General features: G+C 41.6%; 6 protein-coding genes across 13 annotated transcripts; 4 read left to right on the top strand and 2 right to left on the bottom strand.

The window, feature by feature from the left end:
* Window positions 1-21,922: 21,922 nt before the first annotated feature.
* On the top strand, window positions 21,923-38,663 carry mfsd2ab (major facilitator superfamily domain containing 2ab). Of its 4 annotated transcripts, XM_038724842.1 has the most exons (14): window positions 21,923-22,148; window positions 25,238-25,363; window positions 26,370-26,494; window positions 30,868-30,991; window positions 31,427-31,505; window positions 31,622-31,797; window positions 31,937-32,027; window positions 32,915-33,033; window positions 33,236-33,319; window positions 35,257-35,340; window positions 35,538-35,650; window positions 35,755-35,898; window positions 36,436-36,612; window positions 36,816-38,663. In XM_038724842.1, exons 1-14 carry the CDS (start codon window positions 22,059-22,061, stop codon window positions 36,868-36,870), a joined length of 1,587 nt encoding a protein of 528 aa, XP_038580770.1. In that variant the 5' UTR covers window positions 21,923-22,058; the 3' UTR covers window positions 36,871-38,663. The 4 variants fall into 4 exon arrangements, with proteins under 4 accessions (XP_038580770.1, XP_038580774.1, XP_038580773.1 ...); XM_038724846.1 differs by lacking the exons at window positions 21,923-22,148; window positions 25,238-25,363; window positions 26,370-26,494 and adding an exon at window positions 29,963-30,284; XM_038724845.1 differs by lacking the exons at window positions 21,923-22,148; window positions 25,238-25,363; window positions 26,370-26,494 and adding an exon at window positions 30,307-30,393.
* A 709-nt stretch (window positions 38,664-39,372) lies between these two features.
* On the top strand, window positions 39,373-40,104 carry LOC119907182 (SOSS complex subunit C-like). 2 transcript variants are annotated; one of them, XM_038724848.1, is made up of 2 exons: window positions 39,376-39,534; window positions 39,623-40,104. In XM_038724848.1, exon 2 carries the CDS (start codon window positions 39,691-39,693, stop codon window positions 39,913-39,915), a length of 225 nt encoding a protein of 74 aa, XP_038580776.1. In that variant the 5' UTR covers window positions 39,376-39,534; window positions 39,623-39,690; the 3' UTR covers window positions 39,916-40,104. The 2 variants fall into 2 exon arrangements, with proteins under 2 accessions (XP_038580775.1, XP_038580776.1); XM_038724847.1 differs by having other exon boundaries at window positions 39,373-40,104.
* Window positions 40,105-41,731: 1,627 nt separating this feature from the next.
* On the top strand, window positions 41,732-46,575 carry yars1 (tyrosyl-tRNA synthetase 1). 2 transcript variants are annotated; one of them, XM_038724544.1, is made up of 14 exons: window positions 41,732-41,861; window positions 42,600-42,669; window positions 42,759-42,905; window positions 43,047-43,222; window positions 43,333-43,462; window positions 43,648-43,728; window positions 44,031-44,123; window positions 44,203-44,338; window positions 44,447-44,532; window positions 44,657-44,792; window positions 44,935-45,032; window positions 45,151-45,344; window positions 45,463-45,604; window positions 45,761-46,575. In XM_038724544.1, the coding sequence occupies exons 2-14, from the start codon at window positions 42,613-42,615 to the stop codon at window positions 45,869-45,871; spliced, it is 1,587 nt and encodes a 528-aa protein (XP_038580472.1). In that variant the 5' UTR covers window positions 41,732-41,861; window positions 42,600-42,612; the 3' UTR covers window positions 45,872-46,575. The 2 variants fall into 2 exon arrangements, with proteins under 2 accessions (XP_038580472.1, XP_038580473.1); XM_038724545.1 differs by having other exon boundaries at window positions 41,794-41,861; window positions 42,603-42,669.
* kiaa1522 (KIAA1522 ortholog) lies at window positions 46,210-85,562 on the bottom strand. Of its 3 annotated transcripts, none has more exons than XM_038724541.1 (10): window positions 85,001-85,562; window positions 83,969-84,358; window positions 53,897-54,055; window positions 53,597-53,640; window positions 53,348-53,486; window positions 52,625-52,732; window positions 52,366-52,532; window positions 52,087-52,275; window positions 48,485-51,965; window positions 46,210-47,959 (listed from the first exon to the last, which is right to left on the bottom strand). In XM_038724541.1, the coding sequence occupies exons 2-10, from the start codon at window positions 84,198-84,200 to the stop codon at window positions 47,919-47,921; spliced, it is 4,560 nt and encodes a 1,519-aa protein (XP_038580469.1). In that variant the 5' UTR covers window positions 84,201-84,358; window positions 85,001-85,562; the 3' UTR covers window positions 46,210-47,918. The 3 variants fall into 3 exon arrangements, with proteins under 3 accessions (XP_038580469.1, XP_038580470.1, XP_038580471.1); XM_038724542.1 differs by having other exon boundaries at window positions 52,087-52,272; window positions 85,001-85,561; XM_038724543.1 differs by lacking the exons at window positions 83,969-84,358; window positions 85,001-85,562 and adding an exon at window positions 75,016-75,547.
* A 12,738-nt stretch (window positions 85,563-98,300) lies between these two features.
* Window positions 98,301-102,435, top strand: sync (syncoilin, intermediate filament protein). The gene is made up of 6 exons (XM_038725316.1): window positions 98,301-98,433; window positions 99,613-101,192; window positions 101,268-101,482; window positions 101,642-101,849; window positions 101,948-102,072; window positions 102,154-102,435. The coding sequence occupies exons 2-6, from the start codon at window positions 99,657-99,659 to the stop codon at window positions 102,200-102,202; spliced, it is 2,133 nt and encodes a 710-aa protein (XP_038581244.1). The 5' UTR covers window positions 98,301-98,433; window positions 99,613-99,656; the 3' UTR covers window positions 102,203-102,435.
* Window positions 102,436-102,751: 316 nt separating this feature from the next.
* rbbp4 (retinoblastoma binding protein 4) lies at window positions 102,752-104,423 on the bottom strand (the record flags this gene model as incomplete). Its single annotated transcript, XM_038725317.1, is given in 3 exon segments — window positions 102,752-103,637; window positions 104,146-104,256; window positions 104,366-104,423. Coding segments are annotated over 3 exon segments (232 nt in total), but the record flags the coding sequence as incomplete, so codon positions are not given.
* Window positions 104,424-104,856: the final 433 nt, after the last annotated feature.

The raw sequence follows: 104,856 nt of genomic DNA, 5'->3' as shown, positions 1-104,856 counted from the left end.
GTGTGTGTGTGTGTGTGTGTGTGTGTGTGTGTGTGTGTGTGTGTGTGTGTTATAATCAACTGAGCTGATTGTGTTGAATGTCTCTACAGAGCAAGGATGCACTTGTACTCTGGTAGCCCTCACTGTTTTGTGATTTGTTTTCTTATATCGCAGCTTCTCCATATTAGAATACCGGTCAGCTAAGAAGGACCAGTTAGATGAATACTGGTCAATCCTCCAGTTTCTCTAATGCTCTTAAATATTCTAAAATGTTATGTGCAATAGTCATGCAGGACATTGTGTAACATCGGTGATGATGCAAGGATGACTATATAAAGGTGGGCTGAGCACATGTTTCCCCCAGCTGGTGATGGGCAAAACCCACTTTAAAAAGACAAGTGTACATGTTTCTACCATGTTAGCTTGTACCAGTAATCGAATTATATGAAAACAAACAAACAAACACAAACTAGGAAAACATTTTTCTTCATTAACCTGTAAAACAATAAAATTTAGGAAATAGTAGGCCAACTGGCTGCAGCAAAAACAAGCTGTGAATACAACATTGATGTATCATCCCCTTACAAAGTTGTTATGGTGAATGTGTTAGGTAACATTTACACATTCAGCAGACACAGACCAAAACTAGCTTTCATTTAGTATTCACCTTGTGAGTGTAAGTCTGATATTCTCTCTGCATTAGCTCTGTTTTGGTCTCCACCTATAGGGAAAGTATATTTCTCTTTAGTTGCTAAATGCTCCAAAGTTTCTGGCAGATAGTTTGCTAACTTTGTCTGTGTGCCGTTTGGTGCTGAGCTTTTCCACTTAAATCAGCTGCCTGATGCTATTAAGCAGTAGATGTAAAGGTGAGAAAACCTAAACAATGAGCTGAAAGACGCTGTAAAGCTCCTTTGAGCTGAGGGGAGTCTGGTGATAATTAACTGCGGGTTCATCACTACTAGCGACTCTTAATATAACCCATAGTAATCCGATCTATTGTTTATATAAAATGATTGACTTGAGCTGTTTTGAAGTAGTAGTAGTAGTGGTAGTAGTGTTATTTTCCATCTATAAATTAAATGGTTGGTTAAGTTGGTTAAGTGTTTATCCACCACTACATCCGTAACTTAGCTTCAAAATGGTGGTGTGACCTTAAAACCAAATACAGCATAATCTGTGTCCCTGTACTGTGTTTGGTACATTGCATAAATCCTACACCTGCTGTGTCCTCTCTGCAGCAGATCAGAACATACTGTTCAGTAGTGAGACATCTAGTGGTGAGAACTAACGTTCTGACTCCTGACTACGACACACATGATCTTGAAGCTGAAAATGCCCAGAGACAGCAGTTCTATTTTATCTGCACTTTCCCTGTTTATCAGTAAGATTCTATTGTCTATCTGTGTTTATTACATGATGTACAAAATGTGGAATGCACTAATCACAAGAGGGCAAATACAGTAGTTGTCAAAGCAACACAATGTGAAATGTATTATTCCTCTATGTACATTGGAGCGAGAGCGCTGCACTAATTTATCCAAGAATTTACAGACAAATAAGGATGAACTGTAGCTGCAGCCTTGAATCTGCTCTCTGCCTACTCGCAAGAATGCAAAGACCTTGCTTGGCTTTTGAACACAGTGAAGGTGTAACCTTGACAGGCTGATACAGAACAGTCTGTGTATGTGCAGACAACAACATATTGGCACTTTGATGCGGAGCAGATGGCAAAACAACAGCCTGCACCAAAACATCTAAAATAAAGCAATAAAGTGCCATAAAGTTAAATGCCACAATTAAAGTTGTGAATAGAATGTCTATTTCCTTCCTTTTGAGAATCTGGGACCTCACTGTCTCTCAGACATCAGCTTGCAAAGCTGCTTTAAAACTGATATGGTTTCCAAGTTGGACTGACTTTACCTAACCAATGAAAACCCGGTCAAAGGAAGTCCTGTCACCATTTCCTCTAAGATATTTTCAGGGTGACATCAGGCAGCACCAGGTGGCCACTTGGGAAACACCCCGGACCCCTCAATCTCTTGACTGTCACTCACACATTTGTAGTCAACTCTGTGTCTCCTCTGACCTGCATGAGTTTGGACTGTTGAAGAAAATTCATTGAAATCCCTCTTGGTGTATGGTGACAGTGCTAACCAAAAGCTGTGCAGCTGCACTAATCAATATTCTTTATTACACAGGTTAAATGTCGACGTGTAATATGAGAGGGCTCGTTTGTAGTGACAAACCCGCGGAGGATTATCACCTGATTCTGCAGCTCTACGCAGCATTTTAGCATCTTTCAGCTCGTTGTGTGGGTTTTACAGGACGGCGCTTTGCTGTTTTGGTTTGTCTCACCACTTTGGGCATTGTTTTCAGCTGCAGTAGGCATCCTTCTTCACATATCTGCTAGTTAGCAACTAGCTGATGAACAACGTGGAGCATTTAGCAGCTAAAGAGTCAGATATTCCCCTCAGGAGTTGGTTGCGACTGTAAATATATTATTGGAATATTGGACAGAAACACAACTTCAACTGAATGCTAGTGTTCCTGTGCAAATTACTAACTGTTAGATATATTCGCCATATCAGATGCCAAAAAGATGAGTGTATGCCGACTTAATCATGCTCTAATCAAATGCTTTAGGCCATAGATGTTTGAGGTAAGGGTGAAGGCCTTAGTTTCTGACAATGCCAGTGAAGAAGTCAGGATTTTCATGTGGTCTGAAAGGAAAGTGTGCCTGGGAGGCGGACCACAGAGTTAGAAAGTCATTTTTTATTCAATGATGGAAATGTATTTGTTGCTCCTCCAGAGGTGTTTGGTGTCCCATGCGGAGCTAAATAGCTGAAGTTATTAGTTGAACCTAACTTGACTCATTAAAGCTGCTGGGTTGTTCAAATGGTAAACAGTGTTGTTGTTGAGAGAAGATACAGGATTTTCAGCATGTGTACATACTTGACAACAAATAAACATAAATCTTACTCATAGTAAATCTGTGGCATCTCAATCTTAGGATGAGATATTTTTCTTCGTCACAGCTCTACTTTCTGATTCAGGTTTATAAGATGAATATTTTTACATAAAAAGCTCACCTCTCGTAGCTTTAAAGGAAGGATGGGGGTGCTAAATGTGTGCAGTGGCTGCTGAATACTGGTCCCAAGCTGGTGTCGTAGCCTGGAGGCAAGAGAGGCAGGGCTGTGTGGTAACCTACAGATGGGCGCCCAAACACAGATGGGGGCACACACACACACACACACACACACACAAAGAGCCCTGCAGAGTGATCACAAGAGGGAGTGTGGCTTTGGCTTGTCAACACTGAAGACTGATAGATGGAGGCATCTGTGTTGGTTGGAGAGCGGAGGAGCACTGTGCATTACCTTGTGTGTGTGCATCACATTCACTAAATGCTCTGGATCTGGATTTTCTGGAACGTTGGGAAGGACTGACTAATTTAGTAGAATTGAAATGCACAACTAACTGTGTTGTTTCCTATATATAAAAAAAAGTGGGTATAGCTGATTATGTAGTCTTGACTGGACTCAGTCTGCTTTCCATCGTGACAGCTTTGAGACATGCTATTTGTAATTCAAATGAACTAACCCTGTCATTGCACAAAAGATGGGGAAACTACTGTTTTCTTTCTCCGTAGGCCCTTGTCAGAAATCTATAAACATACCTGCCCACACAACAGAGGAGGATAAGTGGAGATAAAAGGAGCCGAGAGAGACCACTTCACCTCATAATTATTCCTAATTAAGATTAATTGCCTTTTTCGAGAGCGGGGGTGATTCCTGTTGGCCCTGTGGATGTGATTTCCCCTCACGAGGATGATTAGAAACAAAACAAGACTGCCGACAAAGATCGCCTCAGTAGTTTGCATTGGCTGATAGTACAGTGCCTAATTTATTTCGGTACTACATTCTACTACATTCATTTCAGTCCCACTTAAGAGCTCTGAGAACCTTTTTTTAGCAATCCAATACTGGAAAGATGTTTGTTTAAGGTAAGAAAAACACCACAATGGCAAAAAATCTTTCATTTAAAGCTGATGTCATCAGTATTATTATGATAACAATGGATCACATGACTATTTGTATGTGGTGATGAACCCACAAAGAATGATCACGCTACTATGCAGTCAGAAGCGTTTTAGCGTCTTTCAGCTCATTGTTTCGGTTTTTCGAATTTATGCTTTTCCCACTCGAAACACTGCACATATTAATCTTAGTATGATACACTGTGTATTTTAAAATGAAAGCTGAATGTCTTTGAATTTGGTATTGCACTTCCATTAGGTTGAGAGCCTAACAGACAGAATAAAATATTGAATCAATCTGAAGACACCCAGGTATACCGACTTTTAGTCCCTGGTATGGGTCAAGCTCCAAAGAAGCATAATGTGAAATAAATAAAATGAATTGTAACTCCACACTCTGGTTTGTAACTTTAACATACAATTTGGTATGCCAGAAAAATATTTAGTATGTCCCATTACATAGTACGTCAAATGCAGTAGACCAAAACTAACAGGATGTCTTACTGCATCCAGTCATTTTTGGCAGTATGCAACCCAGCATGCTTTTCCTGCTATTCTAACCCACAATCCTCTGCGCAGCATGAGTATGAGCAAGAGGGTCAAAGTTCAAGGAGCAATGTTATGACACAGTAGTATGTCCCAAAAGTATGTACTATGGCCTGTAGTACATACTTTGTAAGAGCAGCTGCCGTACGTAAATAATGTTAAAAGAAAAACTTAGCGACCACTACAATGGTTTTCATTATGTCTCTCCACTGGCTTCACAAAGATTGTACAAGAAGTAAAAATGGATACCACACTCACACACTCTGTAATAAAGCATGATTATGCTCTTTGCAAAATGATAACTCTTGTGCCTACAAGACAAGTATGCAAGTGAAGTATTATTAGGTGAAGATGGTGTTCCGGTTTTCATACGGCGGAAGACGATAGATCACGTCCAATCACTGATCCAATTTCTTGGGCGGCGGAATAAGAGGAAAATCCAATTTTCTTTTTGTTTAATGGCAGGTGATCACTGAGAGGAGAACACTTGTCTCGTCTGTCTCCTGGACAAAACAACAATACTGTGAGTATGATGATGTCCCCATAGTCAGTATGAGGACATGTGCAGAGGGACAAAACACTGCGACGTTAAAGTAGTGGCACATCCAGTTTAATACAGACTTCTGCCTAAAATGTGGCTGCATCACATTTGATGAAATAACTGAACTGTCAGGGATGGCTCTGAAGAACTGTGGGAGTTTCTCATCATTGTCAAGCAACTGACGTAAGGTGTCTTCCAAATGACACATTGTGAGTGTTCAGCGCCCACACGCAATCTGCTGCTAAAAACCATATATTCATTGGGTCTCTTTGGGTTCTCATCTCACTACAAAGACTTGCTGCTCTCCCTTCACCCCTTCACAAACTCCTTACCTCCCCCTCCACAACCACAGGAACACCCAGCAATTGTCTCTCCCCATCCCTGCTGAGGAAGATACAATAGTTAACTATAACAATACCACCTCCAGCTCCTCCTCAAATGTAGCCAAACTCAGGCAGACAGTGTGTGCAAATGTGTGTGTATCTTCACTTTATTGTCTGTGGAGCATATGGCCTTCTGACATCGCAGGCAGAAGGTCACTGGCTAAAGGAATTCATGTCATTCTGGGAATCGTTCTGCCTCCCGTCCTCTTTAACAACTTAGTTAAAGGGCACTCATGCTTAAAAGTGCAGGCAAATTTTCACACACACACATAAATACACATACAGGCATCCACACGCCCACATACACACATACACACACACACACACACACATTATTAAACAGTACATTTTTGCCACGAATCGTTTGATACATGGTCATTCAATTTGGTACATGACCGGTTTCAGTTTGATACACTCATGTGACGTAATAATTGCAACCTTCTTAACTTTTCTGCTGAAAACGACACTGAGAACAGCAAGAGTGAACCAAAACGGAAAAGCTGCCGGCTGTGAGATCAAAACAACGACTTAAAAGACAGCTCTGTAAAGCTGAGAGGAACTACTCTGGGGATTTTCCGCTCAGAACATAAAGTCATGTTATAAAATATGATGCATTTTTATAGACTAAATCATGGAGTAGGTTCAAAATTAAAATGCTGCTTACATGCGCTGCATTCGGTACAGTCGATCATAACCTGTTCACTGGCAGACCAGAAAGGTCGGCAGGAGTCTGCCCCTGGTTTTATCTCACTGCTTAAGACTCATTTATACAAAAAGGCTTTAAATGTGTGATGCGTATTTTACTTTCCTTTAACTGTACATTGACTTGTTTTATGTTTGTTGCACACCACTGTGTGTGATACTTATTTTAATTCAACTTGTCTATGATTTACATTGATTGAACAAAGCAATTTGTTACCTGTATTGAAGATACAAATAAAGCTATAGTTATTATTATTATTATTATTATCATCTTGATGCATCAATGATAATAATCCAGTACTATCATGAAATAACACTGAAATGACTTGCATTTTCCCGTATACTTTAGATATCTAATTAGAAGCATTACGACTCCTCACTAAAGGAAATGGTGGTAGTATTGAACTGGAAGTTTTGCGTACCATTACACACACACACACACACACACACACACACACACACACACAAGAACAGACAGACTAGCCAGATGTTATCAGGATCAGATATCAATGAGGAGCATCTTGTTACATCTTAACTGTGGGGAGGGAGGGGGACACTGAATGATACACACTACTCCTATTGTGATGCGACTACCTTGGGGGGAAGGGAATAGGGGTAGAAGGTGGGGGTGGGATGATTGAAAAATGCAAATGTTTCTACAATCTTGGCCCATTGTAAGTCTAAAAAACACATAAAAAATAGGGTGAAAAGATGACAAAGAGAGGAAGAAAATATGGGGAAAGAGCAGACATTTAGACCAAAAATGGAGGTTAAATAGTGGTGCATGTGGAGTTTGGGTAATGATGATGATGTGGCTGGGGGGTGAAGTGATCGACCCCAGAAAGAGGCTCTGATGTGGGGCTGTGGTCTCTCAGGTGGCAGGTTCTTGCCCCGGGGATCTGGGTGAGCTTTGGTGTGTTGGCCCTGGCTAGTGACAGATTTCTCTCTCCCTGAAACAGCAATAAATCACTAGCGGATGATAGTGGAACAGTGGAGGATGTGTTGGGGGCTGGGGGTCAAAGAGAAGTAAGAGAGGATCTGTGCATGTGTTTGCACGTGGAATTAAATCTAACAGTGCACACTATATCTGCACCCCGAGTCTGCTCCCCCCCCCTTCCACTCCCCTTCTCTCAAGATACAGTGACCATGATGAGAACGTGTTGCTGACATGAATAGATGGTGACGATTACTCACTGCGTGTGTGTGTGTGTGTGTGTGTGTGTGTGTATGTGTGTGTGTGTGTGTGTGTGTGCATGCGTGTTTGTGTTAATTGTGTGCATGCACGTGTGTCTGTCCATTGGTTTCCATCATGTGTAAATGTGCATGCTTGTGTGCCTGCGTCAGACTCTGGCGATCCTCCAGGGATGCTGATCCTCAGATCAAGCCTGTCAATCATAGTGATTGATCAGTCTTCTGCCCCTCCCTCCTTCATTCCAATCCGATCCCCCTCGCCCTCTTCTCCCAGTCCAAGCCCCCTGGTGATTAATCACTCAGTCAGTCAGACAGGTAGCAGTGACATCCCCCCCCCCCCCCCCTTAAAGAGATGCGCTGAGAATTGGTGGTCAGCTAAGTGATCACAAGGCTTCATATTTTACACAGCAGCTCTCTGCAGACCGGTTGTAGCTACTTTACTTACTGTTTGTACTGTTTTTTGGGAAACCATCTTTCCGCAATACTTAATAAACCAGAGGCAGCAAACATAGAATCTGTTGACTTTGTCTCATCTCTTGGTTGTTGGTTTGCAGATATCTAGTAGAGTGAAAGTAATTTGGAGACAGGGTGTATGTTTTGCTTTACTAGAGATACCAGGCATGGTTAGAAACACACACACACACACACACACACACACACATATACACAGTACAGTATATGGTGTGGAAAGTGTCTCTCTAACATGCAATTATTCCACTATTCTTTTTCCTTTTTTACAGCAGAAAAATTACAATTATTGATTTTGTAAGTGTCAAAAAGTTGTAGCTCAGTTATCCATTATCTATAACCACTTATCCTTACTGGGTCATGGGGGGTGGGTGGAGCTAATCCCAGCTGACATTGGGGAAAAGGCAGGGTACACCCTGGACAGATTGCCACTTCGTCACAGGGATTACACATGGAGAAAAAACAACCATTCACACCTAAGGGCAATTTAGAGTCACCAATTACCTGTCAACCTGAAGCCGGAGCACCCGGAGAGAACACATGCAGACACAGGGAGAACATTTTTTTGAATATTACTGCTGTGATTTAAAGAAACACTGAGCCAATATTGTGTTGCTGTGTAGTCTCATGTCTTGGTAAGACATTACTGTGATCAATCTTTTGCAGTAGTCCGTTAACTCCAACCTAGAAGTTACCAAAGCACATGGCTCTCCTCTCCCCTCACTGTGCTGTCCTGGAGATTACGTTCTTTCATTTCTTTCATCATACGTGTGCATTTACTAAATAAGCAGAGAAAAAGTCAACACATCAAGCTTTTTCTGGCTGGATGTGTGTTCTGTGACAAGTTGGTATGACTTGGTATGGTTCTTTTCAAGATGTTCAACATTACATAATTACATAAATATTCATAACCCATTACACGTTGATTGATTGGCAGTATGCTGATGCCTACGCCTGACATATGCAAAGCAAGGATGACTAATATCAATATCATATTTAAAGACCATATTTAGCCACAAACCTGATTGCAATCACAAATTAGAAAAGTTAGATAATGACAATCATTCGTTTTCTGCCATTTGTGACAGCGGCATTTTAGAATAGCTTGTTGTCATGCTATAACAGGAGCATGACACCAAGGAACAGTATCTCGCGACCTTGGAGTGTTCCTTTCACGCTCCACTTCAGCATTGAAAGCACTGCTTCAGATGAAAGACCAGGAAATAGAATTCACTCTTATGTGACCCTGAACACTTTTTCCAAGTGCCAAGATCCTTCGAAAGGAGGAGGTGTGCTGATACAGTCAATGTTCTTACTGTTCCTTGTCATGTTTACTCATACACTGTACACTTACAGGGACAGGCTGAGTATTATTATCGTTTTCTGCCAATACTCAGTGCTTACATCTCTTTTCTGTGCTGTGATTGCTTTGTGTGTAGAACATATGTTATGTTTCTTCACTAAAGATCAGTGGCCCTGTCACCTTTCACCTACTGTTTTCCATTTAGACCTTTTCTTTTCACTTCTTTCCACATATGGAAAACAAAATAAGCAAAAACATTCTGACAAAGAAGAAACATTTCCTGGAAGAACTGCATTGCACATGAAAGATCCCAACCCTTGTCACCACAGCAGGAACATTGACTTTTACTGCTCCCTGCTGGGCATGTTTTTTTCCTGCACACAAGATCAATTATCCCCATTCCCCTTGGCTAACTTCTAAATTAAGCATCATAATAGAATTTCTGTTGTTGTTCCAAATCACTACAAGAAATGACTGAGTAATGAATGTGTTTTTGTTTTATAATTAGTTACACATACTGGTCTTTTTATTGAGTTCACTTCAGTTCGTATATCACGATCAACCCTTGTACCAGAACATTTGTCTCCCAATTAGAAAATGTATTCTTTTTATTTTTATTTTTATTTTATTAAAAGGGCAGCTGTTACTGCATAGATTGATTCCATATAGTATGTGTTACACACAAATGCTGCAATATATAATATATAACAGATAAAGACATAGAGCAGTGGTAGCCTACCCTTCTTCTGCAGATATGTGCCATCAGGAGAGACACCTTATTGTGTGGACAGTGGTCAGAACCTTTCCACCTCCACGAGGAAAACAATTAAAATCTACTTTTCTTTTCTGCTGTGCATGTAAATAGCAAAAGACAACCAACTGAAGTCTAATTTACAGTAATATTGCGTTATATGATTAAGTATGTGAACATGTGGATTTTGACAGATGTGGTCATTGAATGCATTTAGTGTCAAAGCAAACAATTTAGTCCACATATGTAAGCTCTTGTGCTGACTGTGAAGAATTTTGAAAAAGTGAACTCTATTGAGAAATTCACGCAACCAACCGGATAACAACTGTAATTACAACAAATTTTTGTGTGTTTTTGTTTGCTTGTGAGGGGTCCTCAGCGACACAGACATCGTATTTCCACAATTATTCCAGTAGGTGGCAGCAGAGTTGCAAAAATATAAGGTCAGGGGGCATCTTCGCTGTCATCACCGTGACGACGTCAACAAACTACATTTTTGTAGTTCTATAATGTTTAGCTTATTATGACTGGTAGCTAACAGCTTTAGGGAGATGCTAGGAGCTATTACATTAAAAAAAAAAAAAAGCTTTAGCTGTAAAAGCCGTAAAATCACCCTTGTTGTCACCATGTTGTCCTTGGAGTCTCCTCAAACTTAATGAGCAGCTCCAGCTTTTGATCCATCCATCGTCAACCGCTTATCCTGCGTACAGGGTGGGGCGGGGTACACCCTGGACAGGTCGCCAGTCTATCGCAGGGCCACACATAGACAAACAACCACTCACACTCACACCTAAGGACAATTTAGGGTCACCAATCAATCTAGGCCCCATGTCTTTGGACGGTGGGAGGAAGCCGGAGCACCCGGAGTCGGATGCAAACTCCACACAGAAAAGCCAGGGCAACCGGGGGTTGAACACACGGCCTCCTTGCTGTGAAGCGACAGTGTTAACCACTGCAACACCGCAGTCAAAATTCAATTAAACAGCACTGGAGAAGGTGTGCATTGTTGACAGTTTACTAAAAAATTGTACAGACCTATAGACATTTTCAGTGGCTGATGAAGTATTCAGATCCTTTACTTAAGTAAAAGTACTAATACCTTAATGTTTAAATACTATGTTACATGTAAAATTGAATTGAAACTGTTCTTTCGTAAAATTATGCAAGTAACCTTTAATTAGGAAACTGTACTTAAAACATTAAAAGCAAAATTACTCAAGGCAGAATGAAAAATGTGCCCAGTGACTGTTTTAGTATTATATCATTACATTATTATTAGTCATGCATTAATATAAAATCAGGATTTAACTGTTGTAGTGGGTTGATGTTGAACTATTTTGTATCACACTGCAATGAATGATTATTTTCATTATGGATTAATCCGCTAATTATTTTCTTCATGAGTGTAAAAAGTTCTTAAAAACATGAGAACGTGAACGTTAGAAATGCCACAAGAGTTGCTCACACCCCGGAGCGATACCTTCAAGATGCTTGTTTTGTCCGTCCAAACCTCAAAATGATTAAAAGGAAAACAGCAAATATTCACATGTGTGAAGATGGAACCTTGAAATGCTTTTACATGAAAAAGGAAATCAAAATAGTTGGCAAAAAAATTTCTCTCAACCAACTAATTGTTTCAGCTGCACTTTTACAAACTGTTGGGTCGTTAAATTTTTAACAAAACATCATAATTATAAATGTGTTTGTGTGTAAAAATCTTACTTTGTAAAGTAACTAGTAACTGGAGCTGTCAAATAAAAGTAATGAAGTAAATATGTTTACCTCTGAGATTTTGTAGAAAGTCACATGAAAAGTCACATGAAAAGAAAAAAATACTCAAGTAAAGTATGAAAATCTCTAATGTGTACTTGAGTACAGTACTTGAGTGAATGTACTTATTTACCATCCACCACTGGACATTTTATACTATCCCACACATTTTGATCAAATAAAACTTCCTTTCCCTCCCTATAACTGATATCCCACATGTCAGATATCTTTTCTCAGAGACGCTGTTTGAGAGGAGACACAACAGGTCACAGACAGCAAGACGCATTAACTGGATTATCTCTGGAGAGGTAATAAAGATAATGGCTAATGATTTTAGGTAATGGTTTAATCTTGGAGATAAGTAACCCAAGAGTGTGTTCATTGTTTAATTGGAAGTTATCTGAATTTGTGTTAAATTAAATGAACTTGTGACAAAATGTAAATCAAGTTTTGATGTATTTCTACAGATGACCATGCACTGCCTGTGCTGTTTATGCTGCTGTAAATGCTGAAATGTTGTTCTATATTAAGAGAAATGTGCGTACTGAAATAAATAACAGAAACATAGAAGGAGCAGCGCAGATGTCTCCTGATCACAGAGCCCGCTGTGAACTTGAGAACTCCACTTTCCTTTGACTGTCCTTGTCTATTTTCTCCCAAGGGACAGAGGCAGACCCGCACACACGCTCACACACACACACACACGTGCACAATAACGCCTACGTCACAGTTTCCATTCTAAATAAACCCTTCTGAGAGCATAACCATACACAGTCAGCTGTGTGGTGTCTCTTATGACACCACACAGCTGCTCTTGCCGACATGTCGTACAGCGTCACATGACGAGCTGAATATTTTAATGCTAATACCAGCTAATATCAACACAGCGACCACCTGAAATAAAACTGATTTCATTCACCAACGTGTATTGCAAGACACTGACAGACATTGAAATTTATCAGACTGATGTCCAAATCTTGACCCTAAACTGTACTTGTGAGTCAAAATGACCTTCGGCAGACTAAGGTGACTTCGGGCTAAATCATTACCCAGTCACACCATATGACCTCCCACGCGACACTGAGGTCATGATGCACTATGAATACAGGATCGGTCAAAACTTAACAGAGCGCTTAAGTCTGATATTGAGCTGCTGCTGTGATGTGTGCTTATCAAGTATGTGTTTCTAGATAATGTAAAGGCTGCATTTTATTGCCTGTGATGACAGTAATAAAAGTGATAATGTTCTCCGTCTCACACATACACAACTGAACTGGACTTCCGCCTTCCTGAGTGTGTGAGTGTGTGTGTGTCCAGCTGAGTTTTTACCGGTTTAAAACACTGATAAAAGTATGACACGTGTGAACGTGTGTGTCATTGTTGCCCTTTACTCTACTTTTTACTTCTACGGTACCTGCTGCTGTCGATGTGGTTCACCTACAACTTCATCAGAGCATACAGCACCTTATTGATCTGGCCCCCATTTTTAACTCTGTATACAGTCTTCAGTGACCAAGAAAATGACAGTCCCAGAGATGAAACACGACAGCATGCGTGCTTTCAGTAAGAGGGCAACCTCAACCACAAGTGCCAACATCTGTTAATTTGAGGTCAAACAAGTGTATTTACCGAAAGGTCTGCTCCATTAAAGGAAGTTTGATGATTGGGAAATGCACTCACTTCCTGCTTTCAGTCATGAACAATGATATGAATCTTCTTTTCAACATCTCATCAAGAGAGCCAATAAGCATATCTCCCAGAATGTCAGACTCTTCTTTTAAATGTTCTTGTGACAGAAGTCACAGAAGTCAGACTTGAGTCTGGTTTGAAAAGAAGTGTGAAACTTTGACTGTCTTTTCTTATAGTCATTACTGGATATCCTCTGTGACTGTGTCATAAACATGCAAAGTTTACAAATTGTCCCTTCATGTATTTATGTGTTCACAGATTATACCTGAAGCTCCTGATAGGCACATTTATTTCAATATGCATGATTTAGACTGAAAAGTTTGTCCTCATACATGTGTCAAGCGTTCCAGACTTGTCTTGTGTTTTCCCGGTTTGTGGACTGCTACATAGGTTTTCTCCCAAACCCTGATTGTTTTGTGGATTTGTGGATTTTGCCTACTCCCTTCTGAATTTGTTTGCCAATTTGGATTGCTTTCATGGTTTTGACCCTAGCCTGACCACCTTGCCTGTGTACCTTTTGATTTAATCATTAAATACAATTGAACTGCACCCTGCCCTGCCCTGGTGTCTACATTTGGGTCCAATTATTTGTTTGCTTGAACAAACTGTGGTGTGTAATTCTGATTGGACCTTCAACCAAACAAACTTGAAGTTGTTTTCTTATGTAAGAAACAGGAAAGATAAGGTGAGAAGGGTGGGGTGAATAAGGAATGTACTGTTGAAAAACGGTGATTGAGCATGGCACATCTATAGTTATTGTTTTTGCATGTGGGCACCTGCACATTTTTTGTTGCTGATGTTTTATTCACTAAGCCAGCTGGAGTGCATTTTGTGTATTTGCAGCGTGCTTGTTTTGTCTGTGCATGTCACATGGACTTATTTTTGTTCTCACAAATCTCCTCGTTTCATTCCCTCCCCTCAGCGGTGTGTGAAAAATTCCCTGGAGCTTCTCTGATGTCTGCATCATCTCAGGAAGACTCCGTTTGCAGACGCTCAGCACTGTTGACATTAAAAACATGCAGATATCTCTCAGCATGAGGTTTTTATTATTTCTCTATAGTCTTTTACAACAGCTTGATCTTTCTCCTTTTCATACCCACATTATGTACCTTGCTGTGCAGAGAACATACTTGAAAAGATATGAACTTTCCGATCACAGCCCCCTGCTGTGGAGGGATGAGACTCACGATTGTGACGGTTCTTGACCCTTTGACCCAACTCCAAACTTTTCTCAGAACCTTTATGATGCTTGGACAGCTTGCAACATTTTATGGATGAATACGCAGGGGCCCCAAAAGTAAAAAGTGTTTCTTCCCCAGTACTTAAGATCCTTTTTTTGCCCCTCATGCACCACTCCTAAGAGGCAGCTCCAGGAAGAACAAATTCAGTTTATTAGCATGACATCATATGATTTCTGGGAACTGCCAAACAAAGCAGGTTGTGTGACTCTCCTTAGAGCGGCTTTATGCACAGCCTCACCCGAGGCCTACACAAAAGATGTGAAAGCAGACAGACAACAAATGTAACCACAGTGACATCAAATGTCTGGTTAGATGTATTGATAACGGCAAGGTTCAATGTTCTGTCTCTCCGAGCCACATTGTCAATAAATATGGACTCTGAAACCATCACCTCAGTTTCCGCAACATGGTGTGTGTGTGTGTGTGTGTGTGTGTGTGTGTGTGTGTGTGTGTGTGTGTCAGTTAATCTGTATTTGCGTCATTACGGGATGTTGTTTGCAGTGGAAGTGGGTTAATGACAGAGACAGATATTTTACACTGTGAAAATGTTTTCTTTTGACAACCAACATGGAGGAGGGGTAGATATGGCAATATAACTACAGTAAGACATAAATTAAAAGTTTACTTTAGTAAAAACAAGCATGCTTTCTGCCTGTAGAGTACTGTGGCCTGCTGCGGTTTATCGCCGGAAATAGATTGTTGTGACATCATCGTATCTATCATTTGACCATTTTCTTGCAAAAAGAAGAGTGGTATTCAACTAAATATGCTAATATATCTTTCTTATACAGTGAAGTGATGTAGCGTGGACATTTCTTTTGAAAGCAGGCACTTATAAGCCTTCAGAGACACTATAAGTATAGTATGACTTTTCTTTATGTAATTAAAGGGATTAATGGAAAATAAAATCTGGTTGGCTTGAAAATTGTCACTCTCATTAGCGGGGAGTACCTTGTAAAATTTTGACAACAAAGTGCTAAGATAGGAGAAAAAAAACAACATGACTCAAGGGGTGGAAACGATCTACAGAAATGCAAAACAATAAAGATATGCCAGAGTACACTTCTTTAAGTCGTGTCAGAATCAGATTTTCTATATTGTCATTGTAAACTCTGCATACTTAAAAACACAAAATACAAATTACGACTCTACTGGTGCAATTTTCAAAAAAGTCCACTGACCCAACGAAGGTATGTTATCTTTGACAGATTATCATTGTGCCTGTTATGGTGTCTTATATGCTCAACTACTGTATGAATTTTCTCATTTTACGTGTTTCCCCTAACTTAGCCCTAAATTTCTAAATTGTAGCAATAAATAAATAAAAAAAGCATAAACTAAAACTAACCCTGATTTGATTCACAATTTAAATGTTACTATCATGTATAATGATGCATGCAGTTTAAATGACAAACGATGAATCCATCCAATTCCTTTCCACCCTTACTCTCTGTACATACACTACAAACCCACCCCTCTACACGTGGATACGTGGCAAGGCAGACAACATTCTAATGTGAATTTAGGACATAACTTTTACCAATCCACCTATCCATGACCTCTCATGCCCTACAGATGATTGCACTAAGACAAGACAGAGTGTGACTGCTGGTCTTAGATTTGTCTTTGTTTATTTACTACCACATATCTGAGCTTTTTTAGTATGGATGTGCTTACAAATTGAGAATGACAATAAAGGTATTCCTTTGTTTTCACCAGTCTAACTATTAGATATGTGATTGGATCTGCATTGAACTAATTCCTTAGAGGTGGTAAGTAGGTTGCTACTTTAATGCTGTGAACTATATCAACACAGAAAATCTTGGGGACCGGATAAAGCCTACAAAATAATTTCCTTAATTTAGCCAGTTACCTGTAATTTTAGTGTACATGAAGGAAGGGCTACATTTGTACTGAGTTCATAAATGACAATGTTTTGACAATTTCTGCATCAATTTACTCTTGAGAGAAATGTTAATTTAGCTGCAAGTAGTGTTGTGTCAACACTCACAGATGAGTCAAAACAGGTAGAGCACACAATTAAAGCCCTGGAGGGTTAACTGCCATGCCAAGCTGGTTCAGGTCCACGGAAGTCATGTACTGTGGGTGACATTTCATAGCTCAGATGTTTTACACACAAACCCCATGGGTTTGAATGCACCTTTTTATTTTGCAGTCCTTTTTATGAAATTTAAAAAACAAATTTGTCTCACAGAGATCACAAATATTGTCAAGTAGGTCAATCTTATTTGACCCATTCACCAAAGGGAACAACTGTTTCCAAGCTAATATAATGTCTTCTCTGAAACCCACTTGGACACGAGGCACATGACAACCCCCCCTTTCCCTACAACTCCCCTCGCACAAATTTATATTTGTTTGTGTGTTTGTGTGTGTGTGTGTGTGTGTGTGTGTGTCTATTTCCCTCCCGCCTGAATTTCTATCCCACCTACAGTTATGTATACCCCGGTGCTTGTGTGACATGACGCACACAAAGCTCAACCTATTGGACGGCCTCTGCATTCACCGCATTGCATTGCTCTCTCAGACTTTCACACGTACTGTGTTTGCCAACAAATACACACTGTCATGAGGCTCTATTCACAGGCACACATACAGTATATACCCACACACTCAATGAATTTATCCACTTGTACACAGTGCAGCTATCACAAGTGCCTATGTGATCTCTACCAACAAGTAGCGAGACTTTAACTACAGCGGTGTCACTTGACAAGTTGAGGTAGCACCAAGTACACACACACACACACACACACACACGCATAGACAAACTCATGCCAAATGACTTTAGGCTTTGTTGTGCTCATGCCTGGATCAAGTTTTACCAGTGCAACTATGTCATTCCTGTTGCTTTTTCAGTAGTCATTTGGTAAGGTGATCCACTGGAAAGTGTCTTGTTGGATATGGGTTAGGCCTCTGAGGATGCAGGAGTGCAGAGTACAGCCTTTGTCTGGTTGCAATAAAATGCAAGGGAATTTGGTTTCAAATCAGACAAGACTCCCTTGCTTTAGATGAGCTCTGGGAAGAACAGCACATCCATTAGCTTTTAGCACTATGGGTGTATCTCTTACGAGCTACACAATTCTTGTTCCCGGCTAAGATGGCTTAAATGGTAAGAACTGTGTCAAAAATGGGGTAATGTGGGTAAATGCACAAAATAAGATTTTGTGTAGGCTAACAGTTGCACAAGTAGAGGCAAGTCACAAAGTCAGTGAACTGACTGTAAAGTAAAGTTTGTCCAGAGCAATATTTATCTAAAGGTATAGAGAGGGCTAACCTTAGCCAACATAAGCTACTGGTCATACTGACTGAGATCAACTGTAGCTGTTAACTCATGAGTGTATTGAATTGAGCACATTTCATTGCTACTGAACTAAATTTTTCTTTTGTAAAAGAACTCTCTTCTTTTATAAGTTAAATAGTCTGATTTTACATAGTAGGAACTGCGTGAAAATGGTGTAATTAAGGATAATGTAAATGTAACAATAGCACAAACGTTATTAAGTTTTGCTGACTCAGAAATGTCAATTACAGCAATGTATGTAAAGTTAGCTAACTTTAGGTATGAGCTACTGTTCATAGGTGCTAAATGCCTATGTATTGGATGGAGCAAGGGCGCTCTCAAGAAAAAGCCTGTTATTTCTTCTTTTAAATGTTACTCTGAATTTAAATAGTGGGAACCGTGTGAAAATGGTGTGATTCGGAATAACTGTAAATAGTTCAACAGCACAAAGAAGTCATTTAACTGACTAAGTAAAGTCAGTAATACACAAATATTTATCTAAAGCCAGCTAGCTAACATTGGGCATTATAAGCTGCTGGTCGTATCAGACCAAGTTAGGCTGTAGCTGCTAAATGAGTGTATAGAACTGAGCAAGGCTGCATTTATTTCTAATGAATTCTGCTTCTTATTTGTAAGAGGAGAAATAATTTGTTCTATTTTTAAAACACTGATATCACCTGTCTGCAGTTCTCTGCATCAAATTATGAAGAGCTTGCATTCTTAGTCAATAACAAAATAACTTCTTTTAGAGCCATCTTTGCTGCTGATGTAAACACAGACAACTCCTCTACAACATTTCAGTATATGACCCTGCACCCACAGCATTTGTAAGCAGGTGTTCGACAGTGTTTCAAGTCATGTCCTGAAGATCTCTTGAAAGGGGCATCTTCACAGATGCCTTCACATCAACTGCTGTAAAATCCTTACTAAAGAAAACCGACCTACACAGTAATGCACTGACCAGCTTTAGGCCAATGTCCAACCTTCCGTTCATTAGTAAGATGCTTGAAAAAGCTTTCAGACTGAACTCTGATGAAAATACGGCCTCATTTCTCGTCCTCTTAGTGCTCAGTGTTTGATACGACTGATTATGATATCTTAATCAATCACTTTGAAAAGTTGGTTCAAAACATACATCAAGGGGAGAAAGTTTTACGTCAGTCTTGGAGATCATGAGTCTGAGAAACATGACATCTGTTTTGGGGTTGCGTAAAGGAGCTGCTTAAGTCCATTCATTATACTGGCTGCCACTTGGTGACTCAATCAGAGAGCACAATGTACACTTTCATGGTTATGCATTTGAAACATATCTGTACTCTGCTGAACTGAAATCCTACTAGTTGGCCCTAAAACAAAAAGAGAAATATTATTATAATAATCTGTAAATTAACTCCCTGGATTATATCTGAGGTTAAGTCTTGTTGTTGTCCCAGATTCAAGTCTAAGCATCTCTTTTATTCTTATTATTATGTTGTGAGGCATCATTACCCCTGTGTCGTTATTTCATCACATTATGTTGCCTTCTTTGATTTTTTCTCAGTCTTGCAATATTACCATCAGCGTGTCTCAAATCTTTCTTCCTCCTGTGTGAAATGAGCCTTACAGACAGACAAACAGTCTTGTTATTGGCAGACAGAAATATTTCAACATGCACACAGCATTGTGCTGCAGAGCAATAACTCTTTGCTCCAGAGGTATTACAGTATCGTTTAATTATATTGAAATAAGCTCGAACGGAACTGTCAGATTATGGAGACATTTTGTGATGAGTGGCATTTGTAAATCTGAAGTATATGGGCAGTATTTTGATACCAACCAAACATGTGTGTATTGCAGAGTACAAAGGTAAAGATCCTGCAAAAGTTGAACATTCACTATACAATGGTTGTTTTATTTCTGCTTTTTATTTCTGGTTTTTTTTCTTTGTGTTTGTTCAACAGCATTTACACGATTTAGGCTATTTGTATTCCACAGTGTTACTGTCACCTACATTTACCAACACAACTTCAGCCCAACCATAACCTCTTATCTAATCTGCAGTGTGTTGACACACATTGATTTGTCCGTACCATTACAGAGTCACACCACGTGTGCTAATGGTTTGAACTTGACTGTACAGTTGGCGAGATCAGGGTTCAACTATTGCAAAAAAAAAAAAAAAAAATGCTGCAGGGAGTCCCTCTTATACACGGGTGTGTATTGGATGTATGTAAACAAATAGGTGTATGCTTCAGAGATAAACCTGCACTGTAAACATATGGTTGAGCTAGGTGAAGCAGCAGGTGTGTGCGCTCGTACCTGTGTGCCTGTGTGAGGCGTGTGTGTGGAAAGACTGTGTGCATGCAAGGCCATAAGTAAACACTGCAAACATCTATACGTCTCCTGCAATCCAGAGGTTCCTACCGTCCACACAGATGAGTATTCAAACTCACAACCAGTGGTGGTGTGTGTATACTACATATGTATACTGTTGGCTTCAAGGTATGTGTGCTCAGCTAAAATAGGAAAATATACATGCACAGCCTCGTGCCAGAGGAGAACACGCTTTGCAAACGAAGACCTCGGTGAGAAACCTTGAGAAACCCAAGCAGCAGGCAGTCAACCTCCGCCTATCCACACAAGAAAAGTTGGTGTTTGTTCTACCACACATGAGAGATCTTGTGTGTGCTTCCATTTAGCAGACAGTTGATAAGTGTAGGACAGAGCAGGACTTGTAAAGGATGAATGACCACACACATACACACACACAGAGAGAAACATAATGTGGATTGATTCATTCCCTGAACACACACTGGAAATGTAGGCTGAGTTGCAAATGTTGATTACATCTGCAAGTATTTTCAAAAAAATAATTGCGCATATATTAATTTAGTTTGTGAGTTGTGGGGAATGTTGATTTTGCAGTATCTTTACTGCAAAGTAGTAGGTGATGATTTTTTTGTTATTGTTTGTGAAATGTCTGTTTTTGGAGAAATGCTTAAAAGGATGCAGGGAAATATAGGTAATGTAGCCTATAGACTAATATATTTATGCAGATAAATAATGGATGATCTTTGTGTAACATAATCACTCAGATACATTTATCAATCAAAATGACTGATATGGATTTCTAGTACATCTGCGATGTTTCAACACACACAAAACAACAATAAAAACAAATAAATAAACACAAATACTTATATAAATAAATGTTATAGATAGAATTATAGTGGGTGGTGAATGAAACATAATATATAGCATATAGCACATGGAGCTACAGTATATACATACTGTACATGTATGCAAACTGAAAAAGCATTATGAGAGCAGAAAAGGGGAAGAGAGCAAGAGGGGGTGTTAAAATGTAGGATGTGAAAAAATACTCTATATCAACAAATAGCACAGGCAAAAAATGTAGAAATAGCCTAAAAAACTCATGTGACCAAGCCCCCATTAACACACAGACATCTGATCTGTAGACTTTAAAATCCTGTTGTAATATGACAATTAAATGTACCTTGTACCTTTATTATTTATTAAGTTAACTATTAATTTACGATGTCTGCAGGTTTTGTTTCACAACATGAAGGTCTAAATGATATATCAACTCTACTGCCAGGAATAACAGTAGAGTTGATATATCATGAATTTAAATATAGGCTTCTGTATGTAACATAGCCTATATACATTTACAAGGACATGACCTCAGTGTCTTCAAAAGTATGTTTGTTTATGCACCGGTAGGCCTAGAGACACGCAACATGTGATCTTTTACTGGAGAAATAGCCTACATGATATAGGCTGCTTTGACTGTCAAGAACGCAGGCTAAACAGACTTCGATGGAACCCAATCTTTGTACCCAGAAAGTCTTCAGGAGTCTCTTCAGGGAGAGCTGGAGGTCTTATCTCTGCGTGACCGCTGCCGGACTCGCTCAGCGGGAATGTGACGAGCCTTCAAAGGGGCGGGGAAAACATGGGGTGAATGGCACACGTTGTAAGGGGCGGGGAGCTAAAAAACTACTACATCTAACCGCCTCCGCCTCTTCAGAGTTTTCACATTGATAGACCACGACGATACCATCCGTATTTTCACGAACCTTATCGGAAGACGCGTTTGATATTTCATTTCAGTAAAGTTTTGCGTCAAGCTGAACCAAGAAACCAGCTATTTTGCTATGGCAAAAGGAGAGGGAGGGGAACAATACTCCAACGCTACTTTATTGAATAAGCCGGGCAGCTCGGACGGCATCAAGATCGCCAGGAAGGTGAGTCCAGTAATTCATTCAAAACGTTCCTTTATGGCGACGGTTTCTTATCTAAATCAGCTCACCAGACATCACAAGACGAAGAAGAAGCGGGTTTGGACGGGAATGTATCTTGAACACATGAATGAATTGATGCTTCCCCAGAGTAAAATGACAGTTTTTGGGGTCGTGGCTACAGCTGACGTTGGCTTAGGCGCGCCTTGCTCATTGTGATGTTTCTAGGATGCTGGAGTGCAGAGTTGACCGAAATGTCTCATTAGCCACTCCGTAAATTATTAAATGAATGAAACAATTGATACAAATGATAAACTTACTGAAATATGATTATTTTCAGTCAATACCACGCTAAGCCCCATCTCCCTCCTCTGATCCTCTGCAAATCACGAGACATAATTTAAATCGTAAGGTTAAACCCAAGGCTTTGGACGGTGTTCGTAGGCTATAACGTTACTTTAAGCCATACTCTTCGTTTATAGACTGTAATGATAGAGGTTTTCGGTAGCCAACACTCATTACCCCAGCCACACAGAGCTAAATTTAAATCCGAAAATACTAGGCTACTCTTCTTTTTTATGGCTACATTTTAAATATACAGCAATGTTCGTTTTTATGTTGGCGCAAGTCAGCTCGTCAGATATTCTAACTTTAGTCCTATAGGCTACACGGAGATTCCTCATTTGCATAATGATGTCTGAATTTTATTTTTTTGAAGTACAGTCGCACTGGAAATGTGAGTCTCGAAAACCGCGGTGGGGTGTTGTCGACTAATAGCAGCAGGAGGTAATGTTATCTAGACTATCCTTCATATAGCCTAATTTTTGGGGGGGCTTCGGTGTTGTAGTGCTGCGTTCAAGAGCCCCTCTGAAGCTCACACGCCCATATCTGAGCGAAGGGACTCTCACGCAACGCTTGGTGAGATTTAATAGGCTATAAATCGAAATTATCACACAAAAAATGTAACAAAGCCACCATAGATTTATTTGTAGGCCTAAATGTCTTTCGGTTTCAGGAATCATGTGACACAATGATTTGCATTGTAGTGGTGAACTGAGGAGGATAAAGCATCTTAGTGTTGTGTGATCTTTCATCTGAAAAATCTCCTCGGTTGGTAAAGAAAATCCCCACTTAATTGGTCATTTCAAGCGCATATCTGGGGGCAATTCCCATGTTTTCGACAGCTCTGAATGCAGCAGGGAGCAACCACCAAGGCAACGTGTCAGACAGGAGGAGCAGGGAGAGGACAGAGAGGATAACTTACTACAGAGTTTTTGACATTTCCGTCTTTGCCAAACTATATAGAGATTTCCAAATGTCTAAGTGCAACATTAATCAAAAACGTTTTCGCTACCTTTTAGAGTTTTGAAACCCCACCTGTTCTGGGATAGTATGTTTTGGCTCCACACTGGTAACATATCACTACTTGTAAGATACTGCTGATAACAGAAGCAGTAGCCTTTGAGGTAATGATAGGAGGCCAGCTTTCATGTCAGGTTTACATAGCACTGTTGCACATCCTCATTAAATACACTGTGAGGCAGACTGAATCTTTTTGAAGAAGGATAAGAAGACATCACAGACACATTCTTTCTCTAACTCGTGTAATTGGGATGAGTAATCCAAAGCCATGTGAAGGGAGTGACATTAATACATAGTCCTACTAACACATTGCTACGGTAGTTACATGACACAGTGGGTACAGGACACTTGCTGCAATGTCATTTTAAAACTAGAAGGGGCAAAATGTGTAATGTTATACACAGGTGCAGGAGGGGTATACTGAAAAACAGTTGGACTGCATCACATGGTGGGGTCAAGTTTGGAGTCACCAGGTAGTCCAACTGCTGTAATGCCAGTCACTGTGTACTAAAGTTTGAATTACTGTTTCTACGTTTTGATGGTGATGGTGTCTCATTTCAGCAGGAGAGAGTTTTGTCACCTAAACAATGACTGGCTTTCATGTATCAACAAGACATTGACCTGCAGATCTGACCGAGGATGAGCCAGTATCTCTTATCTTCTCCTGCATATTAGCGGAAACACTGTAATGTGCCTGCAGTTGGAGGTCATTTTATTAAGCTGGTGATGGTATCTTGAAACGGTTTTTATCTTTTGTCTGAGGCTATAACAGTAGCCATGTCCTCATTCAACACCAATGATGGAAAAATTCTTTGGCCAGCTGAAAAGAGGACAGATTAGGCAGCACCAAACACAATCTTTTGATTGGCCAGGGAGGAGGGTGTGTTTTCACCCCACTGTGGACAGAAGTGGTCAGACCGCTGGTCAAACTGGCAGACATCCCTTGGGATGTTAAGCCAGTTCAGGCAGACTGCTGCCAAGGTGTTGTCACCCTGGCTTTGAGTGCGTGTGACACCATGGTGTTGTCATGTCCTGGTGAGATCTGTGTTGCTATTAGAGGGTGTTGTTTAGGTCTGTCTGTCGAGGAAATGATCTACATTGGAGAAAATGGGGGGGGTGGGGTGAACACTTGTTAGAAAACCATGGGTTTCTTGTTTCCCAGTGGCTGTTCCTGACGTCTGCCAAATATGCTACATATGATGTTTAGCTTTTAGCCAGCTGAACTCTCAGCTCTCAAGACTATCTGGCGATTAAGAATTTAGGCCACATTCCTTATGAGGCACTGAAAAATGTGTCGTCTTAATCGGTCTAGTGGGAAACACGACGCTGAAGATTAGTGGAACGACAGGTTGACGCTTAAATTGTTCATACAGAAATGGAGAAAGCTACCTATGTACTGTAAAAGCCTGGGGAATATAAGCACATGGCGCTGTACTGCAGTCATCCTCTTAGGATTGCTGCCATTAACTCCCACCTTTAACTACAATGGCTAGGCCCTGTCTAAGCAAATACTGCAAATACTTTGCCTTTCAAGTTAGAAGTTAATGTTGAATACATAGTAGACTTAAAATCAGTGTTCATTTGTCAGGCGTTATCTTCCCAGTAGAGACGGACCTCATGTCTTCTATCTTGTCTGCGATTGTTTATTATTTACTAGTTGTGCAGGGTGAATGTAGTTGGTACATTTACTTTATTACCTGTATTTTTTTTCTCTTTCCTTGCTTTTTCCCCAGCACGAGCATAGAAACAGGTTGTCAGTTTGCAACAAGATATGCTATGCCATCGGCGGCGCACCCTACCAGATCACAGGATGTGCCCTGGGCTTCTTTCTGCAGATCTATCTACTGGATGTAGCTCAGGTGAGTTGGTTGAGATGATTTTAAAACTCTGTGGTCACACCTTTCCAGACCTTTAGTGTCACTTTCGTAACATAGCTCTAAATCTAGCTACCCAGTTGACCTTAATGGACCACCTTAGTGTCAGTGGGAACATACTGTACACCCACTACTGTCCTTCCTGTACTCGATATGCTGTCCTGCCAGAATATGTGTGGTGACATTTCCAGACTTGAGGAGTTGTACACGGTCCTTCCTCTGCCCTCAAATCACTTCTCTCATAAGGGCACAAAGGAAATGACTGCCAAAGCTCACCAACAAATGGAGCGATTTATCCTGGAAAAATGAAGAGGTGGAAAACATTCCTCTGTTGTTTCCATTATTGACTCCATGACGGGACTCAACTGTATCAAAAGGCTTACACAGGCTTGTTCTGAAAAATGTTGGGGCGGTGGGAGGGTGGGAGCACAGTGGGGAGGGGCTCGCTTTAATGGGCACTGACACTAATCTGATGGTCAAGGCCAAAATAGCGTGCAAGTCAACCGCTTCCTAGGGGTTTAGCTTTAGTTTAGTTGATTAAGAGTCTATTGGCCGACGCAGCATGGCGCAGATTGTACAGTCAAGGGTCGAGCATTCATCGTGCCTGGCTTCCAGTAAAGCTTGTAAGTAAGGCTACACAGTGCTGGATGAGCAGCAGACAGGCTGAGCTGCCAAGTGGCACCTTCACTATTTAACTTGATTCTTGCTAAGTGCTGCCATGACTATTGACCAGCTGATGACTCACTGTGTTTAAAGTAACAACAGGTAAACTGTACCACATAACATAACATGGTTTGTCAGCTTGGTGTATTTGTACACGTAAAAGATAGTAATGATGCGTAATAGTAATATTTTTATGGCAGCAAAGGGATTGAATGTGTTTCTGAAATGCTGTCTTTTGGAGCATCTAGAAATTACCCACTGTATTGATGACAATGAGGCCCTTTTACTGACACTGATGGACTAACCTTCGCGTCTTCTCCTTTGGCAGCTGGATCCCTTCTATGCCTCCATCATCTTGTTTGTAGGCCGAGCATGGGATGCCATAACGGACCCCACAGTCGGCTTCCTGGTCTCCCGAAGCCCATGGACGCGTTTCGGACGCATGTTGCCCTGGTAGGTCTAAGTTCCAGCTGGAACCAGACAGCTACAGTCTGATACCGTCTGACTTGATTTTAATATACATTTTCAAGCTTTTCAGTAGATCTGGGTAATCGTACTCCAGAGCCCCCTCCTCCTCCCAGCTTTATTGTTCAAGTCTCCTCCAGACTGTTTCCATTTCTTTCTTGATAAAGTCCAGTTGTGTCATTGAAACACTAAACCTGTTGTTGGGAAATGTGTAATGGGAGGGCTGCATTCAGCACTGGTGAGTCAGAGCTGTGTGTGAAATTTTTACGACACACTATACATGTGTAGGTGTTTGGGGGTGTGGCTTAATGAGGTGACTGCGTTTGAATTCTCCCAAGAGGGGTTACTATGGGTCATGCTCGTGATGTTCCTGCTGTACCACTTCCTCATTGCCCACACCTGTGTCCAATCAAGGTCCCTCCCCCCCTTTCTCTCTCTCTCACACTTGCTCACTCACTCTCTCTCTCTCTCACAACCTCAACTGCTCCTATGCATATAGGCCATAAAACAATACATTTTTGCCTACTATTGAAATGGTCCAGGCTGGACCACTAAGCCAAAATTGCCAAACGAAATAAGCAAAAGGCACTAGGCCTTTCTGTTATTTTACTAAACAAATATAGGGAGTACCTGCAGGTGCTAATCTTGCACATTTCCCACCCACTTTGGCACGGCATTGACAAATATAACTACAGCCTGCTACCAAGTCTGCCTCTTACAACAAACACACAAACCATTTTTGAGAAGGAATTCACCTAGAGGACTCAACTTGCATCTCTGTATGTTTGAATAGAAAACACATTTACAGCTGTTTTTTATATATATATAAATAATATAATTATAATAAATGAGAGAGATCGATCGATCAATTTTCATTCCCTCATGAGCATCATAATCGGACGCTAAATGAACGTTGCCTTGTGTCTTTGTCTGTGTGTGGCAGCCAGGCTGAGGGGAGTGGGAGGCCTGTGACACTTAAGGCCTTTTTCACAGAAAGGGTTACTGACCCCTTTCTTTTTAGCTGCTATGTCCCCCTCCCCCACTTCTCTGCCTCTCGATCTCTGAGCAACCTACATGGGCTTATCTTATTCGTATGTTCATGAATATATGACTGTTGAACAGTGGTCACTGCATGGTCAGACCCTCCTGGAAGTCATGACCCACGTTTATAGGGTAAAACTCATACTGTTATGTGGGAAAGTACGGTGTAGGGTGTTAGTGGGAGCTGCTGGTTATAGAAGTGGTCTCCTGTCAACACAAGATATTTTAGAGCCACTGTCCCTTCAGTATTTGGGAACATGCAGGGAACTGGGTGAAAGGGTGACAAGGCATGAGAGAATTTGAGTAAGACAAAGTAAGTGTCTCTAGGCAGCTTTATAATGGGCACCACAGGGAGATGCATGGCTGCAAGTTACACCAGCTCATTTGCTCCCTTGCCTGCTTGATTAGAAATATATAACTCCCCTAGTTGCTAATGAAATGTATGTAGCTTGTGTAAGAAGGGGCACAACTGGGAGATGAACCCAGTCATGAAGGTCTCATGTGGTCCCCTCCTCAGTTTCCTGTGCTGCTCCTGTGGGTGTACATGTGTTGAGAGCACCTGCATAATTAAATTTGAATACAAAGGAATAATCTTCCTGTTCAGCCGCTGGTTAGTAGTTCAAGAGAAGCACAAATGTGCCTCTTTTGGTATTGAAATCAAACTATGCCAGCTACAGATCTCCAAAATAGATTGAAAAAGTTTCTTGTTTTGCAAGTTAAGATGGTTTTATAGCCATATGACCAACCCTCTACTTCAGGGCTGTAAAGGAATTTGCTAACAGTTATTAGTAAAAGGTAATATCCACATAGTAGTCATTGTGACATTGTTTTTTGGTTTCTACATGTTAGCAGTTGTGGAACATTGTAGATTTACATCTATCACACACTCACTTTTGAATCCAAATCATTTCATGCATACTTTTAGAAATATTCAAGAAAGAAATAGCTTTGATAGACTTAATGTTTATGCAACAAATTCTGTTGAATTGAGCTTGATTCAACTAATTTGCAGGAGGGTTAAGGCTGGCATATCATTATGTCATTTTCAGCCACCATCACCTCATGTTTGAGTCACAGAGTGGGTCACGCTACTCCTGCTTGTGCAAAGCAAGATGCATCCATTGTTGCTGTCAGAGATGAGATATTGGTGGGGGGGTAGGGGTAGGAGATAGGATTGAGATGCTCAGTCGTAAAGATGTGAGGCGATGGGTGTGGTGCCCACGAGCAGGAAGGAAACGAGCAGAAAGGTGCCCAGAGCTGCTCAATCTTAAAAGCTCTGCGTATAGGAAGCGGGGGGGGAGATGAGAGTCAGGCTGCCTTCTCATTGGTCCAGCCCACAACACACCACATGAGTGAGCCAATAGCGTCTCAGCTCTTACATGCAAAAGCCTTGGGAGCATTTTTAAAGACTGGCTGAGGAATTCAGGAGGTTACTTCGGTTCAAGTTGCAGGGCAATGGGTAGAAGGTTTTACTGTTGCTGCAGAGCGACTCAACCAGTCAGACTGCTGCTTCTGTTCCCTAGACATGCATTTAAATCAATTTATTTGGACACCGACTGTATTTTATTAAGTATCCCAAGTTTGTATTACTACTTCAACAAACTGACTGCCCATCTTGCCAAATATGAATTCCAAATGAATAAAGACTTCTAAAGGAGATCGTTTGACTTGTTTTTACATACATTTCACATAAAGCAGGATTTATTGTCCTGTAAGTTTATGTGCTTTTCAGAGCATGAAAAGATGAAGTCAAGTATTCAAAACCAGTATCTTGGCCAGGTTTTTGTATTTTATTACATGTGCTCACCCACCCGGCCCCATGACAGCTGCCAAAAGAGAGAATTGACATATTTGCTGTGCTGTCAGCACAAGTTCTCACAGTTAATAAGCACCAGACTAAAAGCTGTCACCTGCAAAGTTAACTTGCTGAGATAAAAATCACCCCTCCCTAGTCAGCACAGCTTTAAATATGATTACAGGAGGAGCACCAGGCCAGTACTTATATGGCCTACTGTGTCCCTACAGTTCTGCAAGCACAGTACAAGTCTTTGCTTAGCCCTGCAAACTGTGTGACAACAGCATACGCTGAAAAAGATAGCACTTGAAAGTCCATTTTTCAAGTCTACATGTTGCTTCCATGGCTGGTTTCACCCATGTTGTTGGATCTCTGAAGGAAGCTTTTTTTTTTTTTTTCCCACTGACTGACACACTGTCATCATTTGGCACAGAGAAAAGGAGACTTAAAAATGCACTCCTAGGTGTCATTTCTAGATTAAAAACACCTGCTTGAACTTGCACACCACACCTGCAGATTGCGACTTCTCACAAGTGTGCAGTTAATCACATCACATATGTGAGAGTCTTGTTTGGCTATAAATATGCTTAAGTTGATTAGAGGTGAGACTGCAGTGTTCGGTTACAGAGCGCTTTGACTGGATATTAGCCGGTGCCACGGCAGGATGTTGCATCATTTTTGTATACACGGCAATGGTCAACAATGGCGTTTCTGGGAAGGATGACTCACCTGATATTGAAGTGATTAACAATTCCCATAGAGAGTAGACGTACAAGCAGGATGCAGGCCCTGCTCCCTGCTCCATGAGCCACGCTTTCCAGAGGAGTGGTTGCTCTCATAATCTCACGTCTGATTGGAGAGTGTCGATCGGACCATAGGACGAAGGAAGTGACCAAAGGAAGTCGCCTCCTGCACTATTTCAGCATTTGGCTTCTTAAAAATGTACGGGGGAGGAGGAGTAAACGGATGACACAGAAGTGATTACCAACCCAGCATCTGAACATTTTTTGTGAGACTCTCACACATGCAAGGCCTCAAGGAACCATAAAATGTAACAAAGTGTTTAATCAGTCATCTGTACCTGGAAAAAACACCAGCAAGTGTTGTTTTGTTTGGCAGTATTCCCCAGTGTTCCACCCTCTCACCCCATCAGATCCAGCCTTACTTGAATCCTTACCTGTTTCATGCACGTGAACACCAGGAACACTGTGTGTCTGTATGTATGAATGACCATCAGGAACACTGTGTCTCTGTATGAATGGTAATCATTGTAAAACGGTTAACTCAAGTGAGGCACCAAGCGGTGCTGAGCTGAGGAAAAGTTGGCCCTAATTGAATGGAAGCCACACTTAAATGGCTACACTTTGTTATGTAACTGAGTGTCCCCTCTCTTCATAAAGACTGGTAATTGTTTACAGAGTGAGAGTTTCACGCTTGAGTAGGATCACAATTTCTTCCACTGATGACGGTTTTTGTTGTCGTCTCTTCTTGTTCCCCTCCCCTACTCTCCTTTTTCCATCCAAAGGATCGTGCTCTCAACCCCTCTGGCTGTGCTCGCCTATTTCCTCATTTGGTACGTTCCTCCCTTTGAGGACGGCAAAGTCATCTGGTACCTATTCTTCTACTGCATCTTCCAGACCCTTCAGACTGTGAGTACCACACTTGTGCACAAACAGCAATATTAGGCTATCTTGGCTCAATTGTTGAGTGTCTGTGGAATCAAATAATAAGGAATTGAGCAAAACTAATCAAGTAAACCAAGGCCGGTGGGGTGAGCGGGTGCCTCAGCTTTGTCTGAGAGGAGGCCCACAGTCTCAGACTTGGCACAAAGACTGGAGACAAAGGGACACAGCTAGCCTGGTTCTGTAAATTTTACAGAAATTAGTGTTATCAGTCTCATTTAACTTTCTACCAGAATGCAAAGAAACAAATTCCCCAAAATGTAAAACTATATATATATATATATATATATATATATATTTTTTTTTTTTTTACTTTTGCTATTCTCTGCATGACCAAAAAGTGTAATTAAGAGCTGCATTCATTTTCTTACCTTGCTACTTCTTTTTGTCTTTGCAAATCAGTGCTTCCATGTGCCATACTCTGCCCTCACCATGTTCATCAGCTCAGAGCAGAAAGAAAGAGACTCAGCCACTGCGTACAGTGAGTATCACACTCCCGCATGTAAAATATTTTCTAAATGAATCTCCTGACAGAAATGAAAAGTCTAAGGTATCGCCTCAGTGACTAGACACCTCTTCTATATTTCCTCCAATCAGGGATGACTGTGGAGGTTCTGGGCACTGTTGTTGGTACAGCCATCCAGGGGCAGATAGTAGGTATGGCGAACGCTCCCTGCCTCCCAGGACCCGGCGACATCGTGGCAGACCTGAGCAACTCCTCAAAGTCTGTTGGGCTGAACGACTCAGAGCCTGTCATTTCCCTGGAACACACGGTGAGCAAACATTCACTATCATATTGAGTCTTGTGTTTGACAAAAGGTCAATAACAACTTTACTGGTCGAAGAACAAGAGCTGCTCCAAATGGTGTTTGCTAATGGTCGTCCTTTTCCTCTGTTGTTTCTTCCTTACAGAAAGCGGCCTACATGATTTCTTCTGGCATCATCTGCTCAATCTATGTCCTCTGTGCTATTGTTCTTTTCTTCGGTGTGAGAGAGCAAAAAGGTAAAGCATTAATCACATGCTCCATCCTTCAATTTAGATTCCAATGTCCACTTCTTTCTTTTAAGTGTGAATCTTGTTCAGTTAAATAAAGTTCATGGCTTTACGTCACTATTAAACACTCCCAAAAACACAAGTTGATCATATTCAGCTTCCTGTGTGGATGCACAAACACATGTCTTAAGTGTGAGAGAGATGCTATTGACGTTTCCACTGTAGTCCAAGGGGGATACGCAGTTGGTATCCATGTGGGCTGATGGGCTGTGTGAGAGCCCACAGGCTTTGGTTAAATTAGAAGCCTCGTGAACAATGATGGGTCAAATAGTAATGCAGTAAAGTATGAGCCTTAAAGGCCGCTGTGGTGGGGAAAAAGCGTGTTTAAATAAACAGCTCAGGCAAACACTTTTCGTTCTGTGAATTTTATTAAAGTCTTCTGCAGAAGGAACTCACAGGGACACATACGCATCAGAGAGTATCATCCGAGTGAGCTGCAGTGTCTCAGCACATGCAGCTTTTATCTTAGTTTCAGGGTCGGTGTACTATCTCATCAAAGGAACATGGTGTCTTTCAGTGTTACCTACGGGACACTCAATCTGGATCTATAGAAAGACACCCATGTCCAAGGTACATGTGGTGAACCACTAAAAGTCCTGACCCCTCTGGACACACATTTACCTTCCATTGACCCCATACCCAAGAGGCTGGAGGCCCCTAGTGAGATTAGTTACATGGCAGTTTTTAAAGATGCTTCTCATGAAATTCCCATGACACCGCTCTTGTAAAATGAACAGAAACCCCATGGTAGTTGGAATGAAAATATAGGAAAATGTTTGGAAGTGGAAGTAACTTTGCATCGTTGTTCATTCTTTTTTTTTTTTTCTTCTTTCCAGAGTCTTCTCGTCCAAAGTCAGAGCCCATGGGATTCTTCCAGGGGATTAAGTTGGTGATGGGGCATGGACCGTACGCCAAACTGGTCATGGTCTTCCTGTTTACCTCGCTAGCTTTCATGGTGCGTATAATGACATACAAACTACGGGCTTCGTTAGGGTGTCAGTCACTCTGTGCCCGCCCTATGTTTGTATTTTGGTTACTGAATCAACTAGCTCTTCTTACGTTAAAAGTCTCTCACTGTTTTGTGCTCCCAGCCAGAGTTTACTCGGCACCTGCAAGGTGTGCGTGTGTTTAAATTTTGTCTGTGCTTTGTCTGACAGCTCCTGGAGGGAAACTTTGCCCTGTTCTGCAGCTACACACTGGGCTTCAGAAACGACTTCCAGAATATTCTGCTGGTGATCATGGTGAGTACAGACACACAGGTGGCATTTTCGGTTCGCACAAGCAGATAGGCGCACTGTTGCCGTAGCAATGGCCGCATTTCCCTCAGCATACAAAACCTCGAGCTGCCCATTTGTGTGGAATAAGTTATGCCATTAGCTTGAGAGTGCAGACAAAAGCCTCCGTTCCAGGGCAAACGCATAAATTGTCTTCAATTACAAGGCTGTTTTGTACTTGGTTTGAAAGCAGTGTCTCCTGGCTGCCCATTACCATGATGTGCGTCCCCTCTCATTGCTCTGCCTGAATGCCATCCCATTCCCACAGACAGTAAAGGAGCCACATTTGATTATCCTTTCTTTTATCTCCTGACCTGTCTTGGAAAATTCTTTCTCATATCAAAGAATTACTTCAAATCCCGACAGGTATTTAGATGTGCTTTCTGTAGCACGCACGGCAGAACTGTACAGGTTAGTGAGGCTGAAAAGATTACAAGCTTTGATCCTTAACTTTATGGAACGGATTACGGAGCCAAGAAAGTGACCTTTTTGTTTAAAGTACATTTATTTGGTGAAATACATTTTTAGAGGTTTCAACAGTGTGCGTGAGCTTTCTCTGCTCCTTAGTGAGTGATGCTAATCTTCACCTTCAGTAATTTGGAGGAGACGTCCCGGAAGCTCCGATCTTATTTGTACAACGATAAGTTAACCAAATCAAAACGAACAGCTTCTGTATAAGGACTCACTCATTCATACTGGTTGTCATTTAAATCTCCGTTGCTCTCATATCTGACTGTTTCAATCCATTTACTAATTGCAAAAAGAGCCTTGTGTGTAGTATTTGCTGATGTGAGGCAGGTTGCAGAAAGCATGCGGCAGGGTACATTGTTCTCTAGCTTTGCTGCTGCACCGTAAGTTAACTCATTTTTTTGAGGGCTGCACAGTGTTTTTGTCAGTTGTGCTACTCAGTTTCATTTTACAGGAAAAAGACATCATGAAGAAGTGTAAACATGCTTTTATGAGAGCTGTTTATAGGGCTGTTTTCTGATTATAGATCAGATTATATGTATTTATCATTTGCACAGGTACAAGACCGTACAGGTTCTCTGGAATTCTTGTGCGTATTTCTCTGGATCTGCCCAATAAATAATAATAAACTGAAAACACAAGCAAACAGGCTCATAAAGCAGAGGTTGGTGTCTGGACAAGGAAGTGACATGGACTGTTGGTTTTGAAGACAAAGATCAGACTCAGTTCAGGTGCACGCATACAGCTGATACAAGTGAAACAATATTGTACATGCAAACGGGAAGGAAATGAAAGTGCTCACTTACACATGGTGAGAAACCACATTAAATAGCTTTTGAAGCCACAGAAAGATGTCATTGTCACATATGGTTGTTCCGCGAGACATGTAGGTGGTTTGTCTCTTAGCTTAGTGTTTCACTCATACCATAACAAAAAGGCGGGAAAAATACTGCTGCACCGCGGCTTTGTGTTACTTTTACATTAGTCAGACATAGAGGGGTCATACTGATCTGGGAGAGCCCTCTGCCCTCCTGTAGTGTCACGGGAAGACCCCTGCTGAATTCTGCATCACATTGAGCTCAGATTTGTTTTGGGAAGAGCCATGAAAACCGTATTGTCTTCCATCTTTACTGTTGTGTTTGGCAGGTATGAGAGTTTAAATGTGCGTCTGCATCGCTGCGCTTTGAGTCTTGTTACACCCAAACGGAAGCCCAAGCATTTTGAGAATGCATCTAATGTCATGCATTTCTACCATTATGTACACAGGGGGGGCTCTGTTGTTGCTTTTGCAAAATCATGTTAACCTGTAATAAAAGGCCTTTTGTGCAATTTATTTAAACTTATTTTAGTTTTGTGTGTGTGTGTGTGTGTGTGTGTGTCAAAACAAACCATACAGCTGGTTAACCAGACTTTTAATGTTTTCCCCCCTCTCTCAGCTTGCTGCTACACTGGCCATTCCGTTCTGGCAGTGGTTTCTGACTCGCTTTGGGAAAAAGACTGCGGTTTATGTTGGCACCTTGGTAAGTCCCATAATCACGTCCAAACACCACTTCTAAGTCATATGAAGCCTGCGAGAATGACAGGAATTGAGTAATACTGTAGAAGTTGCAGGAAAACGGCTGTAGTGCCATTTAGAGACTCGTTTTGGGAAGTAAATCTTTGAATGATGGCTAATCTCATGTGCTTTAGAGGTCTAATGTGTTTCTGTTCTTTCCAGTCTGTGGTTCCCTTCATGATCATGGTGGTGGTATTGAAGAGCAACCTGATTGTCACCTACGTTACCTCATTTGCTGCCGGGGTCGGAGTGGCTGCAGCCTTCCTGCTGCCCTGGTAAGAACCCTGACTCTTTTGTTTGGTTGTTTTTTTTTTCCCCCCATGTTTACCTATTAGGAATACACATGACCAAGCGTGTCTCTAACTTTGTGTTTTTGCAGGTCTATGCTGCCTGATGTTGTCGACGATTTCCAAGTGCAGAACCCGGACTCCACCGGCCACGAAGCTCTCTTCTATTCCTTCTATGTGTTCTTCACCAAGTTCGCTTCTGGAGTCTCCCTAGGCATCTCCACTCTCAGTTTAGAGTAAGTATTAGCTTAACACACACACAAACACACACAGGTTGAAGGTGTTTCTTTTTTATTCAACGCACTGGGACACAATAAAAGAAAGTCTGGGTTATGCCAGATTGAATTGGTTTGATTGAAATAAAACAAGAGATTTAGGTTAGCAAAGTTGCTTGCATCAGAGCCCACCCTTTTTTTTTTTTGCCACCACATGAGTCACATTCATGCGACTTTTGGCCTGCTCAACATCTGTGCCCTCCCTGCAGTGGCTAGGTTAAGCCAAATATCCCAGCACCCAAATCCCACATCAAAGCAAGAAAGTCTTTTTGCTTTTACTAGATTAAGTTCAGTAAGGCTATGGTATTTGTGTGTTTGCTGTGTACATGCTTCACATGACTGACTTTACGGCAGAGTGTTGGTCTTTGATCAGTGATTTGAGGAATCAAGATCTTGGCTTTACTTTGGATTACCATAGAAGATGCATGTCTGAACATTGTGCCCTGCAATGCATAAATGTAAAGTACTTTCAGTTTCATGACGTTTCTTCTTTTTCAGCTTTGCAGGCTACATCAGTAGAGGCTGCTCTCAACCCGAGGAAGTAGATACAACCTTGAAACTGCTGGTTTCCGCCGCCCCCATAGTTCTCATCATAATCGGCCTGGTCATATTGTACTGGTATCCGATCAATGAGGAGAGGAGGCTAGGCAACCGCAAACTGCTACAGGAACAGAGGTATGGCTGTGGATTGAAGTGTTTGACTCTTGTGTTTATGTGTCAAGTTTATTTATAAAGCACATTTAAAAGTTATATAGTAGAAGACATAAAAATTAAAACCAGATAAATTAAAAACAGGGCAAACAATTAATGACATACAGCAATAAGATGGTGTTAGTGAAGCAAAGTTCCAACTAAAGAGATGTGTTATTTTTGCACAGGGACAATGAGACCGATTCAGAAACAGACTCGACAGAACTGGCCAACGTGATCTAAGACATTTTAGAGACCCACGGACCAATCGGGTGATCGACTGGCATTTTGCACTGGATGGGATCAACGGACGTGAGCCTGTCGGATCATACAGACACTGCCTTGTCCAATCACACTGCTGCTGTTCCACGTCTACAAAGTTGACGACAACACATGCAATTCACTCTGTTCTTTCGTTCAGTCGGATCTCAAAAGCCTTACTTTTTGAATAACTTACGACTTTTGAGTACTGTGAAAAATCGTTTGTTAAAGGTTGGTCTTGTTCTCAGTTGAAATTGCACAGAACCATGAAATGTGATGGGAGCGTGTTTCATCTGTGCTGCCATTACTGGTGCTATTTGCTGGAGCTAAACAATTTCCATCCTTGTATGCACCACATTGAAAATTATGACCTTGAGCACTACGTTAAAAGCAACTTTATAGTTCTGAGACGTGAACGTCGTGACAAACTTGAATAGTGTTAACGCCTTAATGTTAGCCCTGTTTCGGGGTAAAATTCCAAACTGAGACTGTCACTTGTTCTTGAGTCATTGAATTGGTGTTGAAATGTGTTGTGTAATCTTTCAATGAATCCTCAATGTTTACTTAAACCAGTCAGCCCATTTGTTTCCATCTCATTGCCATGGCTTGTTTTTTTTTTTTTAATTATTATTTAAAGTAGCCGTAATAATGTGATGTTGGAACTAGTGGCCGGACTGTAACAGCTGTGCTCTGAAGGGCTCCTTTTAGTTCCCCACCATAGCACTGAAACCACTACGATAGTAAAAGGAGGGAGTTTGAACACATAACTGCAATATTTATCCAGCAATTACATTACTCACATTATCTTATTTATAGGATAGCTACTGAAGACAGGGAAAACTGATTTCCTCTTAATGCTTTCATTTCCTTAATACTGAGATAAATGGTGACTATAACTGGTACTAATTAAGTGATATCATTATTTAAATATTTATTAGTTTTAATTTGTTTGAATTCATGTGTGCTGGTAAGCTAATGCTGCTTGCAGTATGTAAATCTATTTAAGGCCTGTAAGGACCTATATTAGAAGTTTCAAAATGAAGACAATTGGGTGGGAGTCAAATTTTAAAACCTTTACTCGCCTTTTTAATGCATGTTGCCATCACTACTGTCTTTACTCCATATGCATTCAAAAAGGGAAGTACGTAATTGTGAAAAAGATTGGAAGATGGGGTACTGAATTTGTAGTCTCCTTAAGGTTTTTGTTTTTATTTTTTTCTGTGTGCGTATGTGTTTATTGAAGGAACTACCAGGCTGTTTTGTGATCATCTCAGTCATGAAAGTATGGATTGACATTTCATATCCATTGATATGCAAATGTAGTCATAGTGTCATATGTTATACATACTGTTACATCTTCAACATGTTGTTTCTGCCGATGTGCAAATTTTTATTTACTTCACTTTCATTTTTTTACTGCACACGCCAACATGGTGCCATTTTCACCGTCTGAGCCTGTAATAACTGTACATCATGTAAATCTGACTGTTTTTTATTTTGTTTATTTTGTATTTTATGGGTCCGTCAGTGAATTTCCCACATGACTATTGAGGCTGTAGCCAAATGTGTGAGCTTTAATCCCACAGGGACACACACAAGCCTTGTGTACATGCCTCCTGTGAATATGTAAATATTGTATGTAAACCTGTAAATATATTTTGGTTGGTATTTTGTGGCTGCAAGGGAAATTGACCTATGTACACTGTACTGTAGTTATTTAAGAAAAACGTAACAAAATTTTGTTAATAAATACTAATTGATAAGTGTACTGTGAACAAGCTGTCAACACTTATTTTTTTTAACCTGAAACAACTGTTACTATAAAAGACTTGCTTGAGTCACTTTAAACAAGAACAAATATGAAGAAGATATTTTTAATGTACATACATGCATCATTTGGATAACCAAACGCCAAGAGGTAATGATATAATTCTCCTGAAATTTTAGTAACTTCTTATATAGTCTGCCTTCAAACTATTCATGGTAAACTACTGCCATCTAGTGCCAGGGTTTTGTCCGAATTTTATAAAATATTGATTAGCAAAAAAATAAAATAGAAGTTACAGTAGATGTGTGGCGAATCAACTACTAATTATTATTGCATTTATAGACACAATCCATTAAAATATCTGATAAGTGACAAGTCAATACTCTTGACTTTTTTAATTTGAGCCATGATCCTAATGTATCAATTCTGTGAGTTAATGGGCAGTAATTGTCTTTGTGGGTGTAGTGATATTATAACACAAACTGTGTGCTTGAACGATGACTTGTGAATTGATTTCCAGATTTATATTGTCACTTTTGAGCCCCATAGGCTATATTTACACTGACTTTATATTACAGATTACGTACGTTTATGATGCTTTTCAACACCTTTGACATAAAACACAACTTTGAGCTTTTACCAATGTCAGGTGATGACTATAAAGGAAGAGTTCGTGTAAATACAGATAAGCTTCTGGTAGAAGTCATTAGCCTTTATTTTGAAGGACGAACATTCAAGCCGGAAGTATTTACATTCTGTTAGCATACACCAGCTAGTACAAGGCACCTCAACTTCATAGCTATTTTTGGCTGTTTTTGCTCCATGCCTGTCATAACCAAAAAGAAACCACAACGACGCTAGCTGAACAAGCACATAACGTAAAAAAAACACTTTAAGATATTTGCTTCATGGGCTTGTTTAACGTTTATTTTCTGCGCTAAACTGACATGGCTGCTAACCCTCCAGCACCAGGCTTTCAGAACAAGACCCGGGTGGCCATCCTGGCGGAGCTGGACAAGGAGAAGCGGCGGCTGATGCAGAGCCAGTCCCTGAACAGCCCCGGAGCCAACATCCCTTTGTCGTCCAGACCCGTCCTGAAGGAGGTGAGGGACAGCGCGGAGCAGCAGCACATCGCCGCGCAGCAGAAGGCCGCCCTGCAGCACGCCCACGTCCACTCGTCCGGCTTCTTCATCACTCAGGACTCCTCTTTTGGGAACCTCATCCTCCCGGTGCTCCCCCGGCTAGAGCCCGACATTTGACTCTGAGCCTCCCGACAAATATTGACCAGTGCGCCGGCCCGGGTGGACATTGTCAGCAACTTATATTTAAACGATACACGTTGTTGTATTTCTCTCTATTTTGGGTTCTATGTCCTGTAATCAATTTATTAGTGATTTAGGCATCCTAAAAACTCCACTGACAGAATAAAATATGATTTATGAACGCAATCGGTGTTTCTCTGTCAATAACAGAGGTTAGTGAATCTTTCCCCAAAAAGAGCAGTGAGGTCAGCCTTCCTGTAATTAATGAATACATTCTTCTACAGTCCTCATTACCTTTCTCGTCGTCACTAATAAGGACGTTTAACAGCTGTTGTCAGGCAAAAGCGATACCCAGTCATGATGCATGTAGCACAATAAGTGTTAATAACCCAGTTATGACACTTACTAGCCTGAAGTTTTTCTGTGGAAAGGGATGATGGAGAAAGAAATGTGAAAGTTTTCTGCCGAGAGTTGCAAAGGAAAAAGCATGAGGACAGAAAGATTATTTGTCTATGAAAATATATTTTTAGGAAATTGTATGGCTCCAGGAGGAAATGATTATTGTCAAAAACAGGAAACTGTCTTAGGATCATAGACTCTGAGCTCAAAAGCCCCAAGTTCACTGTGTGTCAGTTATTGCAAATCATGTGATTAATTGCAAAACTAAAAAGGAATTTGCAACAGCAATAACTTTTAACTAGTCCTACCACCTACAAGAACAAAGTTACAAATTAATCACATGATTTGCAATAAGCCTGTGGCAAAGAACCTTGGTGTTTGGTTTGATAGTAATTTAAATTTCGAGCAGCACACCACAAAGCTTGTTCAATCATGTTTTTATCAACTTAGAAATATAGCTAATATTCGATCTATGTTAACTGTTAAGGACACCGAGACCATTTTACACGCCTTCATCTCATCACGCCTGGATTATTGCAACAGCCTTTTCACCTGTTTAACCCAAAAATTTATTGATCGACTCCAGACTGTCCAGAACTCAGCTGCCAGGCTTTTAACCAGAACAAAGAAATATGACCACATTACTCCTATTTTAGCTTCATTACACTGGCTCCCAGTATGTTTTAGAATTGACTTTAAAATTCTATTGATCACTTTGAAGCACTTTGTAACTTGTTTTTGAAAAGTGCTCTACAAATAAGGATTATTATTATTATATTATTATTACAAAGTGCTTTACAATAAAGCATAATAAAAGCAAACGTTATACAATAATTACAACAAAAAAACCATCAGTTTAGATAAAGCCATACGATAAAAGCAAGTGTTAAGAAGATTTTAAAGAACTATATGAGAGTCCTACATTATTACCTATTCAACTTGCCTTTTCTTTCTGGGAGGGCCCAGTGTCAAAATGTAGTGTTTTTACTTTAATACATTTATATTGTGCTCATAGTGCAAATGCTATTTTGTGACGAATCAAATTACCATTAAAATACATATATTTCCAGCCCAGGGGCACTGATTTGTTTCTGGGTATCTGGGTGAATAATTCTTGTCTTTTGTGTGCATTGTGCTTAATGGAAAACTGGCGACAATGTATATGGGGTAGGTTACGGTAGGCAACAACTTGTTCGGGCCCCTTAACAGGTTAATCTGTGAATTCACTCTGAGAGCAGACTCAGTACTGCTGGTATTTTTTGAAATACTATTTATATCAGTTTGTCTTGTGCTTATATGTGACAGTTCTGTCAAGCAAACGATAATTATGCCAGAAATGTAATTATTTTTAATTACAGTGAATATTTTACTCATCTGGGAAAAGCACTACTTTTGCCAAGAGCCTGCACTCGATTGCTTTCCCCTGGAGTCTAAGGGGACGTGAGTCGATAGCAGAGTTGATGCTATGCTGATGCAACACACTGACAGGTCCACCCTACCGGCTTTTCTCACCCGCGTCTCATTGTAAGAAGACAGGCTTTGAGGTGAGTCAGTAGCTTGTATAGTATGGCTGTCTTATAAACAGATATTGCTGTCAGATAAACTGAAAACGTAGTGTTTAGATTGGTCGCAGTTTGTCTTAACCCGAAACACCAGGAGATTGGAAACGTTAGCTGCACATGGTATTGTTGCTAGCTAGCTAAGTTAACTCTAGCTGGCTTGTTCATTCATTATCAGCGTGGCGTTAAAGGTGAGCTGGCCAATGAGGTAACTGTTAGCTAGCATATTGTCTCGAAGTTGACTGAACAGCCGGTTCCTGATATATGCAGCAAACTGGAGTTTTTTGTTTTAATTGTAAAAACATAGCTAACGTTAGCCAGGAGCTCCACGTTCCTGTGCTAAGTATAGTGTCACTTAACTTATCATTAACTTATTCCTGTTCAGTTAAACGTCAACATCCCCTTTCTCAGTGGCTAACTTAGTCGGATAGAACATGCCGAGTACATTTTACTAACCGTCATGGTCTTCTAATAAACTCACCTCATAGAAAATGAATTGGATTCTCGCTGCTTGCCACCGCTTGGTGTGGACCAGGACTGGTAAATCGAGATTGATTGGGCCAAATCAGTTCAGATCAATCAGTCAGAGAAATGTTACCACCTTGTCTGTTCCCAGGGCAACATTAAACAGAAAGAGTTTATGATCATATAGGCTCTAGAAAGTGGAACAAAGCTGCTGCCATTAATTCATAACAATGCTTAAATTCCCATGTTCCTCTTCAGAAGGCCCTGCACCATGGCAGATCAGCTAAGCCCTGAGGAGAAGTTCCACCTCATTACTAGGAACCTCCAGGTGGGACACGCGAAACAAATATAAACTCACAGTAGCTAAAGTCCTCCATTAGCTTGGTCTCATTAATCTCTTGAACGCATGTATTGCAGGAGGTCCTTGGAGAGGAGAAGCTGAAACAGGTTCTTCAGGAGAGAGAGCTGAAGGTGTACTGGGGCACAGCGACCACTGGCAAACCCCATGTAGCTTACTTTGTCCCTATGTCCAAGATAGCAGACTTCCTCAAGGCTGGATGTGAGGTAGGTAGATCTCTTTGAGAATCTTGTCTTTGCCGGAATTCAGGAATTAGATTTAATCTCTACTTCGTGCTAAATCAAAGCTTTGCGTACCAGTAGGCAGTAGCTTATACACATGTTTTTATTTCTTCTTCTTTTCCTCAGGTCACTATTCTGTTTGCAGACTTGCATGCTTACCTAGACAATATGAAAGCTCCCTGGGAGCTGCTGGAGCTCAGGGTGAAGTACTATGAACAGGTCATCAAGGCCATGCTGGAGAGCATTGGTGTGCCTCTGGATAAACTCAAGTTTATCAAAGGAACTGACTACCAGCTCAGCAGGTCAGTTGTGCCTCTGGTACTCAGGCTGTCTTCATTTATTTAAATCTACATTCTGCCAAACAGACTATGCTTAAACTAATGTTTTAGGTCTGTATTTTCATGTTTGTCAGAGAGTACACTCTGGATGTGTACCGTCTGTCCTCCATGGTGACAGAGCATGATGCTAAGAAAGCTGGAGCTGAGGTCGTCAAACAGGTGGAGCATCCCCTGCTGAGTGGCCTGCTCTACCCTGGACTGCAGGTAATAACACTGTTCTAGATGTAGTAGTATCTGCGGGACTCATCACACTGTCTGCTACTAAGGAGTGGCTCATAACCCTAATGTAAATGTCCACATATGGCTTTATATAATTAGGGCACTGTCATATAGAACTCTTTAGAACCTGTTAAAGTAGTAAATGTGATTTGATTTGTCTTTGTCTTTAGGCTCTGGATGAGGAGTACCTCAAGGTGGACGCCCAGTTTGGAGGAGTTGACCAGAGGAAAATTTTTACTCTAGCAGAGAAGGTACCATCTCTCTCCATCTTTGCACATTTCTTTCAGCCCTTCAACCTCTCTCTTGATGATTATTTAGGTGCGTTTAGATGTGAATTTGCTGTTAACTTATTTTCTGGACTTATTTAAACAGACAATTCAAAGAAAATAAAAAAGTTTACTCCACGTACATTAAGTTGCAGGTCTTAGAAACAACATAGAAATTATTATACAAATGATGATCTATGGATGTCACAACAGGGCAATCTAATGAAACATTTTTCAGAATAAGATCTCTTTGAAATATCAAGGGTAAGCCTTCCGTTTGTCTCTAGTACTTGCCCTCTCTGGGCTATGCCAAGCGTGCCCATCTGATGAACCCGATGGTACCAGGCCTGACAGGGACCAAGATGAGCTCCTCAGAAGAAGTAAGTCACAGTAAAAAAAACAAGATATTTTCTTCTAATGCTTGGTGGTCAGTCATAACAATGTCTCTTTTGGCTGCAGGAGTCAAAGATTGATCTACTGGACTCCAAAGAAGATGTGAAGAAGAAGCTGAAGAAGGCTTTCTGCGAGCCAGGCAACATCCAGAACAATGGAGTCCTCTCCTTTGTCAAATATGTCCTCTTCCCGCTACGTGGAGGTAGAAAACTCCCCCTTGAATCATCTTCTATTGTCTTGGCTTCAGATTTTTCCTCCACAAATATACAGAATATGACATTAGTTGATATTTGGGATCATTGTGTTTCAGAGTTCTGCATCAAAAGAGACGCTAAGTGGGGCGGAGACAAAACCTACACTGTGTTTGAAGAGGTGGAGAAGGACTTTGCTGAGGAGGTAATGTATAGATACGCTGGTTTATTTGAAGAACAAATGCCCTTCGGAATGTATATCCCAGCTAAAATGCTTAATCTTCCCCTTGTGCTCTGGTCTAACCGTCGGTAATCTCTGACCTTGTCAGATCGTCCACCCAGGAGACCTGAAGGCCTCAGTGGAATTGGCACTAAACCGACTGCTGGACCCAATCAGAAAGAAGTTTGAGTCTCCTGAGCTCCGCAAACTTACCAACTCTGCCTACCCCAACCCATCAAAGACAAGTCAGTATTTTACCTATCATGCTCGCTGTGTCTAACCTCACTCACGTTATTCTAATCATTTTCATATAGCTGTGTGACTACTTCTGCATAACAAAGGATTGTCAAATAGCTACATGTGTTGCCATTGTGCGTGTGTGATCAGAAGGAGCAGTAAAGGGTGCCAAGGCAGGAGGAGAGGACGATGAGCTGGCTCCCTCCAGACTGGACATCAGGGTGGGCAGGGTTACCAGTGTGGAGAAGGTAGGACGCCAAGATCGTCACTTGATGCCTGTTCAACTGATGTGTCGATGATGATCCGACTTTGTTACAGCCTTCTTTCTCTGTGTTCATATGGGTTTCTTTGTTGTCAAAATTCCAGCACCCAGATGCTGATTCGCTGTATCTGGAGAAGATTGATGTGGGAGAGCCGGAGCCAAGGACGGTAGTCAGCGGGCTGGTGGCCTATATTTCACAGGAAGACTTACAGGACAGAATGGTGTTGGTGCTGTGCAATCTGAAACCCCAGAAGATGCGAGGGATTGAGTCTCAAGCCATGCTGCTATGTGCCTCTGTGTGAGTGTTATTTCTGCTTTGCACAAGCACACACACACACACACACACACACACAGCACATCCCTCAGCTTGATTTTTTAAGAAACTCTTCGACTCTCTCTGATTGGTTAATTTCTAGTGAAGGGGAGCCCAGGAGGGTGGAGCCTCTGGACCCCCCAGAGGGGTCGTCGCCAGGAGAAGGGGTCTTTGTCGAGGGATATGAAACGGGCAAACCAGACGAGAGACTCAACCCAAAGAAGAAGGTGTGGGAGAAACTACAGGTGCGTTTCAGTCCGATTTTACTGTTTCTCCATTCAGAAAGACAATTCTAGCAATTATGTTTGTTCTGGAACAATGTACATTATTTTCCTATAATGGTGTATTGTAGGGGGATAGATACATGTACATAATGATCGTATTATTATTTCTCTCCACAGGTGGACCTGAAGATATCAGACGAGTGTGTAGCTCAGTGGAAAGACAAGCAGCTGATGACCAAACTAGGACAGATCACATGTAAGACACTGAAAGGAGGCAACATCAGTTAGATACACAGACATTACACTCGCCACAGAAGCTGCTCCTGCCGGCCACATTACTACAAGGATACTCTCATCAACAAATCGCACCAACGTCATCTGGATGTTTTCTCAGAGAATGATTGGACATTGACGGCAAAAGTCTCAGATGCTTTGGTCTTGCTTAGACAAATTGTATTACCTTGAATTTATATAAAAAAAAATTAATTCCCATGTAAAACAGGAATTATGTAACTAATCAACTTTTGATTCATTACTGTTTTACCAGGGTTTTTTTGGCATTTTTAACACACTTAAATGTACAAATAAAATATGACACGAGTCACAGAGAGACATACAGCTACTCAGACAATAGATTACTTTATTGTATGTTGCAGTAGTGGTTGCTCATTCTTGGTAGTAGCTGACAAGGAATCTCAGGTGTTTAAAAAGGGATTTAATGTTTCGCTACATTCTGGGTTAAAATTGCTTTGTTTTGCCTTCATGGTCATGTCCAGTGTCAGGACAGTGGCCAATCTGCCAATTAATAAGAATGGGTTTCAGATGTATATAAAAGTCAATATGTCATGTACTATAAGAAGGTTTCATTGGGGGTAGTGTTGTACAGAAATCAATATCTGGACATTAACTGTCATATAATCAACTCATGCATCTTCTCGAATACAAAATACGAAATAAATGCTGGCTGAATTCTGTGGTCTGCAGAAATCAAATATATTTATGTTGGATGATTTCTATGTGTAAAGTAAATACATTTAGGTGTCTGTGCCACATCAAATGCAGGGAACCGCATTTTTAATACACTTAAATTTTATTTATAGAAGTAATAACTGTACATAAGTCTTTATAATCATCAAGATGTAGATTTTTGACCCATTACAAAGAGTCCGTATAATTCACTCACCAGTGATTTTGCTGGGGGAATGCATTTTGTGCAAATAGTGATGAGCTGGATTTTCCACCAGAAAGGCTTGGCCCGAAGTTTTAGATAGAGGACATTTAATAAAAACACTGACCTCACACTTAAGTCTACTCCAGTGTATCAATCACCCAGGGCCAATCGTCACACCCATAGCCCTAAAAGTGTTTTTCAGATGAAGTGGATTCTTAAATATTTCATATTTGGTAGGAAAAGGTGACTGACAGTGCTACAAGTGGAAACAACCACACATAAATAAATAGGATACTTGTTACTATTTTCCTAAAATATTTCTCAGAATGTGTTGGGCTGCCCTTTACTAACCCAAGAAGACATTGTGCAGATTGAGTAGAAGCTTGTAATTGACTTTTTAGCAGTTGTCATCAGATGCTTATCTAGTCAAACTGGTTTATCATCTGTAGCTTTACAAAAGTGCCTCTGCCCTAATTGACAAACTATCTTCCCCTTACTCTTGTGAGTATGCAGCATCCCTTTTTCTCAAATACTATTCCAGATATATAGATAAAATATATCTCCACACAGTGAAAAGCAGGACTGAAATTGAGTGTGACAATTAGTTTTTAGTCAGATCTTTAAGCAAAAAAAAGTGTTTGCTGATTTGTCCTGTTGCGGATGCCATTGTCCGCTTTTTCTGATAACTGCTTAAATCCCCATGAAATTTATGTATTATATTACAACAGGGAAAAAGGACTTAACAGACAGTAAAACTATGTACAGAAATGTTTTGTCAAGACAAATCCTTTTCTTTGAGCTGCAGTGACCACTACCTAATGCTACCTCTGGGAGGCGATCTAACACAAGCCAAATATTTACAGTTCAGTCTATGTGCACCATTTCATCCTGAGGGGCCTTAATAAGAGATAAACTATAGCTTAGAAAAATACTCCAGAATAAAGCTATAATAAGAAATTGGGAGCGAGACATTTTTTGCATAAATATGTAGGAAGGCCATTTCAGGCTAAGGCTTTTGAAGAAGTTTTAACACACACAACACTCTTTCTTGATAGTTGAGTTATATGTCTCAGTAATGTCAGTCCATGCTGTTGTCCTTTTACTCGCTTGTAGTCTTTGCTTGCTCCTCTGGCATGTCCTTCAGTTAATTGTCACAAAACTCTTTCAAAACAGTGTTTCAATTGTGTCCGCTGTCACTCTTGTAGCTAAAGGGGGAAGACGAGAGGAGGTTAGACATTATGGCATCAACATAATACAGTTACAGGAACACACGTAATGAGTATTCTGTCCTAATCTAATTCAGCTACTGAGACATGATCATGAGCTTCAGGTTAAGGCTGATTGAAGCACATGCTTGCACATTTGACTGGAAAAAAGCTGTAGGCAAGCCAGCAGCATTTGTATTGTGTTTGTGTGGAAGGTGGCTTGTCTGTGCAGTTTTCTTTTGTTGGTATGAAGAAGCAAAAAAATATGCTGTTTAAGGCCATGTTAAACTGCTTAGCTGTTCAATTTCATGGTAATGCCTGGATTTGCATTCTGCTTTCTCATGACAAGAGAGTGGCATGTTGGCTATTGATTTATGCTAGTACTGAATTAGCCTTAATGAGTTTACATACTCCGCAGCACTACAATGAAACACACTGATGAAGGCAGTGGCCGTCTTTCGTGACTTTCACAAAGATAATGATCTAATGAAAAATCATGGTTGAAAATAATGTTGCAGCTCTTACTTGTTGTCTCAGGAGGTGTTATTCCACTCATATGTTGTACTCCTATTTTTCCGTTTCCTTCAACACTGAAGTCCATCTTTGCTGAACAAGCAGGAAGACTCTGTGAAGGACTGATGCTCCCCTGGGCTGGTTTCTTAGCTACTGGTGGAGGAACTTTGTCATACTTCAGGCCTCCATTGGAAAAAGTGTCAGCCTTCGATTGGTCAGTCACCTGCATAAGCTCAGCCGCCAAGCTTTGCTTCAGACTTGCCTGAGCTTCAGGGGAGGTGGCAGCTGCAGTCTCTATGACAACCTTTTTTGCGTTCCTAGAGAAGATAAAGCTGGCGGTAGAGGCTGGGGACTTGTGCATGTCACATCCTTCAGGTGATTTCAGGGACGGAGCCCCTTGTTCACTGACAAGGCTGTAAGAGGATGACCTCACACCCAGACGAGATGGAACACCGTCTCTTGAAGACATGGCTGCGGTTTTCATACGTATGGCTTCCTGTAAGCGCATGGAAGGGGTGGTTAGTGTCACATGTGATGTTTTTACTGTCTGAGGGGGAGATTTTAGTGACAGAGACTTGCGGATGGGCTTCTGCGGAATGTTTTGAGTTCCTGGGATTGAGCCCAGGCAATTATCCTGAACTGGAGCTCCCTGGTTTGTTGACTTGTCCTCCAATGGAGCTTTCACCTGGTCTTCGGTCATGTTGACTGATCTGAGACGAACCATCTGAAGCAGAGAGGGGGTGACAAGAGGTATATTAGCATCCTCTTTAGGAATGGGTGCACTTTTGTGGCGGGAAAGGAGCTCCTTGCTCCTGGCATCTCGATTTGCTACACTGGGCTGCCTTCTGAAATTAACCCCATGGGTGAAATTCTCAGCTGGTAAAGGGGGTGCTACTGGGACAGTAATTGGAAGCTGGGCACTGACGGTAGGTTCGAAGGGCGACTGATCTTCAGTTTTCAGAGAGTTTCGCTTTTGGAAACTGCTTGCTGAATGTAAAGCAGAGACTGATACTGCGTTCTTTGCTTTTGTAATAGGTGGCAAAGGTGTCGCCTCCACTTGTGGAGGTGGGGCTGAAACAGATAAATTCTGTTCTGGTGCGCTAGAAATCTCATCACAGATGTTAGCTTCTGAAACTTGCAAGACAGTCTCCGGTTTGGTGTCAGTTATTGTTTGTGGAGCAGGAGGCAAATCTGGAATTTCACCATGTTTAGATGTCCCAGCTTCACTTGAATCCTCAATTGTCTCTCCAACTGTTTCTGTGGGTCTTTTTGAGGCCTCCAGTTCTGTGATACAACTGCCCATCACATTTGGCACACTGTCTGTCATGAAGGGTGGAGGAGGTGGAGGAAAGTCAACCTCATCTCCCCCATCAAAGACAGAGTCCCCTTCCATAGGAGGCGGAGGAGGTGGCCAGCAAGACTCTACAACATGGATCTCCTCCTGCACCCTCTGTAATTCATCTGGTGGCATAGATACTGATGAAGGAGGTGTCTTTCTTGACGGAGGAGGTGTTGGGTGGTATGCTGGTGGAGGGGTGGGTGGTGGCGAGATCTTACTAATTTTGGGGACCTCTATAGAAAGTGTCTGCATGGATGGGACCTCACTTTTGTCCATCTCATTCTCGCTCTTATCAGCTAAAACTGCAACCCCATACTGTAAGGAGGTTGTTTGGTTCTCAACAGGTAAACGGACTTCTGTTGTGGCACTGCTACACATTTTCTTTTGTTGCCTATCTGACTGGTCATTTGAGACCAATTCCTCTTTATGCAGTGCTGTCATGGGTTTCCTCATGACTGGAGGAGGCTCTTTCTTCCGAGTTGTCTCTTGACTCTCGGGGTCCTTCCCTACAGGGCTACTACTCTGCTCTTGTTTCTGAACACCTGCACCCTCTTCCATCCTCTCTTGTTCAGTATGTGGACTTTTCTTATTCTCCAGCTCCTTGTGAACATCTTCAGGACCTGGTACTAACAATGTCTCAGGCTTTGCTTTGCTTTCTGAGACAGATTTGTCTATTGTTGATTCTTGTTCAACTAAAGCTTCTGTCTGAATTCTGTCTTGTTTAACTGTGCTATCCTGAACCTGTGCTGGTTTCTGGGTTACTTTGCTGACTTTAGGGCAAGGCCGACACAAGAGCTCCAAGGTGCTTCTGTTGTGAGCCCATGTCTCTGGAGGAGGAGGACACGGTGCTTTGATTTTGGGAGGTGGTGGGATGTTCATCAGTTCTCTGACTTCAACTCTCAAAGTCGAAGAATTGTTGTACGGAGTAAGTTCTTTTTCAGCAACAGTGAGTGGAGATCCCTGTGAAGGCAGACTGGGGCTACATGTGGAAACATCTGAATTGACAAGCTCAGATGTACCAGATGATAGAGAGGTAAGAGAGGACGATGGAGAAGCTGCTGAGGACGAGGCCCGAGACACTGATCTCTCTGGTTTCACCGGTTTCTTCTTCTGTTTGTCAGGGGAGGTTGGGGGGATCCCTTTGGGGGAAAGTGTCGGAGTCCCACTCTGACTGGAATAGCCACTGGAAGGGGACATGGTCCGTTCAAACTTCCCCCCTTCCGAGGGAGTTTTCTGTGGGGAGCAGCTGATGGATTCTGGCTGAGGCCCTACTGCTCCTCCTGCCACACTGGAAGAGGCCTGTTTGGGGAGTGGACTGGAGGAATCTAAAGAGCTGGTCCCAGTGGAGTTTGAAACAGGGGTGGGGATCTTACTGGTATCTGCAGTAAATGATCTTATCTCATCCTTGACTATAATATTTTCTGTGGGATTACCACCGTCTCCAGACACAGAGTCACTGAGATCTTTGATATCCACCAGAACCCTGGAGTTGCTTCTGATCTTATTACCATGCAGAGAGTTTGTTCTCTGTGGAGGTGCAGGGGGTTGCTTAGTCTTCATAACCGATAGACTACGAGTGAAATTCTGTTTGGTCTTCGCATCCTCCCCAACAGCCACTGAGCCTGAAACACCAGTCTCAGACCCTTGACCTGTGGCAGCATTTTCACTTTTACTGCTTGGGCTGCTAATCATGCTACCTGAGCTACGGAGACTGATAAGGTCTTGGTCCCCACTAGAATGCTCTGTCTGGCTTTCCTGTCCATTTACACGCACTCTCTGTGAGTTACCACTACGTGTGCTACCCTTAGAGGATACAGGGGAGGAGCTTGAAATGATAGTCTTTGAAGATTGTGACTCGTTCCAGTTTGACCCCGAAGCTGATGTGGGCATCAGTGTGGAGTTGTTATGGAAATTGTCGGTCTGGGAACCATCACCATCTGATCTTCTGGACAACAAAGGGCTGACTGATGAGTCCCCAGATGCCAGGCTGCTTTTGCTTACAGTACGGATGCCACTGCCATGGTTTACACTGCCGCAGCGTGTCCGGCTGCTGCTTCGGTCAATCTCTATGACTTCAATTGAGGATGGCAAGACCGCATTAGGGATGATTGTCGACAAGTATGTGGCCTGAGGAGATATGGACATCACTGGGCCCTAGGGAAAAAAAACAGAAATAGGAGTTTCACAGCTAAATGTTATAAGTTGTCAAGACAGAATTTGGAAATATACTAACGACTAACATTTAAGAAAACGTTCACTCTCGTATCACTCTTACCTGGGGTTCCTGGAGGAAGCTAAACATTGTTGAAGGAGAGATGGAAGTGGTCATGTCAGGTACTGCAAGGGACTTGGGTCTCAGGGTTGAGGTGGGGCAGAGATAGGAGCCCTGGTGGTTGAAGGGCTGTTCGTCTTGGTACGTTGCCTGTAGGTGCTTCCTCAGCAGCTGTTCATTCCTGGATTCCTGCTTAGGGTGGGGACCATTCTCAAGTAAAAAAACACAAAACCTGTCACGTATGTTAAAACTATTCTGAATTAATTAATTCTTTCTCTTTACCTCCAGCTCTGAAAGGTGCACTCTCGCTCCCTCCTTATTTGCTACTGGAGTCCCTCCATCGACTGTAGGAATGATTACAACCCCTGACTGGCTGTTTCTGACCTGTCCGTCCTGATTAAGGGGCTGGGTGGAAACAAGCTGCTGGAAGGTTGAGCTTTTGTGCAATGCTGCAAAGAGGGCAGATCACTGTCAATAATACGTTTACCACCAAGGACACATTATGTCTACTGGTTTAGCTAGGATGATGGTGTGGACATACCAAGTTCTTTCTGGACCTGGTTGGGAATACCCATGATGGTGGTCCTCCTGCTCCTCTTCCTGCCCTTATCTAATCTTTTTACTGGATTCAAAGGCTTGAATGTTGAACCTAGGAGACAGAGGGAAAATTGTCTTATTACAGTAACTGAATTTGAGAAGTGGTTATTTTTGCAATGAAAAAAAAACTGTATTCGGCACAGGAAAAGGACTTGGTGAAAATATGGGAGCAATGCACTGAACCTCAATAAAGTATATAGGGAAAGTGGCTTTTCCAGAGGATTTTAAAAAGGATGTTTGAAATATGGATCAGAATACCAATCGCACTTTCTTTATGCACACACTGACACATACATAGACACAGAACGGCGTACTTTGCCTTCCAGCTGCAATATGTAGAGGCAGCCGCAGTGCTGTCTTCAGATGCTTAAAACTTTTGAGTAACTGAAAAAAAGCTTTAGCTGTGTGTGTGAGTGTGATGTTCCTTTTCCTTTGATTTCACACTATAACTGCAGAAGCACCACGCAGCTGGGAATGAGACGTGCATGCTAAATAAGTACATGCCTATCGCTCATCATAAGGCAGTAAACCCAAGAACAAAAACTGCTTTCACAGGCACAAGCACTATGATTAGCTCCTATTTCCCAAAGATGGAAGAGATACGGAGGCTTCCTTTCCAGGTCTCTCTAAACACACGCACACTCACACAAACAGGGCTGTCGTTTACCTTGGCGGGTGAGCACAGGCCTACTCGACACAGCAGAGGTTAGCGTGGTATCAGTACTCCCGGTGGTGGATCTCGACTCTGGAGAGCCACCTCCGTCTTTGGAGCTGATATCCTGCTCCGGACGCAGTGTGTCTGTGGACTGCAGGGGATACACACACAGAGCAATATTTAGTTAAGTGGCATTCTTCGTGTGCAGGAAGTGAAGGAAAAATGATATGATGTTATCCACAGAGCTTTGGGGGCACCTACAGCAATGCTCTCAGCGTCAGGAAAGTTGACTCCATTCTTGTTTTCTGTGGGAATTAAATAGACAAGATCAGACACAGAATCTGAGTACAGTCAAACTCCATCCAGTCCACCCCCACCCATAATAAGTCAGATAGTGCTTACTATTACTTAATACTATACTACATTGTGTAATTAAATATTGAGGATAAGCTAATTTCAATGGGCTTACATTTACTGTGAAACACAAATACATGCCATGCATACATAAATACATGCAAGTATGAACTAAAATGTTTTCATATTTATCATCATGCGTCTGACCTTCCTGCTGTAGTATCTTGAGCCCTTCCTGCGCCTCAGTGTGCAGGTCCTCCAGGTACTGTGGCCTGCTGCCCTCAATGAAAACATTCTCCTGGTAGTGCTGAGAGGTCGTGTAGTGGACGGTCAACCTCTTCTGGTCTTCATTCCCCTTCGGGCCAGCTGTTGGGAGGGTGGAAAAAGAAGACAAAGACACGTAATTGGCTTATATGATAATTAACGTTTTGCTGTTGCGCCCTACAATGTGCACGTCAAGGAGAATTATGGCTGGAACACTGATCCTGCATGTCATTCAACAGTAGTTAATTACACTTCTCTCCTAATTATTGTCTATCTGCTGTTTTGCCCCTTTTTTTCTCTCACTCACTTTACTCTGAAATACATCAGCTTTGTCCAAGTCATTTAAACTGTATTTTCCACTGAGAAGTCTCTACACAGGTACTTCCTTGTCCACAGGTGTGGCTGTACCTCAGCCTGTTGCATGTGTGTTTATTAGTGCACCTTTGATGCAGCACACTCTTCAAATCTCGTCAGCCAAGCAGTTTGGTGGGCAGACGTCCCAGCCTGACCAGACTCTCAACAGTAAACTATTGCCTGGCTAATCTCCTGCAGGATCTCCCTGCCTCGCTATAGTCCACAGAGGATTAGATAATCTGGATTGTCCGCATGTAAAGATGCCACTGGACCCCCTGCATGGGGACCTCCTGTGTGGGAACTGGACTGGGCTCTCCCTTCAGGATTGCTTTACTCAGTGTCAAAGGAAAGCCAAAAACACTGGAGACTGAACCGAAATTAAGATCTGAAAATAAAATGAAGTACTGGTAGGACAGCAGTAAAGCAGGGCTAGTTGGTGCAATGACCCAATCAGCAGTCCAGTCATACTAAACCACAGTGCTGAGTTTGCAGAATTGTAAAGACTGAACCAATGATGCATTTATTTTGGTTTTGTTCTCGTGTTATTACCTTGTGGGTGGAAGTCAAGAGACGGCTAGCTTTATATTCTATTGCCTTTTTGTGTACACCAACAATACTATTTGGTCATTTAGGAAGTGGAATTCCTCTTGTCTTAACTTTTGGCTAACAAATTCATGTTTGATGTGACAACAAAAGAAAGTTTGACTTGGCCCTATTCAATTCTAGAGGGCGTAATTGCAAAGAGGCAAGGAAATGCTAAAGGATTTTCAGAAGAAAACTTGTAAATTAAGGCCAGATCTAGAAAATTGGAATTCTTTAAGTTTTTTTATTAATACTTTTATTGTTATTTTTCAGTTTGTTGTGTGTTTTATTATTATTAGTGTGCATGTTGTTTCGTTGTGGCTGTGGGGCTATGTAAGTTATATACGTTGTATATATTGTCTGTTATTAGCTAATCAAAGGTCAACGCGAGGTGTCTGCTTTCCCTCCATTGTCACTTTCAACAGTGTGGCTTTCAGTCTCGCCTGGTTAGTTGATACTGTGCGAGTGTGGATGTACATACAGTTCATGTTTGTGTGTGTGTGTAAGAGAACAGACACCCCTATCTGCCCCTATCCTCCACCATTCAGACAGGTGAGGCAGCCCAGACACAATGCCCTCGGCTGTGTGTTACTGTGGGAAATCTCAGGTCATTGTGAACCTGGGATTGTCTAATGCAATCCGAGAAACAGAGACAAATTCCATTACAAAACCACAGCAGAGTGCATATTACTAACATTTAAGATGTTGTGCTCTAACTAGCAGTTGTGATTAATTGGAAAAGCAGCCCTCCATGAGATCCAGTCAGGCCCCAGCAGGAGTTTTGGGGCTTTTGGTTGATTTAGACGATCGCCAAAAAAGTCAGTTAAGCCCTTTATCTGATTAGAGGGGACCCCCAGATTGCCTTCAATTCTTGGGTACCAGTGTGTCTGTGTTTGTGTGTGTGAGACGTTGACCAACGCACAAAATCAGCAATTATCATCCCATTTTTTCACCAGTTACTAATAACCTAATCACCTCATACATAAACCGTGCAACACAAACTTTTTAGGGTATATTAAGTATTAGAAAAAGGTCAGCGTAACTCCAGAGACCTCAATCGAAGCAAAGTTGAAGGGTATTACTGTCGTATAAACGAGCGTTCATTTCTGTCAGCAGCCTAAAGTCAAAGCTGCAGCCTGCCGAACTCCTCCACGTGAGTCAGCACTCACCCTTCTTCTTGAAGACAGACAGCAGCGAGTGGATGCTCTTCCTCAAGTAGACCACCATGGCTACACCAGCGCCATTGCAGATACAAAATTTAAAATATTGTAGAGAAGCAGAGTCCAAAAAGTCCTCTTTCCGTCAGTTGTTTGTTTTACAAAGATCCGCATGAACTCTGATAGGAAAATGAGAAAAGGCCTGACAGCAGTTTGTGAGTGGCTGTAGATGGCCTGTTGTCAGAGTGAGACGCTCTCTGCTCCTTCAGCAGAGTGTATCTGAGGGACTTGGGAAGGACAAGTGCACAATAAAATCTGCTTCCAGTCAAGCAGCCTGTCCCAGCTGCCTTATCCCTGTGTCTGATACCCTCCTCCCTTCCCCCTCTGCTCTCTCTCTCTTTCTCGTTCTGTCGCTCACACTGGCTCTCGCCGTTGCAACTCCCTCTCTATTGTCAAATGAAGAACACCCCCACCAGCAAAACGGCTGTCAAAGTTTGGCTTTCAGAAGTCATCCACCCCCACATCATTCAATACAGGCCGACACGTGTGACTGTGTATATGGAGCACGCTGCATCACGCATGTGAATCCCCGGTTAAACCAGAGAGAGAATTTCCCTCCTCACTTCAATAAATTTTAGAGCCCTGAGAGGTAAAACTATACGGAAGGAAAAAATGACAATCATTTTGTGTTGCAGGAATGTTTTTCCTTCTGTCTCAACCCTTTGAACGACCTCATGACCCTTCAGATTTATCTTGAGACTCAGAGACATTCCGACCCACTTTCTTTTGAGTTTGTACTGTTTGGGTCAGCAGAACAACACTGTTGTCAGCATGAACATTTCACAGTGCATCTTGGTGTGAAATGCCACCTTGATAATAACTGAAATAACTTAAATTGTTACTTTAAATTAAGTGTGCAGCACTGGAGGCATTCCTCCTTGTGTTTACTGTTACCAATTCCACTTGTGGCTATAATAAAAGCTATAACTACTTCATAATATTTTATATATTTTAGGGTTATGTAGGTCTATTTGTCGTTGTCCTTTCCCTAATGAAAGCCTTCAGCATCATGTATCTGTCTGGCGCTGTGTCTCATTATCGAAGGGCTACAGGGGCTACTTTTGACAGTAGAGGTTGTGTCCTTGCAGTGAAAAGCTAAACAACAACCATTTCAATGTACTGTAATGTCTTCTGTATCACTGCATCACTCTCTCCAGTGGCCTCTTTCCTCCCTCTGTCTCCATCAATCCCTCCTGCTTCACATCTTTCTTTTTCTCTGCATTTCTCTTCCTGTCCGCCCTTATGCCTTATAGCCACAGAGGTCTAGTTGGAGTTATAAATAGCTGACACAGCCTCGGTTCATCATCGCAGCTCTAATGGCACTGTGTGTGTGTGTGTGTGTGTGTGTGTATGAGTTTCTTTGCGCCTACTAATGTTTCCTGACAAACTGCAGAGGGTATGAAATACAACACGGCTATGGGGGGGAAGAAGTCTGATTCTGTTCCAAACAAACAACCAGTGCTGTGTTCCAGGATTATTTCCTCGCTTTGGAAGCTGCACTTTGGTCCACTTCCCCTCTGAATGGATGTTTATTCCCAATAAATTGGCACAGCAGGGGGCTACAGCTGGCCCTTACACCCGCACCAGCTGGAGGGTAGTAACACAATTACTTTCATCCATACACCGGCCATCCCTCCTCACGCTGCACCGGCACAGAACCCCTGGCACTTGAAAACGGGTGGGGATACTAAGCTTCTCCAGTGAAGAAATCTCCACCCCAGGGTCAGACTGCCCGGCCCAGGGTCCTGGCGGTGGTTCAGCCTCGGATTGAGTGGGGGCTGAAATAAGCTGAGGCCTTCAGGAGAGCAGCTTTAGACACGGCAGTCATGCCAGAGGATTAACTCTGCCCGTGGCTTAACCTGTCCATCTCTTGACTTTACACTCCCTCACTCCTGACATTTGCTTTTACTCTATCAGCCCTTTTAATCTCAATCTTTTGTGTAAAAATGTCTCTTTCATTTGACTTTTTGTACTCCTTGTTTAATTCTTTTGGTTTTAACTTTACACCAAAGCCAGATGTATCCTGTGGGTGATACCACTCAGGCGACTAATCCATACTCATTAACTCCTAATCCATATTCATTTGTGCAAGACAGTTTACCAATATGGGACACGTGGGAGCTTATGTGCATATGAAAACTGCTTTACTTTGCAGTGATGTGGGCCTTAAAATTCCAAACACTCCATTCAATTCAGTGGGGCCTTATTGGCCTGGGAAGCAGATGTTTACATTGCCAAAGCAAGTGTGAAATAAAAACATGTCCATGAACAGAATATTTTTATATTGTTATATTTTTAAAAATATTTTTATAATTGTAATTATTATTTCCAAACCTTTCTTTAAAAATAAATCCCTTCCATGCCCAGTCCCCTTAGTGCAGACCTTTACTAAATGCCAATTTTGGGAGTCTCTGGCCCAGCCTGTGTTCCCCCCTGTTGTTAACCAAGACCCCTCATATCAATATTCATTAGAGAGCATAAAGAGACACCATCTGGTCTTGGGGGAGAGTGCAGAGGGAGCGAGAGGAGCGTCACATGCCTTTGATTCAGCGCACACAACACACCATTCCACTGCATAAGCAAAATAACACACAGTGCATTACAATAGAGGAACGCAACAGATGCTAACTTCATCCTAATGGGGATTTCCCAAGCGTTCACAGTTTGAATATAAGAAAAGATTGTAGATTAGATAGAACAAATATGCAGCTCTTGGCTGCCAAATACTTCCTTTCAACAATTTAAAATAGTAGTGTACCTTTTTAAGGACTATTCAGAGGTTGTTTTTCAGCTTTTTTCTGTACCGCTAAAGATAACATCATAAATCAACTAAGCCAGACTGTTGGACTAGTTAGCAGGTCCAACAGCCTATGGAGGACAATCAGGTTCAGGCAGCCAACAAAACAGGCTTGTTAAAATGTCAAAGGCCAACAAACATACACTTAATTTATAAGAGCCACATTCAAAATGAAGATAATGGATCGCCATGCCATTCTATTTTTCTGATTTACACCTCATGTTGTGGATTGCAGCCAGATATTGCAGGAATCTGTTGTTTAACTAAATCTCAATATAATAGACAAAAGACAATTACAAAAATAGAGGGAAAACATTTTAAAACACGAATACATACATTTATTTTATGGCTTTATAAAATAAATAATGTCCATGAAACATTCTAATCAAATGCCAGGCTTAAGAGGTGGGTTTTAAATTTACGTTTAAAGATAAACTCTTTCAGCTAGTAACAGATATCTGGCATTTTGAGATAATCGTCATTGGACGACGCCTGCACTCATGAGGCCAATAAACAAAAAATGTCTGCAGACACCCTTGTCGGTGTGGCTGCTGTGGAACGATGTTGGCGCTCCCCTTTGTGAGATTTAGGAAGGTGGTGAAAAAGTTCGAGCCCTGAATATCCTCAGTCACCGATGTCTTTTCGCAGTATTAACACGTTTCTCCCATCCTAAATGACAGCCAATCTAATCTGAAACCATTACTGGCTAGCTCTAAAAAACTGTGCACATGTTACTGGCTAAGACAACCATGGATATTACATTGTACATAATGGAATTTTGCCTAACTTTGTATTTGTATTTCATACTCTCTCTGTTTTGCTCTCAGATCCTCCCCTCAGAGCCTATAACTAACATTTCTCAGCCCAATCGTAAATAAAGGTTGAGATGTAAAAAGGTTTGTGACACCCGGGCACAGATATCGAAAAGGTATCTATAAAGAGCATAAATTGGTCCTGTGTACTAGGGAGACACAGCCACATAAAGATAACCTGATATCATCATTTAGAAAATAACCAGACCAGACTGACGGGCAACAATCAGACACTGACGGACCGATTTAATAAAAAACAAATATATTGGTTTAACCGGAGCAGACAAAGACTCTTCTCTGTGAGGAGAGATCACAGAGACACGCTGCTCTACATCAACACTGTCATTTCTTGTACACACACACACACACACACTTCTTGCTCCACTAGAGAGTGCTGCATCCACTCTGACTGTCTGGACTACAAGTATGAAACTGCAAAAACAGCAGGTCATCTGATGAGGATGTTTACTGTGGAAACACACGGTCGGTTTGGAGTGATGCTGGATGAAAAAAAAGCAGCTAAATGTAAAATATGACTCCCAGTGGACTGACCAAGCCCAAACTCTGACACTAACGCACACACACACTTATTGGAAAATGTAATCCTGTAACCACATGATGAGTATTAGCTCATCGCATGTCCTCAGGTCACCCTCTCACTTGCTGCACAGAAGAGGAAGGATGTAAACAGAGAGGTGGGGCGAGAGAGAGAGAGAGAGATAATAAAAAGTTATTTGTGTGCTGCCTTGGTCATAACCTCAACATCAGTGTCAGGTGAGCATACAGGCCGCTGGGCCATGAGAAGCCACAGGCTTTCCACTTCATGCCCGGCTGGGCTTGAAAACAGCCACTGTGTGTGTATCAATGGGTGCGTGGTTCAGTGAGTACACGCCGGGTTCATTAGGAAAAAAAGTTGGGGGACCTGAGGTAGGCAGGGACAGAGCTGCAAAAACAAAAATGAGAGGCACACCTGCAGACCCTGGACTAGTTTTTGTTGATGTTTCTGGGGAAAACTCTGATTGCTAACAAATGCAACGACTAGACAAAACACAACAATGTGTTAGTTCATCTTTCAATCCTTTCCATCTGTTTTTTTTTAGCAAACATTACTAGTAGTAGTCGTAACAGGAGTAGTAGTAGTGCACTTGTTTGGGACTTTTTTCAGCTGTGGATTAATACACATTTGGTGCTCTAGTGAGTATTTAGCCAGCTGCCTTAACAACATGTACCGTGCTTCTGCTGAATGACTGAAGCTAAGCTGGTTTGGGCATGGCTGGTATCTGGATGGGAGAAACACTGGGAAAACTACGTTTCTGCTTGAAGAGGTGTTGGTTGTGCCAGTAGTGGGCAGCCTTCCCTCTGGTCCTAATAATAAAATCCCAATGCCTCAGTGCAGTGATGGGCTGTAGGAGATGCCTTGCTTCAGATGAGACGTTAAAGTGAGATCCTGACTCACTGTGGCCATTAAAGATCCCATGGCACTTATTGCAAAGAGTACGGGGTTTCCCCATGTCCTGGAAAAATTTCAGACCTGGCTTACTCCATCTGACAAGCTAATCATCCCCTAGTGTAATGTTTCCCTCTCTCTCCATCTCAGCTGATGTGTGGTGAGCGTTCTGGTGCGAATAGCTGCCGTGCTACACGCTGGTGGTGGTTGAGATGAGACCCCATCCCCTGAAGCGCTTTGAGTATCTAAGATAATGCACTATCTGAGTGTAATGCATTATTATTATTATTATTACAGTGGCCGGATGGTGTACATGGAATTGATCAAAAAAACACCACAGTACCCATATCAATGGTAATGAATGAACATGTCATGCAGAGCAACGGATGTGCTTTGAAAGGTAGTTTTGGAGGAAGAAAAGTCTACACAGCTAAAAATATGGAATGTCACCAGCCTTATACTTTAGGATGGATTTTCACTGTGCAACATCTTTAGTGATATCTGTGCCGATATACAGTGGTGGCCTACAGTGATGTCTTTGTCCCCTCACCACAATGATTGGCTGCAATGTCTTTCCCTCCCAGTTGCACTTTCCATCCATATAGCCAGAGGTAATGAAACTGCCAGAGTAAAGGAAGAGAGGGTTAAAATGTGACCAGCAATAAACTTCCAATCGGCCCAACACACACACACACACGCGCACACACGCACGCACACACACACACACGTGTCGTTATTCATCACGTTGCTGCTCCCCTGATTTGTATTCAATGGCCGTTGTGGTGGACTTGACTTATGAGCTCCCCTATATTGAGTGGTGTAGTATTAACCGGTGGGAGAGTGAGGCAGGCTAACTTCTATCCTCCATATCTAATGGAATATTTCATGTATCTTCTTTGGAAAATATCTGGCACAGCACAGTCTTTTCAGGTGGCCTATAGAGAATGAAACTGTTAGATTAGGCTAATTTGATACTGTATCTGTGGGATAAGAGATAATAGTGGTAAAGGGAGCCTAAGAACAAAACATACAGCATGTAAAACCTGAACTACAACACCCTGGAGATGGTGAGAAGATGACAGCAGGAGTGGCCAAGACAGAAGGGCAGAGACGCGAGGAAAGGCTAAGGAAAATAAGAGGAGAGAAGGGTACAGGGCAGGGGAAGGACATAAATCACTGAGTACAGTAACTGTCACTACCCATGAACCATCTGCATTTCTGATTTCCTCTGGGTGGCTCACAGAGCAGGTGAGATAAAGAGGGAACAAGAGAGGGGGAGAGTGGGATGAATAGAAATGGTGAGGAGGATAGAGAGGGCAAAGGAAAAAAAGAGAGAGGGAAAATTGTATGAAATTTGCAAAACATTTTGAAGGCCAGATTATCTTTTGGGCACATATTACGCTTATCCGCAATTAATTAGAGTCACAAACAGGAGATGCCATTTTACCTCTTTGTCACATAAATATGTACTCTAGCAGTTGTGAGAGAAAGGCAGACAGCTTTGATGAGGTTATGTGCACGTCTATGTGAGTGTGTGCGATTAACATTTAACATATTATTATTGTTTCTTTCTTTATTTTTAGTTGTTGTCAGTTCAGCAATACCAGGACTGGATAACTATAAGCATGAAAGTGAAATAAGACATCACAGGCCTTATGATAATACAGGTTTAGAAGTAGTTAGTTGTTTAGAACATCACTGCATTGAGCATAAACTAAATCAACAAGCAAGGTTCCTTGATGGTTTATGTTATGCTGCATGTCTTCCTCACCTAACCCTGATGTCTCATGTCCTCAGCAGAGATCCACTTTGTACTTGCTCCAGTTCTAAATCCTGACCCGAAGCAGGTTGTGCACCTGAGCTGAGGCGACTGACTGCACTTCAGGGAACACAAACACGGAGCTAAACTAAGCTGCTGCAGCACCCGCTGTGCTTAAAAATAGTAACTGTCACTCTTTTTGTAATTATCCCTCTCTTCCTCCTGTTCTCTCTTTTACTGATAAGGGGATTGTGGGTATTTTTCCTCTCGTAGGATGAGCTGTTTTCGCACCTTGTCGTTCCAACTTCAAAGCGTTTTGTGCGCCAAGATGAACGCCCTGTAAACAAAGATACAGGTACGGATGCTTCACAGCGTAGACACAGTTGACACACTCTTCTACATTCAGTCTTAAAACAAGATAATAGATCTATTTGTTACCAATTGGCGTGGGAGTGAACACTGGAGTCCTCTGGGTGTCCCTGGAAAATTAGAGGGTAAGGAGTGACGCAAAAAGGCCTCCAGACAAACCCACCCTGAGAAAAGACAGAATACAAGTGTAGAGCGTAATGCGACTAGCGAAGACTCTGCAGTCACAGAGGCACATACCTTGACAAAAAAGCCAACTGTAAAGAAACAAAAACCTTGGAAAGGTCGACCACTAAATTAACTTGCATTAGTTCCAAATTGTTTCTAAAGGTGATTTTTGTCCAAAGAGGTACTACACAGAGATATTAAGTCCAGAAGAAATACAGACAACAGCTGGAAGAAAAAAAAAAAGACAGACACAGGTGCTGCAGGTTATTCGAGGGAATGTCTCCCTAATGGTGAATGTTCTCATTTAGCATGATTGACATGTTAATGAGAGACCTATAGCTTCCACACAGACTCATCTCCGAGCAGGACAGGACAGGACAGGACAAGCCTAATCCCTCAAGTCTGAGTATTTTGTCGGACCTAAAATCCCTCGTCAGTAAAGTCTGAGGACTTGATTGGCTGGTTTGAACTAAAGCAAACTTCTCAGCAAGAAAAGCTCACTTATAATTATGTGAGTCAAAGCATGAGCTGGTGTCAGTTAAAGGAATAGTTTCATTTTGGGAAATCCACTAATTCGCTTTCTTGCTGAGATTTAGTTGAGAAGATTGATACCACTCTCATATTTGTCAGGAAATATGAAGCTAGAGCCAGCAGCTCAATTAGCTTAGCTTAGCACAAACACTGGAAACAGGGGAAATCAGCTGGCCTGTCTCTGTCTAAAGGTAACAAAATCCACCAACCAGCACCTCTAATGTTGTTGTTTTGGAGAATTTAACTACCTCGCCTCAATGGCAGGTTATTACTTTTAATTTTGGGGCTTTTTTCAAAATATTCAAGTAAACTAAAACTGTACCTCACTACAATTACAACATTTAAAGTACTCAGTTGCGCTTACTGTTAAAGAGGTGGTATTATGCCCATTTTCAGGTTCAAAATCCTATTTAGGGGTTGTACAAGGTTTACATGGTTTAATTTTCAAAAAACACGATATTTTTTGTCACACTGCACATTGCTGCAGCTCCTCTTTCCCCCCTGTGTTTTGAACACTTTGTTTTTGCTATGGAGTGATACATCTTGTCTCTAAATGATCTTTGTTGGGAGTTGCACATGGACAGTTCCTAGTTAAGGACTACTAGCCAATCAGAAGCATGTTGTCGACTAGCTTGGCAACATAGACTGGAGCAAGAGTTTCAGAGTGGTGAGTTATTAATCTGTAACAAATGTATCTTACATCGATAAAGTTTTAACTGAGCTAGAGATATATTATATGAGGCGCTGTGTCATCACAGGGATGAAAGGGAAGCGGCTGGACTACAAACGTGCTGTTTTCAGGCAGTTCAGAGCAGAGTTTTCTGTGGGAGATGGGAACTCCCTTTGGGCTGGACTTTGAGCTTTTTCCCTTTGCAAACCTATTACATGCACAAAAAAGGTATGTAACTCAATAAAGGAGAGGGAAGAAGCCAAAAAGCATAATACTCTTGACTTATTAAAGTCAGTGGATTTACTAAACTATCCTATTAGTCCAGGACAGAACATTGTTTGAAATGTTCTGTCCTGGACTGACACAAGGCAAGATAATGTATCTCCCCACAGTGACAGACCGAGCACCCATTTCGCAGCTGTTCAAACTCCCCAGCTCTTTCTCAATTGCTATTATGACACAAAATCCAAATGTCACCATCTGGTTTGTCTCATTAGCTAACCACAATTATTGTCTGCATTTGACTTTCCGTTTAAAATGTCATTTTCATCATTTCATGTTCTCATCCTCTGGACGTTATAGAGATTGTAAAGATTTCCAGACATGGACCTTTCTATGAGACAATCGTCCCTTGTTCTGTACATGGACTCTCTGTCTATTATAATGGATTAATCTCATGCGATTCAGCCACAAAATGCTGAAACATGGGAAAGGATACAGAAGAGGTTTAACAATGGAAAATATAAAACTATGCATTCGGGATGAAGCGTGCCCTCTGTTTCCATGGATATGTTGATGCTTTTCATCAATATCTAGTATGCTGATGAGAAGTGAGGAGCGAAGTTTGGATGAAAAACATATCTGCTGATGTCCTAAGTGCTGAGCTGTGAGGTACAAGTGAGGACCTGAACAACTTTAAGTTCATCTGACAGTGTGTCATCTGAATCACACTGAACAAATTAGGCTTGTGAACAGATGCACTCTGTTTTCACCACACATACACCACACATGTAACACACACATAAACACACAGGCAGTGAAAGTACCAGTTTGTTCATCAGAAATATAAGTGCTACAATGTTTGTATGTAAGCGAGAGATATGCAGAGAATGAGGGTTGTGTGTGTGTGTATGTGTGTGTGTGTGCTTTCTGGAAAACAACATCTCATTCTGCCAATTGTGAGCCTTCATTTAAGTCCCAGACACACACTCCTCCTCATCACTCTTCCTCAGTAAAATCCCATTATGCACGGCTGATGAACTAATCTTCCGTTTCGCAAACAACTCAACACCATTTTGACTGAGTCAGTCTGAGAAACACAAATCCGTGTGAAAAGACGTCAATGTGTTTGAGTAAACCTGCTGCCAAACGTGGAAGTGCAAAAAGTGGCCGAGGCTGGCAATGCCTCGACACCATGTGCTTGGCACAGATACTTGTAAACAAACAGATGCTGTGTTAACATTCACTGTCCCTGACCAAATCGCACTGTGTGTATCTTTGAGGTCTAAAAAGTGTGTTGTGTGCATTTCTTTCCTCATAAAACATTTGCAAATCCAATTTTTTTTTAAATATTGTGCAAGGTTACATCCACATTTGCTTGCTTGCAGTCTTCTCACACGTGTGCTTATGCGTCCTTGTGCGCAGTGCTTGTTGCTCCATAGCACTACAAGTGGTCCAAAACTCCACAGTTCAAGTCAAGAGGTAAAGATTTATGTTTGTAAAAGCAGGACTATATTTCATACTTGTAACTTACTTTTGTACATTTGTGTGCGTGCTACCGTTCATATCGCTCAAATTTAATTTAGACATTCTCAAATGTTTACATACAAGTACAAATCTGTTCTGCACATTCACAAACAGATATTTCTCATACTTGAGTTTTGTCTCAGGTTTATGAAAAGATATATACAGGTTATTTATATCATTTTACAAGTCATCAAATAATTTTCCTATTGTCCTTTATTTGAGACCATTGTTCCTCTCTGACCCAGCTAATGTATTTGTTACTGTTATTTCAGATATCTGATGAGACAAATATTGTGGGATGGGGATTTTACTCTGTGAAGGTTGCACTGAACCTTGTCTCAGTCTGTCTAAAGGAGCTTCTAATGCACCTAAAGATTATTTTCTGTTGTAATATAGGATTTGGGGAAGGTCTTAGTGCCCTGTGATGGTCTAAAACACTGATTCTGAGGCATTTCCATGTTGAAAAAGTAATAGTTTTGTGGGATAACTGAACAGCCGGTAATGTTCAAAGTTTCCTGATTCTTTGGTTTTCTAACCCAAGAGAGAACATGTAATTATTTGCAGCTTAGCAAACCAGATTTATTTTTATCAGTGTCAGAAGAAAATTCTAAATGAGACGGCCAGTAAAAGCCCTTGTGATTGATGGATAACTCAGTGAGACTTGATCTTAGTTTTGGAATAGCTTTGTTCTCCATCCGCAGGGCAAGACATGCTTAGCTAAGACAGTCACAAGTTTCAAATTACAGATTGCACACAGTAATGTTGGAAAATGAAGCCCAATGTAAGCAATAAAGGATGATTTTGTTCTTGTTTCAAAACGATAAACATCAAATCCAAAGTTGAAATGATGATCTTTGAATGGCAAGGTCACACACAGGTCTGTGTGTGTGTGTGTGTGTGTTCGTGCGCGCGCTGTTTAATGGTATGATCTGATGCTTTAATTTAATTTAGGTGGTGATGTAGGAAGCCACTGGACTGAGTATTACAGAGCAATCCAAACACAGGATTCTTTGACACTGTAGAGAGAGGGGTCACTGATCCACTGAAGCTACGAGGGAGTTGAGCAGCAACATAGCTTATACATGGTCATAACCAGTGTTGTTACTTTCTATAAATGTTATGCAAACACAAGTCCAATGACACAACTTTGACAAAGAAAAAAATTTGTCTATTCTTTTTCTGTCACCTACATGTAATATTGAAAGTATTTCCCTTTCTTAAAAGGGGCTATATGTAGTTTTTAGCGACCACTAGCAGTGCTGGTGTGTGCTCATAGAATCCGTAGTGAAAGGGTCTTCTACTGTGTTGTTTCCCTGCGCGTTATGTAGCATTACTGTATATTATGTGGGTCACGTAAGTTACAGTGACTGAGAGGTGGAGAATCTGTGTACCTGGGTATCGGTAAAAGATAATAAATCTAAACTGAACGTTAAGACGCAAACAGGGGCAGAACCATGCTAACGCAGCATAGCTGGCTGCCCCTGCCTTGCATCACTATATGCTAGTATAAAGAAATCGCTCCACATTTGCTTTGAACCATTACATCATTTCTTGCAGGCTAAAATCAACACTTTGACATAATATCGGAGGTACACAGGATAGTAATAGGGGTTTTTGATCATAAGTAATCATAACAAGTGCATGTGTACAGCTGTCCTTATTTATGACAGCGGTGAATCACACCCGGAAACAATAAGAGCCCCAAATCACGCAAAAAAATCTTACATAATGTTGCTTTAAACCTTTTGTTTTTAAGAGAAAGATGTGTTTGCCGTACTTCTTACAGGATTTGTTACATCTAATTTACCAACTACGCTACACAACACGCTTCATTACTCTTATTGGCTGACGTCTATCCAATTGCATCCAGAGGCATTTTGGTCTGCACCCCTTGATAACTCGCCTTGGAAATTGAAAATTAACACAAATTAGTCTGGCTAAGCCAGGCTGCATTTGTTTGTTTATGTTAATTTGTTTATGTATTTTTGTTATTTATGTAAATTTGCTGACTACTACAGCCTTGAGAAAATGATTGTAATAGAAAATTAATGTAATGGATTATTTACTTCAGGTAGTAATCACGTAAATTTTTTAAAATGAGTACTGAGCCCAACACTGCTCCTAACCATGGATGAAATAACAGGATTTCTTTTCCAGTGGTAGCTTAAGTTAAATTTGGGTCAAGTCCTTGCGTAGCAAACTTACAAATACCTCACAAACACTTTCTTTTTGCATGCATGAGACCTGCAAATGGCTGTGGATCATTTAGAATGAATTATCCCTATTTTAAAGTTCTCTGGAGATGCCATCCACTGGCAAAAAAAATAAAATATTCCCATGCTACATTTAGGACCAGAGTATGCAGGCCAACCACAGTTGCATGGTAACAACACCCTTTCATTTTGAGGAAGACAACAAAAGTTCCCACTGCTAAAGGGCATGAGAGGAGAGGATGGAGGAAGAAGGTAATGATCTCCCTTCATCTCCAAAGAACACTTCAGTGACACTTTGGTGCGACAGGACGGAACATGATGTAACAGGTGAAAAATTGATGACTACAATTAAAACAGGCAGAGCCAAGACAGGCAACGCTGCCATGAAGGTCTTGAGAGCCTAATGTCGCAGGAAGGAGGAGAGCATTGATGAATTACAGGCCTTTTCACTGACTTTAAACAGACTGAGGGCTTTTTATACAGACAAATTAGAAAGTTGTAGATGGAAAAGAAACAGAAGCAGAGGAAAGTAAGAAGACAGAAGTTAAAGAATAATGCCTCTCCTGTGGTAGGAAACGCAGCTTCAGAAAGAACAGAAAAGCAACTTAAATCAACATTATGTATGCATACCGTCTGCATGTAGCTGTGTGTTTAGCTTTGAAAAGCAGAGCAGAGCAGTCAGATGCATAGAGAGAAACAGCAACAGAACATGAAATATCGAGGCTGGAAGACAAGGTGGGCTGAGGAGTAGGAGGGAGAGATAGCAGAGACCAAAAGTCTCTTTATCCAACTGTGTGTTGCCTAAGCCCTCCGCGGGGAGTCAATGACACACAGTAAATGGGATCTTCAAAGGAGGAACAAGAAGAGAGTGTCTTAGCCCCGCTTACAGAAATCAAAAGGCTTAGGCGAGCCTTACCCAGCAGGATAATGGAAAATGGAATATCACACCCCGCACAAGACAGTCGTAATGAAAATGGCAGGGAAATCTGCTGGCAGCCTTGTTCTCGAATTATACAAAGCCCTATACAACATGCTCCTCTCTTCTTCTCTACCCATTATAATCTTTAGACTAGAAGTCACCTTCTTTTCGTTCTCCCTCCCTAATTCTGTCATCAGTTTTCACTTTATTTCACTACTCAATCCTTCATTGTCCCAAAAGTCACAATTTTTCCACTCTTCACTGTCAAAGGTGAGCGGTCAGTGTAAATCTTACTGTTTATTCATGCAAAGATCTCCCCTTTTGGAATGCTGGGAGATAAATAACCAGCCAACAGTCCAAGGTCAAGAAGATAACAGTACAAAGGAGATGAAGCAGAGGGGAGTGTGAAGGAATGAGATGAAGATAAAAGCCAGGGCAGGTGTGTGAGTTCAACAGTATGGCCTGATATATTAGTTTCAAGCTTCCAGTGCAGTGACACAAGTTTATGAGATCATTCTGACATGTCGTCTTAGTGCGGAGACACACTGAGCCAGTCCGTCCTGTGATGAGAGCCAGCTGAGGTTCTCCCTGCAGAGGGGACACAGCTGTGAGAAGGTAATATGAAACATCTGGGGATCACAAGAGTTTATAAAACCTCAAAAGGGCCCAGGAATGAGAGGATGACAGTGCAAAGAGAGTCCATGTGTGTTCAGTTTGTGTGTGTGTCTGGCTCCCTCTGCGTCACTGACCACCTGTGGATGAGTGAGTTCATAGTGAGCTAATCTTATCCACTGCTGCCACTCTCCTCGTGCTTCCCTCACCAGATGAATAGGCATCTTTGTTACTTTGGAGCTCAGCTGGCAACATTCTCATCTCTGTGACACCATACTGTGTCTTTTAAACAGTATGTGTGCAGACAAACGCATGCAGTGATCGATGACTAATACTTGAACTGATGAGTTGATCGCGTGACTGTGCTAGTCAAACAAAGTTCAAATTAAGAAGTTCTACATCGTCTTGTGCGATCTTTGTAGGCACCTTTGGAGGCTTACATTTTTTTCCGGGTATCCTGTGGGTCACGGGATTCTTGTGGGATTCCTGCAGGATTCCTGCGTGATGGGAGTCAATTTCACTGATCATCATGGGACTGGGACATGGCAGGAAACAAAAGTAAATGGGAGCAGGCAGGGTGGGAATCATATGTCCGCTTTGTATATATACATATCTTTTTTTTAAAAGGATGGGACGGGAGTCGTCTTGCAGCACTGGGACAGGACAGGATTATTTTTGAGGGAGCGGGGTGGGACATGAGTGAAAATCCACTCCTGTGTCACCCTCTAGTCACCAACACCAATAAGAACGTTTTCCCTGTTTTGGGATAAAGTTCTTTAAAAAAAAAAAAAACAGCTACATAAGACTACTCGTATAGTAACTGGAGCTGAAACAATTAGCTATTAGTCGATTGACTGAACATTCTCAGGTTCTTCTCAACTGTTTTTTCTTTTTTTTGATAAAATTAGCAATTTGAAGACATAACCTTGGACTTTATGAAAGTGCGATGGGCATTTAAACTGTCTACTACTATCTGATATTTTATAGCTGAATTTGATTAAATGAGGAAAGAACTGTCAGATTAATTAATCATAACGGCAATAATTTGTTGCATTCCTAATAGTAACTCTTCTTCAGCGCCTCTCTGGGTGTCCCTTCATGATGGAGACACACTGCTTGACTTTAGATCTTAGCAATTATAATATGGGGTCAGGAGCACAGTGTTTGAGGTTTAAGGACTGAAAATTCAGTTTTTATATGAGCTCGTCAGCAACTGTAGCAAAGTCCAGTGGGAAACGCAATGCAAAGACGCAAGTATACCCCTGTGGATGACCTTGACCAAAAATACAGAAAAGGACAGGTACTCGCACTACATGTGTGACATCCAGTCGTTTCCCAGTCTGTGAGGTGTTGCGTTCTCCGACATGAACAACCTTTCAGGTGTTGTGAGGGACATAGGCAGGGTTTGGAAAGTGGCCAAAACCACAGACATGACACATATTTCAGAAGCACATGGTGAGGATCTAGTCTCATTGAGTTTATCTCCTGCATGTTTCATTAGCCTTCTACACCTGGACGCTGCGTTACTGCAGCGCTGAGGCACTATGCTCTGTGTGGCTGTAAGCTAATGGTTCACTAGTATATAAATAAAGGCAACTACTTGAAGACAACTTTGAAGAGTATTGCATCAACACAGCTGCACATGTGCAATAGCCAGCTTATGTAATACAATGCATTCTTTTCTTCTGTCTCCTGCTCAATCTGACCTGATTTTGGGGCATTATGCAGCAAAAAGTAGCCACAAAAAACAGGAAACAAGCCTCATCTCAAGACGGTCTGAGGAGTCCTGCGTTTGTGTGCTGGAGGGGTGCCCATGCGTAAGGAAATGGGCTGGAATGCATTCATACCCCAAGTTTCTGAATAAACTCCCAATGAATGAGGCGGCATAAACAGGAGAATAGAGGACGGCAATCCCACGCGCCCACATGGACACCGACCACCCTGAGAGAAAATTAAATCAAGATGTGCTTGTATCCACACATATTCATTATCTAGAATGAGTATAGTCCAGCTTTATTTTTGTACACACACACAACCACACACACGCACAAACCTTAACTGGACTACTGGACAGCCGACGCATATCTCTATACCATTAACACAGAGGGTTCAGTATAGAGGTCGACTGATTAATCTGCATTTTTTTAACATAATCGGCATCGGCCAATATCCAAGTATATCAAGCCGATTATTAGGCAGGCGCATCTGTGGGCAGCCTAGTGTTGTCGTGGAACACGTGTTTGACGCGCGCTGCCGCTAGAGTCATTGTCCAGCCGAGTGAGCAGCAGACCTCATCCAGTGCCTAAGGAGCTAACGGTAAGGATTCAATTCTTATTACTCCTTTATATTTAATTAAAAACTTTTGATATGTTACTGCCAACTTCGAGAAAAAACCTGAATAAGACACATGACATTCGGCTAATTTGGATCGTAGTTGAAGTTGCATTATCACAGAAGAGTTGCTATCATGTCACAATAAGTAAGCAATAATTTTGCAATTACAGAGTGAATCTGAGACTTTTATTTGTTCTGTTTGTGTGTCTTATATTTGAGAGGGTTGTCACTCAATGCAGAGAAATAAGTAATAAAAAAGATACCAACGCACTATAGGCTAGTGACAGACTGGCTTGGCTTTGCTTTGCTAACGTGTAGCTACAGACAGACCCGGTGCTAATACGGCACTGGAACCTTAACGACCGTTATCTACCGCACCAAATATCAACGCGGATTTCTGTGCTTCAGTTCGGTGCAAATAGAGGTTAAAAACCAAGCAAATATCGGCCAAAATAAATTGACAGCATTAATCGGCCATCAGCCGACCCGGATTTCAAAAGATCGGTATCGGTATCGGCATCGGCGTGAAAAAAAACATATCGGTCGACCTCTAGTTCAGTAGGGTCAGTTGTTACCATGGAAACCTGTAGCATCGATGACCAATTTCAGCCATATTGGTGACACACAGGAAGTGAACTTTCAAGGCAATTATAAGGGAACATGTTTTTCAATATACAGACTACAAGTCACTCCCCAAGAAAAATGAGAGTCTGTCAAGAATTGATGAGTGTTGGTCTCATTATTATTGCTGTTTGGTTCCAGTTAATGTTGGTCATATTTCATGCTGTCTAATGACACAAGCGGACAAATGCATTTTGTAATATTCTAATGCACCGACTCCAACTAATAGCCAAATAACCATGACAGCTGTCAGCACTATGGTCCGTGGTAGGTTTGTGGTGGACAAATTGCATCTGCAGTGCATGAAAAGTCTTTACAACACTGTTTATCACAAATGTCTTTACAAATATCAGCTTGAAGCAAACATAAAAGCCTTTGCTGTAACAGTGGATGTTTTTTAGCAGAGTGACTTCGCCTTTTGGATTTGGTACATTATTGTTTCCCTAAAAGTACTTGAACAGAAACCAGTAGACTGAAGCCAAAACGAAAGTGTGTAGACTTATTTTCTTTCAGTTTGTGCCTTGGAGATGGTTTGTTATGGGTGTACAGTGGTGACCAGGTGAGAAGGTAATGGGGGATATGCCAAGCAACAGTAAAAATGAAAGAGAAAGAGAGATTTATCAGCATCTTAAAATGCGTGAAGTTATGCTCTGTTTATTACAGCAAAGTAAGAGTACAGCCTAAAAAATGATCAATTCAAACTGCATGGGTCCAAGCATCAAAAGCAGCTATAACTGATATTTTGGCCACTCGGTGCTGCAGAACTACATGCACAGACAATACTGACATAATATTTTACAACACGGACAGGTTTCTGGATGTAATATTGCCGCAACTTTTAGCTTTGTTTTAGTCAGTACTGTAGGGGAAATATCTGGCTCCACTGTGTTCACCAGCTTGTCATTAAAATAGCTTTTTTTGCTGAAAACAGCTGCATGATGAGAGCAGAGTGAACCAAAACAGTAAAGTTATGGGTCACAAAAAACTAAACAATGAACTGAAAGATGTTAAAAAGTGATGATTCTCTGTGGGTTTGTCACAACCAGCAACCCCTTTCACATGTTAATGTAACAAATATGGATAACTATGGCTTTAAGGCTAGAGTTGATACAAGCAACCTTGTGTCCAGAAACTCAAAGTTCACCATTTTGTCAACAATAACCTAAGAGGCAGAAGAGAGAGGCAATGGAATTGTATAAAAACACAGGTAGAACAAAAATAGACCTGGGTGAGGATAGAAAAATGTCAACAGCAAAGTTGTGACAGACAAATCTCAGTGGCAGAGCATTATCTGACATCAGTCTGTGTCTGTGCGAGCTTGCATTAAACCTGTTTGTCTGGTGCTTCTGGGACTGTTAACAGAGACATTGATCAGCGTGAGACAGGCTAAGCTCTGTTTTCCACTTTGGGTAAAATGGTCTGGCAATAACGCTCACACAATCATAAAATAATACCCACTCTTAGTCACAGGATCACAAAACACTGAGGACAGTATCCCTGTCACAGACAGTGAGGTGCATGGTGGTTTGGGGGAAAACAGCAGCAAACAAAGTCGAATTCAGAGTCTTAAATTACATACTCTGTTACTCTACTCATCTGTCAGCGGGAGGAATAAATCACTGGAAAAAATTAACCACTCTTGCCCACACACCACCCACTTCTGCACACTTGTGCAATAAGCAGGAAGTCTTGAAGCTGACTAAGGTAAAGTCAGCATGGCATTATTGTCACTCTGCATCTTAAAAGCTTACTGTGGGAACTAATTCACAAGAGCACACACCCACAGGCAACCCACAATCTACATAAACTACATAAGCCAGTTCCAAATGGGAATACAATTTCTACAAATACAAATGAAAAGCTACTTCGACCGACATCTATGCATCCACTCCAGACATCCTGCGTTCCTCTTACCTGTTTTCAGTTTGTCTCGACGTCCAAACAGCCAGTAGCCTTTAAGCTTTTCCCTGTTGGGACTCGGGGACAGGGTTGCGGAGAAGTTTTTCTCTGTCTGCACCTTCTTCTTCTTCTTCTGGACGCTGTTCCCCATTTTGGGGCAGTCCTCAAGCCCCTATAGGGGGTCTATCATCCCGTCGTCCTGTTACATTACATCTGTATTCCTTTTCTTAAGACCTTCCCACATCCCTCACTCTCCTGCATGAAAACACACCCTGAGTCAAAGTCAATAACCTGTAGTCCCGGTGGTCAAATTACTCCCGATGATTCAGTCCTGCTGACACACTCACACACGGTACGGTACAGTGTATGTGTGCTAAAGACCCACTGACACCATTACTATGAAACTAACACGCCCCAGCTCTAATGCTTTCACACACACAGATCCAGTATCCCAAAATACAACACAAACAAATCCCCTTCTTCAAGCTGACACACTTCCAGTCCTGTACATCCTGCTCGTGGAGCAACGGCAGCATCCAACACGGACAAGCTCACTACCAAGTAGTGTGTGTGTATGTGTGATTCTGTGTGTGCAAGTGCCCCTCCCACTCCCTGCCTCTGTGATCGCTGAGTTCCCGAGCCGAGCATTCACACAGCTGAGCATTTTTCAGTGTTGGAGAGGAGATGAAAACACCCAACATACTCACAAGTACAAACACAAACACAAACACAAACACAAACACACACATACACATACGTCTCCATCATATAGAATGATTGACACGTCTTTCTCTAGTGGTTTATGGCACTCTTCAGTCGTGTACCTCCCCTAATTTCCTCTTTAAGCGAGCAGTGATCAGTTGTCTTTATTGCAAGCCATTGTAAGCCCAGCTGATTGATCCTGTCAACACTATGTGGTGATGGAGAAAACACAGATTCCTCTCTCTCACACGCACACACACACACAAAGCTGCTGATAGGAACAGAGCAGTTTATCAGTGGTGTTTATTTGCAGGAATGAGTACCCAAAAGAGGGAATAAATACTGAGATTAAGGCAAGAGTGGGAACCAAATACAGCAGCAGGATTCTTAATAATTCAAGTGATCTTTACAGGTACAGCTCTCCTGTCTGGCACGTTTTGAAATTCCTCACACACACACACACACACACACACACACACACACACACACACACACACACACACACACACACACACACACACACACTCTGCCACAAGTATAAAAACTAAAAAGAGCATGAACAGGCAACCGGTCGGACAGATCAAAGCGTGTTTTGAGATGAGAACATTCCAGCTAACTACAGATGCTAAGGCAGATGGGTGAGTTACAGAAACAGGGATGACGGGGGATTCCAGAGGAGCAATGCTTATGTTTAACAGAGCACACACACAGTAATGTGGGACAATATTCTGGAAACATAAGGAAGCAAAATAAACAATAAACAGGGCAACGCTAGGCAGAAGTGCTAACATCTTTACTGTAACTTCCTTGTTCCGTTCCGTTGTTTCCCTCTATCCCTAAAAATGAACATATCTTACAGTGCTGAAAAGTCTCTGCACACCACGATGACTTGGCAGGGTATGTCCCATAACAATGATGATGTCATGACCTTTGCTGTCTGTCTACAAAATGCCGGTGACACCCCTCCCAGAACTTGTGGATCGATAGCTGTCATCTGGAACAAGGTCAGAAAGAGACACATAGAAGAATGATAAAATGACACCTCTCAGCATGTAGCATGCTGCTCATTGCGCATGAAGCTGAGAAAACAGACGCAGAGGAAGGGAGCTGAACATGAAGCCATGATGAAGCTCCTCATCATGGTTATCCTGATCACGTATCTTCCTACCCCTCAAACCTCCCCCCCGACCCCCCACCCCTTGTGATGTGTACAGAGAGCTGCTGGAAGATAAAAAGCAGATTTACTAACAGGGGGGAGTTGTGAGGAAGGGGAGAGGTGCCAGACTGCTGGGTAAAGAAAGAGTGTCTGAAGAGCAGGAGGACTAACTGGGAATTTCTAATTACGAATATGAATGTTTACAGTAAATGTATATAAATCTATCTGCCATGAGAGAAGAAGAAATGGAAGTGGAGTCTGATATCATTCAAGCTCCCCATTACACTGAGTGTAAAATGATCCTCAATAAAACGCTCACAGAGAGATCCCGCCTGTTAATGCAGCCCCACCAGAACCACACCCAGTACATCAGCGCTGGTAGAGTACTCTGAGCTCACTATCGCATCTGTCATAGAGCTGTGAGAGAGCACTTCCATAGCGTGTCTCTGTGTGTGTCGGGTGCTCGGTACTCTGCCTTCACCTACGAGCTGCATTACAGCACACATGCCCTAGATACATTTAAATAGGAGTGTGATCAAAGTATGTGTCATTGTCGAGAGAGATTTTTACTTGACAGTTTCAGGGAACTCAAGCGGGAGCAAAGCGAGTCAGTCTGTATGTACGCATGAGTAAATTAAAGGACATTTGTGTAGAAGTATGCTGTTGTCAGGGTGACCTCCAGCAGGGGCCTCAAGACAGGATGAGGGAATCTACCTTTCTAAATGTTTCTTTGGTGAGTGTGTACCTGAGATTAGGAAGGTCTGGGACCAGAGGCTTTAATTAGGACATTTGTTTAAAAAACTTAGATTGACCTACAGGGCACCCATGGCATCTGACACTCCTTAGTACAGTTCTTTGCAGTTTGAGTTCCACATCCAATGACATCTGCCAACATCTGTCCAGCACTCCCATCTTGTGGCAACGCACTGCTATCACAATAAAAGCCCTAAAGACATACAGTGACATTGACGCAAAGCACTCAAAACCATACCCACTGAATAACAGGTGACTTATAGGTAAGTCCCGCCAGCCATCTTGGTAATGCCTCCAGGCAGTTATTTCGGACTAACAACACCAGGCTCCTATCTGAATGTATGGGGGTGAGAGCCATAACTGCACTTTCACTGGTCACCGGGACATAAAAACTGCATGTATAGAATCATCAGTAAAATCTGATACCCTACCGGCTATCCTTCTACTATGCATGCGTGGTAGATCCTTACATCAGTGGAACCACAAGATTGGCTGAAATTCCCACCTCGGCTGTTAAAAGCAGACAACTGGATTTCTAGCGGGAGGTGGCAGGATAACCGCCATCTTTGGTGTTACCAGCTTTCCCTATAGAGTTGTATTGACAATTCTTAAAGCGGTGTGTCTCCTCTTGAAACATCTCTGATAACATCCAGCCGCAGACCTGCAAGAGCAACAGTTTCAGACATGGACCTGCAGTTCCAGTCTACACGGAAGTTGAAGACATGCCAAGGTGCGCCATCTACAGGCAAGGGAAGTAACAACTGCAGATTTTTCTTTGCACATGTACCTAAATACATTAAGAAATTAAGCAAATGATCATGTATGTGGACAAAGTTCTCTGGAAACTCTTAACCGAGACCTTTTCTCCTGATAATTCATAGAAGTCCTTGTTGGATGGTCGAAGGGCTTTAGAACCCTCCACCTTATTATATCTTATTATATCATATGTGAGTTTGAGCGTGTGAGGCCAGTGAGATGATAAATCAGTGTGAGACTGATGCTTAAATCAGGGACAAACATATCAAGATAAAGTGGTCTGTGTTCCAAGATGTTTTACCCAGCCCAAGCCATCAGAACATATATGGTCCCAAATGTCACTTTACTCAAGACTGACTGAATTCCTCAGTTGCTTAGTCACCGTCTGGTCTATTCTTCTCTTCACAGAGTAAAGTCAGAAAGAGGGAACACGCAGCTGGATCAGGTAAACATTGTTCAACAGGTGTATCTATTACAACAAGTTACATAACAGGAGCCACACACACGCAAAGTCTTGAGGGTCAATCTGTTGCATATGCCTGTGTATACAGACTCCCACTCCCTCACCCAACCTGATGTCTTCCAGCTGCTTCCCCGCCACATCAAACACACTCCATGTCCTATTTAACAACCCATTAGCTCTTATTCCGTAAACGATGCCTATGGAACAAAAGCTCTGGTTGTTGATCACGAGTCATTTTAGTAATTGTTCCTATTGTACATCTTCCTATGTATATGTAAATGTATCTCTGCGTTGTTCGCAACAGTTTTGACAAAGAATGTGCGCTCATATTTCTCTACAAAAACATGGTAAAATATTAATAAAATGCCATATTAGCTACAGTAAAGATGACAAAACACATTATCATAAAGGATGATGAGGACAAACAAACACAGTATGTTTCCACATTACAGTGATTTTCCAGTAAGCTCTACAATGTGTTTTGCTCTGCGTGTGTGTGTGTGTGTAAGGGCTGTATCATCATGAGGGTGAAATTAAATCTGATTAACACAGACATATGAAGAGTGGGGGGCTGTAACCTCAATCCTTATTATGCTTTCCTATTCTTCCTACGCCATCTCCATCTGCCGTTCATTCTCCCACTCTGCTGCAACGCACCTCTGCGCGCTACTCTACGGTGCCTCCTCACATTAAACGTGACCTGAAAGACGATTTACTCCGACATCACTATTGTTGCCCCACAGTACTGCTGCCACACAGCTACATGCTCCTCACAATGTCGTCGCCTGGGAGACGTTTACCTCACCTGCATGGCTTTAGGTCTGCGGTGATGGATGAGGTATTTGTTTACCCAGGTAAAATTACCTCACTCATCAAAGTGTGTGTGTGTGTGTGTGTGTGTGTGTGTGTGTTTGAGCGGCGGTGAATGATGTTCACATGGATCATTGTGTGGTTGCATTAAACTTTCACACCCCTCCCTCTCTGCCGCATGCCTTTCTTTGCCCTCCACTCACTCTTCTTCATCCTGTCAAATTGCATTTAAAGGAGCCCTGAGTTGTGGCCTGTAATAGAGCTAAGGCTGTATACAAAGTTGTCTATGTAATGAGATGTTTGCTCTTCAGTTACTCTGCTAGCCCTGTAATCGGCAATATAGTTTGTGAATCTACACACCCTGACTGTGTTTTGTGATGTGGCAGCCACACGCATGCAGTTAGAGAAACTCAAACACAGACAGGGATCCATTACGAACAAAGTTTGCATTTGTGACCCACTAAGAAGTATTCTCATACAGACACGTACGCACACACACATGATTTCACACATGTAGAAAATAATGGCTGCACACACAAACACATGGAATCCCTGTGCAAAATGACCTCACTGTTGAAACAGCCAGCAGCTGAAGATGGGCTGTGTTGTGTAAAGCAGGTAGTTGCAGGGGCTCTATATGCCCTTTTGTGTGTGTGTGTGTGTGTGTGAGTGTGTGTGTGTTTGGAGGTGATGTAATGAGTGCCAGGGCTGGATTGGCGCCTCCCTAAGCCCAGCAATATGCTGCTGACACACAAACACAGAGATACCCTCTGATACAGGGTAGCACTCGGTCGCACGCCCTCACACAGCACTGCAGACGTCGACACACAACTTTGAACACACGCTGATTACACAATAATAAACAGTGAAGACCAACACACCCACAGCAGTGCTGAATAGAGGGCATTAAGCAATCTGGGAAGCAAATCAAAAACAGTAATATGCAGTAATGAAGCAAAAGAGACTGAAAAATGTGAAAGAAAGAGAGACGTTTGTACGTGGGCATATGTGTGTGTGTGTGCTGAGACATCGCTCTAATTAAAAAAGCATTGAGAGAGTGTTCCCTAGGAGTCCTCTCAAGGCTGAATTGGGCTTTGTGATTCGCTGTAATCTCTCCTCTCTATCGCATAACTCTAGGCCCAATCTGGCATCCTGGCTGCCCTTGATACACACACACACACACACACACACACACACACACACACACACACACAAATGCCCGCACAAATGGCTCCCAGGAATTCAGCACATCAAAGAGTGTTATTATTAAATTTTTTTGTGTAGGAGAGGAATCTGTAAAATATAGTCGGCAGTCAGCGCTGGACTGCAGAGCTCTGGATCACGGACGAGCAGATCTGAGGCAGGCATGTCGGGACGACACGGCCAATGTAAACCCACCTACCATGGCATTGTTATAGTTAGAGCCACATGTCATTGCTGCAGGAACAAGAAGGTGCAGTGGCCCACTGGAGGAGAATAGAGCCAGATTTGTTCTGTTTTGTTGGTGTTTGAAACATCATGTCAAGTGTCTGTAAGTAGCAATAAGGGAGGGGTTGTAGATGTAGCTTATGTTACCTGATTGAGTTGTTTCCACTTGTTTCTAATGCATTCACTGGTTCAGAAACCTTTGTTGAAAGAGCAAACAGCTAACAACTGAAATTAGCAGGACAATGATAGTAGTATAAAGATCGGACAGGACGGGCCACTTTGTCAAAAAGAAACTTATGATAGTGAGCCATCCTTTTGCTTTGGAAATGGGGAAAATGTAAAAATAACCACACTAATAAAGTGTATGGATTAAACATATTGCAAATGTATGTGTACAAGCTGTTGTATAACAAGCTGTTAGACAAGGGGACTATGATGACGTGTGTGAGTATATGTGCAGTATGTGTGTGTGTGTGTGTGTGTCTGTGTGTGTGTCTGTGTGTGACAGTCTGACAGTTTTCTTTGTACAGACTTGTGCTTTTTCTCTTCAGGTTGGTTAAGGTTCAGGAAGAAGAATTTACTGGTGGGAAAACAGGCTTCGCTTAACAAGACAATCCAAACAGTTTATTCACACACAGACACACACAGGTGAGACAGAAAGCACCAGCTGTTCATGTTGGTCAAACGGCATGATTGTTCCTTCTGTTAGAATAAGACAGGACACCCTAGGCTACAGACCTCCTTTGTATGTTGACAGCAGGTTAACTTTGACAAGATCCTGTTAATGATCGACTTTGGAATATCGTGAGCATTAAGAGTCCTTCCACTTTCTGCTCTAATTAAAACAACCAATAGTAAACCCGTCTGCAGTTACATTGGTCAATCACAATCAGTCAACAGACAAACTAAAACAACAACAATAAAGCTACAGTTATTCAAAAACAATTTTCTTGCAATAAACACAATCTAAAATGCTGTGAAACAATAAGGGAATACAGTGAGCGAGCCATCTCTAGGTCACTTTTGGGTGTTCATGATTATCTGCGATCCGTTTCTTGGACCGGCTTGACAGTGGACCTCATTAGTCTTAAAATCAGAAAATCTCGGAGACAAAATGCCAAAAAATATGGTTCCCACACATTCTTACCATCAGCCTTTAACCACATCCTCTGTTGGGGAATTATTAGTTAATCTTTGGTTTCAAATGAAGTTACTGTCTGTTACCCATCCAGCATTCATAGTTCTCCATAGACCTTACAAAACCACAATGTAAGGCATAATAAGGGATCATGGAAGTCCCTTTTAGGCGGAACGAGCATAAAAACCACAAAAGACCAAAAAAAGGTCTGAAAGACTTTGACTCTGGATTTCCAAGAGTTGTTGGATAGTCACTACAGTGACACACACACAATGACAGAAGAGAAAGGGGTGGCTTTAGAGTTGGAACAAAAACAGGAAATGGGGACTGTGGGTAATCTCTGTGTTGCCGACCCAAGCAAACGCATCAGTAAACAGAAAGGGGGATTAGACCCCTGTGTCGTGTGGGCGTGTTGGGTGTGCGTCACTTTTTCCCAGTAATAAAATGTACAGACTGATGTCCTAACGATAACAAAATACCTTTTACCTTCCCATCTTAATCCGAAAGGCAACACATTTCTCAGAAACATCATGACTATGCAGCCTGTGATGATGGCAGACAAAACAAGATAGAATTATACAGTAGACTTGCCAAACAATCAAATCCTTAAAAACTCTGATCTTCTGAACTAAAGTGAACCTTGGCAACAGAACAGAACTTTCATGCACCTCTTACCAGAGACAGAAACTTTTTTATCACACTGATTTTCTCTAGATGATCCTTTCTTAATCCGTTTGAAAGTATGTTAAGCATAACCTTGGTAATTAAGGAAACAAAATACATTTCCTTGAAAATAGCTAGCAGTTTGATGAAATTATATTTCGAAGCTTACCTTAATAGTTTTTTTTTCTACTAAACCTGAACTAATTGGATTTGTTGGCCACTTGGGGGCTGTTATGTTCACCAAATAATCGCTGACTCTGGTCTGTCTGCTGTTTGCTAAAACTTAACATTGTAGGTCTTAAAATCAAAACAATGAGCTGAAAGATGCTAAGATGCTTTGTAGAGTTGAATGGAACTGCAGTCAGATTTCTGTGGGTTCGCCACTGTGAGCGACAGCTTTCACCTAACAGATATTTGACATTTGATCCACTGTTATGTAAAAATATTGATGGGGGAAGCATTAATGATATCACAGATTAATTATATAATAGTATTAGTTCAGATTTAGCATTAAAATTTTGTTTTTCACGTTCATATATACAAAGTGAGCTATAATGAGTAATTCAAAAGTGATTCAATTTTGTGACAAAATACTGAGCCTCGTCTATTGAACTTTTTTCTTCAACACATCATGCCTCTTTGCCACTCGTTGATACAAGCGGCATGGCATCGAACACAATAAGCCCGAAGCTCCGTGTTCACATACATGTTTTGTGTTTGCAAAACTTCTGGAGATACTGATATTGAGTGAGTGAGAGCATGCACAGCTCGTGCACGAGAAGTGATTGACACTGTGTTAAAGACTCCTCCTGGCTGTTTTGACTTGGGGTGGATTCCTGCAAATGGCATTAGGAGCACTAGGAGGAGCCAGAGGAACCTTTAATTATCCGTCTACTACTGTCCGGATACAGTAATAGTTTCAGCAAATATACCAAAAAGTTACTTTTATAAAGGTTACCTACTGAACCTTTAAATATTTGCAAGGGTGTCATTTTCAGAGACCTAGGAGCTTCCTCTATTGTCTTGTCATTTGTCATAGAAGCATCAGCTGATCACCTCAAATTAAAAAAGGTTCAATATAACATCTTGACCCACTCACCTTTTGTAGGGTCATGGTTCTGAAGTCCCAGTTTGGCATCTGTCACACCAATACAAGTTCGGTTCAGCCCATTGCCGACATTCTTCTTCCTGCGGCTCCCCTTTAACCAGCTGAAGGCCTGTCCCAGGGAGCTTCCCGGCTTCTTCTGCCCACGCTGAGCCCTCGCCTCCCGGGCTAAGATCTCAGTGATGTCCCTGGGCACCAGGTCGCCTGTAGACCTCCTCCGGGACATCCTGGAGGTTGGTCCTGGCAGCTAAGGTCCGGTGCCTCCACTCGGATCAGTGTGTCTTCTCAGAGGATCTGAAACGTCCCTGCTCTCCACAGTTTGATTAACCCCTCTGTCCCTCTTGGGCCTCGCTCAGTGTCTCTGTTTTTCCTGTCTGTCACCACCTGGGACAACAATGAGATCAGCAGGATGAGAGAGAGGGCGAGATTGAAAGACAGAAAAATAGGGTAAAGATGAAAGCCAGAGGGAGAATAGAGTGACGATAAAAAGCAAGAACAAGATGAAGAAATGAGCAGATTCATTATAACAGGGAGATTAACTGGAATAAGTCAAACTCACAGAGGATTATTACAAAATAAAAAGGATTGTGAAATAAAGAATTTTGAAAATAAAAGCAGAGGAGGAAACAAGAAAATACACCAGCCTAACTGATAACAATGTATCAAGAGCCGTCCCACATTGCCCTACTAAAGTTTTCCCTCCACTCATCCCCACCCTTTTTCTATTTTCTCATTTTTGTATATGTAGAGAAGCCCCCGGGGAGGAGAGCTTGATGTCTGCTGCATCTATGTGTGTGTATGTGAGACATGTGGTTCACATCAGTAGAAAATTGTGTATGGGTAAGTTGGTGAAGAGAAACAAGCTCAATTCAACTAAAACTAGCAGTGGAAAACTACTACAAAGTGAAAATGCGTACTTTACTACATAAAGACACATGTAAAGAAAGCAAATGCTGTCACATTAGCATACAATCCAAAACATTTGCTGTAAAATGGTCAGACAGAACATAACTGTATACAACTTACTTAGCGAGCGAGCTGTCCTCTCCTCTGCTCTCCTCTTTTCTCTCAGCCTGAGAACAGCTTTGCAGAGCGTGTGTGTGTGCATGTGTGTGTGTTTAACAGAGTGAATGAAGGTCCATGCTCTCTGAGTATGAGCCCCTCCCTCTGCATGAGAGCCAGCCTCTCGTCCCACCTCTCACAGTGTTGTTAGGAGTTAGCCGCGCCATTCCAGCGCTAGTTGCTTCTCCTCATGTTCCAGACAGCCAGTATTTAGCATTTTTGCTCCAGCATTGAGTCCTTCACGGGAGCTGCACGGGTCATTAGTAGTTACTTGTCCTGCTGTTTGCTTTCCTTATGTCTTTCCTCTTAGCCCCCGTTCCGGGGATCAGGTGCAGGCACCCCAGTATCCCTCAGGAGGGGAACACCTGGGCCACGAAACATCATGGCAGCTAGGAAAGACAAGCGTGGACCAGTGTATCCATGGAAGTCAAAATACAAGACAACATGTAGGGGAGGGGGCAGTAAAAAGAGGAAAAGGAAACCAGATGGCAAGGTTCCCTGGGATTACTACTGAGCAGTCTGGTGTTGGACTGGCAAAGGTGAAGAGGTTCAGCTGTTTTCTGCAGATAGGAGGGAGTGGCTCTTTCTTGTCACTGCCCAGCCAGGTGGAAACCCGATATACCTTGTTAAAAATAACACACACACAAACAATCAAACAGACAGGTAGGGCGAGTCACAAGGGAGCTAGTTACCTTTAATTATTGTCCAGTTGTGCTCAACCCCAACATACAGTACAAGCTCTGCCACTGAACTCTGAAGTGAGATTGCACTGTGGTGGGGACGAGACAAGCTGACATCACTGTATGTGTGTGGGTGGGGGGTGACACTCAGAAGTGGGTGGAGTGCATGTTTGTGTGTTTGTGTGTGTGTGTGTGTGTGTTGTGGGACTGGCTCATCTGGTTTGAATGTAGAGAGGTCCCACTGGGGTAAGGAAGAGGAAGAAGGGGTTAGAGGAGGTAGACGCACCTGTGACAATCTGCAATACAATTTGTATATGAGAAACATTTGGTTTCATTCAGCTTCTTGTAAATTCTATGCTAACGGAACAGCACTGAATTTTGTAATAAATGTGATGTCTGTATCCAAAGAAGGTAGACCGATTCATGTTTATTGTTAAACAACAAATCTCTTTCAGCAGCCATACAGAACTGTCAAAACTCCCACCCTCTACCTCTCGTATCGCCTTTGCTAAACAGTAACTGACACAAATAACCAACATCACAGAAGGAAACTTGTTAATCAGAGCAGCAAAGTACAGGTAAAATAATGCTGCTTGTTTGTTTTTTAAAGTGGAACTCCTGCAGTTTTAGCTTTCATAGCTATAATAAACAGCAATAACAACCTTACAAAGCACCTGGCTTAACAACAGCTGTCAATAATTGTTATGGGAACAATAACTTTTTACACTCATATCCATATCATTTTCCAGGCAGTCCAGATCTTTTTTGTCTTCTCAGCTAAAGCCACTATTTTCTACGATTACAGGTGAGTTGAAAATAATTTCCATACAGATATTTATTTGCATCTAGCCCTAGTTGACGTCAAAACAAATAAATAACTGTGTATCTTTCTGATATGACACAAGGTAGATATCAACTAACTCTTACGCTGTCATATTCACAAGGTCTGTTTCATATATTGACAGTAAGCTATGGGTCACTGTCTTCGCTTAGCTCCTGAGATGAGGCAGCAAAATTACCTGTCTGTTGGGATTCCTGGGATAATTCTGGCACACGACCTAAGGATGTCACTGTCAGTGTGGCGCTCTTATGCTGCAACTGTAATGGCCTTCATGCCTCAAGTAGATCAGATTCCTTCGGTGCTAGTCGGCAGCTTCTTGCTATATCTCATGAGCCAACATCATTCAGAAGCATAAGGATCAAGAGTGGATTCAAACATATGGAGTAAATTTGCTTAACGCACTAAATATTGTGTCAAATTGAGATCATACGGCAGATGCCCTTTTTTCCCCTAAAAAAATCATTAAAAGTTAATTTACTTTTTTCTCCAAAAATCTAACCTGCGCATTATTTAGTGAGTGATGATTCATGATTTCTCTGTCTGTGTGCAGTGCATGTGGTGGGGGAATCCATACCGAAAGTGTGTACTGGTGTGTTGGGAGGGGTTAAAATGAGTCATAGTTTAGGTCACTCATGCCTAACAGATTGAAATGTTTTAACAGTTTCCATGGTGATACAATAGAAAACAGCAACCATCCGTATGTCTGCGAGGGGGCTGTACATTCTCTGAGCGAGTGAGTGTGCAGTAAGAGGTACAAAATCATTAACCACCAGAAAACTATGAGCCTACTGAGGAATGTATCACCAATCCTCCCTTACTCTGTTCCCCTCTGTATTTCTCCTTCTCCATCTCTATTTTTCTAGCATTAGTGGAAGAATATATAGACATGCAGGAATTCTGTTTATTCATGGACACATAATTATAGAGATACATGACCTTGTTATGTATGAATAAATGGAATGAAATTGAGTTAGTATCTTGAATATTGTGTGCACAAAAAACACAACTACTGTCCAAAACAAGTACAAACTGTCTGAAGAGAAGTCCAAAACATAACAGTAAGCACAAGGAGCCTATGGTGCCTCATGGATAAAATCTTACATCACGGATATAAGGTATATTTTGTATCACAACATTGGGGTATACAGTATAATGATGTAGTGCATTTTCTGGAAATTAAATTGAGGATAGGTTTCTCGATTAAATAAGATTCAGCTTATGGTGAATTCTATACTAACGGAACTGCATTGCATTTCGTAATAAATGTAATGTCTGTATCCAAAGAAGTTAGACTTACAATTTTCTGGTTATTCAATTGATAGGTTTATCGATAAAATACCTAGATGCTGATCTCTTGTTTTGGCTAATCCAGTAAATTAAACTGAAATAGAGTCTATGGCCACGTTAGTGGCTGTGATGCAGTAATTAGGGCACAGCAATGCTATAAGCTAAACATTTATGTCAGCATGCTAAAATGCTGATTTGAACCCAGGCCTACACAGGGTACCAAACATGCAACTTGCCCACAACTCCTGGCTTGTTGGTATGGCAGTCACAGCGCATACTCAACCGTAGTGACGGTGGTCCATCACATAATGTTTATCGTGCTCATCTTAGTTTAGCATGTTAGCGTAACATTTAATATAATAATAATTATCTTTATTTGTAGAGCACTTTTCAAAAACAAGACAATAATACCCAAGAGACAATAATACAAAAACAATACAAGATAAAAGCATGAAAACATTGAAAAGACTAAAATACAGATAAATATAAAATTAGTAAAATACAATAAAAATAAAAGGGATAAAATAAAATCAAATAAGATCGGGAAAGGCTCTCCTATAAAAGTATGTTTTAAGAAGGGACTTAAAAGAGTTCACTGACTCAGCCAAACTGATTTCCTCGGGCAGGCTGTTCCAGAGCCTCGGGGCCCTGACAGCAAACGCTCTGTCCCCTTTAGTTTTCAGTCGAGACTCTGGAACAGACAACAGACCTCTGCCCGAGGATCTCAAGGTACGTGCTGGTGTGTATGGGACTAAAAGGTCAGAAATATAACAAGGCGAGAGGCCATGAAGAGCTTTAAAAGTGATCAATAGAATTTTAAAGTCAATTCTAAAACATACTGGGAGCCAGTGTAATGAAGCTAAAATAGGAGTAATGTGGTCATATTTCTTTGTTCTGGTTAAAAGCCTGGCAGCTGAGTTCTGGACAGTCTGGAGTCGATCAATAGATTTTTGGGTTAAACAGGTGAAAAGGCTGTTGCAATAATCCAGGCGTGATGAGATGAAGGCGTGTAAAATGGTCTCGGTGTCCTTAAAAGTTAACATAGATCAAATTTTTGCTATATTTCTAAGTTGAAAAAACATGATTGAACAAGCTTTGTGGTGTGCTGCTCGAAATTTAAATTACTATCAAACCAAACACCAAGGTTCTTTGCCACAGGCTTAATGTGATTTACTAGGGAACCAGCAGATGGAAGTATTTGATTTGCCATCTGCTGGGACCCGATGACCAGGATTTCTGTTTTGTCTGAGTTCAGCTGGAGGAAATTATTTGACATCCATTTTTTAACTTCACAAAGGCAGTTGTTAAGTGAACTCAGCATTCCAGGGTCTGTGGATCTGACTGGCAAGTATATTTGTGTGTCATCAGCATAAATATGAAAAGAAATGCCATGTTTATGGATAATATGTCCAAGGGGAAGCAGATACAAGGAAAACAAAATGGGTCCTAAGACCGACCCCTGAGGCACACCATATTTAACTGGACAGAATGAAGAGACATAGTTGTTTACAGAAACGCAAAACTTCCTATTTGACAGGTAGGATGAAAACCATTCTAGGGCCGTACCAGAGATCCTCACCCAGTGCCTCAGTCTGTCTAACATGATGTTGTGATCAATGGTGTCAAAAGCAGCGCTAAGGTCCAGGAGTACAAGGACTGAGCACATGCCTTCATCAGCAGACATTAAAAGGTCATTGGTGACTTTAAGCAGGGCAGTCTCAGTGCTGTGGTACTTCCTAAAACCAGACTGAAACTTTTCAAATATTTTAGTACAGTGAACAGCTGTTTGGACACAATTCTTTCTAGAATCTTTGCAGTAAAAGGCAGTTTTGAAATTGGTCTAAAATTATGTGGGAGGGAGGTATCTAAACCAGGTTTCTTTAAAAGTTGGTTCACGCAAGCCGTTTTAAAATAATCAGGGACACAACCAGTAGATAGGGAGCTGTTGAAAACAGAGATCAAATGGGGCCCAACAGAATCTATTACTTGACTTGACACCACCTTATTGGTAAAATAAGATAAAAACAATTCACAGGTTTTTTTTACGCAAAGTACAGCTGAGGCTGATGTGAAAATCAGTTTCAAGTTTTTGGTCATAAACCAGAGTGCTGGAAAATGAAAAATATTTTCCTGATGACGGATCTACAGTATCTGCTAAGTGATTACAATTCCTCCTGAGAGGAACATGAATGTCTGTACCAAAATTCATGGAAATCCATCCTGTCAATAGCTGTCAAAACAATTCACTAAAAATTTAAAAAAATGTCAACCTCATGGTGGTGCTACAGGCAGAGTCAAAGGGATTCTGGGGACCATGAACATTTGAGGACTAGCTATCTAACAGTTGAACCAAAGTGGTGGACTGACCAACCAACGCTGTCATCCCATTAGTCACGTCGCTAGCATGGTTAAAAATCAATATACATATATATATATATCATAACATTTATGAAAAACTTGAATATTTCCCTGAAGCAGTTGTGCTCATTGATTTATAAAGCTGCTTGCAAGGTCTGATACAACCTGAAACAAAAGGGTGGCAACCTCAGTAAACAATTTTTATTGTCTTGCGTTATAGTAGTTAAATTATAGACCTATAACTACATTGTAAAAATCAATTTATGCATTATAACGTAATGTAGCTGAATGTTAACTGGTTCCCTTGTTGTAACTACTGGACAATGTTAAGGTACCATAAGAACCATAATAAGACATACAACAGCAACACAAACTTTCTGTCAATGACCTGTGTGTTAGATGTGACTAAAAGGAGGCTGCAGGCAGGAAATCCATACTGCCGGTTGGGATAAGCCCAGCTCTCTCGGACCAGCATTATCATTCCCGACCTGCTTTTGTCCTTTGACAGACGCATTCTTTCTGCACCGACTGCTTCCATTTCTCAAACAAAGGCATAAAACACCGAAACTACATCAAAACACCACCAAAACATGTCTCAACTACACCTATCTGTTGTTTTTTTTACATCACTTATATCATGTATGTCCATTTAACCCCTACAAACGCATTTGTAAGAACCAATGAGTAATCGAAAGCACTGAAAAAAATTACATTCCAGTCCACTATTTATAACGTCCACCAACTAAAAGGATGAGAAGGATGGAAAGGGAGGTGAGAGAGAAAGGGAAATGAGGACAGAGTGGGAATCGTGGCATGTAATAATAGTTTTAAAGAGAAGAAGGAGGGGTTCCAGGATGATACTCAGCTGTGAAACACACAGAGGGGATTCCTCTGTGCAACAGAGACAGCTTTGTCTCACCAGCCTATGACTAGAATAGATGTTACAGTCTCTGTTGGCAATGAGTTCTGGTTGAAAAGGGGTATGGGAAGAAGAATGAATAAACGTTTATAAAAAACTAGTTCAAGAGTGAAAAAGTGCAATGGAAAAGGAAGAGCTAAAAAAACTATTCTCTGACTCCCCTTTCTCTGTCCAGGCATGCTGTTGCCCTTTGGCAGGGATAGCCACTCACTGTGCCTTCCACATTCCTCTGACCTGCCTTTAATGGAGGCACAAAAAGACTCAAGTTATAAGGTTGTAAGTATCCATTTCATTGCCTTCATGAGAAAAGGGACAAAGTCAAGGAAATATTGTTGAGTCACGTCTCTGGTGAGGGGGTTACGTTAAACAGAGAAGAGGACAGGAAAGAGAAAATATGGGTTGAACCTGCTGAAGATGAAGCTGTAAGAGTTGGCTGTTCTCTATTTTATTGGTGCCTATGGGGAGCAATTTTGTTCAAGAGCCAGACAACTGAGACAATAAGGCTAAAGGAGGGTCATCTTACTAGCTGTTAGTTCTACCCTAAAAAGAAGCAATATCCTTGAAACACTGCAGTTTGTGACTCATTTCAAAGCACAGATGTGTTATTCCATACCTGGAAATAAATTACACAACACATCGATAATCCATACAAAAATGCAGTCTACGTTGCCATACCATTAACTATGTTCACTGCTGTCACCAATGACAACTCCTGCTTTCAAACTGCCTCTAAACACACATTTTTATCAGCTGTAGTGTTTTGAACTTAAAAAGCTGTGATGTAATAGAAAACTTTTAATCAGTGTTTCCCTCCGTCTGATACTATCTAGAGAAGAGGAGGTGGGTGGGTCATAGATCACCTTTGTGACCCTTAAGCCGTCCATCAAATTTTATTAGCCAATCACTGTTTGCTTTTGCCTTGACGAGTTGAAGCTGGCCTGGTGCTTCTTGCTGTAAGTTGGCTTGACCCTTCCTATACATACATACACAGGCATAAATTAAATAAAGGGAACAATAAATGTTATAAATGGTCCATGACCAGCTACACTGGACCTTTACTGAAGATGAAATAATAAAACACAGCAAACATACAAAGCCCTGTGTGTCTGATGTTCAGAGTGAAACTGTCTACGCAGTGGACAGTAAAGTATTTCTCAGAATCTAGGAGTGTTCAGAGCCAAAACACACTGGCTGTGCACAGAGCCATCTGGCCGACAGTTAATACACACGTGGAGATACACACACAGACTTGCACCGGCAGTATACTCAAATAAAAACCCGTGCAGCAATGTCTTGGCCTAGATACAAGATACTTTTCATTAAGAACAACCTTGTGTTCTGCTTTTTCTTGGAATACAGTCTAGAATTGATTTATTTTCTTTCTAGCTATTCTGTCCCTTTGACCTTTAGTTGTTAGTGTGTTTGCCATGTTAAATGACAAACCCCAACCTTAGCCAGGGTATATTTAGAGTTGGTTACTCCACATCTCTTTCTTTTCATGTGCAAAGTACTTGTTGTCGACGATAAACTTAATATTTAACCTTCTCATTTTTATTCATCTTGTAATGTACTTTTTATATAACCATTTAACACTATTTATCTAGATACTCTTTACACAACATTAGTCAACAAAAACTCTGTTCTCTACAGCAAAAATAACATTTTGTAGATACTATATATAGTCACATTAAGTTCTACATACATGCTTTTATGCAACAGGGAGGCTTGCTGAGTACATTGAACATGTTATGGTAAGGGTGAACTGCTTCTTTAAAAACATGAAATAGTTTTGCAGCAGGAATTCCAGGGAGGGTGTGGTTGCTGCTGGGTTGTTTGGGACTGGACAAAAACAGGCCACAAGTTTCCATCCATCCATCCATCTAACCATCTTGCTTTCTTTCTTTCTTTCTCCCTCTCTCCTTTAGCAGAGGAGCTCACTGCCTGTTTTCACTCTCTCCGGGGGGTCGCGTAAATGAGGCACTGACGTCAGAGCCAGGAAACCTGAGGTGACCCTTTGTCGAATCTTTATTAAAATAACAGGATTGGCACACGCACAACATCTAATTAAGAGAGCTGAAAACACAGTGGTTTCCCTCTGGTGAAACCATTTCTGAAAACAACAGGGATTAAGAACATATTTGTGCAGTCTAACTCTACAGGCTTTTGGGACTGTGCAAGAACATCTTTGTTAACTTCTGAAAAGTCATAAAACGTAATAAGTAGCCGTCTTAATATTTACTATAGTGCCTCAAACATAATCATGAAGACACATCCACACATGCTGCACACTCACAGAGACTCACCAGTCAATGACTCATAGCAGCGACAACATTAACTTTACATCTAAACTTTCTATGTTTGGGTTTAGAACAAGCTTCAGGTGAACACAGTGTCGTCTCGGAGCCTTTATGACAAATGGTTTGTGCAAAAAGTGGCACCAGTAAGAGCTGGGTGAGCCTATACTGGAGAGAGATGAGTAACACCAGAGGAATGCAACAATTTATACTGACTTGTGTGGTGGATAATATGTTGCTGTACTTCCTGTCTCTTTCTCCAGCGGGACCCAAGTGAGATCCATGTATACTAATGTTGAAACAAGTCTACCACTCTACAGCCATGCTAGCAGCTATGTGAGGCAGCACTTAGGCCCCGGGGTGCTGTGAGTTAAATGCTGACACATCTTAGTTTGGCTTGTTAACATGCTAACATCAGTAAAAAGCAAAGTACATCTAAGGCTGATGGGATATGTGGTCAAGTATTAGACAGATTTATTTTTTGACTTGTTGATGCCGCTAGATGAAGAAATACAGGATCGCAAAAGTGATCACAATTCATGTATCGAACATGAACGGCATATTTCATGGCAATCCATCCAATAGTCGTCAAGATATTTCATTTAAAACCACAAATGTGAACCTCATGGTGGTGCTAGAGGAAAAGTGAGAGGGTGTATTGTTTGGGAAGCTTATTTGTCAGTACAAAGGTTTGTGCCAATACATCTAGTTGATGTATGGATATTTCACAGGATAAGTTAAAAATTTAACCTGGTAGTGGATCTACAGGATAAGTCAAGGGATCACCAAAGTCAGTAGGGTTCTTCGTCTATGGTCAATAGGTTGTCTATACAACATTCAAGTTTAATCCATCCAACAGTTGTTGAGATATTTCAGTCTGGACCAGGGTGGCGGAACCACCAACTAACAGACTGACTGACATTTCCAGAGCAACACCGCAAGCATGGCTAAAAACTGCAGACAATTCCAAAAAATAAACAATATGCCCGGCTCTTGCAACATCTACTCGACAGTCATGGAATCCACCCACGGTAGATACAAGCCTTTACACGCAGCCTCAACACATAAACAAACACCAATACACGAATAAACGGAGTCTCTATTTAAATCTAAGATTTTGATCAAGTCTTTGGTAAAGGATTTACAGATCAACGTTCAATGTCCCCTAATGGCTTTTTTGTTGACATGGTTGACTCTGTAGATGAAGTCTGTCACCCGTGACTGAACCACACTGTGATCCTCACTGACTGAGCATGTGATCTCATCTCTGTCAGCTCATCTCATCTCGCCATATCAGCTGTTTTCATCTGAAGAGTCCCTTCATGGGAACCGGTTGTAACTATAAAGGTGATACACTGAACAATAAAAGATCGTCAGAAAAGGTTGAAACAATACTAAAAGAACATAGGCTCCGTCCCAACTCTTCAATATGAGAGCTATTTTAAAAACTTTCAACAAACAGCTGAAGAGTATAATGTCCCTAACAAAGACTACATTCGGATTTTACAGATAAGTAGACTAGTTTGAAAAGATAAGATAAAAAAAAGCTAATCAAAGCATTGTGGGAACAAGCTGTAGCTGCTCTGTGTTTTTTTAAGTTCAGTGTCCGTCATCATTAAACAGAGGAACCATGCTCAATCCAGAACAGTGGAAAAACACACTGAAGAAGGTACATCAGGCCCCCTACTTCATTATACTAAGTGATCCCTTAAGTCCATGAAAAAGCCACCTAGTACAAACACTGGGTGGCTGATGACAGTAAGAAGATCACAGTTGACAATTATGTAGGAGTAGCATTCTCTTCAAAATAAACACCTGTTAAGGTCACTCATTAAAACATACTTAGCGATTGTGAGACAACGCTGTATGATGCACTTCATGACAGATGGTATGACAGACAATACAGGGAACAACAAAGTGAGAGGACAGAAGTGAGAGTTTGGAAAAGTGCGTTTGTTATTAGCTCAGATTCCCAGACCAAACAAGACAATGTGCCTGGGGAAACTGAAGGAGCAATGATCTCTCCTACCAAAGCAAATTGTTGTCAAGGTGCCATTGAGAAAGTTATTGAGACTGCTACTGTTTAGGCTATACGTGCAGGATGTTATATTTTAGGAAGATGTGTGACCATTTTTGCCCCTCAGAATTCCACACAAAAACTGTGGCCACTGGATTGTCCTCTAAATTAAATGATTTCTGGATACAACACTTGATGAGAAACCAACGTAGCTGCAGTGGTTTGTTTGTGTATTAGATGTGTGCTATTTTATAAACTAAATTTATTGCTCCTATTCAGCAGCAATTTCTTAACTTTCAAAATCCCACAAGGATAAAATCTTAAATCCCTGAAGACCATTACATGGTGAGACCAGAATGGGACCACGCTTTCAGATGAAACACAAGGGTTCCTCTTCCCAAACTATTGCGGAAAATACACAAAAACAGATCATCAGCAGGCAAGCGTAACCGATCCCAGAAATTTGTTTTAGTGAATAATACCGCACACTGTTCTGCAGAGGTGGTCCTCCACCAAAGTCCAATTCTGAGACACAAAATACTGTACTGCGAGCCTTAAATGGCACAGAATGTTTAAACAAAATGAAAATCTGTATGTTTTACATATCTGCTATATACCAAACAAAACTTTTGAAACAGAAAAATTAAAAAAACACATTTCTGCTGTTTGTGAGACAGCTTAAGGGATGGAAAGAGAAGAGAATCAGGAGGTAGAGGGGGGACACACTGACAGGATGTTCTGGTGAGTTTGGACAGCACTGCAGATTGGAGCAGACAGCAACAGACCAGTCCAACTGAATATCCAGCATATGGCCATTCTCAGTGGGACTTTCAGTCCTCAACCACAACGCCTCCATAAATATTTGGTTTCTCCCTTGTCCTACTCTACATCCCCCCTTCACTTCCCCTCCCTCACACACACACACACACGATCTCTCCTTCCTCAATGAAGGAAATGATAGAAAACAGAAAGACTAGCTAAAAAGATGATGAGGTAAGTGAGGGAGAGCCTCAAAGTCTCTCTCTAGTTCTCAATGGCTGTGTGGGTGTGCATCAGCACAACGGTGTTGTAACAGTGCGTTGGTTGAAACAGATCATCACCAGACATAACTTCATGCATCTTTTCCAAAGCCTCAACTTGCCAAAAAACGGTCATAGTGGTCAAAAACGGAGAATTAAATAAATATTACATCCTTTCTTGAGCATAAGGGACATAATCTTGTAATGGAAACAATGAATCAGAATCTCGAAGGAATGATGTCACTATTTTACAGGGTGTTGACTGCACATAAAAGTATATTTAGTAAAAAAGGTAAATTCTTGTTGAGTGGGATTTGCAGTAAATTAATCTTAGATAGTTTTGTTCATTTTATCGCACAAACAAGCTAAATAGATGCCCATCATTATCTTTCTACCATTAGTTTGTACAGGAGTTAGCCTTGAGACAAATCTGAGAAAATAACAAATACAGAGAAAAGTGTGTGAAAGGCATTAAGGCACAGCATTAAGGCACAGCATTAAGGTAAACATATAATGAATATAATATAATCTTATTAAAAACAAGGTAATATTAGTGCAAATACATTTGTGCTTTTATCCTGTATTTACATTTTAATAATGACTATTAAATGGACTGCTGTATTCATAGAAAAGCTTACAGAAAGAGGTTGTCATATTGGTTGACATAAACATTCTGTTTATGTCAACCTTAGGATGAGAAGAGTTAATCTGTGAGGCCATCTAGTGGTGTCCACAAGTGTTCCTACGCATTAAGAAATATTTAAAAATAGTGTGTAATGAAAGCTATAAAATGTGAAAAGTAAGGCAAGAAACATAAATATAACTCATAAAAGGGATGTCAAATGACTGATCAACTACCATTAACTAAAAGAAAGCCTATAAAATGTAAATCATAGTTCTGGGAGTAAAAACAATAATAAATGTATAGTCTTTGCAGTTCAACATAAAGGTCACACCAAAATCTCCTTTTCATCATCACTCGTCCTTCTCACTAAACCATCTCCTCCTTTATCCCTGGAACTTTGGCCCGTTCTTCTACACCTGCCACATCTTTTGACGTTTTTTACAGCCCTGTCTCATCCTCTCTGCCCTCCCCTCAGACTACAGAAGACCACTTGTGGTCCATTGTCGGGGTCAAAAGTTTATGCGAAAACCAATCCTCCCATGGGCAGCGGTCAGAAAAGTGCAGGCAGCTATTCAAAGACTTTTCGATAATGAGGAGGCACGGGTGGAATCCTGGAGCCATTCTCTCTTCCATCATAAACACACTCAGCAACCTCTCAACAGCTGCAATAAATGCATCCGTCTGTAACTCCACCAGCCAATCTGGCATTATAGAAGTAAAAACTAAGAGCTGTCTGTGTGCTACAAATTCTGCTAATGCAAAAAGTGATGATCCTACCAAGCTTATCTTAAATTAAACATTCAGCCAGTGAGTTATTTAATTGGGCTTTCTAATGCAGTTTCACCTTGAGTTTATTCCGAGATGACTGTGATATCCTGAAATAAGGCAGATTTCTCCTTTTATATCAAGACAATGTCACATGATTCATGAAAATGCATGTTTTCTGACAATAAAAACACGTCAACCTTTCAGAGATGTTGTTGCTTTCCAACAAATCTAAAATTAGACAAACTACATGTAGCTAACAAGTGTTCAGTATAATTCTTAGAGGTGTAGTTTGGTAAATCCTTTATCTCTCTAAGGTCAAAACTGCCTGCTGCGGCTTCTCTTTCTCCCAGTCGAGTGTTTATTAATACACCTAAACAGATTTGAAGTAGTCATGGTCACACATAGCAGCATGCTGACTGAGAGGGAGGCTGGGTCAACTGTTACCACCCCCCTAGTTCATCTACACACACTGCTCCCGCTCACTCTTTGCCGCTCACTCTGCTTTGTCGTTTGAACCACAGCTCCTTTTTAACGGATTCATCCTGAGCATACCGCAGCAAGGGCAGAAGAAACACGCATATACACACAAGTAAGTACAAATATATTTCATGTTTACATTTTATGGTTTCTGTAACTGATGTTGATCAAATTTGAATGGAACCCCCTGTACAAAATCCATGCTGTAACCATTCAGCCGCTCCCAAGAGCCAACTTTCAAATAACTAACTCTGTGAAGTAATTTAGAAGTAAGAAAAAAAACACTAACCGTGTATCACATAAAGCTTAAAAAAAGAAGTAATTTAAAAAAAATGTTTAATAAAAGAAGAAAAGTATATGTTCAGAATTGTAAGAAAATACAAGCCAGTGCAGTGTTTGGGTGGTGGAGGCCTAAAGGAATGTGACTTGTGCCCACGCCTGTCCTGCAGCAAGACAGCTGGTGACTGTCATGTCTTCCCCAGGGATTTGGTCGGCTACACATATCACAACAGTGTCCAGTCCTTGGGTACACGAATGACAGAGCCAAAGAAAGAAGGAGTTGTTGGTGCTGTCGATTTAAAAAAAAATATTATCTGTATTATCTGACCCAGTATAACACAAAGGCTCGAGCCGCGTCTTGAATTTTGTCCAGGAGGTTTTGGCGAGGAAACGGCAGCTATCAAATAAATGTCGCACTTGTCTTCCATGCCCTTTCTACGTTACTAATCTCTGCGGATGACAGTATTGGGTCAGTTTGATCAATTTACTCCCTGGGAGTCTCTGGCCAGTATTGGCAAACATCTGAAGGGTGAAATTATAGCTACATTATTCTCCAGGGGAGAGTGCAAATGCCTATCCATCGGCTCAATGACATGTTATGATAATCTGCTCTCTAATCTGTATAACGCCACTTGTTGGGGCTTTTGAGGAAACCTGTTTGTGGTTATTTTACTGTTGCGGTGTTCATGTAAGTTTATGGATAGCCTTGCTTGAGGTGGCCTGATCAGAGCCAAGTAGTCAGTAGGTCCCTTGGGCAACTAGACTAGCGGGACAGCTGCTAGTAACATACCGTCTGCTAAACTGCCCTCCTGCCCATGTGCTAATGACATTAGCAGAGTTTACACAGAAGGCTGGCCAAATTATTAACCCAACTCCTCAGTAGACATGTCATCGATGCAGGCCAGGCCTAGTATTTGTGACATATAACATGCCTGTCAACAATTTCAGCATGGTGCTTAATATGCATCGGCTAGGCTCTCTAACATATTTATCTGCTTTTGTGGTTGTAAAGGAGACTTCTACATTGAAAGTGGCCACAAGAATTAGGATATACCAATGGAGGACCTGGACAATGACATTTCATCTACAGGGTTGGACCCTCTCTTCATTAAAGAAGAGGATGCAGATCCGGACACAACCCTCCTGGAACAAAGAGAGTGCAACACGGCACAATCTGGACTCACCTTCACAGGAACACAGCTGAATCAATCAGCTTTAATTACGCCATACTTACAGAATATGGATGACTTACTGAAAAGCTGTGAGGAGCTCACCGGTATCCCTTTTGGCTCTCACTTCTCAGAAAGTTACAATGAAATAAGCCTGTCTGAATCAACTCACAGCCACAGCAAACGGAAAGACGCGATGGAAAGCTTTGGAGAAACAAGCACTTCTCCCCAAGCATATCTTTCCACAAGCTACATTGACACACACATGGATGGGGCTGAAGGAACAGAAGACCAGCCGGCACAAGGCCAGTCGCGAGGCTTCACCAGCAGGTGCGGATTGACCACAGACATTACTCGCCAAAGAGAAATGCCTCTCACTTCAGCGGGGAACAAACTGAGTGACACCATGGTGGAGTACGAGGGCCAGCTGTTGGGGATGTTAGCCATGTTGGAGAGCTGTATGGAAGAGGCTGGGATGGACTTTGAGCCCCAGGACTGGGCCACAGATGCAAGCCAAGAGTATGTACACATACGGGGTACAACACTGGTGCCCATTCAGCAAGGGAGAACAATGGAGGTGGAGACCCGGTCGATGCAATTAGAATCCTTGGCAGGTCAACGTGCAGGGGGAGATAAAGCTTCCAAGAAAAGCACAAACGAGGTGACAGTAGGTTCAGCGACAAGTGGAAGCCAGCAGAAACCTGTGCCTAGCTGTGACAGCATGGGTGGCTTCTCAATGGAAATACAAGAGAATCTAAAAACAGACCAGGGAGTTCTTGATCCTCAGTTCATGTTTTCAGGGCCATCGATGCCATTAGAGAGTACCGTAAAATATCCAATGTACTGTGAGCCGACAAAGACAGGATATATGTCTACTGATGAAAGCACATACACAAAAGAAGACGTAACTGGGACTGAAGTAGACTCTACAGATGAGAGACAGGAGCACAAGATGGACACCACTGATCTGGGATCCGGCGTGAATGAAATAAGCGCAATAGGGTCTCAGATGGAGGAGTGCATAGAGGAGGTACAACGGTTAGAGAAGAGGAGGAAGGAGCTGCTGGCCGAGGTGCTGGAGTTGAGAGGGATTGAAGACAGAGAGGAGGCAGAGAGGAGCGAGGAGGAGGAGGAAGAGGAGACAGGAGAGCCAATTGATCGCAAAGTGGCAGAGCTGATGAATGCACTCAAGAAGGAGGAAGAGGGGAGGAGAGAGGAGAGGAAGAGGGAGATTCAGATCCTCAGGGAGGAGAGAGCGGAGGAGGAGAGGAGGATGTGGAAGGTGAACCTGGAGAGACAGGGGCTGCAGGAGGAGCTCAGAAAGCTGAAGAGGAGGCTGTTCGCCATGGCTAGGGACTGCGCTCACAACCAGGTCGCCCTGAACACCCAGCACCGTGAGGTGGAGCTGCTAAAGAGAGAAGAGGTAAGAAAAAGATTCATCAGTTCATCACATGAAAAAGAAACCTCCACACAAAAATCTCTTTCTTCCCATTTCCAGGAAAGGCTGCAGTCATTGGTGCTGCAGCTGACAGAAGAGAGCTCCCAGCTCAGGTCAGCCCACCAACAGCAGCTCTTAGACCTACAAGCAGAGCTTCATGTGGTGAGCGCAACTCAGACCTACAACACCCAGGAAGAGCTGACACAATGCAGAAGGAACTCCTGTGGGGACATCCAGCAGTATCTGCAGGGTGGGCTAAAAGCGCTGGAGAACAGGTGCTGTCACTGTCGAGATGATTTAGCAGCTCGATAAAAATCATGTTTTTAAAAGTTTTCATTTGGTCACAATAATTACTCTCATCCTTTTATCACAGACCCATAGAGGCTGATTAAATGCATGCTTTTCTTTAAACTGTCAGTGGTTGTCTTGGCCAGGTATGAACCCATTTTACTCACGTTGCTGAAGAGGAGAGAGGCAACAGGCGGCGCACTGGTGAAAGCCAAAGAGCAGGCGCAGGAGCTGAAGGCCCAGCTGAGACCCCTAAAGGAGGAGATCGAAACGCTGAAGCTCCAGAGGGCTTGTTTGGAGGAGAAACTCAAACTAATTCACATACAGAGGAAAGAGGATGTGGGGCAGTACAAAGTAAGCAAGATGTCAGGTGTGGTGTGGATGAACAAGGGTCAGACTGTGCAACAGGGTCACCTCATAGCCAAAGCAATAAAGTTATGCCATTCTTACAGGACACATTGTACCGTCTGGAGGAAAGCAGCAGAGAGCTGAAGACTGAGTTAAAGATCCAGAAGAGAAAAACCAATGAGATTGAGGCGTTGAAAGACAGTCTAACCAAACAACTACTCCTTTACAGGTAAGATTTTTTGATCTATTCTGTATCACACCATCATATAAAAAACTGTAGGCAAAAGTTCTAAAAGTGTTTTTCTTACAGGGATACCACTGAGGACCACAGCAAGTGTGACAATGAGGACAAAACATGAATGTATATGTTCTTGATAAAAAACTGTTGTTTGATTTTTTTTTTAGTCTGCAACATAGTGAACTTGAAGGTTCAATCAATGCACTTTACATACATTGAGACATGCTGTTACAAATACACTAACAAAAACATAACACGTTTTTTTTTTAAATAACAGTCTGTAATCTGTTTACTAGACTGCAGCTTGTAGAAAGGTTTTTGTTATGAATAAAGGCTGTGTCCATTGTAATCTGAGTGCGACTGACGAGTTAATGTCCCTGCATGAAGAGCAGAGAGGGGCTCATGTACTTATAAGGGCAACATGGCTGAAGAACTAAACACTGGGACACAGAGTAATAGAGTGAGAGAAAGTTCGGCAGACAGCACAGCACCAAGACGTCACACCAGACACATAAAAAGGTCTGAGCAAAGTGTTGTGAAGCATAACCAACACTTTGACTAAAAGGATTATTTAGGGTTGTTTAAAGATACCTCCAACCTTAGCAAGACACGGATCCTATTAATATTTAAGTAACATTCATATTGAGAAATGTAGACAATACATCAAGTGGACCCAAAGACTAACAAAACACGTTTTATTAAGAATGCACTCACTGTACAAATATTGAACATAGAAAAAGTTCAACCACTAATCTATATCACGAAAAACATTGAAAGGATTATTGTGTGACTAAGGGGAGGGGAGGTGGGAGCACAGATGGGACATTTCAAACGCAGTCACTCCAAAATTGTAATTTCATTCGGAAGCAGCTGGTGTGAAAAATCGGTGTCCGGAACAATTACGTGATGACCAGACTGCAGCAAAGAAAATGAGACATTTTTAGTATAACATGCTAGCCTGCAAACAACCTATCAAAGCCACAGTAAATGTCACTACGCTGTGCATGGTGTCAAAAAGCCAGACTGCATTTTACTTGAAAACATGTTTTTTGCTGAAACGTGCAGTTTCGACTCTTTAACAGGAGGTTATTGTAAATTACCGCTTGTTGTAGGGGCTGTCAGTTTGATCACCACCTTAGGTTCAGGAAACTCACTTTATTTATTATTGAAAAAGCAAAGGTTAAAACATTTCAGTGTATAAGGGAGGGCCAATTTGGTTACAAAAATATAACTTTTATATGCACTGCGAAAAACATGGATGAGATTCTTCCGGCAATAAATTACTCAGTTGAAGTTCATTTTGAGTATTCCAAAGGTGGAATCAGGGTTACACATGATTATTCTTTCTTGTATTTACAGTGATTTACGGAATATAGTGTCCCACCAGTAAAGTAGAGAAGGATGGGAAAAAGTCGCTGCTTGAAACTACTGGGGGTGACAGTTTGGCAGTTTGTGATGAGGTCGTAGGTTAAGACACACAGCAAGCAGAGGTGTTAGGTTGCAGCTTCAGGGTCTGTCGAACCCTCCGGATCTTCATCGTTGTAGATGTTCTCAGCCTAAAAAGGAGAATTAGTGGGTCAGTCATTCAGCCACAAACAGTCAGGTTGTTGCGCCATATTTACGAATCAGTTTCTGATTGAAGTGCTTTTCTATTACAGTTCATTGAAAGAAAGACGGATGTTTAAGTAGTATAAAAGGAGTAGGAAAGGAGTAAACACACAACCAGGTTAGTACACTTACCATTCTCACAATTTCACTCTTCTGTCTCATAACTCTGGCCTGACTGCATCAACTCCAAATGTTAGTCAAAAATCAATCTTGACTACGATTTTTTCTCTGTAGTTGTGAAATGTCATCACACGACTTTTCCCTGCAAATTCAATGTTGCCTGCTCTGATCCACGTTATAGTTTGGTAAAAGACAAGGGATCCTGAGGGCATGTGTCCTTAAAGTATTTAGTGTTTTATGTTGTCTTTGAAGGGAAATAATTGAAGTATACAAAGAAGTAATCACATTCTCTGCCTGTCCACGGCTAACATGCTTCAGTAAAATGTGGTCTCTTACCATTTGCCAGACTTGCATAATGTTGTCTTCAGAGACCGAGCAGATGACCCAGGGCTCGTTGGGGTTCCAGGAGAAATCAGAGATCTTGGCTGTGTGGCCTCCATGGATAAACTAGTAAGTAGAAAGAAAGGACAACCTTTTCATTATTATGATACAAAAGATGTTACCATTAATAGAGAATCTCATCTTTCAAAGTTCATCCATCTTCACTGATACTCACCAGGAGCTCAGGTGGGCCATCCTCTGCGTCTTCTGGTGACTGCTCCTCTCCAATTTTACTACAAAAAATAAATAAATAAATAAAACAGACAGAAGAGTTCAACTTGGTGCCAAAAATGTTACGGCATGGTTAATCCCACATGTCCATTGGATGCGGCTGCGACTTTCAAATGTCCACTGAGATCATTCACAAGTGGGGGTCTGTAGCTCAGTAGTCTGTTCTTTAGCAGCCATATTTTCAGTGACTGTGTTGTACTACAGTCACACTGCATCTTCAAATTTCTTCTGTATTCCCTGAATTAGGTTAATTAGCAGAAGGAAAACCATAGTATTGCTATGGCATAAAATAAACCATGAGAGAAGAGCCACACTTAAAACACAGGCGAGACGTTCTGTTCTCAGGCCGGTGGATATTACCAAACTGGCTAGAATCTCTGGCAGCTGCAATGAAGCCAAAAGCAGCACAGCCACATTTGGTGGATATTGAGGGTA

The sequence above is a fragment of the Micropterus salmoides genome, unplaced genomic scaffold (assembly GCF_014851395.1).
Source record: "Micropterus salmoides isolate LMB-PRFRI ecotype aquatic unplaced genomic scaffold, ASM1485139v1 Ms_hic_scaffold_17, whole genome shotgun sequence".
Taxonomy (NCBI): Eukaryota; Metazoa; Chordata; class Actinopteri; order Centrarchiformes; family Centrarchidae; genus Micropterus; species Micropterus salmoides.
Note: the sequence above shows the minus strand (reverse complement) of the source record. Positions and strands in the feature narration are given on the sequence as shown.

Bases quoted from the DNA above. Each gene is read 5' to 3' on its own strand.
- yars1 (XM_038724544.1), top strand. From the start codon at position 42,613: ATGGCAGATCAGCTAAGCCCTGAGGAGAAGTTCCACCTCATTACTAGG. The intron at 42,670-42,758 runs GTGGGACACGCG...CATGTATTGCAG, and splicing joins TCATTACTAGGAACCTCCAG to GAGGTCCTTGGAGAGGAGAA. The intron at 45,033-45,150 runs GTAGGACGCCAA...TCAAAATTCCAG, and splicing joins GGGTTACCAGTGTGGAGAAG to CACCCAGATGCTGATTCGCT.
- kiaa1522 (XM_038724541.1), bottom strand. From the start codon at position 84,200: ATGTCCCGGAGGAGGTCTACAGGCGACCTGGTGCCCAGGGACATCACT. The intron at 53,641-53,896 runs GTCAGACGCATG...TAATTCCCACAG, and splicing joins CAAGATACTACAGCAGGAAG to AAAACAAGAATGGAGTCAAC. The intron at 47,960-48,484 runs GTAAGAGCTGCA...TTCCCCCTTTAG, and splicing joins AACACCTCCTGAGACAACAA to CTACAAGAGTGACAGCGGAC.
- mfsd2ab (XM_038724842.1), top strand. From the start codon at position 22,059: ATGGCAAAAGGAGAGGGAGGGGAACAATACTCCAACGCTACTTTATTG. The intron at 32,028-32,914 runs GTAAAGCATTAA...TCTTCTTTCCAG, and splicing joins CGGTGTGAGAGAGCAAAAAG to AGTCTTCTCGTCCAAAGTCA. The intron at 35,651-35,754 runs GTAAGAACCCTG...GTGTTTTTGCAG, and splicing joins GCAGCCTTCCTGCTGCCCTG to GTCTATGCTGCCTGATGTTG.
- sync (XM_038725316.1), top strand. From the start codon at position 99,657: ATGGAGGACCTGGACAATGACATTTCATCTACAGGGTTGGACCCTCTC. The intron at 101,850-101,947 runs GTAAGCAAGATG...CCATTCTTACAG, and splicing joins AGGATGTGGGGCAGTACAAA to GACACATTGTACCGTCTGGA. The intron at 102,073-102,153 runs GTAAGATTTTTT...TTTTTCTTACAG, and splicing joins AAACAACTACTCCTTTACAG to GGATACCACTGAGGACCACA.
- LOC119907182 (XM_038724847.1), top strand. From the start codon at position 39,604: ATGGCTGCTAACCCTCCAGCACCAGGCTTTCAGAACAAGACCCGGGTG.